This window comes from Arachis hypogaea, chromosome 3, assembly GCF_003086295.3.
Source record: "Arachis hypogaea cultivar Tifrunner chromosome 3, arahy.Tifrunner.gnm2.J5K5, whole genome shotgun sequence".
Classification (NCBI taxonomy): Eukaryota; Viridiplantae; Streptophyta; class Magnoliopsida; order Fabales; family Fabaceae; genus Arachis; species Arachis hypogaea.
The window spans coordinates 140,503,989-140,644,077 of NC_092038.1; the positions used below are offsets into that span (position 1 = coordinate 140,503,989).

The following is a 140,089-nucleotide window of genomic DNA, read 5'->3' on the forward strand; positions in this document are numbered from 1 at the left end:
TACCTGTTCAGTTTTCAACCATTGATCTCCACCGCTTAAAAGTATCGAATATCTCATTCTTATGTTTGAGGAAGTAAATCCAAACATACCTGGAATAATTATCAACAAAAGTAACAAAATACCTGGAACCACCCTTGGAAGTAACTTTAGCCGGGCCCCAAATATCAGTATGTACGTAGTCTAACAACCCTATGCTTTTATGCTTGCTTGTAGAAAATTTCACCCTATGTGCTTTTCCATACACACAATGCTCACAAAATTCCATTTGTGGTTTCTTCATATTCTTCAGCAAACCTTGTCCACAAAGTAATGATAGATCTTTCTCTGACATATGTCCAAGCCACATGTGCCATATTCTTGTGCAATTTGTTTGATCTCTACTTCCACCGATTACAACTGCTAACTCATCTATGACTGTTGTCCCCAAAAGAAAATAAAGATTACTGTGACGAACTCCCTTCATCACTACCAAAGAACCACGAACAATTTTTAGTACTCCATTTTTTGCAACTATTTTGTAGCCATTTTTCTCCAACAAACCTCTAGAGATAAGATTTTTTCGCAAGTCTGGAATATGCCTCACATCCTTTAAGGTTCTTACTCCTCCATCATGCATCTTGATTCTTATAGTATCCAACCCCACAGTTTTACAAGCATGATCATTGCCCATTAAAAATGTGCCATCATTTATGTTTTCATAGGTAGTAAACCACTTCCTATTTGGACACATATGGTGAAAGGCTCATGAATCAAGAATCCACTTATCGGAGATTTCATAAGATTGTTCTGTTACAGAGTAACAATCCTCCTCATCATTTGAGACGTAACTTGCTTTTTGCTTTTCTTTTGGGTTGTCGTTGTTCTGTTTCTTGAAAGTTATCTTATTATTTGGACAATTTGCTTTGAAATGTCCAGTCTCACCACATTTAAAGCATGTTCTCTCCGCGTGAGGTCTAGATTTTGGCCTAGACTTTCCACGCTTATTATCTTTTCCTCTTTCATTAGTCTTTCCTCTAGCCACGAACAATCCTTGTTCTTGATCATTATACTCTCTTCCATTTGAAGATGACATTGCACTTGTAGCAATCTTACGTAGATCATTCGCTAAAAGTGATGCCCTTGTCTCATCCATGGTTAGTGTCACCCACCAGCATCAATGTCTGCACCTGATTTTCATAGGACTTCGGTAATGAAAGTAACAATATGAGTACCTGGTTTTCATCATCAACCTTCACATCTATATCCTTTAAGTTTGATATGATCCTATCAAACTTATTGATATATTCTCGGATTGAGGTGCCTTCCTCCATCTTGCATGTATACAATTTGGATTTTAAGTAGATCTTGTTAGTTAGAGTCTTCGTCATAAAGTTACTCTCTAACTTTGTCCAGACGCCTACTGCAATTGTTTCTTCGTTCATCAAGAAAGCAACATCACTCTCAAGACATAACATTATTGCAGTTCGTGCCTCAAAATCTAATTCTTCCCAATCCTCATCTTTCATTCCTTCCGGCTTTTTTTCTTTTCCCGCTAGTATCTTGTGTAACTTTTGTGATATAAGCAAATTTTTTATCTGCATCCTCCAATAGAAAAAATCATTTTTTCCATTGAACTTCTCGATTTTATATTTGCCTACTTTGACATTACTACTAGTAGAAGCCATTATATTCAAAATTGAATTTTACCACTCAAATAATGAATAATATAACATTGGCTGTTGATACCAATTGTTGAGTCTGCAGCGAAATTTTGACTTCTAATAGATAAAAAGTAATATAAAATTGAACATTATTCACAATAATACACTCGCTATATAATTATTAAAAAAAAAAAAATGAATAATAACTATGAATGTGAATTCCTTTGATTTTTAATTGAATTAAATACATTTTAATTTCACTCATTTATATACTTTCCTAACTTCTATAAATAACAAGAGAACATAGTACTATAAAATAGTTTCCTATAAAAACTTCTTAACTATCCACTATTTTCTCTCTTCCATCCTTTATTTGCCTCCCTTTGTTTTCTCTCTGCCTTTCTTTTATTCTCACAGAATCAATGCAGAAATAGCGTGCTTAAAATTTTGTGCAGTGTGATTGTGATTGACTTAGTGATCACCACGCAAAAAGTGAACGAAAGAAGAGGCAATAAAGCATATGTATCCACACTCCATACCAAATACGTTGGCAAACCCACAAGCTTAAAACATATAGAAAGGCAAGATTCCATAATAACAAATCAGCAACATGATCGACTTGAGAAATGAGGGGAATCAACAGAAAACTATATTTAGGAAACATTATGGATTAAAGTGGAAACAAACACTATTTGTTGCAAGTGCCGAGCTTCTACAAAAGTGTATCAGAGATTCAGAGTTCAATGGAACTCAATTGTCTGTCACATTATTAGTACTAGTCTCTATCATTCTCAGTAAACATACAAATCATTTTAACTGTAGTTCTTAAAACGTGAAAGAATTTAACTTAGAATCGAGCAGATGAGACTAACACTCACCTCACACAGGATAAAATCAGACTCCAAATTCTTGTGTCTGTGTGTATCCAGCCACCCATCGTTATTATTATTATTATTATTCTAATTATCCAAAAGAAACTCAACTTCTTTCCAAAAAAAAAATTTGTTACTTTCTTTTAGCTTTCGTCGGAACCAAACAATTTCATCCTTGACAAAGGAGTCCTCAAGTACCCATCAACCTCAAACTTCTTTGGCGACAATTCTCGATACTTGGCGAATTGTTCCTTCGCCTCGTCATTCCGATCAAGCAAACTATAAATCATTCCTCTGCAAAAGTAAGGCCGGAAATCAGAAGGGTCCTCTTTGGTCAATTGCTGATAAATCCCCAAAGCTTCATCAACATTCTTCTGAAGGAACTGGATCTGCGCCATGATTAGTCTCACGTCCCTCGCTTCCTTCGCCTTGTTCTTCTCCTTTGCTACCGCAAGAGCCTCCTCCAGCCTCTTCATCACCGCTTCTCCTTCTCCGCTCCGATCCATTAACAACGCATTCTCGAATAGAGCCTCGAACGAGAGGGGATTCGAAGCGAGAATTTCTTCATACACCTTGCGTGCGTTCTCAATTTCGCCTATTTCGCTCATTAGCCTTGCCGTGAGGAACTTCCAGTCTGTTACCTCGGGTTGCGCGGTGCATAACCGTTTGAGAATGGAGAGCGCCTCCTCGTCCTCGCCTACTTCGAGCTTCTGCTGCAGCAGCGACTTGAGCGCACTGACAGCTTCGTCGTTGGTTCCGAGGAACTCAGACAGAGGGGAAGAAGACGAAGAAGAGGAAGATGCTGCTGCTGTTGTTGTTGCAGCTGCTTCGGCGGCGGCGTTTTCTGTAGTGGATTCTTCGAGGATCTGAGGGGACGGCTCGGCGGCGGTGACGGTGGCGGGAGGTAGTTCGGCGCGGGCGGGGAGAGCGGAGAATTTGACGGCGATTGCGGCGGCGAATACGGCGGCACCGGCTAGGGTTTTGAGGTTGCGAAGAATGGGATTGGTGGCTGTGGTGGAATTGGAAGTGGAGGAATGGGCGGAGACGGTGAATCGAGGGAAGGAGCGGCGAATGGGGATGTGGAAAGGGAGGTTAGGGGGAGGGAGGGATTGAGAGCGAGCAAAGGAGAAGAAGGAGGGCGGGACGGTAGTGAAAGTGGAAGAAGACATGGTTGAATTAGGGTTTGTGAGAGAGTCAACAACGGTAGTGGAAGACTCGAGGCACAAGGGGATGATGTGCCTGAGAATAGTGTACTAGTGTATTGTGTTGTTTTGGTGTTTGGCTTGGTCTTAGTTTTAAACTTGGAGTCTTTGACTTGTAAACGTTGAGTCTTTGTCAAACTGTGGGTGAGAGTGGGTGGGTACTTGGTAGGTGTGGGCGTGTGGCTTCTTCGCTACCTCATGCGATCATGCCTCTATTTATTTCTTCGAATTTTCTTTTATATTATTTAGGATAAATCATATAAGGGAAAGTATGAGGAGCCAATCAGTGGCGGAGCCACGTTATAGAGAAGGAGGGCAATGCCCCCCCCCCCCAAAATAATTAATATGTATGTATAAGTTTCAATTTTTTAATTTAGTTTTTTTTTATTTTTAATTTTCCTTTCTTCTTAACTTATATTTTTTATGTTGGCCCCTCCCAAAAAAATTTCTAGCTCCGCCCCTGGAGCCAATAGAATATTTGTATAATGTGTACAATGAAGGTTTATGGAGTATTAGAGATATAATCATTAGTGTTATCTTTTTCCATCAGCTGAAGCTTTTAGGATGAGTGGTATCATGATTGTCCTAGAAGAAAAAATGTTATATGTATATTCGGTTTTATCAATGAAATGATGTAAATTGAAGCTAATAAATTCGATTTATCTTTTTTTTTATATATAAATTGAATCAAATAAATTCAATTTAGTCATATTAGTAGGAGTGATAATGGGATGGGTAGGGGCGGATTTTGCCCTACTTGATTCTATCCCGTTCTATAATAATTTGTATCAAATTTGTCCTGCTTCTATCTGTAAGTAGTAAAAAGTTAAACCCTAATCCGCTCCTATGGTATCCGCCTCTCCTTACTTCTATAATTATTAAAATTCAACAAATAAAATTAAACTTTAAAATTTATATAACCATCATTACATACATAACATAGATTAAAGTAAAAATTTAAATATGATATAATATTATTAATCATTTTACTAATTATTTTATATATATTAAATATACCGGGACGAGTAGGACGGGTTTAACCTAAACCTGATTCCGCCCTGCCTAAGAATCCGTCTCATTAAAAACTCATCCCGGTGCAGGGCGGGTAATTACCCTCCCCGAGTGGGTAAGGGCAGGATGGGTACCCACGAGTTCGGATAGTGGTAATAAATTGAATTTAATTAATTCAATTTACTATGATACTTACGTATATAAATAGGAGCAGAACGTTAAATTCTTATTAAAGTGGGACTCACAATGGCTAGTGATGAGAGCTTTTTAGTTCTTGTGCATTATAGAGGGTCGATTAAGAAAAAAATGCGATAGGGAATAAAATTTACTAATAAGGATCCGTTGAGTATTTTTATCAAACCTTGTACGAGATTCGTTGAGTTTCAGAATACTATAATCCAAAAACTAGGACTACATGGCATAAAATGGATGGAGAAGTTATTCTATAAAATTTCGATTTCTGTTGTACGTGATGGTGTGAAGTACGATTCCTTCGTGATAGACAATGATGAAGATTTGCAAGTTTTGTTCCACTGTCGTCGTCAGTTTCCTAAGGTGATGACCTATGGGCTATTGGCCAAGCTTGGAGATGTGGTCTGTAGTTCAGGAGGATCGAACCAGAATCCTCAATCTTTAGCAATGTCAGGAGCCTTTAGTTCAATGTCTGTTGGTGCCTCATCATCTATGCCAGCATTGCACCTGAGGCAGTTTTAGTTGCATCTCCGTCATTTGCAGCTGATCAAAATTGCGATCGTAACGAATAATAGGTGATGACCGACCCTTCGGCCAGCTTGCTATTGCGATGACCGGTACTCCTGTTATGATCCCGATTTTCGGAGAGGGTGGAGCACCAGATGATGTCGAAGATGTACTACAGGATGATGATAATGATGTGGAACTCGCCACGATTGATGATGATAGCGATGATGAATAAGGAGGAGTATTCTTGTTAAAATTTGATCATGTCAAGTACCATGAAAAGTGTAAGGAGTTTGGCAACGGTTGCACATGGTTGATTTGGATCACTCTTCGCCAGCGAAAAGGTATTTGGGAGGTAAGGTAGTATAACGAACCTCATACATGTTTGGCCATGTCGATATCTAGTGATCACAAGATGCTTGATTATCATGTTATATCTGCTTTCATACTGCCTATGATTAGAGCTGATGTTGTCATGTCGATCAAGGTACTGCAGAATACGAACGAGGCACATTTTGGATTCAGACCGACTTATAGGAGGGTTTGGTTGGCTAAGCAGAAGGACGTTGCGCAAATTTACGGAGATTGGGAGGAGTTATATAATGAGTTGCCGAGATGGGTATATGAATAATGATGCCAGGTAGCGTTGCAGTGTTGAAGACAAGCCTTATGCAAGTTGGTGGGCAAGTCAATGAGTCATCAGCTTATTTCCATCGGCTTTTTTGGACATTTCCATCGTGTATCGAGACCTTTCGGCATTATAAGCCGTTGGTTAGTATTGATGGAACCCACTTGTACGACAAATACGGGAGTATACTGATGGTTGCGATTGCTCAGGACGGAAATTCCAACATCATTCCCATTGTGCTCGCACTTGCAGAGGGTGGGAATGCGGAGTCGTTGTCATTTTTTCTGTCTCACCTTCAGCGGCATGTAACGCCTCAGCCAGGTATTCTAGTCATATCTGATAGGCACAATGACATCAAAGCTGCATTAGAGGCTCCGGATAGTGGTTGGCTTCCACCTAGTGCATACCGGACATGTATTCGACACGTGGCAGCAAATTTCACCTTGAATTTTAAGGGTAAGGATGCAAAGAGTTTTTAGTAAACGCTGCTTACGCCAAAACTGAGGTCGAGTTTTACTACTGGTTTGACATTCTCCAATCCGAAGATCTCGCAATCTGTTACTGGGCTAACAGGATTGAGTATGATAAGTGGACTCAACATCGAGACGAAGGTCGGAGATTCATGCATATGACAACTAACATCTCCGAGTGTGTGTAAAACTCCATACTAAAAGGTGTGAGGAACCTTCTAGTTTGTTCGTTGGTGAAGTCCTCTTATAGGAGATTGGTCGAGCTTCTTTATCCGTAAGGGAAGAGAGGCAGAGGCACAGTTAGGGACTGAACAGCAATTTAGTCAGCATCTGATGAACACAATAGAGGCTAATATGAAGGCATTAAGGTGTTTCACCATGATTTTGTATGATAGGGATAATTCTGAGTTTACTATGGCCGATACTACTCCAACTGGTAACTTCTCACTTGTCTCTTACATAGTGTCCCTAAGGGATTAGACATGTGACTGCGGATTTTTCCAAGCACTTCATCATCCATGTTGCCATGCCTTGACATGTTGTGCATATTCACGTTTGAGTTGGGCAACCTATGTGCGTGAGGTGTATCACCTTACCTCGGTCTTCAATGTCTACCAGATGGGATTCACTCCTCCGGTCCTAAAAGGTTTTTGACCACCAGATGACGGTCCCACAGTCACACCCGATCCCACCAAGAGACGTGAGTCTGAAGGGCGTCTCAGGATTACTAGGATCTGGACTACCATGGATGAGGTTGATCCTGTAACACCCTACCACACAGAGCTTTACCCTCCCCCTTATTGGGGTAAAAAGGTACAGAATAGCAAGCTTCAGGCTTAACCTGCGAAGCCAAGTTTGGTCGGAGAATACTTACATACATATATACAATCCTAAGTTTTCCAAAATACTCAAAATAAACCCTAGTTTTCCATCAAGCCTCTATGAGGTACAAAAGTAAAGCACATATATTAAGAAGAAATCTATACATATATATATAGCAAAACACAAAAAAGCCCATAACCTAACTTCGCTGAAACTGAAACTCCAGACGCCTAGCGTGGTGTCTCACAACTTGCATCTGAAAAAGATAACATATGTATGGAACGAGAACCGGAGGTTCTCGGCATGGTAGTAGTACCCACATAAATAATATATAAGGTCTCGGAAAAGTCAGAGACAATTCTAGAACTCCGACACTCAGATTAAAAACTTAGAGTTATATTTTAAACTAAAAACCAGGTGAACTATCTATGGTACTTAGGTCCTAGTCCAATTTTAACTTAACACCTCAATCTCTCCTTCCTCCAATCCTCCAAAGTCCTGCCAGAACCTGACACATTCCGGTAGCTAACCCGGATGCCGTCTCTCGACTGTGCATCTCCAAGAGGCATAAAATTGGAGGATTAGTACCCTATCACCTTCTCCTTGAGCCATACACTAGGGAAAATAAATCGGGAGATTGGTGTCCTACCACCTTCCCCTAATGAGGTTGTGCCATATCGGTCGGGGATTAGTGCCCTGTCATCTTGCAGACAGAGAAAGAGAATGTGAGAAAAAAATGTCGGGGGATTAGTGCCCTACCACCTTCCTCACATCCCGCACAACATAATCATAAGAAAATTCGGGAGAATGAATCGAGGGATTAGTGTCCTACCACCTTCCCCATATCCAACACATCACAATCACAGAGAATACAGGGAAAAAAGATCGAGGGATCAGCGTCCTACCGCCTTCCTCACATCCAACTCATCAATATCATCATTTCTATTAATTATGTCTCATTCATTACTCATACATTCATACATTTTCGCACTTCCTCAAATATTTCACATCAAATCATTTCATTATTCATATCATACATCACCTTATTCACCCTTCCCAATTCAATTCCTCCACTTCACAACCCTCCTCTAAGGGTTCGCTCTATTTCCTAAACTTGAAAGACTAAACTTTTAGTGCATAATTAATCTAACATCTAAGATTTAAATTAAATTAAATTAAGTTCTAACAAAACTTCTAACTTAGTTAAACTTTTAACATTTAAAACTTATAAATTCTAACAGAATTTCTAATCACTACTCTAACTACTATTTGTAATTTAAAAATTCTAATAACGCTTATAATAAATTCTAAGCAACTTAATATTACTAATAATTCTGGTCTATCTTAAAGAAAATAAATTTCATTCACTAATCTCTTCATGGATGCTACTAGCAATATGGACAATTCCGTCCAACCGATAGATGGTGCGTTTGGGAGTGGGGAGATAGCGAAATGTAATTCAAAACAAGTGAATTTGAATTATATATATATATACACATTCGATTTACTAATAGTGTACGTTCTTTATAAATCGAATTTAATCAATTCGGTTTACTATGGGCTATAACTCGAAATCAACTGTTTCGATTTACTATAAGTAGCTTATTCCGAATTTTTTTTTTTACCGAAGATATAGAAACTCGAACCTGCAACCTCTTAATTGAGTATGAGGGAGACTATGCCATTTGAGCTATTGCTTCTTGGCAACTTATTTCGAATTTTAAACCATACTAAATTAAAACTTGTTATTTCGATTTACATATATACATATTAATTCGAATTTTATTGATTCGATTTACCATTAACATGACTAAATCGAATATAATAAATTTGATTTATATATAAATATCAAACAAAACAACAAAGTAACGTTATTACATTTAAGACATCCATATAATATTGGCTTGTTTTATTCTATTATTTATTTTTGAAAAATTAAATTGATTTGCATATTCATCATTTGCGCACTCATTGAAATGTGAATCACTTATGCAACAAAAACAAGAGTTGCCCTTTTATTAAACAGGTAAATTTTCATTTTTTGTAGTCTATTATTTAAAAGTCAATATTTTTTTTTCGAAAAATCAGTTATTCGTATTACTTGAAATACAAAATAAATATAAAAAAATTATTATTTACTTAACATTTGTATATTTTATCTAATTATATATGTTTTAATGCATATGAAGGTCACATTAAAAGATAAACATAAAAAATTACGAATTTAATAATACTCAATAACTGAAAATCAAATGGATTTTCAAAGTTAATCATGTACAAAAATTAATATGGATTAGGAAAAAGAAAGTAGTTCTAAGAGAATTACTATTCAACTTCATTGCAATACACTTTGCCTTTCCTCTCCTGAGACAAAATAAATTTAAGTATAAATTAGTTAATTAAACATATTTTTATATATAATTAAAAGATCACACAAGGTGGGGAAAAATCATCACCTCTGCAAATATGCGCCTTTTATTCATAAGTTTGGTCTTTGATCTATCAATAATTGACTTTATCTACAAGATGAATCATGAAATAATAAAATAACATAAATATACACATAAATAAAAAGATACACACAACAAAAAAAAAAAAAGAAGCTTAGCTATACTTGTTCTCGCTCTTTCTTTATTTCACTTTTTGTTAACAGCTCAGGATCTTTCTCTCGAGTACCAGGAATATATACCCTTGCTTCAACCTGTTAGAAATTAAGTAAAATATTAGTAAACTAAGAAATTGAGTTTATCCAACAAAAACAAAATTTATTTTGTTAACCTTTTCTAAAGTAGGTTCATAGAGGCATGGAGTATCTTCCTCTTCATGGTACGGTATAAATGTAAATAATTGCTGGATGACTTTATTTCCCTAATATAACAACGATAGAAAAATTTAAATATTTGATAATAAATAATTTATCTTTATTAATAATTTATTAATTTTTTAAAAAGCTAACCAGCATATAATTTGAAAAATTTTCTTCTCCCAGAAAATTCTTGAGAAACTTGAGCTATTCATAAAAGGAAAAAAAGTGTTAGAAATAAATCAAAATTAAAAACATATTAGATTGATTAGAGAAATGAAAAACAAACAACAATATACCTGTATAATTGAAGACCATGATGATAGAATTAATTTTTGTCCATCAAATCTTTCATAATATTTTGGACATTTATCTTCCTTAAAGTACATTAAGACGTCCCAATAGGCTCTAGCAGCATTGTTGAACATTTGTTTAAGAGGAAGTGCAGTTTTAGCTTCCAATGAAGTGCTCTCTAGTTGCTTCAAAATGATGTCTTTAATATATTTTCTTAATCCATCGTAAGACTCTAATAATAATTCTTCAGTTTTAACAAAAAACTTATCAATTTTATCGCAGTCAAATATCAAAGCTAATGCTTCACCGGCAACAACGCAAGTTGCATCTTCTTTGAGTAAAGATAAGAATTGACAAATTGCCCTGCATCAAGAATCGTAAATTAAAGCAAAGTTAAACATTAACCAATTTCTTTTATTTTCAAAATAAATAGCAATTTTATGAATTTTAATATTGGATAATTAGTCGCAAAGTTGTACTATGTATATTTTCCTGTCATTTATAAATTGTAACAATTAAGATCACATTGAGAATTTAACTTTCATGCACCCAAGAATTTTACACAAACATTTAATTAAGTATTATCACATTATTAAAAATATAATTTTTAAATTTATCTAATTATATATTATTATATCAACAAAATATAATTTTTTATGCATTAAAATTAAACTTTTATATAAGACAAAAAGTTAATGTACTCACCCTTGCCAATGACCATATATAATTTCCCAGCTATCTACTTTTGTAAGTAAGAACAACCAAGCATAAATCAATTTTGATAGATTAGCAGCATAGGCTTGGTTTTTAAGTGCCTGAAAAAACAAAAAGAAAGAAAAGAAAAGATTCGTAAGTAAGTAATAATAAATATATACAAAACAGATCATACTTAAATTAATAAAACATTAACTAAGGATTAATTAAGCGAAGTATTTACAGCAAGTTTGGATTTAGGACAGATATATTCCCAAATCACTTGCATGACTTCTTGAATTTGCTTTGAATTGCTTGCGCAGAAAGATGTGACTATGGTCAAACACTCTATAAGAGCAATAAAGCCGCATGGTTCCAAACTCTGCATGGAAAAGATTAGGATTTTGTTAAATTTCGAACATCTTTTCATATATTTATATTTAGAGAAAAAGATAAATAGGTCGTTGACCTTTTGATCAGTTGATATTTAAATCCTTAATATTTTTAAAATTTGGACATATTGATCTCTTATGTTCACTTGGATCTGTCAAACTCAATGAAAAAATCAAACGTGACTCCCGTTATACTGAGCGGTCGATAGAATACACACATGAGAGAATTTATCATTTTCTGTTATATTTATTTATTAATAACTTAAAAATATTATGAGATTGTATCCTAAAGTACCTTGTTAGGAGTTTGCACTAGTTCAGTAACTAAAGAAATTGTGTATACGTATATTTCTTCTGCATTATCAGTTTCAAAAGCTGTTATTGCCATTAACCCTGAAATTAAAAATATCAAGTTAGGTTATAGTTATTGCCTAAGAAAAATAAAAGTCAATTAGCCTATTAAATTTGAAGAATTTAAGACGAACCAAGAGCTTGAGAAGCCAATTGTTTCTCTTTAGTCAAACCTTTTTTAAGGCAATTCAAAACTTGGTACAGGTAAGTAACGAAGCTGGAAAAAAAAAACACTCATTAATAAATTTAAATCTATTTAAGAAAATTGAACAATTTAATAGTATATAGCCTTACCATTTTTCTAAAATACTGTCTTGATTTCCTTCGTTAAAGATTTTAATAAAAGCCGCTAATCCTTCCTCTCTAAAAGAAGCCCTTCAATAATGAAAGAAAGCAAAAAAGTTACAATAACCATATCAAAAATACAAACGTACCATATAAAATAATTTTTGTTTAAAAAAAGAAAAAAAAAAAGCCACATACTTTTTGTGTTCCAAGTGTTGCATCAAACATGAGAAAGTTGTCATTGGAGCACGAAACGGGGCAAACGCACGCTGTGGCAACACATGATCTTCATCGTTATCAACTTCATCATATCTTCCTTTACCTTTATATTAAAATAAGAGGAATGCCCAACAAATAATAGCTCAAATGACATAATTTCTTCCTACTCATTTAAGAGGTTGCGAGTTTGAATCTTCATATTTTTAGTTAAAAAAAAAAAAAGAATGCTAGGAACCAGTAATTTCAACTTATTTTTTAGTATAAAACTTCTTGAAAGAGTAAAAAAAAGTCAAGACTAGGATACGAAATTAAGTAATAAAAGGATAAATTTATGAAGAATTAGATCACAATTCATGTGATATAGTTACCTTTCTTTCTCTCTCCCGTCTTGGCACCTTTCCTCATGTGCACACTAACTTTCTTCATCCCCACCATCTCGTTTTGAATAAGAGAACACAAATTGTTTGATCTTGAAAATTTTTAATGAGACTTGTGTTTTATTATAGGATGGAATATATAAAGAATCACGAACTACATCTACTTTATTATCTATGCATTTTCTAATTTTATAAATACTACTTGTTTGCGAAGATTTGTTATCTATTTATTTTTAAATAGCGCTACTCTGGGATTTTTTTCTAAATTAAAATAAAAAAAATCTTTAATTTAAAAATAAATATTCTATTAAAGATAGAATAATTTTTTTTCTTGGAATTAAAGATTCTTTTATTTTAATTTAAAAAAAAAAGACTGTGTTTTTATTCTTTTTATTTTTGACGGGCACCGTATCTATCTGTAGTAATTCTTGCTCTTGTGACTCATCACTGTCAAGTGACATGGCACGCCTTTCTTTCTTTTCTTTCTTTTTATTTATTTAATTTTTGGTTATCCCAGAATTAAATTATTCACAAATTCTAATCCAATTTAATTTGTTGATCTGATTCGGCAGAAATTTCATAAGAGATATATGGGTGCAAAATATTTCTTAGCGAGAAGTGTACATAGGAGATCAATTTTTTAAAATAAAATATTCTATTCATTTCAAAATATGTAAAAAAAAAATTAACCACTAAAAATAATATATTTAGGCAAAACTATTATTAAGACTATTTATATTCATCGTTCAAGAATCAAGACTAATCATTTTTAGAGAAATAATCTTTTTAAAAAGAATTGTTCAATCTTCAATCAACAATAATGACGATTTGATAATTCTTCTCTCTAAATAATTAAATATCATTTAAGTAGATTCTTTTTAATAATTTTAATTTAAATTATCCTTTTTATTAATTGACCAATCTTAACGGTTCTTAGAAGTGATTTTTCCTAAATTATTTTGTTATTCTTGATACGTTCTTGAATTTAATATTGTTATTCCCATATGGTTCATGATGAATTTTTTTTTCCAGTATCATTAATTAATAATAAGTATTATTACCTCGATGAACTATGGGATACCCTTCGCGGAGAAGGGAATTTAGGGGTTGTTTAGATGAGTTTTTAAGAAAATATATTTTTTTGAGTTATTTTTTTTAAAGATTTTATAAAAAAATAAAAATAATTTTATATTTGGATATCTCATATAAAAATATTTTTTTATTTATTAATTATGTTTGGGTATAACAATATAAAAGTATTTTTTGTTTATTTATTATGTAAAAAATATTCTTTTTAAAGAAAAAATATCGTTTAAAAAAAGATGTAAATTGTATTTTCTCAAAAAAGATGTTTTTTTATTTTTTAATACTTTTACTTTTATTATTAGAACTTTGCCAAATACGTTAAAAAAAAGATCTTTTTTATCAAAATAATTGCACCCAAATAAGCACTAGATGCCATTTTTGAAAAAGGTCTTTTTTTTTAATGATAATTTTTTAGAAGATTTTTTATAAAAGTAAAAGTGATTTTATGTTTGAATATCTCAAGTAAAAATATCTTTTTATTTATCAATTATGTTTGGATAAAATGAGATAAAAGTACTTTTTGTTAATTTATTATGTGAAAAATATCATTTTTTTAAGGAAAATTTTTTTTTTAGAAAAAAATGTAAATTATAACATCTCAAAAAAGATGTTTTTTTTCTAGTGCTTTTAATTTTACTATTAGAAATTTGTCAAACACACTAAAAAATAAAAAAAATCTTTTCATTGAAAAAATATCTTTTTTTATCGATTTAATAGTGCCCAAACAAGCACTAAGTATTTGTTTAGATGTCATTAGATGATAATAAAAAATATTTTTTAATAAATTTCTTTTATTTTTAATGTATTTGTTAAATTTTTAATAATAAAATTAATAATATTAGAAAAATAAAAAATATTTTTATATTATTATATTTAAATATAATTAATAAAGAAAAATATTTTTTATGAAATATTTAAATATAAAATTATTCTTATTTTTCTATAACATCTTTTTAAAAAAATTAACTCGAAAAAAAATTAATAAGTTAGGTTCAGACTCACTAATTAGTCTAGCCTGTCAGGCTTGTTTGGGCCTTTTAATATATAATTATATATATAAATAATTTTTTTTATTATTAACAAAATAATAAGATATTTTAAATTTATTATATTTAATTATAAATAATTTATATATTTTAAATACTTTAAAATTTAAAAATTCTTATAAATATTAAATATAATATTTTATATATAAATATATTTATTAAAAAATATTTTTTTAAGTAATATTTTTATTTTTATAAAAAAAAATTAACAAACTTTTTAACAGACTTCAGACCAGGCCAGACTTAGTACTTTAAAAAAAATTTATAACTAATAGACTGCAGATCAGGTTCAAACCAAGTTTATTAAGAATAAAATTTGACCTGATTTGACCTGTTTTCACCTCTACTCATGTGTTCTGTAGTTTTCAACTATATATGAATAATTTACATAGTCTATTATCTTACATAATATATTAATATACGGAGATGAAAATATCAAATTCACTTCAACGATTTGAAAACTTTCCAAGTGTATTGTTATACTGGTTTATCTTAATTATAATATATATATATATATATATATATATATATATATAATTAAGATTAATAATTAAAATTTTTTAAAATATTAATATATTGATATATTTTAAAACTTTTTAAAAATTTTCAGTTTCACCTAAAATTTCCATTTGATTATTGTATCTTTTTTTTCCGTAGATTTAATACTTACTCGAATCTTTATTTATTTATCAATCTTATTTTAATTTTAGTTCTTAAAATCAATTTGGTTTAGTCTTTATTTTATAATCGAGTTAATACTCAAAATCGTCTTCGAAAGATACCTCGATCTCCATATTAGTCCCCGAAAGATAAAGTTAATCAAAAGAGTCTCCGAAAGTTACACAAGTTAATCACGTTTGTCCTTCCGTTAACTGCGTTGGTGACCTGGCTAACTGTTGCTGATGTGTGTGGTTAGCCTCCAACGTGGAAGAGGCCCACGTGTGATGACGTGTTGCTGACAAGGTAAGTTTGAGAAAACAGTTCAAATGAGTCCCTAAGTGTTTGAAACCTAATCCTAAATTCCACGATAAATAGGTCGTCTTCATCAATCAGATGGCCATATAGCTGGGTTCGTGTTCAAGTTGGTGGTTTGGGGCAACGATGGAGGCCGGAAATGGAGGCCGTGGTGGCGGTGTGTCGTTGTTCTCGAACGGGAGTAATGGTTCCAGCGCCTCAATGCGAAGCCGGAGGAAACCCCATGAGGAATCATGTTTCTGTGGGTTGAAGGCTGCGATAAGAAAGTCTGGGACAGCGGAGAACCCAGATAGACTATTTCGTGCATGTCCAAGGTACCGGGTGAGTGTGGTGTAAGATTTTAAGGGTTTTTGATGTTGTTTTGTGTGTTGGAATTTTGTTTGATTTTTTGTTTTGTGATTTCTGAATTTTCAGAAGGGCAGTCACTGCAACTACTTTAAGTGGGTTGAGGATGATGAGTATGAAGGGATGGGCCAAGGTGCAACGAAGAAAGATTATGGGGCTGAGCTGCAGGTTGATAGTGACTGTGATGAATGGAGGTTGAAGGTGGCATGGAGACTGGGCAGCTTGGAAGCTGAAGTAAAAGCATTGAAAATGTTAATAGTTTTCCTGTTTGTGGTAGTTGTGCTTAATGTGATTGTTTGTAGTTTGTTGTGTCGTTCCAAGTAAAGCAAATTCCAAACACTTGATGGTGTAATGAGATGAATCCATTGAATGAGAATAGATGTTTCATTTGGTTGTTTTATATGAAGACAACACAATCCAATTGAAAGGTTCCAAACCAATTCGGTTGACTATTAAAGTAACATGTACTAAGGAATGGACATAATCAGTAGTGAAAGTAGTGTTAAACATTGAGTAGATAATGTAAACATAAAACAGACCAGATCAAAGTCATAAGCTTTTACATGAGGATACATAACCTAAAAAGTATCCTAGACCAAAATAAAAGGGCATAGTACAACTTGCATTGACATAGATAACCAAAATGTACATAATGTCACTCCAACTGCCCTGTGCAAAATAACAGAAAGTATCCTCACACAAAAAAACGAGTTCAACGACAATACAATTCAACACTAATCAAAGTTGTTTATCAGTCTTTCTTGGGGGCTTGAAAGCCGGAGTAGGAACGAAGGTCATAAAGTCAGCCAGTTTTTTAGCAGTGGCTAAACTAGTCCCCTTGATTGTCTCAGCAGAGATAGCAACTGGTGCGGCTACAGTAGCTTTGGGAGACGACTGAATTCTGGCTTTCCCTTTAATGACCTTTAGCTTCGATGGCCTAGCAGCGAGTTGTTCCTACACAAATTAATGGTACATCTAGATTTAGATTTAGCTTATTAAATAAATGAGAGTTATGAAATAGCTAATGTTTAAAATGAATCACATATGGCTGATTACCTGTTGTGTTTCTTGTGTTGGTGGTATACTGTCACACTGGCTAACATCAATAATTGTCGGGGTCTGTGTTGGTGCTGCAGCTGGATTAGGTTCAGCTGGGACAGTAGTTGCTTCAGGGGCAGCCCCTTCTGCAGCAGGGGCAACCAGAGCTAGTTGCAGCTGCAGCTGCCTAGCATGCTCCTCAGCTTCAGTTGCTTTCTTCTTTGCGCAGCTTCGCTTGTTGTGTCCTATCTCACTGCAATACATGCATCTGATAGGGCTGTGACTTGGGCTGTGACTTGGGCTGTGAGGTTGTTCTGTTGGGGTGACAGGTTTGCTTCTGGGACTGAGGATCAATTCTTGTGGGTTTCTTCACAGGTTGGGAGCTGCACTTCCCCTGTTTCAACCCTGCTGCTTCCACATTCACTACTTCATCCTCAATCTGGTCTACTATACAAGGCTGAGAGATACAATGCTCCAGGTAGATATTGATCAGATTGTGGTTTCTCCTGCAATCCCTGCACATGGCAACCAAGTCTGCGTCTGTGACCAAGCTTCTCAACCCTGATGAAAGAGGAACTCCAGGATCTTTCCACCAACAACTTCCAGCTTCAATGTAACCCAACTCCCTATAATAACCCCTTACAAAGAAGACGTCAAGCGTGTCTCCTTCAACCCCCATCAGCACCTCTGTATTATCGGGTTCGTATACCATATCTCCTTCAGCATTCTTCTTAAACAGTCCCCCATGGTGAAACACAAAGGTCATCGGAGGACCTTCCATCTACAAGCAGAAACAAGAAAACCTCCTTAGCCCACACAGATTGCAACTGCCTATTCTCAATCATAACATAAGAAACCCTAACCCCAAAACAAACATGCAACAACGAAAACTAACTCCCATTAACATCAAACACCCATAACACAATATCATCACAACGGCATTCAAAGCAATGTATTCTAACCTTAAACAACACTCACACAAACCCCTACCCCTAAAGACAGAGATATACAGAACGCCACCCCTAACACATCAGCCTACAAACTGACTTCAAAAAAAAGGAAAAAACTTTAATGCTTACCTCTAACCGTCACGCTTGCTTCTTCCACAAACAATGTTGCTAACAGCTGACGACCGCTCTTCTCAGTACCTACAGCTACTCGGCTTTGATCGTCAGCCAACGAGGACAAACGTCGATGGCGATGTTCGAATGCAACGTGAAGGGGTTAGGGCATGGCTTGACGGAGACGAAACAATTTTGGAGCCAAACGTGGAGATACTCGTTATGGAAGAGGGTGACTCCACTCTGCAACGTTTTGAATCCACTATCTCCACGAAACGACGCCGATTCATGTCTATCTGGACATTCCCTTAAAACGGCGTCGTATTCCTTCTCTGCCAGCATGGAAGTTAACGTGCCACGTGAGCAGACGTTAGCCATGTCATCAAGCAAATTGACGGAAGGACGAACCTGATTAACTCGTGTAACTTTCGGGGACTCTTTTGATTAACTTTATCTTTCGGGGACTAATATGGAGATCGAGGTATCTTTCGAGGACGATTTTGAGTATTAACTCTTTTATAATCTAAGCATTGTGTATTTCTATTTAATATATATACAGCATTGTGAATGAAAAGTACGATAATGAGGATGGGTTTAGAGGAATGAAGACGGCAGTTAGGAGTCATCATGGAATTGGTAGTATAGGGTTTGGATTTAACTCTAATTTTATCTATGGATCGATATTTTTATATAAATTTAATTTTATTCTATTTGCGGGTTAAAAATATCCCAACTCTAATTCTAATCATCTTAATCTGTGTATATCCAATTCAATCCGTAGATTATACAAAAGATGTAATATTATTATATAACTTGATAATAATTTAAAATAAAATTGACTTTTATATAAAAAAAAGTATTAAATTATCAATTAATGATCTTTTTTTAGTGGCTAAGAATCTTTTACATTTAGTGAGAGGTCTTTGGTTCAATATCAACTTAAAATATATTTTTATATAAGTATATAACATATACATATATAGGGTGCACGTTAATTGAATAGGGTTGAAGCTCAACCCGCATCCTACCCTACCCGCACGAGAATCCTACCTTAACGGCAGCAAAGAAGACCCGTTAAGATTAATTGTGGCGGTTCAGTTTTGAGCTCAAACAATAATGGTGCTTGTGGGGGTGCTAATATAGGGTTTTCCACCGTTAATATGGCTAAATTGTGGGGAGTTTATATTAAACTATTTGATCTTATCTTATCTTTATCCTATCTTATTTTTCAGAAGTTTGTTATGCTTATACTTTTTTAAAGTTTTTTATACTTATCTTTTTCTAACAGAATCATCTAGAAAATTTGATTGTTTTAATTATTTTAAAAATTTATAACCAATTTAATATAAATAGGTAGTATTGTTCTTTATATTAGACACAATAAATTTTTTTTTATCTTTCTTTTCTTAGTCTTTCACAATTTTATTATGGTATCAAAGTCATGGTATCCTCCTTAAGGAGGATAAGCTGTTATTTTTCTGGTAATAAACCACCGTACTTCCTTTTCATATTTTTGTCATAGTTTCAACCCCCCTTTATCATAGTTTCAATCCCATCCCACATTGAATAATTAATCTTCCAATCTAGCTCACGATCAAACCAATCTCTATTATATCTATCTAAGTGAAAATCTTACCTCAGTCTTAGTTACTCCTGTTCTAACAAGAAACAACTACCATTCATGGAATAGATCATTCACTAATCACTATGGCCAAATTTCCAAAAATAAATATGGACTTTTTTCCGGCAGTTTTGTCTGCCTATCAGTTCCGTCTGTACTTCCTGCACTTCCTTCTTTCGCCAGTTTCGTCTGCACTTCTTTCTTCCGACAGTTCCGTCTGCGCTTCCTTCTTCTGACAGTTCTGTCTGCACTTCCTTCTTCCAACAATTTTGTCTGCGCTTTCTTCTTCCTTTTGCATTCTGTTTAAGTAGTTCCGTCAGCACTCTTACCACGTTCTACGCGCTCTCTAAAGATCGCTGCTTGCTCTCTCTCCCTCAAACACATCATCTCTTTCTTTGTTTTTGCAACCGGCAGCCCTAGCTCCGTCGTGCCTTTCTCTTTCTCTGCATCACCACGCAGCACGTACGCGTCTTGCTCTGCATCACCACGCTGCATGCGTCTTCCTCAACCTTTTCATCGAAAATTATCCAAGCTGTGGATTATTGACACTTCTATCCACCAGCTTGCAGGGGCGTATTAAACCGCTTATTCTTATCTTATCTTTATCCTATCTCATCTTTCAAAAGTTTGTTATGCTTATCCTTTACTAAATTTGTTATGCTTATCTTTCTCTAACGGAATCATCTAGAAAATTTGATTGTTTTAGCTATTTTAAAAATTCATGATCAATTTAGTATGAATAGGTAGCATTATTCTCTATATTAAACACAATAAAAATTCTTCATCTTTTCTTTTCTTATTCTTTTATAATTTTATTAGTTTATACGAGCTTGAAGCTAGCTGAGAGTCTTGGGTTCTTAAATATTGAAGTTGAGTGTGACACCATGGTGATGAACTTTCTCAACTGAAGAGATTTGCAAAAACATGGTTCTTCGTCTCTTATTGAAGCAGTTAAGGATCTAGGCAAAGTATTTGATGGAGCTTTCAAAAAAGTTTCATGAGATGGAGCTGCTTAAAGTATTTATAATGTGGTCCAACTTATTATGATATATTTACTCATGACTAACAAAATTCTTTATATTTGTAAAACAACCTTAAATATCTTTTTTTGTGATTAGTTACAAAAAGAAAAAGAAACAAAACAAGAAAAAAAACAAAAGATAAAAATAAGACATCAAACAGAACTCGAGAGAGATCTCCCTAATCACAGTCTTATTGGAGAATCTATTCTAATTCACGAGGTGGACGAGACTCATGCTAGAGAGAACGAGCGTTCATCAACCCAGAAGGAACACAGCCCTCGTAGCGAGCAACAGTGGTAGCATGAACCAGTAGTGGAGGCAATGCCAGAAATAGCCAAGCAGTCGTGAGCACACCACCAGATTGATGGCAGCAGCCGTGGCACATCAATCTGGATTAATAAAATGATCTATAGCTCAGCAGTATCGTGAGGCTAGGCTAGCGGAGGATATGGCAATGGTGGCATCGGAGCAGGAACTGTGATCAGATTCTCTTCACCAATGGAGGCATGCAGCGGTGCATGAGAACTCTGAAGGAGGATAAGCCGAATCACCGTGCTGTCAATCCGGGTTGTGTACTCTTCCGAGTTGGGTCTTTGTTTGACCTGACCCAAGACACAAAAATAATTAGCGGCTATATTTGCATCACGGAAAATCAAGGCAAAGCATCTTGCAAGCAAACAAGGTGCATGAGTGGTGACAAGGTTGAGCTTTCTATCCCTGTTGATGGTGTTGATGGTGGTGGTGCTCGTGATGGTGCTGATGATGATGGTGCCTATAAGAGTAGTGGTTTTCATCACAATCGGGATGGTGTTGTTGAGTTTGAAGTTGGGGCAAGTAAGGAGAGCAAGGTGAATAGCTCAAGGGATGATATTGATGATCATAGTGACATGGATGTAAATAAGATCCTTAGCAATTATAGCTTTAGTGAAGCTGAGGCATTGACTGATGAAATAGAACAGTCGCTGCAACTAATGGAGGCAACAGCTATTGAAACCGGCATGGAGGCTGAGACGCATAGAGGAGGAGAGTATGTGATCGCCGGGTCGGGTTGGTGGGTTAGGCTATGATTTTCTAATGGTTTAGGCCCATTTGTGGGCTTGAATCTTGACAAAAAAAACTAACGCGCCACGCATGCAAAACTTAATGTTATTAGTGACAGAATAGACAGAAAGACTAACGTAATTGATTTTAAATCTTTCGAAGACAATTTTGATTAATTTAATCTTTTGGAGATTAATTTGGAGATCGAATAATCTTTCAGGGTTCAATTTAACTATTTACTCTACAAACATCAATAACAATTTAAATTTTATGCACTTATCATTATAAAAAATTGTTATATAAACAATCAATTATATTAATAAAAATTTTCTAAACATTTAATCCCGTTATTCATTAAAAAAATATATCAATAAAAAATTAAAAATAACTAATTTTTTAAACCTATTACTTACGAAATTATCTAATCATATATGGGATTTTTTATTTTAATAAATAAAATAAATATAATAATTACTGAAATAAATAATTTAAAAATTTATTACCGAAATCCATCACCCTCTCTTATCTCGTTCACAGTGTAAACGGGATAAGAGAGGGCGACGACTATATATACAACTCGTTAACAGCGTTTGATCGGGCACCAATTTGAACTTTTTAGCCACTTTTTTTTTCTCTTTTTTACCCCTTTCTGACCATACAATCGATAAATACGACAATAGTGCGCGCAGCTGGTAACGATGGAGACATCAACAGGATGAACGAGACTTCGCATTACGCCGGGACAGCCGACTTTACGGTTAGTTCTGCTTCGTGGAATTTTATGCAGTCCCATATAGATATATGTGTGTATGTAGCCATAGTTAGGATAGTCGTAAAGAACTAGAATATTGTTTGTATAGTGAGGAATATGTCACTGGTAGAAATTTGTAACTCTCTTTATTTCACCTGTGTTAGGTTGTTACTACATAATTATTAATTTAGAATTCTATTTTATTTCTTTTAGTTTCGACAAATTTATAATTAGATTTTTTATTATTTTTTAATTTAGTTATTATACTCCTTTTAATTTTATAATTAAATTTTTTTATGTTAAATATATTAAAACTAACAGAATAATATTTTTTTTGAAAAATATGTAACTAAATATCTAATTATGTTCTTAATTATAAAATCTATAATTTATAAAAAAGTATTTATTTAACTTTAATATTTTTTATACTGAAAAGATCTAATTACAAAACTTAAAACAGTGTAGGAATTTAGTAAAAAAATATAGAAACCTATTTAAAAATTGAGTGATATTATAAGGACCGTTAAACTTAAAAAAACCAATAAACGTTTTAAAATTACTTATAGATAAATGTGAACATATATTTTTTCTTCAGAGACCTCGCCTTCTATTACCGCGACGAGTAAGTCATACCCTTCCTCCACTCGACGCCATCGTCCCGTATCTGAGGGAGGCTAGATTCGGCGACATGGTACCTTAGGAATTTCACATTCGACTATGCCCTGATTACGACATTCGTGGAGCGATGGTGTCCAAAGACCCACACATTTCATCTCCCGTGGGGTGAGGTCATTATCACCCTGTAGGATGTGGTGTACCACCTAGGGCTATACGCCCACGGGGACCCTATTGGGGGGGTGCTTCCGTGACTTCGGTAGGTGGTACTAGACGGAGACGTGGTAGTTGGTGGAGCGGCTGCTGGGTGCCAGGCCTCTGGTGGCTCCACAGCAGGCGGCGCAGAGGAAAGAGTCATTCACGCTGAAGCTTGTATGGCTGCGGGATCATGTCCGATAGATGCCCCTGCGGACGGTCTAAAGACCCTCCGACAGTACGCTAGATGCTACATCATGTTACTGATCGGAGGATATCTGATGACGGACTAGTCGAACAACTTGGTCCATCTGCGTTAGCTCCCATTTCTTGAGGACTTTGGGCGTTGTCTTGGGGCTCGGCCGTGCTGGCTTGGACATACCAGTCATTGTGCTCGGCGGCACACCAAGGCGTCACGAACATCACTGGTTGCACTCTGCTGTTGATGTCCTGGATATACCAGAGATTTTCTCAGTGGTGTCCACCGGAGCGATCCATCTACATGTATCATATGACTGTGAGGTAACATCTGTTTATATCTTTATTTAGTTATCAATTTGTAACTTGTTACGACCTTCTGCATGATGAACTGCATGTTGAAAGGCAGATACGGAAGGAACCGTGCGACCAACCCTCGAACGGCTCTAACTCCTCCACGATAAACATGGAAGCCCGCCTATCACAATGAGTAACACGCATCTTCGAGATGCCTTCCCTGTTCTTCTCAATGGCTGCCCTCAACCTCTGGGAGAAGCGGGCGTCTCTGAAACAAACTCCTTGTCATCACCCTGCTTAGAAGAATCACTGTCGTCACTATCGGCAGCGTACTCTTCGTCAGAGTCTTCCTCACCCATCTCCATATCCTCCACTGGAATGGCGACATAAATGGGTGGTGGTGCGAGAGGTCGGTCGTCCTGTACATAGGTCGAGTGTACAGAACCACCACCACCAACATCTCCAACCTCGGCAGAAAGCTCCATCACTTGCTCCACCATGATTCTCCTATGGATGTCGAACATGAGTCGCATATGCTCGTCCCCTAGAAGCCGAAATAGTCAAAACCGAAAAACTTCATTACCCAACGGTGCCAGCAACCTATACCCCACCATTCCGACCTCCCTCGTTTCTATGCCACCAAGGTTGCTCAAAATCAAACTCTTCAACTCGGACAACGAATTCACACGCTAAGTGTGCAACAGAATAAGATTCTCACACTCAAATATCACCCCATTGTCATTATTTTTCATACGACAATTGGGATAAATACACACAACTATGTATACGCTATTACTGGCCATTATTGCCTTCTTTTTGTGAGAAAAACGGGACAGAAGAAGATATGAGATGAATGTAGAGAATGTCAAGGGTTAGACATCCTTTTATAACTGATAGAAAATTGTCTCATTGTATCGGTAAACGAAATACATTTACACTTATCTCATTTACACTGTCAACGAGATAAGCCTCCACTGTAAACGAGATAAGCCTCCACGTATTTCGTTCACAGTGTAAACAAGATAAGAGAGGGTGACGAATTTTGATAATAAATTTTAAAATTATTTATTTTTGTTGTGATAAGGATTATGATGTGGATGCCCATTCATTATGGGCGGCTCACACATTCTCAAAAATAAATTACATTAAAGAGGTTTGAAAATGTAAATATTTCACCTCTATAAATAGTGAAGCATAAATGTACATACGTACGCTACAATAACAAATAAAAATTCCTTCTCTTTCTATATATCTCTGAGTCTTAAGTTGATATATATATATTGGTAAATATTAATACTAGAGTCTTGTATTTACATTTTTTATATTTATTATATCTTCCTTATTTATTTATTTTATAACACGTTATCAACACGAGACTCTGATCAAATATTAGGAAGACTCAGGTAACAAATTTTCATTATGTCGAAACTCTCTCATCTTGAATTTAATGCTCTTAATATATTTGAAAACAACTATTTATCATGGATACTAAATGCTGAAATCTATCTTGATTCAATGGATCTTGGAGATACCATTAAGGATGAAAATAATACATCCCAAAAGGATAAAGCCAAAGCCATGATTTTTCTTCGTCGTCATCTTGACGAAGGATTGAAAAATGAATATCTCACATTAAAAGATCCTGCAGATATGTGGAAAGACCTTGAAAAAAGGTATAATCATCAAAAGACGGTGATACTTCCTCAAGCCCGATATGAATGGACGCACTTGCGTCTATAGTATTTTAAATCCATAAATGAATATAATTCAGCAATGTTTCGAATCACCTCATGAATGAAATTATGTAGGAAAAAGATAACTAACAATGATACATTAGAGAAAACTTTTTCAACCTTCTATGCCTCGAATGTGCTCCTACAACAGCAGTATCAAGAAAAAAGATTTAAAAAATATGCTGAATTAATTTCCTTCCTTCTTGTTGTTGAACGTAACAATGAGTTGCTCTTAAAAAATCATGAAGCACGCCCAACTGGCGTCGCCTCATTTCCTGAAGCAAATGCAGCAAATCATTACCCCAAAAGAGGTAAATGGCAAGGTTTTAGCAACAAGAAAAATAATAGAAAGAGAAAGAATTACATTCACAAGAAAGGATCTCACCAGAAGTGGGATAAGGAAAGAAACAATGGGCAAAATAAATCAACAGAGGATATGTGTTTCTATTGTGGTGGAAAGGGCCATTGGTCACATACCTGTCGTACCCCAAGGCACCTAGTCGATCTTTATCAAACATCTTTGAAAAAGGACGAAAGAAAAGGAAACGAATTTCGTTCCAAATGATGCTGAAAATTCCACCACTCATTATGATGTATTTGATTTTTTTGAGGATCCTAAAGGAAATATTGGTCATTTGATCAATGATAGAATAGTTTAATATGTGAGATTGTTAAGTATTCATGTAAATAGATAATGTAAGAAATTTATTGTTAAGTTTTATTTTATATGTATTTAAGTTTCAAATATGATGTATATAAATAATGAAATATTAATGTTTATATTTAAGAATTTTGAAATCATTAAATGTGTCAAGTTTTAATAATAATATTAATAATAGTGATAATAATAAAATTTTAGTATATGATAGTATGTACAGTGTTTCTTAGAAAAATAATTCCAATCAAAAAGTCAATTTGAGTGTGCATGTATTACTACTCATTTTATTATTATTTATCTTTGAAAAAAATGGCAAGGATATATAATGAAGATGTATGCCTTGCAGATAGTGCAAGTTCGCACACCATTTTCAAAAGTGATATATATTTTACTCGTCTTGTGCCAAAAAAAGAATATGTTAATACTATTATTGGCTCAGGCAATGTGATCGAAGGCTCCGGAAGAGTTATAATTTTGTTTTTTGGAGGAACAAAATTCATAATAAATAATGCACTATTATCTACTAACTCTCTAAGGAACTTATTGAGTTTTAAAGACATTCGCTGAAATGGATATCATATTGAAACAATGAATGAGGAAAATCATGAGTACTTATGTATCACAACTCATGTTTTAAATAAAAATATTATATTAGAAAAGTTACCCTCATTCTCATATGGGTTATATTATACTAAGATTAGTGCAATTGAATCACATACCATTGTAAATCCGAAGTTTACCAGCCCAAATGAATTTATAATTTGGCACGACCGATTGGGTCATCCGGGAACAACCATGATGCGGAAAATTATTGAAAACTCCCATGGACAGTCACTAAAGAACCAGAAGATTCTTAAATCTAATGAATTTTGTTGTGCTGCATGTTCTCAAGGAAAGTTAATTTTAAGGTCATCACCAATAAAGATTGGATTTGAATCCCCTGAATTTCTAAAAAGAATTCAAGGCGATATATGTAGACTTATTCATCTACTATGCGGATTTTTTAGATATTTTATGGTCCTAGTAGACACATCTTCGAGATGGTCACATGTGTGTCTATTGTCTTCTCGCAACCTGGCGTTTGCGAGATTACTAGCTCAAATTATTCGATTAAAAGCACAGTTTTTAGAAAATCCAATCAAAGCAATTCGTCTTGATAATCCTGAAGAATTTACTTCCCAAGCCTTTGATGCTTTTATTGTATGGCTAATGGAATAAGTGTTGAACATCTAGTAACTCATGTTCACACACAAAATGAGTTAGCAGAATCACTTATTAAACGCCTCCAATTAATTGCTAGACCCTTACTTATGAGAACAAATCTCCCGACTTCGACTTGGGAGCATGCTATTTTACATGCCGCAACACTTATTCCTTTGAAGCCAACGAGTTACCATCAGTTCTCTCCTATGCAATTAGCTTTTGGCCAGCAGCCAAATATTTTCTATTTAAGAATATTTGGGTGTGCAATATATGTTCCTATTGCACCACCTTCTCACACAAAAATGGGACCCCAAAGAAAATTAGAAATATATGTTGGATATGATTCTCCTTCTACAGTAAGGTATCTTGAGATACAAACTGGGGATATATTTAAAACCCGATTTGCGAATTGTTATTTTGATGAATCAAAATTTCGAACATCAAGGGGAGAGAATAAGCTTCCTAAAAAGGAACTTAATTGGAATGCATCATCCTTGATGCATTTGGATCCTCGATCAAGGGAATGTGAACTAGAAGTTCAAAAGATTATACATTTGCAAAGAATAGCAAATGAATTGCCTGATACATTTTTTGATACAAAGAGGATAACCAAATCTTATATAACAATGGAAAATGTCTCAATTCGAATTGATGTTCCAGTCGGACAAATAGCCACTGAAACCAATTCACGCCAGAAGCGTGGCAGGCCTATCGGTTCCAAAGACAAAAATTTTCGAAAAAGAAAATAGGTAAATACTATTCCTGTGAAAAAAGACATAGTAAAGACACTTGTATTTGTCCAAAATTCTGATATAGTTTTAACGTCAAAATACGTTCAGATACTTGAAAATTATGAAAATGATGAGATCCCGATAAATTATGTCTTTACAGGAGAAAAATGGGACCAAAATAAGACAATTGTCAATGAAATATTTTCATATAATGTGGCATTAAATATCATGCATGAAAGCAAGGATCTTGAGCCAAGATCAGTCGAAGAATGTCGACAAAGAAATGATTGGCCAAAATGGGAAGAAGCTATGAAAGCTGAGCTAGACTCACTTGCAAAACGTGAAGTCTTTGGACCTGTAGTCCGTACACCAGAAGATGTAAAACCTGTTGAATACCGATGGGTATTTGTGAGAAAACAAAATGAGAAAAATGAAGTTGTACGCTACAAAGTTCGACTTGTGGCACAAGGATTTTCATAATGGCCTGGTATAGATTATGAAGAAACATATTCCCCTATAGTGGATGCAATAACATTGCGTTATTTGGTCAGTTTATCTGCATATCATAAATTACATATGCATTTAATGGATGTGGTAATAGCCTACTTATACGGCTCATTAGATTGTGATATCTATATGAAAGTCCCTAAAAGACTAAAGATATCTAAACCATCCAATGAATATTCGCAAGGGTTATACTCAGTCAAATTGCAAAGATCTTTATATGGTCTAAAGCAATCTGAACGAATGTGGTATAATTGTCTTATTGAGTATCCGGCCAAAAACGGATTTAAGAATGATGATATCTGCCCATGTGTTTTCATAAAGAAATCTACATCTAGATTCATTATAATTGCCGTGTACGTTGATGATTTAAATATCATTGGAATTCCTGAAGAGATTCCAACAATTATAAAAAACTCTAAAAGAAGAGTTTGAGATGAAAGATCTTGAAAAGACAAAATTTTATCTTGGCCTGCAGATCGAACATACAAAAGATGGGATCTTTATTCATCAAACAACATACACAGAAAAGATCTTGAAGATATTTTATATGGATAAGTCACATCCATTGAGTACCCTAATGATCGTAAGATCTTTAGATGTGGAAAATGATCAATTTCGTCCTAAAGAAGAAAATGAAGATATATTTGATCCTGAAGTACCATATCTTAGTGCCGTTGGAGCGCTAATGTATCTTGTTAATAATACACGACCCAATATATCATTTGTTGTGAATTTACTAGCAAGATATAGTTCCTCTCCAATCAGAAGACATTGGAATGGAATCGAACAAATTTTTCGATATCTCTATGGAACGGCAGATGCAGGATACTTGTCTGATCCACATAAAGGGAGATCTCAAATAAGATACATGTTCACATATGGTGGTACATCTATATCATGGAGGTCCACAAAACAAACGATAGCGGCAATATCCTCTAATCATGCTGAAATACTAGCGATATATGAAGCAAGTCGCGAGTGTTTGTAACTCATGAGTTTGATTCAATATATTCTGTCATCATGTGGACTAATTGACTATAAGATAGCTCCAACTGTCCTGTTTGAAGATAATACAGCATGCATTGCTCAACTTAAAGGTGAATACGTTAAAGGTGATAGAACAAATCATATTTCTCCCAAATTCTTCTTTACTCAAGATCTTCAAAATCAAGGGATAATTGATGTCCAACAGATCCGTTCAAGTGACAATCTGGCAGATTTATTCACAAAGTCACTCCCAAAATCCTCATTTGAAAGATTGGTACATGAGATTGGGATGCGCTGATTTCGAGACATTAAATGATGTCGACAAGAGGGGAGACTGTACTCTTTTTTTCTTGGTCAAGTTTTTTTTCATTGGGTTTTTCTTGACAAGGTTTTTAATGAGACAATCTCATCACAAAGAATTTTGTACTCTTTTTCTTTCACTAAAACTTTTTTTTTCATTGGGTTTTTCATTATTAAAGTTTTAATGAGACATAATCCTAAATGGTCATTCAAAAAAAGTGTTGTGATAAAGATTATAATGTGGATGTCCATTCATTATGGGCGGCTCACACATTCTCAAAAATGAATTACATTAAAGAAGTTTAAAAATGTAAATATTTCACTTCTATAAATAATGAAACATTGAAACATAATTGTACATAGGTACACTAAAATAACAAATAAAAATTCTTTCACTTTCTATATCTCTCTGATATATATATATATATATATATATATATATATATATATATATATATATATATATATATATATATATATATATATAATGAGATAATTATATTAGTAAATATTAATATTAGAGTATTTTATTTACACTTTTTATATTTATTATATCTTCTTTATTTATTTATTCTACAATAATTTTAATAATTATTACATTTATTTTATTCATGAAAATAAAAAAGAAAAAGTCTAGGGACCAGCAACTTTTTTTAAAAATTGGCCAACATTTAATCATCAAAAGAAAATTGAATGATCCCACACCATTGGATTTAATCTCACACCATTAAAAACACTATTAATATACAAAACACAAAAATTGCTGCCCTAGCACTCCTCAATACAAAATCCATCATATATGTCTTACTCAATAATAATGGAAAGCTCTCGCTAAACTGGCATACATCAACATTATTACATTAAACTCCAAAAAATAATAGAAGTTAAAAATTTCAAAAACCAAATTGACATGCATAATTTTGGACTGATCATCTTGGAGAAAGAGAGGCCATTATAGGAATAGCGCATTAATCGTTGCTCCATACCACCCGCACACCTTCCTACCCCCGTCGCCAACCGTTGCTGTTGGCCTTGCGCCGCCGCACGCCTCTCAACTTTTCTGTCGCATCAACCGTCCAGTTACCGGCCTTCCGATCTGGTTCGTTCTAATTTTCCTTTATTCTGAGCTGAAATTTTTTTGCGGTGTAGTTATTCTGATGTTGATGCTGGATTGCTGGTTGTGCTTCGATCTTCCACAATATTTCGTTTAGGGTTCTCCACTTCGCATTCTGTTTCTCAGTTTATTATAGATCATATTTATTTTGGCTTCCCTGTTTGTTATTGAGAGAAAAATGACCTAGTTAGGGATCAAAATGTCTCACGTGTAAGATCTGTTGTTGTTGTTGTCAGTTCAAAAGCACTGCTTGACTGAGAATTACAAAATACATTGAGGATTTTTAATCTATATGAAAAATCTATTGTTGAAGATTCCATCCAAGTTTTAAGGGCATGCCAAATTGGCTCACAGTGATGATCGTATAATATGATATTGTTATGCATAACATGTTTTATGAATGAATTGCATGTTATTGTTCAATACTAAGTACTCTGTGTCTAATAAACTATTGCTATTTTACAGTATCTCCCATCTTTTCTTGTTTGTCATCTTCAGGCCCCAATGGCTAACAGAGCTCAAATTCCTACAAAAAACTCAGCTCTTATTGCCATGATTGCAGATGAGGTAAAAGTGTAGCAATGCCTCGCATTCTTCCTTATAACAACTGCTATGTTCTTGTTCAAGTTGCATGCCTTTTAGATTTTTCCTAAACATTATTAAATTTTCTGTTGTGAAGGTTGAAATAGCTATCGAGCCTATTGGCTGACACATAGAATTCACTTCCTCTAACTTATTATTTCAGTTTGCAAGTTGTAACTGAGAAAATAGTATGCCTGTGTGTGAACTTCAACGTTCTCATCTCTAAATAACATGAATGCTGACTAATTTATGTCATATACATGTTTTCTTGTGAATTCTGATCATATTGCCTAAAAGTTAGCAATTGAAGTAAATGTGTATATTAAGGCCCATTCACGCGGATTGATAGAACAAAGATGGGTTTTTCTAGTTGTCTTTCTCTAAGTGTCATCACCCTGATTATATGTTTATAGGTCTGCAACAAGAGTTTCCACGATATTTTTGAGATCTTTTTTGCTATTTGTATAAAATGATTTTGCACCGCTGCAAATTAAATAACAAAATATGTTGTTCCTGGTATAGAACAACAAAAGGTATAAGAATGGTTGAATGGTTCAGACTTCAGACTGATTAAAAAATCAGTGGATTGAAGGTGCTAGTGTATATGAGGAAACAAGCCATAAGATGTGTGAAGGGGTCAAATTGTATTTTAATATTTAAGCTTATTTTCTCCCCCTTCTATGAAACCTGCATGTTTATGATGGCTAATACATTTTACACAGGATACTGTTGTTGGATTTCTGTTGGCTGGAGTGGGAAACATTGACATCCGTAGAAAGACAAATTATCTCATTGTGGATTCAAGTATGTGATGGAACTATATTTTACATTGTTCTTTGTGCATGGTGAAGTGACTTCCTACCTGTTTAACTAACTCTAGATTCTAATATATAGATACCTTATAAAATACAGCTTTTGTAAAGTTCATGATCTCTGTAAAGGACTTTCCCTCTGAGACACTTTGAGAAGTTGGAAAGCTATGCTTTGTAGATAACACTTTTAATTATTTTGCCCTTGTATAGAGGAACTCTTGTCCACTATCTTGTATTTTGCTTGTGTTCAGCTAGATGAATTTCTTCCTTAGATCCTTAATAAAAAAAGCAAAGCCTATCTTCTTATAAGCTCTTATTTATAATAATTTTATTGATAGAAAATCATTTCACTATGTACAATTTAACTAGTAGGAGATATCCTGTAACTAGATTAGGAAGAAAATACAGAAGAAAGCGTCAAACCTTTTTTTCTTTTTTCAGGTTTTGTTGTGTGTCTTTTTTTTTGTGTGTGTTGGGGTGGGGGTGGGGGGTGGGCTTAAGGATTAGTTTTCCTGCTTTCTTTATGGTCAATTTTAAATCAAGTTGATTTTACCCAAGTTTATGTTTCGCCACTTTGGTTTGTTTCCAGAAACAACTGTCAAACAAATTGAGGATGCATTCAAAGAATTCACAACAAGGGAGGATATTGCAATTGTGCTGATTAGCCAATACGTAAGTCATATCTTCTTTCATGATAAATCCTATATTTTATGCATTGCAGCAGGTTTTCAAAACTTACGCACGAACTTTTGGTTGAACAATTTTCCCAATGAATAATGCTATACATCATGGTACTTTTTATTCAGCTGACCAAAGTGGCACTATCTATGCCGTTTTCCTGCTTTTCAGAAGTCTTTCCCGTGGGTTTAAATACCTAATTAACCTGGTTTCCACAGTTACTGTTATTGTTGGTTCCATTTTAATTTCATTCAACCATTATTCTATGTGAGAGTCAAAATGTATTCAATGCCATTTGCTCATTGTTTGGCCACCTTAATCACTTGATTTTTGCTTACGAGCTTGGGTTATGACTAGCCTTTTTTTTTTTCGCCTCTTTTATTTCTCCATTTTGATCACACTGGGAAGATCCAACACTTTTTCACTGTGCAGGTTGCAAATATGATAAGGTTTCTGGTTGACAGTTATAATAAGCCTGTTCCTGCAATTCTGGAAATCCCTTCCAAAGACCATCCTTATGATCCTGCACATGATTCAGTTCTTTCCCGAGTAAAGTATCTCTTTTCTGCCGAATCGGTGGCATCTGGGAGACGCTAAATTCTCCCTTTTTGGTTGCAGCAGCAGCTTATATTTTTTGTTTTTCGTGTACCATATGGTTAATAATCAATTGGTAAGATTCATGTGTTACTATAGCTTAATTTTATTTTGTTTTTCATTTTATTTTCTGGTGATAAGTCAAGCCCTGTCATGGAACATAAGGATGGGCAAATGTTTTGTGGTGTCATGAACAGGCTCAGATGAAAGATGTGCTTATGAGAAGTTTGAAGATGGTCTAAGTTTGATTAAATGTTAAGATATAGAGTTCTGATTTAAAATATGATGGTAAAATTTTGGGGATGATCTTCCAAACAAGATGTTAGATGACTATAAGGTAGCGTTTGAAAGTTGGGACTCGGAGAGGGATTGTGTCCGAAATTTTTAGGGATGGAAATTAAAACTTTTGTAACATTTTTTTTAAATATTCTTATTTAATTTTTTAAATTTTAAATTTACCTCTCAGTCGTGATATTTATCTTAAACTAAATATGGTACTTAAACATAGTTTAGTCTAGCATATTTTACATTTAAGCACAATACAGAGGTTTAATTTAGTCTTTATCTTTCTCTAATGCAGCCTAACAGCATAACAAAATACCAAAATACCTAAATGAGTTGTGCAATAAATGTGTACGACGTTTATGTACAGCCTAAAATATGCAAAAGCAATTATAGTAAGAGAATCATGGTGAAGTAGAATATATGACAATGTGATTATTATTTTTTTTTTTTGACAGAAATGTGATTATTACTATTACAAGTTTGCACAAATGACAATAACAAGTAAATATCAGCTAGGTTAACTGTAAAGGAATAGACTAAAACTACAATATAACTTAAAAAATATTAAGTGAATAAATTATTTTTATAATTAAGTCTAACTAAAATTATTTTCTTCCTCTTATATCTCTTTTTTTTCTTTAACTAAACTATTTAGTTATTAATTATTAAGTTATTAAACTAATTTGATTAAATTTAATTACTCAAATAACTTATATATTACATCATGGTATAATTTAAATGTGTTTATTATATAAAAAAACAAGTAAAGAACTTACATTGTTATTCAATTATGTGTATATATGCTATCACATTATTTACATTATTAAGGGATTTAAATTTTCTAAAATATTCTTATCACTGATAGATTAGGTTGATTAAAAAGAAATCAGATTTTTTTCTTCCCTACAAATACAAATAATTTGTTGAATTTTTTTTTGAAAGATAATAATAATATTTTATTTAACAGAAAAATAAATATAATATCCAACAAGACAAGAAAAATAAAAAAAGAGAATTTTCAAATATTCACAAACAGGTGAAATTATAAGAAGAAAATAACATAGAAAAGTAAATAGAAAAAAATTTTTTTGGGACATTATGCATAAGACAAAATAGATAGCTCATGGTTCAACTTAAGCAATGTTGCTACTTGCTAGCATTTTCTACTGAGGCTCCTTGACATGCTCAAAGACTCGCTGACACCTCTCCTTCCAAATATTCCAAGCTATAATCAAAATCAGTCGAGTTATATGAGAGTTTGTTCCCTGAAAATCAGTTTGTAACACCAAATCCCTCCACAAATCGAAGAACAAGGAACATCTAGGGTCTAAAATTAGGTAAGGTAAAAGACTCTTCTTCCACATTAAATTAGCGTCTCCACATAAAAATAGACCGTGCATGAGTGATTCTGGAACTGACTTACAGATTGAACAAATTGCCAAAGTGGATGGGAACTGCTGGTGGATGAGAAGCAGAATGGGAAGCTTATCATGGAGGATTTTTCACGCAAAGAGCAAAATCTTGTGAGGAATTTTCAGTTTCCATAAATGTCTCCAAACTAGTATCTGTTGCATGAAGTTCGGACAAAATTCAATAAAGATATGGTAAAATTGGTAAGCAATCTTGTACCCTGATGCAACATCATATGTTTCTACTCTGTTCATCACCTATTGAATTGTGTCTTCACCTTCTCCTGTAGTTATGGAGAGGATTCGCGGAGTAATATTTAGAGGAAAAAGATTTGAGATTAATGTTTAGTTCCACTATTTATTTGACAAAAATAGGTCTTTCACCCATAACAGATGGTAACTATTTGATAGTAGTACCGCAGATAGTGGAACAGTGAAGGGGCAAGGAGGAGGGAGCCATGGTTCATTGAAGATTTGGATATCGCCAGAACTTACTTTCTAACTAATGTTTTTCTCTACAACTCGATTGCATCCCTTCAAGAATACTTTGTCAACTCTAAGAAGGTAAGATTCCTACTTCTGCTGTAAGGATATAATTAAATCTGAAGTATTTACCTTTAAGTATTCTAGAAAGAAGAGAGTTAGATTGAGTTGTGATTTTTTAGCACTGTTTACCCAAAAGAGCCAAATTTTTAGCTTTGAGATCTTTGAAACTAGACTCGTCTTCTTTCTTAGGCCTAGTCATCTTATCCTAGCTAATCCACACCATTTGATATGCCTTCACCAACTGCTCAGAGTAATACCTGTCTTCCTCCATTAGATAACAAGCACATTTTCCATCCTTGTGTCGTTTTAAAAACCCTATCTTTGATTGGGTTGAATATGGCTTTTTTAGAGCGGTTGACAAGGAAATGTAAACCCAAATATTTAGTCTGTGCACCTATGTGAGAAATATTTAGTTGGACTGCTAAGGAGATTCTAATCAACACCAGAGTGTTATTACTGAAAAACATGGCCAATTTATTAAGATTAATTCTTTGCCCACTGAAACTCTCATAAGATTCCAATAATTCTAGAATAGAGACACAAATATTTTCCAAGGTTTTACCGAATAGAATAGAATCATCACCGAAATAGCAAGTAATTTATAGTTGAGCATCTTCTGTTTATCTAAATTTTTCGAATGGGATTGTTTTGCTCTGCTTTGTGTAACAAGAAGGAAAGTCCTTCTTCACATAATAAGAACTGAAAAGGGGATAAATGGTCACTTTGACGGATGCCTCTATTTGATTTAAAAAAAATCATAGAGTTGACCTTCCACAACAACAGAATAAGAAACAAATGTCATCAATTCACGAATCCAGTCAATGAATCTCGATTCAAAATCCAACTTCTCCATAAGATACCATAGAAAATGCCACTCCACCCTGTCATAAGCTTTACTCATATTAAACTTGAATGTCATTTTATATTCCAAGCCTCGCTTCTTTTGTTTAAGGTAGTTCATATATTCGTGTGCTATATATAAGAATGTTATAAAAAATAAGTCTCCCTTTTAAGAATGTACTCTGAATTGGGCTAATTACCTTGTTCATACACCCTTGGAGTATGTGGACCAGCACCTTCAAAATGATTTTGTAGACAATAAAGGACAAACTGATGGGCCTTATCTAAGTCATACCACTCGCATATGTGACCTTTGGTATTAGACAGATATTTGTGTGGTTAAAACTTTTTAAAATTCTACATCCAGCAAAAAATTTTCTCACAATTCAAAACACGTCTTCTCCCACTATATCTCAGTAGAATTGGAAGAATTTAGCCGTTATATCGTCCTCTTTCGGTGCACTTTGAAGGTAGATACTAAAAATAGTTCTTTTCACCTCTTCCATAGAAACAAGTTTTTTGAGCCTACGGTTCTGCCTGATTGAAAGATATAAAATATTCTTAAAGTAGTCATCAGTCACCTTAACAATATCAGCATTGGTTGTTGCTATATCCTTATTATTGCATATGTCATATCTTATTTCTTTTGATTCTAGATTTAAATTTTCGACGGAAGAAGTTTGTACTTTAGTCTCCTTTCTTCAGTCATTTAATTCTAGATTTGTATTTCCAATAAAATTTCTCGTACAAATATACTTTTTCAAGCCGCTTTTAAGCTCAAGTAATTCAGTGTCTTCCATTATGTCTTATATCCGTTTTTATTCTAAAAAAATAGTAACTTCTACATTCTCTTTTTTAGAATTAATAGAGATATTCTTTTGACCAATTAATATCTAACTAATTTAAACTTCTAAAATAATCTAAATATCACTGAATCTTCTATATCTGAATTTCAGACCTCATTAATCAAGTTACGAATTTAATTTTTACCATACCAGTAAAATTAAAACTTAAATCTCCTTTTTTATCTCTCTCTGATAGTCTAAATTGTTGCACTATACTTCATACAAAATATATACTTTGCAATTTGCACCTGCCACAAATATTTAATATAATTATTTTTTATCTAAAAAATTTTGCAAACACATCTAAAAGAAAAGTTGATAATCAGATTACTCTATTACTATTAATTATAATTATATTATATATATAAAAAAAAATCAATCACATATAAAATATATATTAAAATATAAAATATAAATTAAAAATTAATTATACGGCACATATTTTTATATTCAAATACATTAACAAATAACCAATAAGCCTTAACTTTGAAAATAATTACAGAAAAGACCAAAATCGAATGCATACTTTGGTCATTGGAGTAATAGCGCATTAATCGGTTGTCACAACCACCCCAGGCACCATCCTACCTCCGTCGCCATCCGCCAACCGTTGCCATTGGCCTTGCGCCGCCTTACGCCTCTCAACTTTTCCGTCGCATCAGCCGTCGAGTTACCGGCCTTCCAGTGAGTTCTAATTCTCATTTACTCTGAGCTGCAATATTTTTTTTTTCGGTTTTGTTCTTCTGATGTTGATGCTGGTTGTGCTTTGAAGCTCTTCCACAATTTTTCGTTTAGCGTTCTCCAATTGGCATTCTGTTTCTCAGTTTATTAAGATAATAATTATTTTGGCGTCATTTTTTTGTTAATCGGAACAATCTACGTTGCTCACTTCGCCCGTTTCGCCAATCTAACTGTCGTTCCTCCGCCATACACTCTCTATCATTCCTCCGCCATACACTCTCGCCGGTATCCTAATTCTTGCTCTTCCTTTTCTTCCATCTTCTACTCCTTTCAACTACGTTGTTCCTTTTGCTCTGGTTTCCATTGCGTTTAGATATAGAGTTTGAGTTCTCGTGAGTCTCTTGCATTTTTAAGTTTCGTGTATCATAGAAAGGGAATGGTAGGGCACTTTACTTGTTTGCCAGCAATTTCTGATTTGTCTTTTGTAAGATTTTCCACCAGTGGTAAGTTTGAGCTAATAATTATTATAATCTTCGATTAATCGATTTGGTTTTTGAGATTTTGGGAGATAATTAACCTACAAAGTTCTTTTATCTTTGTTGATTGGAGTTTTTTTTTAAAATGGGATTTGAGAAAGTTCATTATGTGAAAAATTGATGTGTTGGTCTATGAGATGATTTTGTTTCCTTATTTAATCTGTCTTTGAATGAATAGCTATGTTCTGATATGGTTGACTTTTGCATCATGTTCATGTATATGCAGGTGTATATCTGATTTTGCCAATCCTATACTCTTTATTCAACTTTACAATACAAAGGAGCTTCAATGGCCAAGAAACCTGGACCAAAACCTGGATCAAAACCTAGTAAATTGTCTGTGTACCTTTATATTCCTAATATCATAGGTGGGTATTTGATTATTCTATACTATGTTTTGTTCTCTCATGCATAATTACATATTGAAGAAAATATGTTTCAGTGCTTGTTAAGTTGATTAAAATTATGGGAGTCATTCAACTTCGATAAAGGACTCACCAGTAGAATATTGCGGAAAATCTACACTTACAACCTTTGCCTCATTTGGTTTTTGGAAAACATAAATCCTCGACAACCTTTCCTTGGGGCTATTAATTGGATTGTACCATGTGTTTGCAACTGAATTTTCAAGCAAAAGGATGTTACTCAAGGGCAATAGAGTTAAACAAATTTATCTCATGTCTAGAGTCTGTTGTTTGTAATTCATAATGGGTACACTATATTTACCAAGTGTGTGATGATGCAGGATATACCCGGGTTCTTTTAAACTGCTTTGCTTTCCACGTATGTTTTACAAACAAAATATTGTTCTCTATTCTCTATTTTTTCAGGTGGGGTACAATTTTATGCACTTTTTCTAGTTTTGAACCTTCTCTTCTTTAATGCTATGGGATCTGAAGCGTAATCTAGCTATTTTCTGTTGTCAGCTTTGTATGTGATGCTGTGGATGGCTGGGCTGCTCGCAAATTCAATCAAGGTATAATTTCCTGTAGTGGTCATACCGTCATACCAATTTTATTCTGTTATATAATTCTTTGAGGAGTGTTATGTACACATTATCTCTTTCTTGTTCTAGTTAATTGAGAAGGTCATTACAATTTGTTTTGCTCATATGATGGTATTAGTGTTGACTGTTTGTCCTGTACATTGTTTAGCCTTTAGGCAAGAAAGAAAAAGGAGGGGTGATATATGTCATAAGTATAAAGTTTGGCTGAACTGGTATGATTAGACACTGTTTTAGAAGATATTAGGTTCAAAAGACTTGGGGGCTTCGTGGCATGCCTTAACCATGGAATGGGACAGCATTTCCTCTTTAGTAACTTGTTTAAAAAAGTAACTATTCTATATAATAAATAAATAATTAAATAGCAATCTTGTTTTCTTGATTCAGTGTCAACCTTCGGAGCTGTTCTGGACATGGTTACGGACAGGTTTCTCTCTCTCTCTCTCTCTCTCTCTCTCTCTCTCTCTCTCTCTCTCTCTCTCTCTCAAGCCAAAGAAATGTGTTGTTATAGTTCTTTGCATTGTTTGATTTTTGTGTTATTTGAATTAATGTGGCTTCCTTAATATCAGAATTAGCACTGCTTGTCTACTTGTTGTTCTTTCCCAAGTTTACAAGTAAGAGTTTTCTCCTTTTTAACTGTTCATCATTTGCTGTCATTTAAGCATGGGCTTGTAAACCTGACTTTTATGGTGAATTTGTGTAAAGGCCTGGCTTAGTCTTCTTGTCCTTGCTAGCTTTAGATATTGCTAGCCACTGGCTTCAAATGTACAGGTAATGCATGTAAACTTTGTACTTTTTCCCCCCTCTATGCAAATTTTATGATTCTGCATTTGCAGGTTTGATTTGATGGATTTCTTTAGCTGTGTTTTTATTTTAAATGCAGCACTTTCTTGATGGGCAAGGCTAGTCATAAAGATGTAAAAGACAGTAGTAACTGGCTTTTCAGGTTATATTATGGCAATAGGATGTTTATGGCTTACTGTTGTGTCTCATGTGAGGTAACTGTAATACTGTCTCCTTGAAATTTATTTATTTTATTTAACTTTTGTGTAAAATGTTTTTAATTATATTTTTTGTTCTTATCCTTTATATTCTGCAGGTTCTTTACTTAATCCTGTTTTATCTTTCGGAGAATCATACAGAGAAATTGATGGATGTAAGTGCTCTCAGTGACTCATAAATGTTGTCAGACTATCTTAGGATGACTAGAAGGTTCTGTTAGATCATCTGTTCTCAATTGTCTTTTATTTTATTTCAGGTTTTAGCAACAAATCTGCAAAAGATATCAATACTCTCTTTTCTAATCGCAACAAGTTTAGTTGGGTGCACAATCAAGCAGCTTACAAATGTCATTCAGGTTTGTATATGATTCATTTATGCAAGATATTCATATGGTGGTTGAAATTTTTTTATATTGTTTGGTTTGGAATATTCTTTTAAGCATCGCAATTATGGAAGATTTGGAGGTTTCAAAGGTTTTCAAAAAAATTCTTTCTACCACCACATGTAAACAGGTTTTGTGGTTTGCCAGTACAAAATTTTCAAAGTGGACTCGAATCAAGTCTTAGTTATGTATCATGTAGCCAATGTTGACATCGGTTCAGTTTGCACTTTGCAGTAGGCAAGTTAATATCTAGGATTGACAATAATCTGAATGTAATTTGGATGCAGCATATATTTAGTTATTAGCAAGTTTAGTTTATCCACAGAACACACCTGCTTAAGTTTAGATGTATGAACATGAGTAACTTTACATGATAATGTTTTAAATTAATAGTTACTAGTTGACCTAGATAGTTTAGATGTTATCAGTCTAGTCATAAACAGAAAGTTCTGGAATTGATTTATTCGTTAACTTGCACTTATTTCCAATTCCAACGAGCATGCATGTGAATATGTGAAGCTTCTCTTCTGATGTTTTAGGTGTCAATTAGTTTAAATCCTGAAATCTGCCATAAAACCCTTGTTTTCAGCTGAAGACAGCAGCAGATGCATGTGTGCTTTATGACATCGACAAAAAACACAAGCAGTGATGTTCCATCCATGGCTATGAATCTCTTGCCTTTGCCATTTATGGAGTTTGAGCTCAGTGTAACTAGACTACTAATACAGAATTAGTATCGTAAATGTAGTTGAGTTTAGATTGCCTTTAATTTTAATTATTTGTAATTAAAGAAATAGAGAAGTGGTGAGGTGAATTAGAGAAGCTGTCAGGTTGTAAGCAATTCTTATAACACGGTGTTCATTGCATTTTTGATACTTTTTTGTCACCTTTCACAGTTTCCTATTTTAACTTGATGCAAGGTTCTCAGGTTTTAGAAAAAATAAATAAAATAAAATTAGAATCCTTAATATCGAGTTAATATTAAATTTAGTCCTAAAAAAATCAACTTCACATTGGTTTGATTTTTGTAGTAATTTTTTGCTGATATATCACAGTTAGGAATATGATCCGTGACAAACATGAACTGTACACAATGGAACAAAAGTTTTTGAAAAGTTGATTGTAAGCTTTAATAATAATTTTTCTTAGGATTTGTTGGTGTATATACTTAGAAAGTTGAGAGATAATTTGAGGATTTGGTAAAATTATGGAGTGGAAAGATAATTTATATATATAATTTAATAAAAAAATTATTTATATACTAAATTTAAATATATGTATAATTTAATATATTTTAAAAATAAAATATGCCTTTTGTTTTAACGTTTTTGAAAATATTTAAAATTATTTCTAACATTTAATTTGATTCAATTTTATTCTTATAAAATAGTTTTAATTTTATCCCTACCATCAAATTTTTAATCGTTAACGGTTAATCATTTTTTTTTTCAAATTTTAATCCCAAATACTCTCCATTTCTATTACTCTAACCCTCACTCTCACTCCCTCACCGTCACTCTCATCACTCCGCTTCGGGTTCGCCGCCCTCGTCCTCCCTTTTGCTTCCGCCTCTGGTTCGTCCTCCCCTTCGCCTCCGCCTCTGGTTCGCCTTTCTCGCCGCTTCGGATTCGCCACCCTCGTCCTCCACTCCGCCTCTGGTTCGCCCTCCCCTTTGCCTCAGCTCGCGTTCGTCCTTTCCTCCGCCTCTGGTTCGTCCTTCCCTCCGCCTCGGATTCGCCGCCCTCGTCCTCCTTCCGCCTCCGCCTCCGCCTCTGGTTCACCTTCCTCTCCACCTTGGCTAGCGCTCGTCCTCCCCTCTGCCTCCATCTCTGGTTCGCCCTCCCCTCCGCCTCAGCTTGTGCTCGTCTTCTCCTCCGCCTTCGCCTCTGATTCGTCCTCATCCACCATTCCCATTCCGCCTCTAGTTGTGCCTCATCTCTCTTCTCCTTCTGCTCTCTATTTCTCTTGTCAAGCTTATTTATTTTTTTGAAAATAAAAAATATTTGCTGTTATTGTGTGTGAGAGTGGAGATTTGGTAGTTACTGCTGCGATGGGGTTGAGTTTGGTGATGAGTGAAAAAATGGCGAGAAAAGCTGTGGTGAAAATGATGAAATGAGGGGGTGCAGGGGAGTGCATGTGGTAGGGGTGGCAGGCGGAGGAGTCTGCTCCGTCCCGCCAAAAACCCGTCCTTTAGCGGCTGGCGGACTTGACAAGCCAAATCTTTTTTTTTTTTTAATTATTAAGTATTAAATAATATAAATTATAAAAAAATATATTAAATAATATATATAATTTCACAATTATTTTAATAAATTTATAATTTGTAAAGACATAAAAAAAATTATAATTTCTAAATTTATAAACATTAAAATTTTTATAATTATAAATATGTAATAAATATAATCATAAATCAAGTTTTTTGAAATAAAATAATAAAACTAGCCTTGTCTAAAGTAAAATAAATATTGTCCAAAATATATAATTAAAATCTACAAGTTTAGAACATAATCAATCAAACGTAAAATATAATCTAAAATATTAAATTAGAACATCTTCAGAAAAATCTTACGTCCAGCCGAGAAGCCCGTCCTGTCCCGCCAAAATCTACGGTTTAAGTAGTGCAGGTTAAGCAGACTTTTGATGTGTGGCGGTCTCAATTTTTCAGTCCAGTTCGCCTTTTTTGGCGGTTATACGTGTCAGTCCGACAGATTTAGACCCGTTTGCTACCTCTAGATGTGATGAGGGGGTGGAAGGGGTGTCAGAGGACTAAATTCCTCTTTTTGGTCCATGAAATTCACGCGATTATCCATTTTGGTTCTCAAAATTTAAAATTACTTATACTAGTCCTCTAGATTCAAGTTCGGGCACCAATATGGTCCCTTAACTCTTTTTGGCGATGACTAGACAAACGGAGTGCTGAGACGACACCTTCCTTGCCACGCTGGATGATGAGTAAACGATGTCGTTTACCCTTGGTGTCCAAACAAATCAGAAATAAGGAATAGTGGAGGTAGAGAAGAAGAAGAACTTTATTTTGGGCCTCCATCGTTTCTTCTCCCTTCATATACAAAACGATGACATTTCTGACTTGTTTGGGTGCCAAAAGTAAACGACGTGGTTTACTTATCATCTATCGTGGCAGGGAGGGCGCTATCTCAACACTCCGTTTGCCTAGTCATTGCCGGAAAGAGTTGAGAAACCACATTGGTGTCCAGATTTGAATCTGGAGGACCAGTACATGTAATTTTGGATTTTATGGACCAAAATGAATAATCGCGTGAATCTCAGGGACTAAAATGGGAATTTAGTCGGTGTTAGAGAGGTGAAGAGTTGGAAGGTATGAAATTGGTTCGCGTTAGATAAGAGAAGATTAAAAGTGGAAATATGGGGAAATTAAAGTTCAAAAATGGTGTTTGGGGAAATATGGATTTTTTTTATTTTATTTCTGAAAAAAAAAATTCTATTTAAATTTCTAATGTTTTAAAATCGTCTCAACTCAATGTTGTCCCACCGTTAGTAATCTGTTAACAGAATTGACGTTAAGACAAAATTGAAACAATTTTAAAACATTAAAGACTTAAATAGAGTAAGAACGTTGACGACTTAATTATCTACAGTAAAAAATTGATATTATTAAAGGATAAAATTAAATTTTATTTTAAAATTAAAAATAAAATTTAACTAAATTAAACATTAAAAAATTTTGGTATATTAGAGACAAAATGTATAATTTATAATTTATTATATACGTACGATGTTTTTTTCTCACAAGTTTATGTACTAATTATTCTACGTATATTTTATGATGAGTAAAAATTTTTAAGAGTAAAATTTTAAAAAATAAATTTATTTAGAATAAAAATAATGTGATTAAGTGTAATTTATTTAGATGTTATTAAAAAATAATTGAATAACTACATATTGTAAAAAATTGATATTATTAAAAAATAAAAATAAAATTTATTTTTAAGTTAAAAATAAAATTTATTTAAATTAAACATTAAAAAATTCGATACATTATAAATAAAAATGTATAATTTATACTTATTATTATATATGTATAATACTCTTTTTTTTTTAAGTTTATCTACTAATAAATCTAAATATATTTTATGATAAATAAAAATCTTAAATTTGTAATACAACTCATTTAATTAAAATTTATTTTTATTTTACATAATTTGATAATTTTTTTAAAATAATATATTTTTTTTTTGTAATATTTTTTTATTTAAATCTTTAAAATTTTAAAATTATTTTAATTTTATCCTATGATCAATTTTATTAATAAATTTTTAACAATAAAATAATATTAAGATAATTTTAAAATATTAAAAATTTAAATAAAACGAATTAAATATTTAAAATAATTTTAATACTTATTTTAAATATGTGGACAAAAACAATACTTTACATGGAGTATACATAGCAAGGAAAAAACCGAAAGAGAAAGAGGGGAGAAGCTAAGGAGGTGGGTCTACAGCGGGCGTGTGTAAAAACTAAAACCACAAGTAAAGGTTGAGTGGACTGTGGAGCGGAGAATCGGAGTTAGGCTTGGGTACTGCTTCGAGCTTCAGAAACCTCAGGTATGGTCTCAACCTCAGCTTTGGACTCCTCTCTTCTTTTTTGTTTTTTCCTTCCTCCTCCGTATAGCCGTTAAATCCCTCCTTCGCACTCTCTCTCTCTCTCTCTCTCTCTCTCTCTCTCTCTTCATGGCTTCTCTCCAACCCATTTTCAGTGATCACCATCACCTTCATCTGCACACGCATGAGCAACTGCTTCATTCACAACAACAACCACCACCACAACCTCTTCCACCTCCTCCATTTCACTTCAAACTGATTCTTAATTATTATTATTGAAAAAGAAAATACAGAATGGGGACTAGGGTTCCGGTGCAGCACTACAACCTCAACTCACCCTCTTCCTTCATCGAGAGTCCCCTCCACGTTCTCAACGCTGTCGACGCCAGAACCGCCGCCCCCTCCCCCATTGACCACATCGCCGCCCCCACCCCGGACCCCGCCACACACGATTCTGCCGCTGCCGTCGTGAGTGCTGCTCCACTTTTCTTCACTTTCTCTGCATTGCATTCAAGAATAAAAAATAAGAAAGCTTTTCATTCGGTTTCTTCTCACTATTCTTGTAGGACTGCATGAACGAGTCCCATAGGAGTTGTTTTGACGAGGATCGCTCAAGTCTGGAGACTAACGAGTCATCCAGGGGCACTTATGATATCTTAACCATTGAGGGTAAAATCATGTAGCTTTTGGTTTGTTAAATTAGATTCTGTGTGGAAATCTTGAGTTTGAGGTGAACTGATTTTAGCTCAACTTGGAGGTTAGATGTTTCGCCTATAGAGACAGCAAGGGCGAGGTTTCTGCAAATAGTTGTGGATCATTTTATCGATGATCATGTGATTGAAGTGGCTGATTCAGAGGCTGATTATTCCGGCCAAGACAAGCTGGATAAGAGAAGGAACAGGGAGATACAGTATGAAGGGGACCCGAATTTCGCTCTGCCTTTGATGTATGTGGCCAATATGTACGAGACTTTAGTGAATGATGTTAATATGAGGCTTGCTTCCTTGAATGGTATTCGCGAGAAGACGATTGGGGTAGCCCTTGAAGCAGCTGGTGGTTTGTATAGAAGACTGGCTAAGAAGTTTCCTAAAAAAGGTTAAATGATAATAATTATTATAATAACTTTTACCCTTTGCATTCAGAAGAAATTTGGTTGATAGCTCCCTCTTTTGTGCAATTAACAAGGGTTGCTCCTTCACAGGACCGCGTACATATAAGAGAAGAGAATTGGCAACTTCTATGGAAACAAGGACAAGGTTCCCAGAACTAGTTATACAAGAAGAGAAGCGAGTTCGATTTGTGGTAGTTAATGGTTTGAAAGTTGTTGAGAAACCAAATACCATGTCAATTGATGATGCTGAATGGTAAGCTGAGTGTTGTAGTGTTCATTTTGTCTTTCCTTCTATATTCTTTTAACTGCGCCGGGGCCTTCCTGGATGTGAAGTTTTATATAGGTAAAAGTGCATAATAATATTTGTTTTTCCCTTAGCAGAATATCTGTTTTTGGTTCATTCAAGCATTAATGTGCTTTCCCTCACAATTCCTTTAAAAATTGGATGCATAGAACAATTGCAATGGAATAAATTGATAAATTCACGTGGTGGCATTATCTTGTAGGAAATGTAGGTTTTCTTTGCAATTTTAAGAAAGTATATTTATGATGATGTTGGATCTGCTGATAATTTGCTTCTACTGTTCCGAATGTTGATTATTGCTTTATTCTGAAGCTGCTGACAAGTCTAATATGAAAAATGATAAACTTAAGAATGAGCATTTGTTTGAGCCTTCAGGGAGTGCACACTTGGTTTGATTTGTTTTGATCGTTTTTAGGTTTAAGAGATTGACAGGTCGGAATGAAGTAGCTATCTCAGCTGATGACTATAAATTTTATTCTCCAAGACACAAGTTTCGGCGTGCTGCATCAATTTCACTTTCCAATATCCCTGATATCCCTGTAAGTATGATGTGCTCCATTTTGGTGAATAAAGTGATCCTTGTAAGATATCCAAAAATATAAGCAACTTCCGACTTTGTTTTTGTTTGCAATGTCTAACTAGCATGCTCTGGCTCTGAACATGATGTGTTTTATCATCTGCTTCCACTATGGTACTGATTGCTGTGTAATGAAACTAATTCTGTTGAGTGTGATAATTTAGAGATTGAATAAATTGTAATTGCTGCAGTTATTTACATTCAAACTTTAACTAGTGTTTCACGGTTATGACTTGTTAACAGAGTTTCCCTGGAGCTGACAATTCTTCTACATTAGCTATTAATCAAGGATTTCGCTCAGTAAGTAATTATATATATGTATGTAGGTATTTGGTTCTTGTTTTGTCTTCAGATGAGATGGTTGGTGATTGCTGTATCTTTTCTTTGGATGGTTATTACATTAAATTTAAGTATCTTCTCTTGTATCATATATAAACTATAGTTTGATTATGCTATATGTTGCTTTGGTTGTGCTTGGATGGATCTTGATTCTCGGGGCTTTTTTTCCCCTTGCCACTTCTTTTTTATATATTTTATGGGAGCATCAACATAACATCGGAACTTTTTTTTCCCGACCACAAAATCAACAGCAAACCCCGACCAAACATCACTTGCAATCATTGCCACATCAACCTCAGTTTCACGCAGTTCTCCAGAACAATCAAGCTATGCACCAAAGTCCACATGCAGGGCCCTATTCCCATAACCATCAAAGTGGTCCGCCGTCCCACCTGTCGGAAATATCTCATGCTCACCAACCAACATCAATATCCCAACACATGAATTGCTTACAACCACTCACAGGTGGCCATGTTGGAGGACGCTTGCACATGCTGGTAAGCTTATTTGATGGTGAAACTTCTTTTTATCAGATGAGAATTCCAAATTCTTTTTTCCACCTCCAAAACCTAGTAGACAAACTAATGCATGTCATTTTGTGTAATTTATCTTATTGCTGGAGTCTGGGCTAGTACTCACTACTCAGCTTCTAAATTGTGTGCTCGGATGTCTATCTTTGAAATACTTGAGCATGATAAGTGCTTCATCATCATTTTGCTCATTTATATCATGTTGCTTATGGTGCAGCCACCAACCCCTGCAAAATATTGTGATGAATGTGGGGCTCCATATCTGAGGGAAACATCCAAGTTTTGTTCTGAGTGTGGTTCAAAGAGGTTAGGAATCTGAACAAGTTTTTGCTAGTTCATTGACAAATTGGGGCTGATCACTGGTAGCATCTTTACATTTCAAGTGTAGTTAGCTTAATAGGTAGAAAAGAGTGCAGATTTTACTTGATAGCTCATAGGTGTAATCCGAGTAAATCTTTGTAGATATCTGTATTGGGTTTGGCTTTTTGATGTTGTAAGTTGTAACAGAATGTTCAGAAATGACAAAATGGTAGGTTACTAAGTTATCATACAAAGAATCCAAGTGTACTCTAGCAATTATTGCTGATTTAGCAGTTCAAGTTCTATGAAGATCTATTTTGGTGGTTTTCGTCTTCATTGGTTTTTCGTCAATCAAAAAGTGAAAAAACTACTATGGATATAGGATGGTACAATGATAAACAATGTTGATTGGTTTGGAAATCTGAAAATTTGGTTTGTTGAAATGGTTTCAAAGATCGCTTAACAGAAGCAAGCGTGGCAGCTCGAACCGAAATATTAAGAGATGATGACCCAAAAAATCCGTTTTAGATAATTTTCTTTAACCAAACAATAACTTGTCACAACCATATAAAGTAAACTACAACCCAAGGTGATACATAAATTTTTACATTTTCCTTTAACGAAGATAACTGTTCCTTCCAAATTATATCCCAGATTATTCTCATAATATTCTTTCAATTTCTTAATTAATAGAAGATATATCATTACTTCAATACACTAATATTATTTGATATCATCCATGGTTTTCATAATTAATACTGCTCCACTTGTATTAATTTAAGGGTATGCTATAGCACATCACTACCAATGTCGTTTGGCTGTGGTAGTTACTCATTAACCGACCACCATGAGCTCAACTACAATTATTGTCCCACATAGCTTTGAAGTTTGCACTTATCTCTCCACTTGTCTATTACTCGCGGCCACCATCATTTCCATCCTATTTAATGCCATCTATTATTTCCGTGTCGATTATTCGCATTATTGTTAGAATAAAATTATTGTCAGTTGTAGTCCATATAAATCACCAGACCCTGCAGGTTCACTGTATCCATATGTTGAATGAGGCAAGAAATTCTATGACATTATTATTTATCATTATATGATGATGGAATATACAAAGAAACAAATAGCTGTTACAATAGTGTTGCTGTTGCACCTTGTAACTTTGTTACTACTCTTTTCCCAAGTTTCTATCTATTTATGTATCTATCATGAATCCATTTAAATGAAACAACCTATCCTCCTCTTAAATGCTACTCACAAACAAAAATGTAAAAATGTATGTATCTACCTATAATGGCCAATCAGCAATTTTATGAACCTGAAATCTGTTGTGACTGTGTGTGATGGCTAGCAGGCTAGGTTACAAGATTGGGAAGAGAACCTGAGAAGCCTGATCAGTCAATCCATTAGGAAGGTCCACCACAAATTTATTGAAAGAGACCCTTTTGACTCACTTCAGTATAACCAAAGCCTATCCATGGCATTAAGATGAAAAGTTCACTAGGAGGAATAACACACAAGATCATGAAAACTGAAAAAAGCTCCTCAGCTTCAACCTGATGATAAAGTACAACCTCTTATTAGCCTGTTGTCATAAACAAAGAGGTGGTTTTACAAATTGCATCAAAAGGACCGCACATAACGCAGAATATCATTTATGCAGTATGACATACATTTTCACAAGTAAATATGTTTTTCCTTCACAATATCTATATTCATAATTATGATGGAGAAAATGCCAATTCAAACAGATTACAGAAGTAAAGAACTGTACAGCAAACCAGCACTCATAAAAAAGATAGTTGCACTTTTGGAAACAATAGCTTTTTGAAGGCCATAGCCATAAAAGGAAAAGCAATTAACAATTTCAGTAAAATAAGCACCAACAACTGCTTATAAACTCTTTGCATGTATACTCCATTACTAGCATATAAACTCGTGAATTTCAATACCATAATGTTACACTCTTTCAATAGGTTTGGTCCTTGTGCTATCTGTTGTCAATTCCTAGTCAGTCCACGGATTTTGACTTCATAATAGAAGACAAGAAATGGTAAAACAATACTCCAGTCATAATTGCAAAACTACCAATGAAATTTTTATTTAATGAGGGTGCCCTTTTTAGGAGACTTACTTCCCCAGGTCCCTTTACAGGATTAAATTCTGAAATATGAGCGCCAATTCTTGTAAATACAGCATCTATGCTATATTACTCACCTATTTATTCCAGGTTCCAGCTATTATTGTAGCTTTAGTGCTATTTAACCTATTTATTCCAGCTCTTACCATAGCTTTGTATTTCTGTCTTATTCTTCACCTATTTATTCCAGCTCATATTATAACTTTGAAATCTAAACCATCACCAATATCTGATGAAGAAATTAGATGTAAATTACCAGACTTGATGTGTTCACATTAATATATTAACTAAAATGCTAATAGAAGTATCACCTTATGCATGTATGCAGTGAAGAAAAGCATCCAATATGACTGAACTCCTCTACATCTTTTGTGCAAGTGATTTGTTGTTCTGACAATTCTTGCAGGATCACTTTTTGAGAGTCAATGAGACTAGAAGCCTAGTTCAATTTCATAACAGGCCTGCAACAGAATGAATGAGCCTATAAGATGAATGAAGTCCATCAAATATATAAATTGGCAAGAAAATAACAAATCTAAGTATATATAAGAACAAAGTCTAATACCTACAATTAAAATCTTATCAAGCACCAAAGGAAATAAAATATCTTCAAATTAGGAAAGCATCATGTCATGGTAAGCTTGATAATCTCATTCATATATGAACACTGAAATGCAAGATTCGGAAACTGTAGGATTTACGTCATCATGAGAAAATGAGTGCCTTGAAAATGCATCAATTGGAACTGGCCATTGTCATTATAAAATGAAGAACCAAATCCATTCCAATCAAACCATTGAACTTTGGCCCCACATAGGGAACTGGAAACCAGTTATGTAAAATACATTTGCCTTCTCAAGTGCACACAGAGGGAACACTTATATCAAGAGTCGAAGCAATTAGTCCCCTACACATCATATCATTATGAAGTGCCTTAGCTTCATTAATGTCTCCTATCTGATAATATCTCCTCAGCAGACAAATAAGAAGAACCTCATCAGGAATGATGCCCTTTTCAAGCATCTCATAAAGAAACGACTTAGCTTGCTGTAATTGACCACAACGAGAAAAACCTGAGACAAGTGAAGTATAAGCATGCAGGTCTAACTCCATACCCATTTCCACCATTCTATTTTGCACTCTCAAAGCTTCTTGAGGATTTCCCTGCTTCAGGTTCCCATCAATCAAAGCAGTGTAAACTAATTTATCTGGACTGATTCCCTTATCCAGCATTTCATTGAACAGCTTATTGGCTGCTTCAACAAAACCATTTTTATAAAGTCCATCAATTAGAGCAGTATAAATCATTATATTCGGTTGCAGACCAATGCTAGTCATGCATCCAAAGTAATTAACAGCCTGCTCAACTAATCCCTTCTTGCACAAACCATCTATTAGAGCACCAAATGTTACAACTGTTGCTTTGATACCCGATTCCTGCATTTCATGTAAAATATTTACTGCTTCTGTGGTTTTCCCAGCTTTAAGATATCCATCCATAATGGTTGTTTGTGTATAACTATTTGCAGTCAGACCAGACTCCATCATCTCACGTATTACGGCTTCAGATTCTTGTATCTTATTCTGGCTGCAAAGGCTCCATATTCTGGTTCCATACAGCAAAAGATCTGGTTTGAAGTCTTTCTTGTTCATTTCCTCTAAAATATCCTTGGCATTTTCTAGCATCTTAGCTTTAATATATCCATGAAAAAGGGCAGTATAGGTTTGCTGATTAGGAGCCACTCCAGCTTTCAACAATGCCTTAAATAATTCCTCGGCTTCTTTCATTCTGCCATCTTCACAGAGGCCATCCAGCAATGCAGTGTGTGTGACAACATTTAGATCAAGTCCAGCCTGCAACATCTCATTTGCCAGTTTGAATGCTTCATCCAAATCACCTATTTTACAATTTGCATCAATCAGAGATGTATAAGTAAATTCATTGGGTTGAAGACCAACACGTATCATGTCAACAAAAAATTTCATTGCTTCTAGCATCATGCCAGCCTTGCAAAATGCATCAATTAGAGTACTGTACGTTACAACATTTGGTCTTAGCCCTCTTTCCTTCATCTCATGCAAATACTCAAAAGCTTGAGGAATTCTTTCATATTTACAGAAACAATTTATTAAAGAGTTGTAAGTAATGACATCCGGCTCACATCCTGCATCTTTCATTTCCTCAAGTAAACTTATTGCCTCAGCTAAGCAACCTACCTTTCCATACCCATCGATGAGAGAATTATACGTGACTGTGTCTGGTGTAAGACCTGTCTGTTTCATCAGTTCGAAAAAATTCCTAGCAGTTTGTAACTCCCCTTCTTTGGCTAAATAACCTATCACTATATTATATGTATAAACTGAGGGCGAAAGGCCGGCCCCAAGCATGTCATTGAAAAAATTCATTGACGATTTCCCTTTGCCTGACTTTGCAAGTCTATGCAGAAGCTCATTACAAGAACGCACCTTAGGCAAAACCTTGAAGTTTGCCATCTTCAAAAAGCATTGGCTAGCTTCCTCAAGCATTCCCAACTCAACAAAAACACTAAACAAAGTATCAAAAACTCCAAAGCCTGACCTACAAACATTCCTAGTCAACCACAACATATCAAAAAAATCACAACCCGGAAACTCCCCTCTAAGCAAAATCCACTCCCTGATGACTCTCTTTGCATCAAAATAAAATTTCTCACGAAACAAAATGTGAGCCAGGATGCAATAAGACTCTGTAGTGTGGCGAAACCCGGTTCGAGTCCCTGCCAACTGGAAAAACTTCAATGCTGATACGGGGTCCCCTTGTAACTTCTCCAAAATTTTAGGCACCAAAACCGGTGCCAATGCAGAATCAAAGATTCTATCAATTAGAGGACTATCCTGTTGTTGCAAGAAACTACGCACTGATTCAGAAGCAATGTCATCAAAAGAAGGTTTTGAGGAAAAAGGGTATCTGATAACACACATAAAACCGGTGAACCAGATGACGGGACAAGCAAAGTTTGGATTTTGAGATGATGGGGTTAAAGCAGTGAAGATAACAGGAAGTGAGTGCGTAGGGTTTTGGTGAAAGAAGTAAGAGAAGGAGCTTACTGAAGGTGAGGCCCTGCGACCGGTGTAGAAGAAGTTGCGGAGGAAAAGCAGCATCTTCGGCTGGGTTTCTCATTTTAGGGTTCTCACTTTAATGAAGTTCATTGCTTTGATTGTAATGGAGATGGTGATGAGAATTCCGTGAAGAGGGAAACGTTTTTAGGGTTTATGATTCGAGATGCTGATTGGCGAGGTTTATGTTATGATGCAGAAGAACAATGACGAAAAAAAAAGTGGTTAATTGAAAATATACAACTAAGAGTGTCTTTGGATTACGGTTTAGAGACGAGAGTCCGTATAAAATTGATGTTGCAAATTTAATTTTGATAAAATGTAAGTTTATATTAAAATGATTTATGTTTGTCAAATTTTATATCAAAATGAATTATCATAAAAAAAGTGTTGTTTGGATTATACTACTTAAAATCATTTTTAAATAAAAAATTATTAAAATAGACATCAATTTAAATAATTTTTGTATAATATATAACCATTTTAATTTAAATATTTAAATAGATCTTATTAATTAATTTTATAATAAAATTAGTATTTACATACTAATATAAAAATAGCATATAAAAATTGGTAAAATATATTTTTAATTAAAACTAACAAAATATAAATTTTAGAGAATACTAAAAATAATAAAAAATTAAATATTCACTTGGACAGTGATCGAAATAAATAAAAAAAATTTGATAATATTTTTTATATAATATATTTTTAGTACTTTTAGTACTCTTTTTTAGTATGTTATAATTTTTTTATTATTATTTATGATTAATTTTTTATTTAATTTTACTAGGTAATGAAATCAATGAATCATATTATAAAAGTAAAAATAATAATAAATAATACAAAAAGAGAGTTCATATAAATAGAAATAATAAGAATTCTATAAATAATACAATAATATACAAAAGGATAAAATTGGTAAAAGGTAAACAAAGTTTGAGTGATAATGGCTAAAAGTCTGTTGATAAAACGCAGACAAAATTGTTGCTTCTTGTAAACGTGATTTTGAATGTAAAATCATTTCTGCGTTCATGGAAAAAAAATTTGTCAAACTAAAAATTAAAATTTTCAAGAAATTTAAACGTGTTTTTTCTCTTCTAACGCGCGTTTGCCAAACACACCCTACACTAAAAATTTAATAAACCAATTTAAATCAGATGTGTTTAGAGCATCTTTAATGGTAGTTTTAATTTTAATTTTTTTTAAAATTAAGAGTGAGATTTAAATCTGCTATTTTCAAGTGAGTATATAAAATTGAGTATAGGAAGATGATGTTATTTGAGTTATATTTTATTGGTAATTTTAATTTTATTTTGGATCTTATAAGATGACACATAAATAGTTATATTATAAATAGTGATTTGAAATTAAAAGTGAAATAGTCACAACAAAATTAAAAGTGAAATTTGTCTTTATAATATTTAGTCTTAATTCAATTAAAATTTTATATTATTTTTAATTATTTTATCAACATAATTATACAAGTATTAAAATTTTATTATTTTTTATTAAAATAATACTGTATCTCTAAGATGATATCGATTTCATTTTATCAATCAATTTTAATATAATTTTTAATTTTAAATTAATTTACTTTTTAAATGTATAAAAAATAATACTCTAAAAATACTCAATTAAAGATATTCTTAAGATTATTATTAACGAAAAATTTTAAATTTTTATTTTACTAAATGTATAATAATTATATTAAATTAAAATTTTATATATTTCTATAAAATTATTTTAATTGATAATTTTAACCTACATTCTTAGCTAAATTTGTTTTGTATAATTTATAAATTCTTTTCGAGCATATATATAAATCGTAAAATATAGATATGACAGAAATATATTATATAAAAAAAATGTAAACACCATATCTTCTATAAATTCCTTAAAATGTAAATATGATATTATCTCTTCTGTAAAAAGATGTAAATATAACAAATCCTTAAAATGTTGAGGCTTATTTCATATATAAGCTTTTTTGATTTACAAGTCTTATAAGTTGGCACAAGCCCAACAAAAAATACGCATTACACTCCCACATTTAAGAGTAAATAAACACACATTATTCAACAACTTTTTGTTTTCAAAGTGTGCTACTCACCATGCATTATAAACGACTCTTTTTCTTCTTCCTCCATGAAAACGAGTTTCTTGCCAAATTTGAAGATAATGGAACTTCAGAAATACATCCAAAGGATTACAGAAATACACCCAAAGAATTACAGAAATACACCCAAACGATTATAAAAATACACCCAAAGAATTACAGAAATACACCCAAAGGATTATAAAAACTAAACCCAAAGGATTTAAGAAATACACCCAAAATTCGTTGAAGTATACCTTATGCATAATTCAGAACTCTTTCTTTTTCTCCTCCTCATCATTTGCTACTGCTTCTTTTTAAAAAATGATTTAAGAGCTTGATGTCAAAAAACAATGGAAATCGAGAATAACGAAGAAAAAAAATAGAAAAAAGCACGTAAATGAAGAAGGAGAAAGAGAAGGTAAGAAACGAAAGAAAAGAAGAAGAAGAGGAAGATGAAGAAGAACGTGCACCAAGAAGAAAAAGAAGGTGCAGTGAAAACGTGCAGTAATGGTTGAAAAAAGAGAAAGAGAAGGCAAGAAACGAAAAAAAGAAGAAGAAGAAGAAGAGAAAGCAGAACGTGCGTAAGAAAAAGGTGCACTTATAAAGACTTGTATTAAAAAACGCTTGTATGTGGAGAATTTTTCTAAAATTTTACCCTATATATAAAAATTTGATGTGAGAATGAATATTGTGAGTTAATTATTTTTGGTATGATGGATGAAATGGTGTATTAGGTTGGTATGAGTTGAAATGGGTGTATTTCACAAATGTGATGCATAATACAAATCGTTACTTACGATTTGCAAAACAAAAGAAATCGTTATTCACGATTTCATAAATTACACTTTTTTTAAATTAAAAAATTGAAATCGTAACTCACGATTTCCTTTCTTTTTTTGTTTTATTTGAAATCGTAACTCACGATTTCTGTTAACTTTTTTTATTTTTTTGTCTTATTTGAAATCGTTACTTACGATTTCTTTTTATCCCATATCACTGCATTACACCAAAACATCATAATATTAACGAAAAATACCAATAATAACCCAATATAAAAAAAAATTAGCCTATTGTTTGGTGATTTTTAAATAAATATTAAAAAATTAAAACAAACGGTGAATCAGGGAACGACTGATATTAAAATCTCCAATGAGAAGTGCTGTATGGGCTCATCATGCAGCCACATGATTTGGGTCATCAAATTAGAGTCTGACCGTTTTTTCTACATCAAGTACTCGAATCTTATGAACTTTGCATTAGAAGACGAGTAATAATTGCATATAAAGTAACAAAGGTTGTCTCATTAGCCATTACATTATATATGTAGGAGATGGTAATGGAGATTGGAGATGCCTATAAAATAACACGGATATATATATTCACATAATCACATCCATAATAAAAGAAGGGGGGGGGGGAGCAAAAACCAAAAGAAACTTTTAGAAACAAAATTTTGTTAAGAAGTATCTTAAAAGCATTGACTACTAAAAAAATTTAAAGTTTTAAGCGAAAATCTTTAAAAATGTAATTAATGAGAACTTAAAAGCTTTTATCTTAAAAACATTTTTATTAGGACTAGGAGTAAATGTCCAGATGACATAATAATAATTTATAAAATGAATAGGGATGGGAAAGGAAGTGGACCACAAAAGCATATGATAAGAGGGAGATGAAGCAGTAAACAAAACAGCTGACACTGAGAGAGTACTGTGTATCAGACAACAACTCAACAAGCCTTGTGTTCGCTTCCATCTCTCTCTCTCTCTCTCTTCATTGCAAGTTGAGACACAAGACAAGCTTGTCACCTTTGCAACTCAAGCAAGCTTCAATCAAAGACCAAAAAGAAAGACACACTGCATTATGCCAAGATTTCATTTTTGATTCAACAACGCCAACCCAATATGGATTATGAAAGGATCCAAAAGCCTCAGGTATTCTATAATCTATTAATCTCCCTCGCTTCTTTTTTTTTTCTGTTTTTTGGGCTTCGTTTATCAGTTTCTAATATTTCACATCTCCCATTGCTAAATGCTCCTTGGAAACTAATAATTATAACTTCAAAGTTGTTTACTTTCCTCGTGTTTGGTGCAAAGTGCATACACTTCTTTTGATCTATTCATTTGGGGTTCCTTGACTTGCCCCTTTTATTGCAGAGTGTTGGAGGGTTTTCCCCAGGAAAATTGAGGAACATGCTTCTTGGTGTGGAGAAGAGCAGGAAAGAAGAGGAAGAGCTTGATTCCACTTTGACCGCGAGATCTCTCAACTCCGACATGGATGAATCTGGTACATTCTCTTTCATGTCATTGTTCTTTCCTCCTTGAAGGTTGGGGAATGGTAAATCTAAAAAAAATGTGGGATTTCTGCAACACTCTTTTGCAGGTGGTAGCAGTTCTGATCACTGTAAAGATGTAGACGTGGTGAGTGTCCTTCCTGAATGTTCAACCTCTAATGTAAAGGATAATGGCATAATAACTTCAAGGCATAGAATACTAGATGATCCTTCCTTGGATTATGATAGTGGGCATGATACTATGATCATGTCCTCGCCAATGTTCGAATTTCAAAGGGCTGAGCGAGCTTCACAGAGAGTGCCCTTGGGACCTTTCTCAAAACCAGCACCATCTAAATGGCATGATGCGGAGAAATGGATAGCAAGTCCAACATCTAATAGGCCGAAAACTGGACAGACTCAGGGGCAAGGTGGGCAAGTAGGATCTCGAAAGGTACCTGGTCTTACCCATGCAAGCCGCCAGTCTTCTATGAAGGTTATTGTTGAAGTTCCAGACCAAAAAGAAATTGGTTTAGATGAACCAGATACCAAGCAAATGGATACAGATCAAACTAAGATGGAAAGTGGAGGACACAAGTTTGTGAATTGGGAAGCCGATCCCTATGCCATTGCAAATTCTTTCGGTAGGTTTTTATGCACATTATATACTATTTCAAAACTCTGTAGGAATGCTTGAGAAGTTTGTTATGGTTTTCAAACTCTTCTAGTGATGGTTTCTTATAACTTGAAGGTGCTAATACTAAAGAACACATTCACTTTTAAAGCATTTAAATCAGCCATGACAGTTTAGTTTTGTTGTTAACTTTATGCTAGTTGATATTGGCAGTTAGTCACAGCCAGCATAGTTCATCCATTGCCATTCAAAGCGCAACAACATTCGTTCCTCCCCCTTCAACGGCTCGGTCTGTATCAATGAGAGATATGGGTACAGAAATGACCCCTATTGCTAGCCAGGAGCCATCAAGGACAAGCACACCCTTGAGGGCGACAACCCCAACTCGAAGCCCAAATTCTTCCCATCCTTCTACTCCTGCCAGAGCTGCTCCTGCATCACCTTTAGCTGATCCTTGCAATGATCATCTAAGTCCCAGCAAGAATGAATTATCCGAAAAGGAGCTACAAATGAAAACCAGGAGAGAAATAATGGCCCTCGGGACACAACTAGGCAAAACAAACATTGCTGCTTGGGCTAGCAAAGAAGAGGAGGATAAGGATGCATCCACTTCACTGAAAAATAAAACAGCTGAACCTAGTAGGAATGTTGTTGAAGCACGAGCAGCAGCATGGGAGGAGGCTGAGAAGGCCAAGTATATGGCCAGGTCTTTATTTATTCAGTTTTTGGTTTCGGTTATATAAACTCTATTGCTGTTGGATATAAAATCATTAATATTTCTTTATTAGCTTATGGTTTGAGGATAGCTGGTATGACATGACAATCATCTGGCTAGGAGTTTAATCCTAGTTGGTTCTGTGGATTTGTTTCTTATATGTCAGAAGTGCATTTTGTTTTTTATTTTTCACCCAAAATTTTCTCTGAAAGAAGTGTGTGATGTTATACACACAGGTTTAGGCGTGAGGAGATGAAAATTCAAGCATGGGAAAATCATCAGAAAGCAAAAACAGAAGCCAAGATGAGGAAAATTGAGGTATTTACGGTCTGTTATTACTGCAACTTTCTTTCTACATGAATCTTTTACTTAGCTTTTTGGGGTAACATTATGGATGTTATCCTTTAATCTTCACATTAGTTCCGAATGAAACTACAAAACCTTTTGCTAGGGCCTGCTGCATAGATGATACGACGATATTAGGTCCTATTGTAAACCATGTCTACAGATAAGTTATTTAAATCTAACTCCTTTATGCTTTTAATAGTTTGTCTTGATTCTTCTCTACCTTTATGTATGAATAAGCTTTAGTAAAATTTCAATGAGTGGTTGGAGTCATGGAGATGCCATGTGCTGTTGTTCTGTTTTGGTTAAGGGAGCCTTTGAATTTTGATTGTCCAAACATCAAATCTCAAGGGCTCTTGCATGCGAGGGCATGTTAAAAATAAAGGACATAACACGTACATTAGAACCGGAAAATAAAGATGTTAGTGTTTTAGAGCAATGGCTACACATCATGTAATAAAAACAATACTCTGGTTGCAGGTAGAGGTTGAGAGAATAAGGAGCAAAGCACATGATAAGCTCATGAATAAACTAGCAACTGTAAGGCACAAGGCTGAGGAAAAGCGAGCATCGGCGGAAGCCAATAGAAATCGTGAAGCTGCGAAAACTGAAGAACAAGCATCGTATATACGAAGAACCGGCCATGTTCCTTCCTCATATTTACCCTTTTCTTGCTGCAGATGGTGCTCTTAAAAGAAAGCAAGCACAGAGTTTCATTGTTCTGTTGGTATGCAATGTGTTTTTGCTGCTTACTTCTAAGCATGTTAATTATGCCTCTTGTATTACCCTCATGGTGTAAGATGACACAATGGTTTGCACTTGTGCAGAGAAATTGCAACTTGGGAGAGCGCTCTTGTTTTCTTGTTTATATACCTACTTTTTATTTTACATATTTCTTCTAAAACTAGCTCATAGTAAAGATATAGCTTCCAAAAAATGTTCTAATCATAATCCTGAATATTTAATAAAGTAAAAGTTAAATGTGATCAACTATAGTCTAGTAGTTAAGAATTGTTCATACACAACCTTCATAAAAATACCAGATTTTATTCTCTACTATATAGAGGTATAGACTAGCAATGAAGAGAGTCTTTAGGAGTGTATTTATTCAAGGAAGGTTAAATCATTCTTTAAATAAGGCACCCACTCTCATTATAGACCTTCCAAAAAAGGAGTCATATATCGTGTTTATGTAAATATTCGTTAGTGGTTTATTAATAGGATATGGCCATGTGGGGGCACATATAAGTTTTTTTGGCATATAAATTTATATAAGTTGGTCCAAATTCAATAAAAATAATCTATCAGTTTAGATTGTGTGTAAATACATATTTCTCCAACTCTTGAATAGCGCAAAAATCATTATGATAAACGGTTCTTCTCTCTCAATCAAAATCGCAACCCTCAAAATTCAAACAAGCATTAAAATCTCTCAAAATCGTTGCGAAAAGTGAAAGAAATTTCGAAGCTGAATTCAAAAATAATTACGAAAAAATGAAATAAGATGAAGAAGAAAAAGCAGCAGAAGATGAGGAGGAGGAAGAGAAAGAGTTTTGAATTATGCGGAACTTATCAGTACAAAAACACCGAAAATTCTTAAACAATACACATAAATATCTTAGTTTTACACCAAAATTTGCTGCAAATGCACAAAAATGTTTCCTTTAATGCTGTATTTTTTTCTTCTTTTATCTTTATTTCTTTGTTTCTTTTAGTTGAATGAATGTAAGTTCATCATCTTCCAAGTAATTTTGCAGTATTATGTGTTTCTTCTTCTTTTCTGTTTGATCTTTTTGTTTTTATTCTTATTAAGAGAGTAAAACAAGAAACTTGAGAAGGTAAAATAAGAAGGAAAAGATGAATAAGAAAAAAAATGGTGATGATGATGAAAAAAAAAGAAGCAGCAGAAGATGAGGAGGATGAAGATGAAGAATTTTGAATGATGCAGAACTTATCAGTACAAAAACACCGAAATTTTTTAAATAATACACATAAATATCTTAGTTTACACCGAAATTTGCTGCAAATACACAAAAATATTTTCTTTAATACTGTATTTTTTTTTTATTTCTTTCTTTTTTTTAGTTGAATGAATGTATATTCATTCTCTTCCAAGTAATTTTGTAGCATTATGTGTTTCTTCTTTTTTGTTTGATTTTTTTTTTTGTTTTTATTCTTGTTAGGAGAGTAAAACAAGAAGAAACTTGAAAAGGTAAAATAAGAAAGAAAAGATTAATAAGAAAAAAAAAGAAGATGGTGATGATGATGAAAAAAAAGAAGAAGAAATAGCAGAAGATGAGAAGGAGGGAGAAGAAAAGTTTTGAATTATGCAGAACTTATCAGTACACATACATTGAAAATTCTTAACAATACACATAAATATCTTAGTTTTATACCGAAATTTGCTACAAATACACAAAAATATTTTCTTTAATGCAGAATTTCTACATTACATTCAATTTAAACCATCAACAATGAACAACAATTTTCACAAACAAAAACAACATTTTCACCTACAGAATCATAAACTACTAACGAAAACATTAACTAGAATCGAACCACACATCAGCTACTTGGTTGGATTCAAAATAATAATCCATTCTGGTTCAATTGACTATCTGAACTTGAATCATTCATTATCTTCAACAATGAGAGAACTGTTTAAAACTGATTTCATAGCTTAATTTTAAAAACATAGAGAACGAAGGAAATCGCAAAAAATAAAAAAAAAAAGAACGCAGAGAACGAATGAAGAGAAACGTAGAGAAGACAGAAATAGAAGAGAACGTAGATCGAAAACACTGGAAAAATTCAAAAATGGAAACGAAATCCTTTCAAAAAAGACAGTTATATATTCGCGCATTAATTAAAAAGTTTGTTAGATAATGGTGCGTGAAGTGAATTAGATTAAAAAAACTTGTATAAAAAAATAACTTGTACGTAGAGAATATTTGTTATATAATACATTGTTGATCTAATTAGCAATATTATGGAACCATGTAATAAACACCCAAATCTTGCAAATATTTTTAACATAGAAGTACCTACCTAGTGGATAAAGTATTTACTTATAAGTGATACTACTGGAATAAAATCTTAAGTATTATTATTAACTTTTTTTTTAGGGTTAAAAAGGAAACTTTGGAATTGAATGTGTATTCAATTCTACTCCGTGTATTGACTAAATTTTTTTTCTTTTTTTTTTTTTTATAAGATAGTTCAGCACAATAAAGTCAAATGACAGATAAATAGAAGGGTTAAGTTCGATTTTGGTCCTCCAACGTAGAGGTCGAAAATCGGAATCGTCTTTAACTTTTTTTTTGCTATAAAATAATCCCCAAAATTTCAGTTTGTTTTAAAACTGTCTTTTTTACCAATTTTATTTTTTTATTACCAAATTATCCCTCATTAAAAAATTATAAAATAAATAAAAACAAAAGAGGAAAGAAAGGGTACAGAGAAGCAGGGGTGGGGAGAGAAAGAACGGGGGTGCGGCGCGACAAGGGGGGAGGGAGGAGGGGGGGAGAGAAGGGGGACGAGCTCACCGCCGCCCCACAACTGTCCGCCCGCCGCCGCCGCCTCTTCTTCTTCTTCTTCTTCCGCCATACCCGCCGCACCACCGCCCGCTGCCGCCTCTTCTTCTTCTTCTTCTTCTTCTTCTTCTTCTTCTTCTTCTTCTTCTGCCATACCCGCCGCACCATCGCCCGCCGCCACCTCTTCTTCCGCCATACCCGCCGCACCACTGCCCGCCGCAGCCTCCCCTGCTTTACCACCGCCAGCGAGCATCCCTGCTTCCCCTCCCCTGCTTCACCACCGCCATACGCGCCGCTTCTTCTTCTTCTTACCGCCGACCCCACCGCCACACTGCCACCCGCCGTCCGTCGCTTCTTCTTCTTCTTCTGTGAATTGGATTTTTTGTAAAATTTGTTGTGGAACATTGTTGTTGCTGAAATTTGAATTTGGAGTATTGTTGTTGCTGATTCTAGATTCTTGATGATGATGATGATGATTTTTTGAGTTGAGTTCTTGTTTGTGAGTTTGAGTTCTGGATCTGAGTTTTGGGTTCTGATGAGGATGACGATGATGATGTTGATTTTCTGAGTTTTGGTTGGTGTAATGCAGATGGTGATGGAGTGGTAGTGGATGGGGGGTGGTGGTGGTGGTGGTGGTTCTGGTTCTGAGTTCTTATGATTCCATGATGATGATGATGATGATGGTGGTGGTGGTGGTAGGTGGTGGGTGGTGGTGGTGGTGGTGGTGCTTATGCTTGTGTTTCTGCTGGTGCTTTGCATGATTTTGGGGAAGAAGGGATAGGGCCATTTTGGTCCGAAGGACGGTTTTAAAACAAACTGAAACTTTGGGGACCATTTTGTAGCAAAAAAAAAAGTTAGGGACGATTCTGATTTTCAACCTCTACGTTGGGACCAAAATCGAACTTAACCCTAAATAGAACAAAACATAAAATAATAAAATACAAAAATTTTTTTTGTTATTTTTAGTATTGTCATCAATAATAAAAAGAATTTATATCATTCTATTTTTTGTAGTTCTGAATTGATTTGCTGATAATTTCCTCCACACTTACTTTCTTATTCTAAACAATTTTTCTATTTCTTTCTATCCAAACGATTTCAGATAATTACAAAAAAATACACCAATCATTTCTTGTGTACCTCCTTTTTATTGTGAACTCTTTTTCAATTCTCAAAGTGTTCCTTTAATATGTTTGAGAAGGACCATAGCATGCGAAAAATCAAATAACTATTCGCACCACACGTAAACTTGCAGCCAAAAATAAGTAGTGAATATATTTTACATCCTTTTTACATAAAGCACAAATATTATCTTGTTTATTAACAACTCTTAATCTACTCATTTTTTTTTTTGTATTCACTTTGTCTATCAAGACAAACCAAGGAAGCAACTCCATTCTTGATGGAACTAAGTCTTTTCAAATAGTTATAGTGAAACTATAACTTATGACCTCTTTCGAGAATATTTCTACTTGCACAAAAGAACTAGTAGTTTAACTGGTCTTAAAGTATTATGTAATTGATTCACTCATTCTAACTTCTACCGGTGTAACTCGCATCTTCATTGAAAATTCTAAATCCACTCTGATACATTCTAAAATCCACAATCTCTTATGACAAATCTTCTTTGATTTAAAATAGAAAAGAGTCTAAAAAACAACCTTTCAAAATCTCATATTATAGTAAGACATCTTTCCAAAATTAAATCTTTTTTCCATCATCTATTTTTATAGACAATTTAATAATCATTTTATCTCTCACATGTTATTTTTTAATCAAATAAATATCCTTTTAAAGATCCTCTCTAACTAATAATGTCTAATTGAATAACATCTCAATAAAATTCAAATTATTATAAGAGTATCCCACATTTTTTCATAATGAATAATCTTTTTTTTTTAAATAAAGTCATAGTATTAGAGTCTAAAAACAAAAAAAATCTTGTCACCTACTCAATTAATATATTTATAGATTTATATAGAAAAAAATCTATTTCACATAATCTTTTTATCAATATATAGATTTTCCTAGAGCAGAATGTATAGTCTGGTTTAAAGAACATTACAACGATAGTAGTTAAATTTTTTATTTAATTTAGACTAAATCTGACTATTTTTTAATTTAAATTTGTTATGATTGTATTTAATTTTTTTTTTTTAGGATTAATTTCTACAAACAAGTGTTTTACATTTACAAGCTTTACAAATCTGAACGAAACTCACCCATTAAACGCGCTGCTTATGTTACGTGCCTTTTTAACAGAATTTAAAATCAATTCAAATCAATTAACGCACAAATATATAACTTCTATTTTTTAAAAGATTTCGTTTCTTTTTTCGAGTTTCTTGCCAAATTTGTTGGATCTCCTTCGTGCGTTCTCTCTTTGCTTCGTTTTTTTCGATTTTCATAGTTTCTGAAATCAAGCTTTGAAATCGTTTTGAAGATAATGGAACTTCAGAAATACACCCAAACGATTACATAAATACACCCAAACGATTATAGAAATACATCCAAACGGTTACAGAAAGAATTACAGAAATACACCCAAAGGATTACAGAAATACACCCAAAGAATTACAGAAATACATTTAAAGGATTTAAGAAATACACCCAAAACAGGGGGAGATAGTATATTTTTTCTTGAAATCTTTTAATGTTTTGCTGGTTAAGGATGAGGCTAGGGCTTTCAAAATGGGATAAACCCATCGGGCCTGCCCGTTTACCCGTTTAAATAAGCGGGCTTTGCCTCTAAAATTAAACCCGTTTAAATTTCGGGCTAAACGGGTTGAGCCCGATTAACCCGAAAAAAAATGACGGGTTAAACGGGTGGCCCATTTAATTTTTTTTTTTTCATTTTTTTTAAAAAGTAACACTTTTAGCTAATATTTCTTTCGATCTGACCCGAAAATCCGACCCATTAACTAAAAAAATACATATTTTTTAATAGTTTTTGACCTAAAAGTGGTATTTTTTATAAAAAATATTTTTCAAAAATAAAATAAAATGATAAACGGGCTGACCCGTTTAACCCATCAGACTTACCATAAACGGTTCAGGCTAAAAAATTCTAGCCCGCGAATAAAGCGGGCTTAAACGGGTTAGCCCGTTTAACCCACAGGCTTACCGGACCAGGCCTAAATGGGCCGGGCTAGCCCGTTTGACAGCCTTAGATGAGGCACATGGCAGAGACAATCTAAAAGAAAAACCTAGAAGAACAGTAAAACAGTACCTTAAATAATGTTTCTTCCTTTTTTCTGGTGATTTTTGATGGAGATTTGTATCTCTTCTTCTTGATTTCTTCTACTCTTCGCGAGGAGTTGAAACGTTTCTGCAGAATCGTAGTAGTTTGTTTCGAATGTCCCTTGAATCTTGATGGTTTGCGTTTTGATTGAGGAAGAAGAGGAAGAGTGAACGTGTTGTGAAAGGGGCGCGTGTTTTTTTCTTGGACTTGGAGCAACTTTTATAGCTTGTAAGCCAAAAAGGCTTGTATGTGTAACAGGCCTCTTTTTTTTTTTTTTTAGGTAAAACCTCATTTTTCTCATCCTTGAATTCAGACAGTTAAGTCGCATTGAATTTTTATTAGGAAACGAGATGCCATGGCTTTTACGATAAGCTGACCAAGTTAATAAAATTAACTTAGATCCCTTATATCAACCCTCTTATTATTGGATTTTTTTATTTAAATTAAATAAATATAGTATTTATCGAAATAAATAAATGTTAAAAAATTTACCAAAATACATCTTCAGTCACATTTTGGATACAGAGGATCTTTTGCCAAAATGGCCACATTTCGAGTACACTGACTCCGTGCTGTGATACGACGTTTATGAGACATATCTCGGATGCAACTGTGATATAAACATAAGCATATATCACATACACTGCATCTAAGATACGCGTGTTTTTTTATTTGAGCCAGTGCATCCGAGATACATACGATGTTACGGGCTTATTTTTTATATATAACATTAGAATATTTTCGTAAAAAAGCATATATCAAAATGGATAAACAAATAGAGTCATACATGAGTAATGCACTAAAAAGAGTCATACATGTGATGGAGGTCTAAAAGCATAAGTAATGAGCAAAATACATAGTAATAATGGTAACTAACACTGTCCGACGGCAGGATCCAAATGGTGTCCAGTCCCACATCCACGAAGATGAGACACCCTGGGAGGACGGTATGGACGAGGACGAACAACTGGCTGGCTAGCAGTGGGTGGTGGCCGCTGGTGTGGTGGTGGAAGAGGAGCTGCTACAATCATGGGATGAGGCGTAAGAGGTGGTGGCCAGACAGAACTGGACAGAGGTGGCTATGGTGGCAGGGATGGAGTCTAATAGTAGGGTGACAGAGCAGAACCAGACTGGTGCGGTGGTGGAGGACGAGTCTGATAACACACTGGAGGAGCTGAACCAAGCTGGGTGGATACACCGTTCGATGTCCCAGGTATGTCGGTATCGTCTCTCTAATGGCGATAACGGCTGGCCAAGTCATCCATCACATCACCATTCGCCCCGATGATTTGGAACATATCATCGATGTTTATCTCAATATTAGATCCAATGTCGAACTAGGGCTGGTCCCAAGTGGTGTCATCAGTCGGGTGGTGACTGGGGATGGAGGTACCTAGCATAAGCCTCGTAGCCACGTTAACTTCATGATCAGCGAAGAATGCATCGGACGGCTGCCCTGCATGTTCATCGAGAATGTCAACCTCAGGTATATCCTCCTGTCGTGCGTACTCAGCCTCCTCGTCTAACAACTGCTGATCTCCGTCACCATGCTGAGGATCCCCCACCGTCCCAACGGGCGCGCTAACTGCATGCTTGCCGTGCCAGTCTTCGGACATCATCGCGAGGTCACCTCCTCGCCCGTCACCTCCGATCTGGGGCATCCCGTGGTAACTGTATCTCATCTCTGTGACCAGGGACTGCAGGGATGATATCATCCGGTGGGACTGCTGCTCTGGGATCGGCCAGGATGTCATCACCGAAGAGATGTCACCACCTGCTTCCCTCCCTCCGGCTGTGGTGGCGGCCTGGCGCTCAATAAATCCTCAACCCACTCCTATGTCGGGTGTCCGTGTCACTACTGGAAGTCTCTGGTACAACCCCCAACGAGCTCTCCAGCAGTGCGCAGTCCAATGTGGTAGGCAACATCTTGGAGCGTAATGCTGGCCTCACCCTACAGAAGGTGAAACGTATGGGTCTCCGGCCTCCACCGCTCGACAAATGCAGAGATCAAGGAATTGTCAAACATAAAATCTCTCAACTCTATTGCATGCCCAAATCCAGCCTCCCTTATAGGGCAACAGGATGGACAGCGGGAGACCGAGTGTCACACAATGTGGCAAAAGTAACCATGATTTCTGCAATTCTCAAAACAGATAACTAGCGCATATTAATTACATCTAAACCATTAATTGTCCCTAAAAATTACTAAAACTTAAAACACACCTACATAAGCATTTACATTAAATTTAACAGATATACGTATTCTAATTCACTAAAGACTAAGAATCTATACCTATTAGAAAATAACTAAAAATCTACAAAATTAAACCTATTATTAACTAACAATAAAAAGGTTAAACTACTAACCTCAAAATTCAACGCTACAGTTACGTGTCAAGTGTTATTCAGTCTATTGATGTCTCCTTCGCGGACATATTATTTGGAGGCCATACCTCGTGAAGGAGCTCACTTTCACACGTTCAAAAACTCGAAAATTTGGAAAAACTTGCTCTAATCCACGTTCTTCTTGGATGTTGTGCCTTATATATGTCAATGGGCGTATCTCGGATGCTGTGCCACTGTCTTGGATCATCGCTAGTATCTCGGATGCACTGGCCCAAATAAAAAAACACACGTATCTTGGATGCAGTGTATCCGATATATGCTTATGTTCATATCACAGTTGTATCCGAGATATGATTCACAAACGTTGTATCACAGCACGGAATGAGTTCACTTGAGATGTAGCCATTTTGGCCAAAAACCCTCTGTATCCGAAATATGACTCACAATGTATTTTAGTAAATTTTTCGACGTTTATTTATTTCAATAAATATTATATTTATTTAATTTAAATAAAAAAATCCCTTATTATTTCATGTAATTTTTATATTTGCTGATTTCTCTTTCATTCACAAATTCTAGGCTATCCTTGCAATTCGGTCAAATTATGTTAAATTGAATGTACTATCGTGTCTCCAAAAATGCTGAAAGCGTGGAGTGAATACCAACCGTTAATTTGAGACTTCGGGTCATCAAATTTACGTTGTACTTTGTAACGAAACACTTACCTTACGAGGGGACAAATTTCCTACATGAAAAACAACCCCTTTTTTTTTTTTTTGGCTTAGCTAATATCATGATAAATTTATTATTAATAAAAAATATTTATTCAAAATATAAAAAGTTTAAATTTTTTATATATTTATTTTATTTTTATTAAATAAAATATTTAAAATTTTTTATTAATAATAAATTTATTATGTATTTTAAAATATATATTAACTAATTTTTTAATAATAATTTATCTTATTTAATATTTATTAATTTTAATAATAATTAAAATAAATATTTAAAAAATAAATTTTGAATATTTTTTTAATTTTTTTAATATTTTATATATATATATATATATATACTGTGGATTTTAGTATAATAATACTAGAAAAAAAATTAGCCAAAATTTATTTTATTTAATATTTATTTATTATATAGTGCATTAAATAAAATCAAAAGTAATAAGTTTGGCTGTCTTTTACTAAAAAGTTTTATTTCTTAAAACTTTTCGATGTTTGGTGTGTTTATACTATAATAATTATTGACTTATTATGATGATGCAAGTGTTATTAAAATTAAAATTATATTTTTTATATTTTGATAATTTTTTTAGTAATATTTTTCAAAAAATATTGCTAAATAATAAAAAATATTATTTTAATTTTAATGACGCTTTTTAAAATATTATAATTACCATAATCACCATAGTACAAATATACTAAAATGATTATATATAATAAATTATCAAATCAATTATTTTGTATTTATATATATTTATACATATTGGTCTATATATTTTTAATTAAATAATTAATAACTAAAATGATCAAATTTGTTAGGATAATCAAATTTATAATAGAAAATAATCAAATTTAGTTTATAATAGGATAATAATTTTTTTTAAATATCAAATACATATTTTTATATATAATAATTAATTTGAGGCTAATTTTTAGTATATACAAATTTGATTATATAACTCTGTACTCAGGAAGAATGAGAGAAAGAGAGAACGGGAGCAGAGTGTTTAAGGGTGAAATATAGTGAGAAAGATGGCCATGCCATCAGAAGAGATAAGGGGGAGAGCGTGTGAGGGTTTGCATAGATGTGAAGGAGAGATCAAGTAAGGGCAGCCTTAGTTCTATGTGACTTCCAAGATTTCTTTTCGTAATAAGGTTATTGGTTCTTTGATAGCCTTAGGGATAGACCAGGCTGAGGCTCTAGATAAGGATTCCATGGCAGTGGTCACCGAAAAACAAGAGACTAGAAACATCCTTTCTGAACCATACAAGAAGGCAATTGTGATTAAGGATATTGGAAAAAATCTTAGTTACCCGGCCATGGTTTACAAATTGAAAGGGAGTATGGAGAATCACTGGCGGATATGAGTTCTTGGATGTCGGTTTTGGGTACTTTCTCGTCAAATTTGATCGCATGGACCATCGAGAGAAGGTTTTACTAGGGGTCATGGATGATCTTCGGTCACTATATTGCGGTCAAGCTGTGGCCATCGGATTTTAAACCTTGTGAGGACACTTTCGGAGAGACTATGATTTGGATTTAAATAGCTGGTTTGAGCATATGGTACTACCAGAATAAAGACATAATGAGAATTGCTTCAGTTGCGGGGAGACCAGTCAGGGTGGATCTGGCTACTAAGTCGGCGGAGCATGAAAAATTTGCTCGGGCTTGCACGTAAATTAATCTTGGTCTTCCAGTGGTCCGGAGTGTGATTTTTGATGAGTTTGAATATAAGATGGAGTATGAATGTTTACACCTTATTTGTGACAAGTGCAATTATTTCGGGCATCTAACAGGCGACTGCAAAGTGACTCCGATAGAGTCGGAAGAGATGGTTCGAAAGGGAACATCAATGAATGAGACAGTGGCTCAGGTGGTGCAGCCACAGGAAGCTTCGAAGGAGAAAATTTTTGAATTTGGTTGCAATCCTTAAGATTCAGTGATAGTTGCAGATATTGGAGAGGAATTGGCTGGTACGTTGTTTGGGAAGGAAGTGGGGTCCTAGCATTTGGGAGATGAGGCTGGTTGGACCAAAATCAGCAATAAAGGGAGAGGGAAATTGGGCCAATCAAACAAAGCCCAACAAACCTCTAAGGCAAAATATTGTTGCACTCAAATCAGAAATTGGGCTAGAACCGTGACTTTGGGCCGCGTATGAGAGGAGCCGGATCAGGGGTGAAGACCTGTCCAATTGGCAGATCTCTTTCTTTCTCTCAAGCACGCACGGCGTCTTCCAAACAGCAAGGGGTGAAGGGCAAACCTGCCTCCGTTGTAGTGCCGACTTTCACTGCCATTATAAAAAATGAGCACAAGAGGTTGTGCCCTTCTTCTTTACAGAATTCGCTGTTGACTTCGGACTGCCTTGGCAACGCCAGCAAGCAGCAAATCAGCGAATTAAAAGAATTGCCGGTGGAGGGACACAGACAAACCGTGCAACAACTGGGTAAGGACAAGTAAGTCTCAGCGGGATATGATGGTGGAACTTCATCATCTTGTTAGGGGACTTCGGCTGAGGTTGGTCCTTTTTACAGTATAATTGTTTTATGGATTATTTAGATTTAGCTTTCTATTTCGGAATATTAGAGGGGCCTCTAATAAATTGGCCCTGGTTCATATTAAAGAGTTAGTGAATAAATTTCATCCTACTTTTTTCATTTTGTTTGAAACTCATATTCCTTTCGAGAGGATGAAATCTTTTTGGAATAATTTAGGTTATCAGGGTGTTGGTGTTGTTGAGGCTAATGGTAATAGTGGGGGTATCTGAGTTCTGTGTTCTAATTCAAATATTTTCATGAGAGTGTTGGATGTAGTCGATCAATGTATCAGTTTTGAAATCACTATAGGCAATACTTCTAGTTACTGCAGTGCGGTGTATGCTAACCCGCATATACATCGGCGTAAAGAACTATGGGGTGACTTGACAAGGATTGCTAATATAATCCACGTACCTTGGATCATATTAGGGACTTTAATGATGTTCTATTGTAGAGTGAAATTAGAGGGGGCAGATGACCAAAATTTCAATCCAAAGAGAGGGTTGAGGCAAATAGATCCTATGTCTCTATATCTATTTGTACTCTATATGAAAATGCTTGTCTGCTTTATCTCTCATAGCATTTTTCAAGGTTCGTGGAACCCAGTAGCAGTTTCTAGAAACGGACATCGACTCTCTCATTTGATGTTTGCAGATGACCTCTTGCTTTTCTGTAAGGCATCGAAAGCTCAAGTAATAGAGGTTATACATTGCCTAGACTTATTTTCTAGAGCGTCAGGTCTGAAAGTAAATCTTCATAAGTCGAAGGCCCAGTGTTCCAAGAGGGTGTCAGAGAGGAGGAAATAGGTTCTCTCAGGGGTCTCTAACATCTGGTTCTGCAATGATTTAGGTAAATACCTGGGAATTAACATCGGCCATGCCAGAGCTTCTAGGAGGACAGCTAAGGAGGTTATTGAAAAAATTTTGCGGAAGCTCTCCAGTTGGAAAGGATGCCTGCTGAATAAGGCAGGGAGGCTTTGTCTTGTCAAATTGGTTATGGCATTTATCCCGGTTTATGACATACAAATTTCTCTTCTCCCGAAGTATGCATGTAATAAAATTAATTCCTTGATGAGACAGTTCTTGTGAAAAGGCCAAGTGACCGAGAAAGGGCTGCCTCTAGTCAGGTGGGAGGTCGCCATAACTCCTAAAAGGAAACGAGAATTGGGTATTATGGATATTTCTTGTGCTAACATGGCGTTTCTTGTAAGACACCATATTTTTGGAAATTAAATAATAAATTTATGATTTATTTTATTCGAGAATTTATTTTCAGAGATTCATATTTTAATTGAGTACTTTTTTATTATTGATTTAAAGCTTTAGTGGTTTAAAAATAATGAGGATTTTATGTGCTTTAATTTGAATAATTAGATTTTGAACTTTATTTTATAATTTTAAAGGAAATTAATTTGATTATCTTTAATTATGGAATTAGAGTATTTATTTAAAAATAAGTTGAACATTGATAATTAAATAGTTTTTTTTATAAATATTATTATTAGATTGAATTTGGTTTCAAATTATTACTCTACTCCCCCTAATTTTATTAAAATTACCAAATTATCCCAAACCCAACTACACAAAACTCTAACCTAACTATTTTACCCCATCGTCATTCACCTCACCATTAACCCCCCCCCCAAAACCCTAATTTCACTAAACATAAACTCCACTGACCCTCAAACCCTAATTCAGCACCGTCACCCCATTCCCTTACCCACACCCACGAGACCATCAGAAAAGAAAAGGAATAGATCTGCGAGGAAGAAGAAGAGGAGAAGGGATGAAGGGGGTTGTCCCGGCATCATTGCTGCCACCCTGGATCCCGTCGTCGTCGTTGAGCAAGACGGAGATGAGGGAGTGACGCGCGAGGGAGAACGATGGAGACAGAGAAGGAAGCTCGCGACCGAGACGAGAGGGGCCGTCACCACCGTCGCGCGCTGTCGTGTGCTACCACTGTTGCCCGAGATGTTGTCATCGCCATGGGTGGAGTCTGTCACTGGTGCAAGTTGAGACCGTCGTGATTGAACAGGGATGAGGGTGAGGCATCGAAAGAGAGACGCGATGGAGGTGAAACGGAGGAGTTGTCGTCACTGCCGTCCTGTCCATAGAGCCCGAGCTTGCATCGCTGCTGCTAAGCTTCACTGCATCCTATCCATAGAGCCCGGGCCGGTAAAAAAGGTGTTTTGCACGTTTTATAGCTTTTAGGTTTCGACGAGTTGAGGTAGAGGCATTTTCTTAAATTCATTTTACTTTCAAGAGTTGTTATAAGTCGATAATAGTATGAAAAATATATTTTTATAATTACGTGAGTCCTATAAATTGAATTGAACTGTTTGGATGGTTGTGATTATTTATTTAATTGATTTATTAAATTATTGAGGAAGCTGGTTATTCTGATTTGCTGTTTTGGTTTGTTAAGTTGGTCATTGTTGAATTAATTTTCCTTGAATTACTAGAAGAGGTTTAATGTTGGAATTTAGTTTAATTTTGGAAATGTTTGATTTTAGAAAAGATTCAAAACTGGAATCTGGTATGATTTTGGAAAGGGTTTGATATTTGAAGCTAGTTGGGAACGGGTTGAAAATTGTGGTTTTGAGGGGACTCGTAAGGGTGGCATAGTCCAAATTTTAGAGGAAATGCTGCCTAAATTTTTATAAAAATTGGAGACTTCGTTTAAAATGGTTATTTAGAAAGATTTAGATTTTTAAGGATTTTATAATTTGATTTTTGCAGTTATTAAGAAAAGGTTATGTTTTGGAGTTTGATTTATTTAGAAAAGAATGAATTATGTTTCGAATCTGAATTATTGAGAAAAGTAATAAGAGATATGATGAGAATGAGTGTGAGAATGAAGATTGATTTTTGAGTATAATTTTTGAATAATTGAATGATAATGAGAATAAATGTGAAAATGAAATTGAATTTGATTGAGATACCTGGATAGTAGCAAGGATTGGGGTTCGTCCCACTTGGTCCAGGACAATACTTGCGATTTGATAATAATGATGATTGATTAAGACTGAATGAATGTATGTTTGAGATACTTGGGTAGTAGCAAGGATTGTGGTTCATCCCGCTTGCTCTAGGTTAGTGATTGTGACGCCTGAGTAGTAGCAGCAGTAGTGGATTATTCCACTTGCTCCAGGTTGAGCTTGTAAACACCCGCCTGGGTAGTAGTGGTTCTTCCACTCGCTCTGGGTTAAGCGGGTAGTAGCAAGGGGTTGTAGCTCAAACTCACTTGCTCCGCAATGGATGTTTCTGTCCATGGTTAGTTAGCAGGACGTGTCGGGTTGGCTATATAACCGACAGATGATATCATCAGTCGTAGGACAGGCTTGCATCATATGCATTTGCATGTTTTGTTTGAGTTTGAATCTGTTTTGATTTGCCTAATTGTTTATCTATTATTAACTGATATTTGTAATACTTGTTGTAACTATTCCTTAAATGTGTTTGTCTTATATTGTTTGTGTCTGTGTTTGGTTCTGTTTTGAGATTGAGTATTGGTAAATGAATTGATGCCTTAGATAATATTGTGGTTAATTATGTTTGGGTCGGAGGCCGATGTTGATTATGTTTGGGCCGGAGGCCGAAGTTGATTAGATTAGTGGTAACTATTGGTTAAAATGTTATTTTACTTGGAATTTTTGTAAGAGAAATATGAATTTTAGATTTGAATAATAAATTGATAATCACTATGTTTTGAAAATAGTTTTTAATTATAATATCTTCTTACGACAACTCTTAAAAATCCTCTACTGAAAACCCTTTCGAGGATGGTTTTCTCACCCCCTACAGACTTCTCTTTTCAGGAAATGGACGAAGAATCTTATGAAGAATTTTTTAGTTTAGCTTATGCGATATGGATGTATTAGTTTAGTTATTATTCTTCCTTCACCATTAATATTATAATTTTGTAAGAGGGATATGAGTTGTATAATTTGTATGTATATAATATGTATAAGTTACTTGATTAAGAAGTTTTGTTTATGCATATGCTTGTTTGTTTTATTGAAAAAGTATTTTTCCGGATTTTCAAAAAGAACAGTGATATAGTTTTAAGTTAAAGGCTCATAGCTTATTATTTTATATATGGAAGTCGTCGTAATATTCTCGCTATCAGAGTGGCGCAACCAGAAGCGTGGCATTCTGATAGTAAAGGTGTTACACTTCTGAAAAAGCTGGTATGTGATTGTCTAAATAATAGCGAGAGGTTGTGGGTGTAGGTTTTGAAGCATAAACATCTCAGAAATCAGTCTGGTATGAGCTAAAACAGTAAAAATTCTTCATCGGCTACCCGGAAGAACATTGTTAGTGCCTATGAGCATCTCAAGGAAGGGCTTCATTAGAATATTGGGGATGTCCACAAATCAGTTTGGTATCATGAGTGGACTCCTTTTGGTAAGCTTTGCAACCTTGTTCCTTATGTGCATATTTCCGAATCAGATTTCATAGTGGTTGGCTTGTGGAAAGGGGTATCTTGGGAGGTTGATAGTCTTGCCACGCCTATTCTGCATGAGATTAAGCAATTTATTCGTGGTCTGAGATATCCTAGTTCGATTGAGTTGGAGCCACAGTGGGAGTGGTGGTCTGCAGCAACAAAAAGGTATTGTGCAAGGGAGGGTTATAGACGGTTATTAGAGACTGTGAGCGATCAAAGTCAATTTGGCATATGTATTTTGGACTTGACGACAGGTACTGCTCTTGAAGAGTGATTTTAGAAGGCCTTGGCTAACAATGAGGCGTCTTTTGGTGCAGGACTTTGGTGGGTATGGAGACATAGGTGCAATGACATATTCAATGCTGATAACCCTTGGACAAACTACAAGGTTGTTGCCTTTGTCAGAATTACCGCCAAGGACTTAAAGGTTTACAGGAATCGAAACAATGCCTTTAGGTCTCTCTAAAATCGTCTGTGGGCAGGCAACAATTTTAAAGTTAATTCTGATGCAAGCTTGTATCTTGATTCAAATATAGTGGGGTTCGGGTGTATTATCAGAGATTCTAAGGGAGGTTGGATCTCGGGCTGCTGTGGAAGCATTCTCCCCTGATCTATCATCAGATGTGAATTATTTGTTGCTTGAAGGGGGTTGGTTTTACTTTGGAATTGCGGCTTGAGGAATATTATATGTGAAATGGATTGTCTTGATATTCTGCCCATCATGCATGATCTTAGAAGTGGGTATTCATTTGAAGAAACAGATTTGGTACACAAGATTAAGAAACTTTTATCTTGTCCTTGGCTTGTTCACGTTGAGTGGGTGTCCCGAGAAGCAAATAGAGTTGCGGATTGGATAGCTAGATATGGTGTTAAGAGTAACTCTAATAATATTATTTGGTCTGAGCCTTGTGTTGATCTCCAACAAATCATCCGCTCGGATATATTTCGAATGTTTAATGTGTCAAACTTGTTTGATTGACAAAGTGCAACTGCTTTGGTTTGGTCAAACAAATTGCGAACAGCAACTTAACAAAATTTGGTTTCAGACTAAAAAATGTAGTACAAACCCGAAACAGAACGGAATTGAAACTTCTTACTTCTTACTTCTTACTCAGAGTTTACTTTCCAATTTTCACTCTCTCTTCACGAGTAAATAGTCATTTCTCATTATGAAAGATTCAAACGCTGACAAATTGACTATGAAAAATTGAAACTAAAGTTACACCTATATAAAATACATTTTGTTCGACAAAAATGACCAATCTTTAAATTTTTGTTGATAATTTCATAAATACCTCTCTTCCTTCATCTTCTTTCTTCATTTTTCTTCCACAACCACCACCACTTCTATTACTCTACAAATCCTAATTTATCTTTTCATCAGAATGCCAATCTCAATATCATTTTTTTCTACCAATTCCTCAATTTCTCTCAACCACTACTTCATCAATCTTTCCTTCTTCGAATTCGATTCAAAGCCTCAAGTGATCGATCTTGAATTCGACCTCAAAGTACCCAAAACCCTGCCTTAAAATAATCCCCAAATCAAGACGAACAAGGCTCATCGCCTCAATCGAAAACTGTCGCTGCAAATCTTGCTTCTGAGGCTATGGAATTGTTCGTCTAGTAGCAACAACAACAACAACAACAACAACAACAACAACAACAACAACAACAACAACAACAACAACTGGAGCCAGAGAATAAGAGAATAAGTTCTAAAGAGGTGTTCGCCAAAGACCATGGAAAAAATTTGCCGTGAAAAATCGTGACCCGAACTAAGCGCCCAACTCCGTTTCCAACTCAAAAACTCTCGTCCCTTCTAGCTCCGTCACCAATGAAGAAGACGCTGATGGAACCATGAACGAGTTCCTGTCCTGATTCATGTGGATGATGCGGAAGAAGGGTCGAGAATCGTATCCTAATTCCGATAAGGGAACCATCGAAACCATGCTCCTCGTGATCATCGACGGCGTCGCGGAGCCAATGCTTCTTGGAGACGAAGAGCCAGGTGGTGGTGGCAGAGACAGAACTACAGCGGCTGACGAAGGTGTCGTCGGAGATGATTCAGGAATATTTTGAATGAGCTCTTGAACTTCAATGATCTTCCATTCAAGGTAACAAAAAAAAGAGTGAGTAAGTGAGTAGGCAGGGGAAGATATGGTTAGAAGGGAAGGGTGGAGAAGGAAATGGAGCGGTGGTGGTATTGGAGTTGGTGATGGTCGAAGGGGATAGAAGGGCAAGGGGGATGGTGGTGGTGGAAGGGAGTTGTGGTAGCGGAGAAAGGTGGAGGGTAAAGGCACAGGAGGAGGGAGCGATGGTTATATTGTAGGGTTAGGAATTGAGTTTGGAGATGAAAGAAGATGAAAGATAAGGATATTTATGAAATATCAACAAAAATTTAAAAATTAGTCATTTTTATTGAATAAAATGTATTTTATATGGATATAATTTTAGTTTTAATTTTTTATGGTCAATATTACAAACCTTCGAATTTTTTATGATCAGAAATAGCTATTTACTCATTTCTCCACTATTAGAGTATTAGTAGTTTAGTGTTACTATTTTATTTTATTTTATTTTATTTTATATATAAAAAAATAAATAAAGGAAGTAAAAACACCAATAAATTAGCTCTAGAGTAGAGAGAGAAAATCAACAGCCAATAGAAAAAAAGGTAAGTGTTCCGTTACACCTTTTTGTTGAGAACATCGAAATCGAATCATTAACCCCCAACTGAAACAAAATCGTAAAAAATATGAGAGAAACACAATCCATCATAATAAAAGCACATACAACTGTACAAAGGGGTAACAACTAATAACAAAACTACAAAAGCACAAACATAGACACAAACACGAACCCAAGACGCAAACCAAACCAGGCCAAACCCATACCTCACCACTTTAGCTTAAAGCCCATCACATTCTTTCTCTCTCTCTCTCTTTCTCTCTCTCTCTGTTTCAGTGTTTCTCTCTCTCTCTCTCTCTAGTTCCTTCTCTCTCCACCCCAATTTTGTGTGGCGGCTCTCTCTCTAGTTCTCTTTGTGAGATTTGGATTGGATCCGTCTCTTCGCTCGAAAGGGTATCCGAATCTACCTCCTTTTCTCGTATTCGGTTCGATCTCTCCACTTTCTTCCCACGATCTCTGTTGGGGTGCTTTGCGACCCTCAAATTCAGCCACCACCACCGCGATGGTTGCTCAACACCCTCAGCCTCAGCCTCAGCCACAGCCACAGCAACCTCCTTCGTCTGCACAAGACGAGGCTTTGAAGAGGAACACCGATTGCGTCTACTTTCTCGCATCTCCTTTGACATGCAAAAAGGTCCTCTTTCACACCCCTTCCTTTTAATTTTCTAATTCAAAACTAGAGGAAAAAAAAAGAGAAGGAAAAGAATTTTTTTGTTTACCTTCTTCTCTCTCCGGGAACAGGTTCCTCTTCTCCAAATTCTGCCTTTTTAGGGTTTCAGATTCGTGCAGTGTTTAGCGATTTTTATTTTCTTATGAATCTCGATAAAAAAGGAGTCTTTAAATTTTTGTTACTTAATTGGAATCCCAAACAAATTTCCCAAAAGTCGTTATTGTTGTTGGCAGTTATAAAGAATTCTGTTATGTTATGTTACATGTTCGAGAAAATAAATTCTGTTAATTTTTTTCTCTTTTTCTTAAAAAAAAAATATTAGATTAGATGAATTGTGGGGATCCAGGTGGAAAAGTATAAGAAACATATACGATTGGTTCAAATAAAACTTTGCTGTTTTAGTTTAGTCTGGCCTTTGTGACAATATATGGGATTATGTTCTGATAGCATTTGAAAGCAAGCATTTATTAGCTTAGTGGTTGAACCTTTTAATTAAAGTAAAGGTATGAAACACAATTACCTGGCAGTGACGAGTACATGTGAGTCATCATGATAGATTAGTCTGCAAAAGTGTCCTGTTAGTAAGGTTTTTGTTCACTGGAGTAGCTGGGCTTTGCCTTTTGAGATATTTTTGAAGTTGTTATCGTTAATTCCGTTAGTCAAAGTAATTAATTGCCCACGCTTATGATTATTTGGTTAAATCCTTATTTGTAATTGTGCAAATTATGACTTTTATTGGAATGTCTGCGTGACTGTGATCTTTTTATGCTTTATCTTATGTTAACAGACAAAGTAGCAGTTATCTAGAATCCATGATTTTGATTTGCTGTTTTCTTCATTTGAACAGGGAAATGAATGTGAGTACCGCCATAGTGAGTATGCTCGGGTAAATCCTAGAGATTGCTGGTATTGGTTGAATGGAAATTGCTTGAACCCCAAATGTGCTTTCCGTCATCCGGTGAGTGTCTATGTAGACAATCATATAATGCTTGTTAATATGTGTGCTATTTTCAATTTTCTCTGTGTTATTTTTTTTTTTATTATGCTTCTGATAACTCTTGTTTTGACGTGCAGCCACTTGATGGCTTGTTAGGTTCACCGGCAGCCACTGCTGCTGGGCCATCTGTTCCCTCGTCACAGATTCCAGCGACGCCTGCAGCACCTGCAGCGCCTTATAATTCTACTAAACAAGCTGTCCCTTGTATTTTCTTTCAGAAGGGTCTTTGCTTAAAAGGTGACAGATGTGCTTTCTTGCATGGGCCAAATCCTACTGCTGGTAACAAAGCTGTTAATCAGGTCCCAGTGTCTAACCAGGGAACTGAGACTCCAAGTCTTAAGAAGCCATTTGGCAGCAGAGATAAAAATGCACAAGAAAGGAGAAGCTCCCAAGGAAACATTCCAAAATTAGTTGGAGGTCTTGAAATTAAACCTTCCCTAAAGGTCGAAACTGCTCCACAAAGAAATAATTTTGAATTGGTGAAGGAGAAGCATGTGGCACCACCACCTGCAGGATTTGATGATGAGGCTTCAAGATTTAAAATGAGAAGTATTTCCCCAGTGGCTAACGGGCCTACTGCTGCCCGTTCAAATCGACTGCATCAAGTCCGTATGCCAGATGATAATAGTTTCCACAATGGTAAGGACAGTGATGAATTCCTCAGAGAATCCTCTCCTGGATTCGATGTTCTTGTGGCTGACGAGCTTAGAAATTCTGATTACTATCATGGGGAAGATGAATTTGGTAATGCAAGAGGTCCAGATGAAAGGAACTTGGATTCTTTGAATGATTATGACTTGGGGCATTCTGCTGATTATGGTTTAGCGCGTGATATTGATCAAGAAAGATTTCGTGTTCCTCAATCCTACGACTCATATGATCACATGCAGGAGCCATACGCTTGGGAGCAGCATAGAAAGGCCCCGGGCCATTTAGAAAGGAGGTCTCACCGCAGATCTGATAGTCCTGACAATGTAGAGGTCTCAGATCTCCGACATCGTTTATCTAAGCGCAGGAGGGTTAACGGTTTGAAATCTGTTGTCTCTAATGACTTTGACAGCCATGGTGATCAACAAAGTCACCAGTTCTCCTCTAGGAAGGATTCGCATCAGTTACCTTTGAATGATCGCTTCCGAGGCAGAATAAAACTTCCAGCAAGTGGTGCCGATGATAACCCAGAGAGGGAATCAGACAGAGGAAGAATTAGGAGCAGATTGTCAACTGGAAGGTTGCCAACCCCGCACCAAGGAAGGCTCCAAGACAGAATTAAAGGAAGGGTGCAGGATGATGAGAGGAGAAATTTCAGGGAACGATCAATAGGGAGAGAAGCAATGGGGGACAGAAGTGATTTTTCCGGACCTAAAAGCCTTGCTGAACTTAAGAATGGGAGGAGCTCTGAGTATAAGGAGCATCAATCACTGGGAAAGAGGAAGAGTCTAAGGGAACAGTCACAATCAGAAGGTGATTTTCAGTTTGATGGTCCAAAACCTCTGAGTGAAATTCTGAAGGAGAAGAGAAGAGTTGGAGCTGGTGTATCCTCACAGAGTGAAATTGTTCATAGCTCTGATGATACAGCTGTCACAAACACGCAAAATGGAGCATTGCCTGAGGCCAAGGAAGGTGCCAAGAACCACTCACTAATTAATGAAGAAGAAACCAAGCTTCAGGACACTGATACAGCTGGAAGGGAGATAGATAATAATGAGGGAAATCGTGATCAGTCGTATGAGGATGGAATGATCTATGATGAAGCTGCAGAGGAACAGGAGTATGAAGGCGATGATCAGAGGGATGGAGAGTATGATTATGAGCAAGTTGACGAGGGGGAATATGATTATGAACAAGTTGATGAGGGAGAAAATCCAGAGCAAGAATACATGGAGGATGAAGATGGGGATGACTTTGCTAAGAAGATTGGTGTGATGACTACATAATTATGGAAATGCTGAGGAACTGATGGAACATCTGCACTTTGATATGAATGTGGTTCTGGTGGATCTCAACTTATCTAGGTCTCTCCCTCTCTGACTGAGCAGCATTTCTGCTTAATATTTGCTTGTAGAAGTGGGATATCATTATCGTTTTTGTTTTGCTTTTTCTTCCTTGTATTGATCATTAATCTTTTCTTTTCTATTTTTTCACTGTGTTATCATCTGATTGAGTGGACACTTCTATTTAAGCAGTGGGCATTTTGCTTATGCTCTCTGCATACAAGTGTCATGCAGAGTGCAAGCCTGTAACTTAGAAAGTTAATAATAATATTCGAATTCACGCCACAGTTTTTCCTGTATCTTTGTTATATTGTGTAGTTTTTCCTGTATCTTTGTTATATTGTTACACGTAGTGCTGTTACGACCTGGACCTGGGAGAGAAACCCGAAGCGGGTAACAAAGCAAAAAATGAGAGTCAGCTGTAATACATTGCAGCCAAGATTGAAGCTTATTTTAGCGGATACAAGCCCCTTAAGATCTTCAAATTGATTTGTTAATTGGGATAATCCATGCGATTAGACCTTGGTCCACAGTATTCGGCCCTAACCAACTCAGAAATGGGTCTAAAATGTCCTATTAAAGGGTACTACGGAATACCAACGCATGGATGAAGGTCTGGCTCTTAACTATCTCTCCCGGATTTAATGCTTGGGAGGGTCGCCTACTTTGTGCCTCTGCAATACCCGAGGGAGTAGTCATTGGAGTGAGTAGTCATTGGACTTCCGACCTAATAGATACCCTAGTACAAACCAAAACAAAAAAAGAAGGGTACTTAGAAATTCACCAAAAAAAAAAAAAGATGCATCTATGATCCATTGGCAGTATAAAATATCCAACTAGACTCACAATATGACTTTAAGCTGTGAAGGTTAAAGCTCACCAGTCACCACTCACCAGTAATGAGAGTTTTTTTATTGAATGAAAATCCAACAGTATTATCGTATAACTCCTGTTACGCTAATCTTGGAATTTGTCAGCAAACATATATATTCAATTTGAACAGAGATTACGTTTTATCAAATATACAAAAATCATGGACCACGCACTCAACTCTCCTTAGAATACACAAAGCTGCCTCTAGTAAGTAATTTGTTTGTTGTAGATGGGTTACGTGCTTTCCCCGTGGACAGTGCTGTATACGAAGCGTGGGTATAGATGTTCAGTTAGAAAAAGAACAACCTAAGATGAGTTTGATTAGGAAAACACACTTATTTATGCACCAATAATTTTCGCACTAAGTGTGGCAGCAACTTTAACCTCGATTTCTGTTAGTGTCCACTAAGTAACCAATAAGATTCATCCACATTGTTTCGTAACAATTAGAACCGAATCTTATTCATGACATATAACAGAACTCGTAGGATTTTCAAACCTACCATTCCTAGGTTAACCAAGTCAAACCAAACATTCAAGTTTGGACTGGTTGATCTTCGATATTAATACTAATTGAAGACGGAATCATAGGCCATGTTCCAATTTCACTAGAACACAGTGATTCCTCGTCAAGCTATGGCCTCAGGATCACGCGACCAAGAGCATGCTTCCAATTCATGGCATCATCAAATTCCGGCAAAATATGAATACCGGTATGAATTCTTCGATCTCCTTTTGTTCTTATACACACTGAAATCCTTCTGTTCCATATGGTATGAAACATGTTGAATGTTGAGATTCTTGTTGCTACTATTAATCATTCAAACATGTATAGTAATTTCGAAAAGGAAATCTTCATTATGCTCAGCCTTGTTAACCCCTTGCCCAAAGTAAGATTAAACTTTCATACAAGGAAAGAAAGGTTATGTAAAGGAATTGACTAAAAAATCAGAGGAACAATTAATTTCAACAACTGGAGGCAGTTACAAGACTTGAACTCTATTATACAATACATCAGCGTTCCCTTCTCCCCAAATGGTTGCTCATTAATGTTAAATCTCCGAACCTCAACGAGCAACCAAATTCACCTAGAAACAACAAATATCACATATGTAACACAGCTCAACACGTTCACCGACCCATAAAATGTCACTTCAAAATCTACAAACCTCATGGGAGAACTATAAAGTACATGATATTAGCTTTGTCATTCAACATAGAAAAGATTGAACGCCCTCTGGAAGTTATCCTTCTAGTGTGAGAAACATCCAGAGAGCCACTAATGATGGCCTGACTAGGTTTTATCCGTATTTTCAAACTTTTCAACGAATTGGGTGGTACTGTGTGATACCACGCTTGGGTGGCAACTTCCTCAAAATGAAAAGGACCAAGGAAGAAGGTAATATTTCCACCAACTGCAGCAAAATTGTGAAAAAGACAAAGGGGTGTTAGTTGAAAGACCAATATTACAAATACCCGTTCAATAGATTAAAACCCTACGAGACCAAGTTTCCCATTTTTCACAAGTATTTCAAAAGCATGGGGAAAACTGCAATCATTAATACAAACGGGCATCAGGGTAACAATCAATGCTCTCAATAAATAAAAATAAAAAATAGAGGGGAGGGGAGGGGGAGGGACAGAGAGAGAAGAGAAAAAGAGAGAAAAAAAAAAAGGGGAGGGGGGATCAGTCTTTCATGGATTATCCGGTTTCAAAAATCAAATGGGATTTTTGGCGAAATTGCAATAACTTTATTTTGCACCTTGCCAATTAGGTTTATTTGAAAACAATCTTCCCACGAGTGAGCTCAAAACTCAGGTAGATTAACCAGAAATGCATCAGTCTGACAAACTCAGGCAGGAAATATGTCCAACCTTTCAAAAAATGAGCTCAAAACAAGAGTGTCCAGAGGCATAAAAAATGGATCCACATATATAGCGAGTTGCAAGCACAAAAACAAGGAATAATTAGAAACATGGCAATTTAAGGACCACAATGAAATATAAACATACTAACCAAGTAATAGATGAAGTTTAGGATGGGATGGTACAGGACATCAAGGTCAGCATCTTCGTCAAATGCATCAAAGCACATCTAACACAATAAAAAAAAAGTTATCAAACCCAATTTGAAGATGAAATCAACAAGGTACATAAAAGAAAAAAAAAAGGAACTGACCATAACACATCTGACAAGGAAACATGAAAAACATATTGTGGTCACATAGCCAACCTGCAATAGAAAGATCAGGTAGATTAAAATCCTGGAGAAGGGAGAGAGGGATGGAGGAAAGGGAAGATCTTAGTGGATCTAGGAAAATTTTCATTGAAAAACTGCATACCTCTTGCAGCTTCTTCCGTCGACCTTTGGATTCAACAGGAAAGCGTTGCAGCATCAAGAATAGTCTGTCAAAGAACAAAATCAGAAATAGGATACAAAAACTGGATGGAAAACAAGATTTAAAGTTGTATACACACAATGCAAATACAAAGATGATGTGCAAAATATAATCCATAAGTGTCTTATTTGGGCAAAATAACTTTTATGGTTAATTTTCTTCTAAATCCCTTCTTCCTGTTCATTTTCCAAACAATCAAATCTTCATCCTCAACAAAACCATTAGGAAATTGAAAGCCCTTCTATAGTCAAACATTTTTATTAGAACTGCAGCGCTCATTGGATCAACACATACTATTTGCAACATCTGTTGTGAAACTTAGTTTTAGTCTCAACATCTGAATCCATTTACCACTTATTTCTGTATTGCAAAGCAACTACTTCCTGAAGGAACAATTGTTTGCGTTAATTAGCAAAGGCCATCCTACTTCATAGCTTTGGTCAAAGAAAGGAAGAAGTTTCTGAAGCAGATCCTTTATTTCTTTTTATTTGGGTTAATGTCCAGTTTATCCAGTGTTTTGGCATATTTGGTTGGGAAAAATGCACTCATATTGACTGGTTGGATCTTAAAGCACAAGCCTCTCCATTAACAGGTTAAACGGCCAGTTTTCTTTTGAAAACATTGGTTATAATGATCCCAAAATCCTTACCACGTCACATCCAGTTGAAAATTGGAACAAATGGTTTACCTTCCACCATAGAGAAGAAAGCCAAGGGCTGCAAACAATGAGACTCCTGTTGCAAAATATATGCACCCAAGAATATTAAATCATGATCGATAAAATACTAAATTTTATTCTTTTTGGAGGTGGAGAACTCTTAACAACTAACCTGCAAAGAACACCTTAGACAGGATGAGCAGCACCCTAATAGGTTTCCACCATAATAACAACCATAAAGCAAGCTGAAACACAAGAAGGGGGAAGAGTTATCAGTAGCTTCAGAACCTAGTCAACCTGAGAGTAGCACCTATTTAAAACCTCAAATCAATGTTTATTGATCATCAAAACTGATGACACAAAGTTCAAAACATTTAAATCTCAAAGGTTATTAATTTTAAACCTTTCAGTTGCAAAGATTTACGTGCATTACTGTTAGATAGTTCAACTAGCTGACTTCCAACACATTTTAACTACAGCCATCCCTAATGCCATTCATCCATAGGGCTAAACTCCTAATTTTCCTCCAATGATTTTTATAAGAGAGAGAAATAATGGGGGCGAGGAATAACAAGTAACTTGAGGGATGGCGAGCTTATATTTTGTCAAACAGGAGTTGGCACATTTTTTTATCTATTGAGAAAAAGTTTGGGACAGGTCACGCTGAGGATAGGGCAGACTGGCCAATCTTAACAGCTAAAACTGTAGCTTCCATGTCAATTCTATTCTTTACTTCCACTGAGAAATAGAAGCAGAAAAAGGAATAGGGTCGTATAAAACTATGGCCCTCCTATAATAAAAGCCAAACCTAGTGCACTGAGCAGATATAAAATCTTGAGCAAGAGTTTTCACCTGAATAACGTAAACTACAGCATTAATTGAATAGAAACTTGGTCTGAGTCCATCAGTAGATACTGCACGTGCCTACAAAACATTCATCAAAGCATGTAAACACCAATCAGGTCATTGAAATAGAAAAACACAACGCCATTTAAAAAGGGCAATCAACGTCAAATCAAACTTGCCTGGTAATAAATTTCCGCCCAGAAGAGAACTAAAAGTGCATAAGTTGTGAAGAAAGCAAGACTTGGCATGTCTAGCAAGATATGTTGAACAATCTATACACCAAAAGCCTGACCCATTATTAGATGCTATAATTATGAGAATTCACATTATGTGATTATGAAAACAGCTGAAATAATTCATTCACCTCTGGCTGAAACTTCTGCACATTCCGACGGAAGACGAAAACTAAACATCGAACTGCAGAACCAGAAAATAGCATGCATTAGCCCACATAATAAAAACTAATCAAACTATAAAGAGAAAAGAGATTTTCAGAATTGAATGATACAAACCCCCATTCACCAAAAAATTGAGAAAGTGAAAGACCTTCTGCGTCGTCCATCCATATTCCGGCACCCTCAATTGTATCCGAACGAGTTGAACCTAATAATTACAAACAAAACAAAAAAAGTAACTACGATAATTAATAAATAATTTAATAAATCTTATATCTGAAGGAAAACCCTAACCTAACCGATCAAAAATCGAGAAACCAAAAAGGAATAGGTTGTTTCGTGCGCGTGTGTGTATGAGAGAGAGAGAGAGAGAGAGAGGAATACCAGCGCGACGGCGCCTACGATGCCGTAGAGGACGGCGAGGATGTGGAATATACGATCCTGCCAGACAGAGGATGCGTTGATGTCGTGCCACCAGTTCGACGACGACGACAACGACGATTTGGTCAGGTTAAGGGCGGCGGCCACCGAGAACACCGCCGTGGTCGCCACCTCCGCCGGCACGCCTCTGGCCACCATGGGGACGGAATGGAATCTTCTGTACACGGAATCGGAAGGGGCGCTGGATTTTTCTATGATGAATGAAGAAGAAACCAGAATGGCACAACCTAATCAAATTATTCAAATTGTATTTTTCTTTTTCTTTTTTGTTTTTTAATAATTGATTTTTATTTTGCTTTGTGGACAGAGCCGGCGGGAGCCGAGAGGGAAATAAAGGGAGAGGGCGCACCTATGATGGATTGGTTTTGGTGGTGACCGGAGGTAGCCGGTTTGAGGTCACTGTTCCCTATGTAAGAGAAACCGATATCCTAGCATAGCGGTGCCCACACGTAATCATTTATGCAACTCTCGCCATTTGCTATTATTTTGTTTTATTATTGTTATTTTTGGGTATATTATTACTAGTATTATTTTATTTTATTTTATTTTATTTTATAATGACAAACACGTGGTTATCCTGTACCCGGTTTTATTTTTGTTTGCTTTATCTACCTGTCTATGTATAAAAATAAAAACAAAATTGAAAATGCTACACGTATAATTTTTTTATTTTTTGAATGAAGATTGGATAATGACTTTTTTTTTTTATTTTTTCCCCTTAAAAAGTGAAACTTGATCAACTAGATTTTGAGCAAGTTGAAGGTAATCATGAAAGGAATTACGCATTTACGCATGTAATGTAATCGTGCTTAAACCCATGACCATGATGTTGAAATGTGGTCAATTGTTGAATTTGTATGAAATGGAAAATTTTATCTTTAGAAAGATAGACTCCCAAAAATGACTCGAACAGAAATTAAAAACAGTGATATGAGTATGACTGATTTGGTAAGGCAAAAAGGTATAATTTGCCGAGCAAGAAGATCAACTGAAAGCTATAGTTTAGATTTTAGAATCTCATGAGACATTAAATGAGCTTGTCCAAATTTCCTCATCTGCATAACTGCATTGGTTATGCGATTCAAATCAAATTGATTATTTAGCTTGAATAGTGACTCAAACAATTAATCTTCATGGATAGTATATTCATAATCATAAATATTTGATAACTAAAGAAAATCAGATAAAAACAGTCATAATTTATCTTATTTAACATTTATTAATTGTTGTAATAATTAATTAATACTAAATAAGACAAGTTTAGTCTTTTTTTTTTATCTACTTAGTATTATCCATTCAGAATATATTGATAGATAAAGAGTTATTACAAACTAGTACTATTTTAAACATTTATTATTTGAATAAATTCAATACAGTCTTTCAGAAATTATTTTCAATATGAACAATATTTGTGTTATGCAGTTATATTTTATATTTTATCATGGTGTGTTATGCCATAATATAGAATTACAATATTGTCTGAACCAACACACATGTAATAATGTTACCTGCAGTGGAAACATAAACGAAGTGAGACGCATATCGAGTTAACCTCAACATGGAGCCAGCGTATTGCAGTAGGTAGTGTAGAGATTCCTTCTACATAGCTTTAATTTATCGAAATAGTTTTTGCTTTTTGGCCAACACGATTAATACGTGTTGTTAGTGTTGGCATGCAGGAACCATGGCTGCTCCGGAAACACGCGACGTAACAAAAGATGGCTTTAAAATCCTCCCACCCGAGCTCCCTCCTGAAAGTGTTAGAGTTTAGAGAGTTTAAGAAGTAAAGAGTTCAGTGTCTTATTGAACATATTTAATGTATTTAGCGTGATTATACGTTGGAGACAGAATATATGATCAACTATTTGGGTCAATATAATTTCATAAGTTTATTATTTTTGCTAATTTAGAACTTATTATTTGGTTAATATCTTGAATGTAATTATTTTGGTTAATATTATTATCAGCAATACTAGTATAATTAATTATTTGATTTATTTTTTTTAGACTTTCTGTGATGATAATACTGTTATTATTTTTTTATTTTTTGTTATAATTATTTTATTTTTTGTTATTATTTTAATAATTATTAATAAATTTATTTTTTAGATATGCTGTAATTTTTTTTAATTTTCTGCTATAATATAATATTTTAAATTTATTTTAATTATTAAAATTAAAAAATAATATACATACAAAAAAGAAAATTTTTGAAATTCTCTGTAGTAATTTTTTATTTTATATTATAATATTATTATGTTATTTTAATTTTTAATTATTAAAATTAATAAATAATATAAATATTAATAAAAATATTCAAATTTTTTGTAATTATTTTTATTTTATTCTCTGTTATAATATTATTATTTTATTATAATTTACATTTGTATGTACTAAAAGTAATAATAAATATAAATGTTCCGAGAGTTACTTGAAATTGGGTTGTATTTTAGTCTGAACGTGAGGTTCAGGCTCTTTCTGTGGCAGCATTGAACTTGTATAGGAGCCAATGTGTCGCCATCCGAGTTCCTCGTGAGGAGGTGAGGAGTGATACCTCCAAGGGACTCCGATGCTTAAGTTAGCAAGGGTTTAAAGTAGGTTTTTTAGTAGATTGGGCTCGAAGAATACCTGAAGATGTCAATGTATTTATAATAGAATAGATAAACACCTTTTAGAGTAGTTCCACCTTTTGAGGGTGGATTATCGTTCCCTTTTATTAGGGAAGTTATTGAGATCTCCTTCTAGATAAGTGGGACATATCTTAGGAGTTAGTTACTTATTCACATAAGTAGAGCTGAACTGTCACCGTCACGCCCAACCTCTATGAAGTTGGGTAAGTGTAGTAGTTGGATCTCTTGAGTGGGCTTCTATTCATTTTGGATGTGGCTATGTTTTTTGGGACAGGATATGAACAGTGTCCCTACTTAAGTCTGAGCTTTTTCGAAGTCAGACTCAAGCATTTGTAAATCAGACTAGTCTCTTTGTAGATGTAAACATTAGATCGGGCAAACCGCCTTCCCTGGGGCTAGGTTGGGTACTTGACGTATTTTAAATTTGAGACGTTATGTCTTTTCACATCTTGCACATGTTCCTTTACAGTTACTTTGGTAACCGCGCGCCATAAATGAGGGGTTTGTGAGATTACTTTTTTGCCCCTATTGTCTTATAAATATTCAAACTCTTCTCTTTCTCTTATTTTTCGCTTTTGACAGAAACATTTGTCCTCTTTATTTTCTCACTTAGATTCTCCATTCCTCTTTTGCACTTTAATATTGGACTTTCTACTTGGCAATTTTCTTCATTCATTTGGAGGTTTTTTTTATCTTCTGTATATTTATTGTTCAAGTGCCCTTCTTCGCATTTCTTCAAGGTTAGCGTCTTTACCCCTTGTCTCTGTATTTATGTTTTGAACTATCTCGTTACTTCACGTTTTATTTGTTTTGAGATTACTATGTTATTTTTGAAAATCAAGCCTTGAAAAGTTTGTTTCTGTTCTTGAACTTGAATTTCTGGAATCTTTAAGTTGTTGTTGTTGTAAATGTAGTCGTGGGGTTATACTCCATATTGTCCTCAAATGGTATATTTTTTATCTATTAAAAATGACACCTTTTACACATTTAGAAATGCTATTTCTTGGTATTCGCGAGGTTGTACGAATCGTAACGTTCCTTCATTTTGCTGAAGATGACACGACCTCTTTGGACTTTTTATGTTGTTCTGCCTAGTTTGCCGACTTGTAGTGATAATTTTTTTTATTATATTGTAGGTATAGCTTTTATGTCTAAGTTAGTAATTCACAATATGTCTTCTAAAGTCCCGTCCGACCTGACTTGGATAGATATATCTGTACTTACTCCTATCCTTATTATTGATAATGAGTATGTTGAAACCTTTCGTAGGCATCATAGGTTATGTCTAAGTCAGAAGGATGAGAGGAACTATGAAATTATGGTTGCTGACCCTGAAGAGAGGGTCTGTTTTCCCTGACTTTACAGGTTGGATCGCCATTTCATCTACGTGTATGATTATTTTTTCACGAGATTAGGAATTATCCTTCCTTTTTCTGATTTTGAATCCAAGATTCTTCAATTCTGTAATGTTGCTCCCATTCAACTTCATCCTAATTCTTGGGACTTTTTGAAAATATATCAGCTCCTTTGTCAGGAACTTGATGTCCTTCCTTCTCTTAACGTTTTCTTTTATCATTTTGTCCTCACCAAGCCTTTCACCTCAAAGAAACAGAGCTGGATCTCTTTTCGAGCTGTCCAGGATAGGAAGGTATTTACCATTTTTTTATGATAATTTTCATGGCTTTAAGAATTACTTCTTTAATATCCATGTTATGGAGGGTGTCTGACCTGTCTTTCTAAGTGAGGGGGATGAGCCCCTTTTTTCTTTGTATTGGGAAGAGCATCTTGTGATAGTTAAGTATAACTTGAATGATTTAGATGAGGTTGAGGATAGTGTAGTGAGGTTGTTCCAGGAGTATTGAGACCGATCTCCTTATCTAGATACCAAGAGATACTTAGGAAATCCGAGCTAGCTTCAATATGAGCTAGGTAGCCTTCTTTTCCTTGTATAGACATGGCTTCATCTAAATGTATTAGTGACTAATGTATCCTGACTTTGATGTCGTGTAGAAAAAATGGCCCCTAAGTTGTTGCTACGAAAACACTTCAGACTGACAAGAAGAATGTTGTTGCACGAAGCATGCAACTAAAAGAGGCAAGTACTTGGATAACCTCTCCTATTCTTTTAAGTCAGACTTGGAAGCTTCTACCTCGGTAAAAATAATTATTGATTCGACTCCTCAACCTACTCCTCCTCTTTTAAGCTTGGTAAAAAAAACAGTTCTTCCTCCACCTTCCAACTCCGAGCCGAACCCCTAAAAAGCGTAAGACTTCTAAAACAGGGGGTGTTTATGAGCATGACTTTAATGCCATTGCTTGGAGTGAGAAACACATCTTTTTCCACACCTTTATCAGTATGGATGATGTTTTTCATAAAGAGCCACCTTCAGGTACTTGCCCGAGGTGGAATTCGAGCGGGTAGGGTTTGTACTGCTTAGTTGAGAGAACTGGAGAAGACTCCCCTATGTGCCACTCAATGCACTTTGACTAATTTACAAGCTGAAGTGGCCCCCTTAAAGGAGTTAAAAAAGGAATGGGAGGGTGAAAAGGAGTCTCTTATTTCTGACCTTGGCAAAGCTCGGGCGAGAGCAAAGCAATCTGTTGTTGCCTTTACTATGGCGAAGGGCTTAAAAAAGAAGGCCGAGAAGAGTTATACCAGAATTTTTGGAGAGAATCTAGATTTGGTGGATAAAATCACCAAATCGAGAGACAAATATGCCGAGCTGGAGGAAACATAGCCATGGAAAAGGATGAATTTGTGAAAAATTTGAAGGCCCAATTTCGAGTTGTGGCTCCCGAGGCAGATCTCTCCCTTATTAGTCCTAATAATGTGGTTGTGGAAGGAAGATAGTTCCTGCACCCGAGGAGAAGGAGGATACTCCTTTGTCCGACTCGAATACCTCGGGGGTTCAGGCCGAGGGAGCTTCTCAAGATTTTTCTACTTGGATTAACGATGAGCCTACTTCTCCTGGAACTCTCTTGATTTCCACTATGCAGCCTAAAACACTCCCGACTTCGACAATGCAGCCTAAAATTCTCTTGACCTCCACTGTGCAACCTGAAGACATCTCTAACCAACTTCTAGTGACCAAGTTCCTCCTTCTTAGCTTTTTAATTTTCTAAGTATTCAGATGGCCCAGCTTGTGAGTCTGTATGAACAATTTTAATTTTTACAATAGTCATAGTTTGAACACTTTATTTGTCCCTGCTTAAAGACCTTTTTTCCACTACTCGAATGTGTGGTGGTTTTCTTGCATGAATGAGTATTTTTCTTATCATCCTTTATTTAGTTGTAGCTATTTTTATTAAACTTTTATGACTTAGAAATTTTCACTAAGTCATTCTAGTAGCTTTTGATGTTACTTTTGCTAAGTTTGGAAAGACGTTGATGAAGTAGGTCGGTCATTTTTGGACCTTTCATACGCAATTATTGTTTTCCCTTAATTGTTTGGACTCCGACTTTAAGTAATTGGGTTTATCAAGTTACTCTTACAATTCGTTTTAGGTCCAACTTTTTTTAGGTCGGACCACGAACTGCTTACATAACTTCTTACACTAATTTGTACCTCGTCGCTTCATCTTGCTGACTACACAGGTTGGGCAATTATTTTTGCGATTTTTCGAGTTTAAATTAATGCGTTTGGATGGAAAAATTGGTAGAAAATGAATTATCATTAACAAAGAGGAAAAAATTTATGTAAGTCTTCTTGCTACTAAGGATTTTTCTTTTTACCCTTAGCCATTGTTATGGTGTCTCGTAACAAAAAAAATCATGAAGTCGGAAAAAAGAGTGCACCAGGAAACAAGATACACCTTCTAACTGTAGTACCTCTTCAAGTTACATGCGTGCCACGACCTTTGGAGCTTGTTCCCCTCTAAGTCAGACACTTTATAGTAACATTTTTCCTAAGACTTCGACAACCTTATAAGGTCTTTTCCAGTTGGTAGCCAGCTTTTTCTCACCCGACTTCTGAACTCTGATGTCATTTTGGATTAGTACGAGGTCGTTGATGGAGCTTCTTCTGATGACTTTCTTCTTGTACTCCAAGGCCATCATTTGCTTCAATGCTTCCTATTTTATTCGAGCTTGTTTTTGGACTTCTAGGAGGATGTCAAGTTTTTTCTTTTGTGCTTGGACATTTGTCACTTCATTATAGAATCTAACCCTTGGAGATTCTTCAATAATTTCTACAGGAATCATGGCTTCTATGCCGTAAGCAAGTCAGAAAGATGATTCCCTAGTTGTTGAGTGAGAAGTTGTCCAATATGCTCATCAAACTTGAGGGAGCTCGTTTGCCCATGCTCCGTGGCGCCTTGTAGTCGGCATTTCAGCTCAGGCCAATATGACTTTATTTGCAGCTTCTGCTTGTCCATTAGCTTGGGGGTGTTCTACCAACATGAATTGGTGCTTAATTTTGAGGCTTGCCACACAGCTTTTAAAGGTTGAGTCGGTAAACTGAGTTCTATTGTCCGTGGTAATGGAATGTGGGGCTCCAAACCAGGTAACTGTAGAGAAACTTCTAACTTCTTTGAGTTGTGATGGTTGCCAAGAGTTCTGCCTTAATCCACTTGGTGAAATAATCAATCCCAACTATGAGGTACTTTACCTACCCAGGTGCCTGTGGAAACAGACCAAGGAGATCTAGACCTCATTTTGCAAACGGTTAGGATGAAATGACGCTGATGAGTTATTCAGGAGGTGCTACATGAAAATTGGCATGCTTTTGACAAGGTGGACACTTTTTAACGAAGTCGGTTGCCTCCCTTTGCAAGGTCGGCCAAAAGAAGCCGGCTCATATCACTTTCTTGGCTTGTGATTGTGCTCCTAAATGATTTCCACATATGTCATTATGAACTTCTTCTAAGACCTCCTTAGTCTTGGAGGTCGGGACACACTTCAATAGAGGTGTGGATACTCTTCTTTTGTAGAGAACATTGTGAACCAAGGTATAGTTTTTTGATTCTCTTATGAGCTTCCTTGCTTTCCTTTCTTCTCCAGGAATATATCGAATTTAAGATATTCGATTATGGGGTCATCCATCCTAAGCTTTGATTGGATATGGCAATTGTGCCCGACTTGTCGTCTTCCTTTACTACTAAAGGTGTGTGGACAGTTTTCTAGATCAGGCTTCTATTGTTGCCCCTAACTTGGTGCTGGCCAGTTTGGAGAGGGCGTCAGCTCATATGTTGGATTCTCGAGCTATATATCTAACCTGTATCTCCGAGAATTGAGCTAAATGTTCTTGTGCTTCTTCCAAGTATTTCTTCATGTTGGGATCTTTAGCCTGATAAGTCTCGTTTACTTGGGAGGTTATTACTTGAGAGTCACTACACATGATCAATCTTTTTGTCCCGAATTCTTTGGCCAGCTTTAAGCCAGCAAATAGGGATTCGTATTCTGCTTGATTGTTAGAAGCAGAAAACTCAAACTTTAATGAGAGTTCAACCCAAGTTCCTTCTTCATTCTCTAGAATCACTCTTGCTCTGCTTCCAGCTTTATTGGATGATCCATCTACATATAGATTCTAGGTTGTAGGACTTTCCTGGGCTTCAGTATATTCTGCCATAAAATCGGACAGATACTGGAATTTGATTATTGTCTGAGTTTCATGGCTTCATTTGAATTCGACAGTTCTATTACCCATTGTAGCATCCTTCCTGCAAAGTCTATCTTCTATAGAATATGCCTCATGGGTTGGTTAGTTCAAAATTTTATAGTGTGAGCTTGAAAATAAGGTCAGAGCCTTCTGGAAGTGATAATAAGGGCATATGAAAACTTTTCTATCTTTTGATAGTTTGGTTCTGTCCCTGCAGTACTTTGCTGACAAAGTAGATATGTTATTATCCGTGTTCATCTTCTCGGACTAATGCCAAGGCTATAGCCCGACTTGCAACTGCCAGATAGAGGATGAACTCTTCCCCTAGGACAGGTCGGGTAAGTATTAGAGGTTGGCTCAGAAAATTTTTAAAGTTTTGCAAGGCTTGTTCGCATTCTTTAGTCCATTCAAATTGGTTCCCTTTTTTAAGTATTGAGAACAAAGGTAAAGACTTCAAGGCTGATCCTGCCAGGAATCTAGATAAAGTTGTCAACCTTCCATTTAGTTGTTGGACTTCTTTGAGGCAAGTCGGGCTTTTCATCTCCAATATTACTGTGCATTTGTCCGAGTTGACCTCAATTCTCTTCAACAGTGCATCTTGTGTGAAAGATGTTGTGGCGTTGCCAACTATTGTCTTCTATTACCCTTGCAGTATTCAAGCTTCGACAAACTACTAAAGCTTCTCTACAACCGGCCGGAACTTCTTCAATAGCATAGTCAACCTCACCTTTCTCCTCTTGCTCTTGAATTGGTTCTTCATTAACCTCTTTCTTGACAAGAGTGATAACCCTTTTGTTTGGACAATCAGCAGCAATATGCCCAAAACCTTGACATTTGAAGCATTTCTTACCTGATGATCCACGTTCCTTGTTGCTTTTAAAAGATCATGTCTTCATTTCTTGTTGAACATCAAGGATGACTTCTTTGTCCTTCGGCGATTGAGTGTTATTCCTTTGTGTTCTTTGCTTTTCAATCTTTAATGACAACCTAATAACATCATCCAAGATCCAATATGGTTGCAGCTGAACGATATCAGAAATTTTTGTATTCAGTCCTCCAAGATAACGAGTAATTATTTGTTCTTTAGGCTCTTGAATGTCACATTTCATAAGCAACTCTTCGAAGTCCATTGTATATACTTCTACAGATAATGACTTTTGCCTCAAATTATGAAATTTGATGACGGTGTCTTGCCTGTAATGTTCAGGAAGGAACTTGCCCTTGAGCTCACAACGCATTTTATCCCATGTTTTGATCTTTCTTCTTCCTTCTCTTTCTCGCTGACGCTAGCTTGAGATTCTCCTATCATACTGACACATGCTTCTTCAACTTGATTGCTACAAGCTTCACGTGCTTGTCATCTGGAATGTCTTTTAACTCGAATACTCTTTCCACTATGCAAAGTCAGTCGATGAAATCATTAGGTTGGAGTCTCCCTTCAAACTTAGGAATATCAATTTTGATTCCTAAGTCTTTAACTTTCGTGTTGTTTTGTCGTGCTCTTCGTGTGGACAAATTTTCAGACGAAGAAGAATAATGAAATGAATTTTCATTATCATCTTCGCTAGAAGAACCGTCATCACTCTGCTTGCCATGATCATTTTGAACAGCTTCATATTTTGCAAGTTACTTTTGCAACTCCTTAACTTGACGGCGTAATTCCTCCACTTCAATTTCTTGAGTAGTTCTACGCGTTGGAGCCATCTTTTATTATTATGCAATGAGACTGAGCTTGGATGTTGATGTTGTGATGATACTGAGAATGCACCAATGATGATAATGATGGGAATGAACGAAGATAATCACAAACAGAAAAGGTACCAAAAGAAGAGAAAAGAATTATATTACTCAAAACTTCGCAGCAGACAATCCGTATTGACGATGACTCGTACCAACAGCGAGAGAACCGCATAAAGACTGTACCCACAAACGAAATAAAATTTTACTAGAGCAAGTCGAGGACCGACCTTGCTCTGATACCAAACTGACGCCGGGACGTCGCTTGAGTCACCAATCTTGGCAAGGTTAACAACCCCACTACGGTGAAATTAGCCAAGAACCCACCTTGGTTGACTAAGCCAAGGATGCACCTCTTACTCTCGGAGAGTCTAGAGGAAAATAAGCACACAACTTATTTAATATATATATATATAACTCAATCAATTTAACTTATAAGCAAAAGGGGGTACATATGCATATTTATACTAGTAAGGAAGGAGGAACCTATCAAGGTATTGTAGGCTGATGCCACATCGAATACAATATAATCGACGCTTAAGGTTCTAGATTTCAGTCCCTTACCAAAAGTAGTATATAACGAGATGAAACTAATAGGCCAGATTGGCGTATCTCCTAACCCAAAAATGTTATTTGGATAAGCCTTCAGTTCCTTTTCTTCTAACCCGAGTTTATCAAAAGGGGGTTTGAATAACATGTCGACCGAGCTCCGCTAATCCACCAAAGTTCTATGGAGGTTTGCATTAGCAAGGATCATTGTGATTACTACGGGGTCATCATGACCAGGTGTCACCCCTTGAGCATCTTCTTTAGAAAATGAGATTGTGGGTAAGTCAGGAACTCAGCAATCTTCCGTGACTTGATATACTTCCTTAAGATTCTTTTTACATGAGGACTTAGTAAATTTTCCTCCTGCAAATCCTCCATTTACCATGTGTATGTGTCTATCAGGGGTTGATGGTGGCCAATCTTGTCGTCCTCCATCTTCATCACCTCTCTTCTTTTTTCCTGGGTCGTCCGACCTTTCAGCGAGGTATCCTTCTAGCCGACCTTCTTTTACCAACTTTTCTATAACATTTTTCAGATTATAACAATCATTGGTAGAATGCCCATATAATTTGTGATACTCGCAGTATTCTGTCCGACTTCCAGCCTTTTTGTGTTTAATGGGACAGGGAGGCGAAAGTTATTCAGTGTGACAGATCTCCATATAGATATCAACAAGAGAGACTCGGAGTGGGGTGTAGTTGTGGTATCTCCGAGATTTTTCTAAGTTGTATTCGTATTTTTTCTTTGTCTCTTTATCCTTATTCCGAGCTTGATAGGGGGTTTGGCCTTGGGATTGGATCTCTAAGTCAAGAGTTATCCTCTATGTTGATATACTTCTCTGCCCGCTCTTGTACTTCATAGTTCATATAAAGAGATTGGATGCTGCTTCAATATGGATTGAGAAAATGACCCTTCTCTAAGACCATTAACTTACCCCATTATTACTGCTTCAGGAGGTAAATTCTATATTTCTAAACAGGCTTTGTTGAACCTTTTCATATAAGCTCGGAGAGTCTCTTCGACTTCTTGTTTTATCCCTAAGAGACTTGGAGCATGTTTGACTTTGTCCTTCTAAATTGAAAATTGGGTGAAAAACTTCATTGTCAGGTCATCAAAGCAAGTTACTGACTTAGGTGGTAAGCTATCAAACCACTTCATTGCTGCTTTGGTTAATGTTGTCGGGAAAGTCTTGCAACGAGTCGCATTAGATGCGTCGGCCAAATACATCATACTTTTGGAATTGCTGAGATGATGTCTTGGGTCGGTCGTGCCATCATAGAGATCCATGTCGGGGCTTTTAAAATTCCTTGGAACCTTAGCCTGCATGATCTCTTCTATGAATGGATCTTCTCCCCTAAAAGGGATTTCTTCTCATTCAGCGTTGTTTGTCCGATTTCGTAGATCAGTTTTTAATTTTAAAAGATTTTTCTCAAGTTTCCTTCTGTGTCATACCTCCTTTCGCAAATTTCTTTCGGCTTCTCTTTGTCGTCCGATCTCTTGTTCAAGTTGTTCCAACCGGCCTTGATGTCTGTGTACGAGTCCCATGATCTCGGTTGGGTGTGGGGACTCTTCGTCCTCAGGTAGATGTACTTCTGACTATGGTCGTCAAGTGTGAGGATTTTCCATTAGAATTACTTGTTCCTTCTTGTCATGAAAGTATCATAAGGGCTCGGTCATTGTTACGAGGCTTTGGTTCAAATTCGAACGCAGTGTGTCTGTCTTCAAATTGTTCGTTCGCCATGGTTGGATGTAAATTTGCAGCTTTCCAACAACGGCACCAATATTCCGAGAATTACCTGAAACTGGGTTGTATTTGGGCCTAAAAATGTGAGGTTCGGGCTCCTTCTTTGACAGCATCCAACTTGTATAGTAGCAGATGTGCCACCGTCTGAGTTCCTCGTGAAGAGGTGAAGGATGATACCTGCAAGGGACTCCGATATTTAAGTTAGCAAGAGTTCAAAGCAGGTTTTTAGCAGATTGAGCTCGAAGAATACCTTAAAGTATCAGTGTATTTATAGTAGAATAGATAACCACATTTTAGAGTAGTTCCACCTTTTGAGGGAGGATAACCGTTCTCTTTTGTTATGAAAGTTATTGAGATCTCCCTTCTAGATAAGTGAGAGATATCTCAGGAGTTAGTTACTTATTCACATAAGTAGAGGTGAACTGCCATCATCGCGCCCGACTTCTATGAGGTCGAGTAGGTGTAGTAGTTGGATCTCTTGAGTGAGCTTCTATTCATTTTGGGCCTGGCTATGAATAATTAATATAAAAATATTTTTTGAATTTATTATAATTATATTTTATTTTCTGTTTTAATATTATTTTTGTTTTATTTTAATATATAATTATTAAAACTAATATTTTTATAAATATTAATAAAAATTTGAAGTTTGTTGTAATTATTTTTTATTTTAATTTCTGTTAAAATATTATTATTTTATTCTAATTGGCATTTATTAAAATTAATAAATAATATAAATATAAATATAAAATTTTTTTCAATTTATATATTTTTTATTTTCTATTTTAATATTATTAATTTATTTATTATAATTATTAAAATTAATAAATAATATAAAATTTAATATTAATTATTTTTTGTATTTTGGTTGTACTAAGTTTACAGAACCTTTTGTCCCGTAAACTTGATCCACCGAAGATGTAGCATCCGGCGATTGATTAGGCCTTACAAACAACGGGATTCTACCACATCTCAAGAATTGGGAAGATCAGAGGGCATTCCACGTTGCTAGATGCTCTTATTGGTAGAGGCCGGAGACTCACACCTTCGCATTGCTGGTCGGTGAGGTTACGATGACACTTAAAAACGTGGAACATATATATATCCTACCAATTGATGGAGAGGTTGTGACCGTTGGACCGATAGCAGTCGTGACTTTTTGGTCAACTAGAGCCTTGCGATTTTTGGCAGCGAACCCGTTGTGAGTAGTTCCTCCAAAAGTTACATAAAGTTTCCTAGGTTCTCCATATTAGAAACAGACAACCTTTAGACCCTTGAGAGTCTATTTAGCGATACGTTAGGTGTCACATCTTCTGTTGGCTAGGTACCACCCTCTTCGCAGATAAGTTGATGGCATATACTCACATGAAGTATCTACCACATCTCCAAAATTTTGAGTAGATTCTACCACATCTCCAAGTCACTATGCTGTGCATCATGATACGATTGCAAAGAAATGGATGATCCGCTTAATCTGTTGTTTATTTGATCATCATGGCTTGCGCTCATTCTAAAACAGCAGCTCGCACCAACTTGCTTCCGATGCTTGCCACGTGTCAATCACACTTCATACGTGCTGAGTCAGCACGTGACTTGCGTGTTAAGCCTGTGAACTGGGACATCCACCTACTTGTATATACAGCAAAAATATCTATTTCCAACAAAAATCTACATATCTTTTTTGTATAGAAAAAAAATGAACCACAATGTACAGTGTACACCTAAGATAAAAAGTTCAATAAAATTTAAGAAACAGTTTAAAATTATCTTATTTAAAATTTATTAATTATTGCTAAAATAATTATGTATTTTTAGTTGTAATAAATATATAATTATGAATTTTACCGTACATGTTATATAAAATTAGTTTATCTACTGTCGTAAAAGGTTATACGCTTTCCTTATCACAAAAAATAAATCGTACAGTTTTGGAATAATCATTTAAGTTAATTCAACCTCTCATTTAAAATTAAACTTTTAATTAACAAATAGTTAAATAAGTATAACTAAACGTCTATAATATATGGAATTCAATCTATTTACAACTCACTCGCATGTGTCACGTGGTCATAATAATATTTTTCTATCCATACAAACTAGCCGATTCTTTTACTCATGTTGTTGCCTCTCTGGCTGTACAGCTTTTCGTCCAAGACTTATCAATAATTTCTTATTCTTAATGAATGGATGTCTCAATCTTCACCCCTTATTCCTGTCTTGAGGATGGGCATTCTATGTTACATAGATGATATATTGTAGGGTTTCTTGAGTAAGGGTGGCGTGCAAGTCTATCTTTGATTAGGAACAAGCACATCCCCCCGCCCCCTGCCTTTTTTTTTCTCTATTTCATAAAGCCATGAAAACCTATCACCGCGACACTTAATGCTTATCCCAAAGATGTATATGACAAAGTGTGAAAGGAATTTCTTATCTATCATATATCTTATCAGACAGGAGTATGCTATGGAGAGAAGAGTGTCAAAAGGTACATTGTTCTTTGCAAACTGAGCCAGACCTTAAATCCTGGGGTACTATAATTGAGCCAATCCAAGGTCCAGCCAGATACATGAAGTAGAACTGAAAATCATGCACCACCATTGTGACAATAGAGTAGATAATGACATATAATCAAACATTGAAGAAAAAGAAAATTCAATTACCAAAGAAGCTAGTCAGAATCTTCGTCTTCGGAAGCAGGCATTCTTCGGAAGCGGGCATATGGCCTAAAATTTGTATGTACACTTTTGTCTGGCACCATTGATCTCTTCTGCTTAAGCGAAAAACCACAACCAGAAACTGAATCATACAAGATCCCCATGGCCATTTGCTTTCTATTGTTAGCATTTTCCTCCGCAAACCTGCAAAAGAAAAAATATGTTGATTGAAAATCAACTAGCCAACAATCAATTCCAATACCTACTTTCCACAAGATGATATAAGCGATACCAAGATAAAAGTACAAAAACATGCAAGTTGCCCACTATTATGATCAGCTAGGGTAGCCCCTAGAATATTATTTAATAAGCAACATATTTGATTGATATTGCCATGCCAAAACATCATTTAGCTTTCCCATCACTGTATGAATAGATTTCATGCATAATGGAAAACAAAAAGCAATAAATAAATTGAGATAAAATCCAAATAAAGAAAATATTGAGCAACAATTTTCCATTCCTCTTAAGATGCCATGTGTGCTTATTTATTGCTTTTGATGTCTTACTAAGTATTAAACTTTCAAGATGAACTAGCTAGTGATCGTCTTTCTATGGAATACTAGACCAAATCATCCTAGGAGGGGAAAAAAAGGGAAAAAGAGATGAGCCAAAAACAAAAATATCCTTCAGAAATTTACTTTAGTCTCAAACTTTTGCACACATGTAACCTTAAAAAAGAACAAATTGAAATATATAATGCTGAAAATTTGAAAAAGGAGAATTGGCAAAATTGTACATTCATTGAGAAAGATGTGTAACCAATAATAGTCATACCGTTGTCGGATTTCTTTAAAAGCTTCTTTAGTGGCATATGGCAGCCCTGTCTTTGGATCACGGTACCTGCATTATTCCAGGGAGAATTCTTTAGCAACATGAGGAATGTAGTGGCAAAAGGCTCAGAAAAATATTTCTAGTGACCTACTGATAATGCATGACAATTACAGCAGTGGTTACGTTCACATTTTCCCGGTTGAGTTTGGCATAATGGAATTTGAAAATCCAAGCAATAATCACTAGGGTTTAACAAGAAAGTATAATGCTTGCTGGAGGGAATTCAAGTTTCCAGGAGAGAAGGAAACTGAAGAAGGATACACCAGAAGTTCAGAAGATGAAGAAAACGTAACCTAGGGCATAACACCTGAGATTTTATTACAACAAACAAACTGGAAGAAAGCAATTTGGTGTCATTCATAGAACTGATCATTCCATGTAAAAAACACACTGATAAGCTTTCAGAAGACCATCTCGTCTTATACTACATCAATTTTTCAAGTTAAACAACAAATCCTATTAGAGGGAGAAAAACACACCCAGGGACTTTATAGATGAACCCACAGACAAGCAAGGGTAAAACCTAAAACAATGTCCAGTAGATGTCGTATGAAGAACAACTATACTTGCAGTTCCAAATGGCACACATGCTTCTGTCATCCGCACCGGGATAGTAAAGAAATAACATAGTAACCATCAAACTCGGAAATGAGCTCTTACTTGGCAGGCAAACCAGTAATTGCACAAAGAGGTTGCTCTGGATCTGAAAACAAATATATATACAATCATATACATAAAAGGATACCTTCGAAATAACAGTATTTCGGCAATGTTTGTTTATCAGAATAGATATTAAAAAATAAAAATAAAAAAGAAAGAGAAAAACAAATAAACAAACAACGAAACTTATGTGAAACCCCCCCCCCTTTTCTTTCCTCTTCCTTTTTCCCCCCCTCTAAATAGACACCCAAAAGATGAGACAAATTCCTTGCTCAACAAAACAATTCAGATGCAACTCCAAGCAATTCAATCTTAGCATTAACTATTACTAATCCAGTGAAACAATATCCCCAACAAAAAGAATGCACCAAGACCCATCATAACAAATATGTCCTCAACAACAATTTCTAAGGGAAACAGCTTATGTAAACTTACTTAACAAAAAATGAACTGAACTGTCAAACTCATGTAATCTTTTACTGTTAGCATATAAGGAACTCACATTGTACAGGTGTCGTGGCAATATCAGAGTGAAATGAGGATCCCTTAATGAACTCTAAATATGTATAACCTGAAAAATTAACAGATTACTATATGAAGTGAAATGCGTATAAAATGCAGTGTCCAAGGTGAAAGTTGTTATGCATTGAATCATTCTTACCATCCTTTGAAATGTATCGTATCTGTGGTCCATTATAGACAGTTTTATGCACAATTGCTTTTCTCTTAACTTCTTCCTCCCTAGCTAAAACACGCTCCAAATTTCTCAGGTTCATAATTTCTGCAAAGTAAAAGTTACAATTGAGAATTGTGCTGGGCCTTTAGAAGGTCAAGATAGAAAACTAACATTAAAACAACCAATATATGTTAAGCAATATAATCTCGACCTGTTTGAGCAGCTTCTAAAAGCATTTCCTCTTGTGTCATTCTCTTCTCCTCACCTTCCTTCTTTTTTTTTACTGTCTGTGGCTGGAAAATGAATAGCAATTCAAACCAAGAACATATAAGCACAAGCCTCACTGCCTTGGAGTCAATATTATAGGCCAGGTAATACCCGTAATACAGATTACAGAATTTGCGAAATATAATTGCCAGACCATTGAGCATAACTTACAATGTTTACACCACAAATTAATCGAATTTCTCTTGGAAACTATCCTAGTATTACTAGGCTCTAAAGTGAACAAATGCCACAGCATGCCTGAAACTATAATTGAAAAAGAGAAAACAAATACCAAACAAAAAGCAGGGAACGCATTGATTAACAAGAAGCACAATTGCCAACCTTCATGGATGCTTGCAGAGCACGTATGGCATCTCTCTCTGCCTGCCGAACAATCACGGCAGTTCTAGTGGACTTCCTGATTATCTTTTCCCCTCCATCATCGCGTGTATCATGGTGTTCCTCAGGAACTGGCTCCTTCTCTGGTTTATCATCATCATCATCGTCATTGTCCTCATCGTCATCATCATCATCATCATTGGGAGAACGTTCCAACTTAGACAAAACCTTCTGCTTCTTTTTACTCTTCTTCGGCTTTGGCAATTTCTTCCCGGGAAATATTAGCCGCTTCTTTTTATGTACCCTAAAAATGCGAATATTTGGGGTTAAAAGACCTTTAGAATTTCAAAATGCTATTGTTTAAAAGAACCCTAGTCATGATGAGAAACAGGACAGAACCTTTCATCAGCAATATCATTATCAGGCTGATCATCAGGTTCAGATTCCTACGAATGAGCAACAGCTGGGTGAGAACAAAAGTCATTGCAGAAAGCGTTAGCTCCTAATTCTAAACTGAGAGTTCCTAACGATTTACAGAACCACAATCGTTGAAATTAAGTGTGTGTGTGTGTGTGTGTGTGTGTGTGTGAGAGAGAGAGAGAGAGAGAGAGAGAGAGAGAGAGAGAGGCATACCTCGTCATTGAAGTCGCTATCGAATTCGTCGGCAACCTCAGCTTCCTCGACGTAGTTGTCGTCTTCCTCTTCGTCTTTGAGGGCGTCCTGGTTCCAGAAGAGATCGTCCTGCTGAATCTCGTCGTCGAGAAGCTTCGTCATCCTCTTGCCTCTGGTGGCGCGTGACGCACGATCCAGAAGCACAACCGGTGGCGCCGGCTCCGAGCTCTCCATGGCTCGCCGGAGACGGAGGGGACTCGATGGCTGGGGGTTCGCAACACTTCTTTGGTAATTCGGGTATTGGGACTCAAACCAAAATGGCACGCTCAAGTCTGCTAAACTTGTCCTAGTACTAGTAGTGGAGCTCGACAACTTTTTTTTTTGGTCGGTATTATTGGTTGAACTTTGAACTGGTGGATTGCAGGCTTGGAGCCTCACAAACATGTTGGGCTTTGGGCCTGTTCAGTTTACCAAAAGTTTACTCAAATATTGTGGTTGCCAAAAACATAACTGAAAATTTGTGGGTGAGGACAGTGGCAACCAAAGGTTAGGTACAGTCACTACAGTGCTAAAAGAAAATGATATCCTATTTAAAATTTTAAATGGATATCCTAACAAATTAGTTCTTTACCTGTTAAATTGAAAAATATTGTAGACAAAAATAAAATATATTCTAGTTGATATGTAAATACATGTTACTTAGTTAAATAGTCAAATATATTAAATTATCTACTAAATTTCAAATATTATTTTTATACAAAAATATTTTCATTTGAATATTTTTTATTAGGATTTCTTTGTTTGGTTTTTAATTAAAAAATATATGGATAAAAATACACATGAATAAGTTTGGAATAGACAAAAATTCATATCAAAATTCATAAATATTAAAATACATTTAATAAATTAATTTTGATAAATAAAAATACACACTAGTTTTACAAATCTACTAACGGAATATTGCTTTTGTCTATGAAAAATAATTTTTAGGATGTACTCTGATATTTATGATCTTTTGTGTGTATTTTTATTCACTTTAAATTTTTTTATGTTTATTTTTGTCTATTTACTTTTATTTAAAATATGTATTTGATAGATATTTTAAATTTTAATGCATTATAGATTTAAATAAATTTTAAATGCTAAATTTAAAAATTAATTATATATAACAATATTGTAATTAATTGTTTGTATAAAATACTTTTTGATCTAGTGTAACAAATTAAATATGTTTTGGTTAACTTAGAATATATTCTTTTATTGTCCAAAATATTTTTGATAGATTAAAGACTAATATAAATTTAAATTTTATTTAAGTATTTGTTAGTGGTCAATAATTATTATATACACAATACAATGTTTGAATTTATAATACTTATTTAAATGGACGAGTGAGTTAATTATTTGGCCAAATTAAATTAATTTATTTTTAGAATATTTTATCAAATTAAAATTGACAATAAACTAATATCACGTGAAATGATCTTTTAATGTATTATATTAGAATTAACTAATTTGTATTATAAAGACACAAATATAATAATAGTTAATTGTTTAATAATTGTTAGTTAAACTTTTTATTTGAGTAAACACCCAATCTAGTCTTTGTCTATTTTTACGAAGGACAAACCGATTTCTGTCCCAAAAAAAAAGGAATACTTCGACCCTCAACCTTTTTATTTTGAGATAATACGGTATTTCTATTAAAAAATTCATTAAATAATAATAAAAATTAGTTTTGTGGGGGTTTTATTTGTATTTTGTGGGGGTTTTAAACCTCCATCAACTATTAATAACTTTGTTTTTCAAAAATTCCTTCCTCAATGGTGGTTAAGTGAAGAAAAACCATTGATAAAAATAATGCCACAAAAAAAAGTAATTATAGTACAATCAGGCACGGACCCATGCATAGTAGTGAGGGGGCAGTTGCCCCCACTCTCATTTCATATTTTTCAACAATATATATATATATATATATATATATATAATATGCCCCCATTTTAAATTTTAAATGACCCCATTACAAATAAATAAAGTCCAATTGTTAAAATCTCTAAATCTATTTTATCTTTCTATCATTTTAACTATCAGTTACCCTAATCAAATTTAGTCTTCTTCTATTCTCAAATCCCAGCCACCACTCATATATTCTTTTAAACCCTCTTTTTAATTTTATAATTTCAACCTTCTTTTCTAATCCTTATCTAGTGGACATTTTCTCTTCATCAGAAGATAAATTTTAAATTCTCTATTTTGTTTTATATAGCTCTCTATGACTTTATTTATTTTTCAATTTCATTATTTCTCTTTTTGATATTTTCAATTGCAAATTTTAACTCAAACAATTATAATTTAGGTATTAATCTATTTTTTTATTCTCTTCATAAATTTATATATTTTATTTTATTCTCAATTTAGTGATCCTTATTATTTATTTGTTTATCTTTCGTTCTATTCTATTATATATAATTATGTTGCATATAAATTTTTAAAGTGAATTGATCAATTTACTAATTTAAAATATATATTTTTTTATTTTTAGAAATAATAATGAAAAAATATTTCAAAAGAACCACTAGAATTTGAAGTCACTCTATTAGTCTCTTCTAATAAAAATAAATTCTTAGAATTGAAGCAAAAAAAGTTAGTGGTTAATGTAATTTTTGGTTTTTTTTGTATTCAAATAATTAATGTGCATTTTTATATTTTTAAATTTAAATTAATATATCTTTTGATAGTAATGTGCATTATTTTTGCCCCCTCAACATAAATTTTCTGGGTCCGTCACTGAGTACAATGTCTTTTAAAGGAAAAAAATAACATCGAATAAAAAATAAAAGAAGAAAACTTTAATGTTGATAATATTGGTATTGGTGATGATGATGGTAGAGGAGATAATGATGATGATAAAATATAGTTACACAATAAAAATAATAGAGGTATGAGTGATAATAATAAGGATGAAAAAGATAATGGTAATAGTGGTAGTAATTGATTATATTGTTGAAAAGATTTTTATAGAAATTTAAAACTCCACAAAATACAAATGAAATTCCCACAAAACTAATTTTTATTATTATTTATTGAATTTTTTAACATATGAACGGTATTGTCCCAAAATAAAAAAATTGAGGATCAAAATATCTTTTTTTAGACAAAAATTACTTTATTTTCCGTAAAAATGGATAAACACCGAATTAGTCTTTACTCCTTTTCATTCTACAGATTACAGAGCTTTTGAAATATGGTCTTACAGTATAGTTAAGCAAAACCCATAATTTTTTATTAGTACAGAACCCATCATATTATATATCAATCCTTTCAAAAAGAATCTTTAGAAACGTGAAAACAAATTTAAAAATAGAAAGAAATACTAAAATAACGGGGGAAAAGAAAATCAATTGTAAACAAAATCAACGGCCACTAAAATCAACTATTAAAATAAAATATATATTAAAATATAAAATATAAATTAAAAATAAATTAAATTATATATATTTATGAATAAATTATAAATATATAGTAATTAATTTTAGAATTAAATATAAAAGTGGTCCTTAAATTTACAATCGAACCTCAAAAGTCATCTCTTAACTTGCAAGTACCCTACGTTTCACCTTAAACTTAGCAATGTTAGCTCGCTGTCGTCTCTGAGATACTTTCTGATAACGAAAAGATGACATAAACGGATGGAGACCACACTGAAAGCCACATTGGACTGCCAAAACAACATCGTTTCATTTTTGGTGTAATGACTCAACTTCTAATACGTCATGACCAATGCTAGCCGCCAGACGCTACTACACAGCTTTTCCTAGAGACTCTAGACCTTATATATAAAATATATATACATATGAGCCTGTAACACTAATCGAGATCACGTATCAGATATATAAATACCACGAAATAAGTAATAGTTAAATAGATAATATCCGCATGAAGCATAGAAAATACAGAAAACATAGTAATATCATACATATATGCCCGAAGGCTCATTTAGTACATCATAATTCATACCGGGTTACGTTGTTGCTTATTAATAAAAATGTTTATAGACTCTATATTTATACTATCAAGCCTCGATTCACAAGAGTCACTCTAATCTGGAACCCATTCTAACTTGTTTATATAGGTATTTACAAAAGCACCTAACCCTCTAAAAGTCTATACAGAGTGAGGGCAAAGACGACTACTACTACTGCTACTATTATAACTATTACTGGACATCGATTCCTGGTAGTTGAAGAAACGCAAAAGTGCTGTGTGGAAGTAAAAAAAGTCGCTCCGAGCCTATGATCCTCCTGTAATGCTATTGCTGCTCGCTAGTCCAAAGGCTGAAAACTCAAAGAAGATCTCACCGGTTTGCATATGCAGAAAACGGGACATAAAGGATGAGAATTTAAGGTTCCCAAAAGGGTACTACACAGGAATCCTAAGGGATTCCGCAACCTAAGTCTAAGACTTTGCGCAGTTAGGTCGGTAAGTCACACAAACAAGTACAAGCACAAGTATATAGAAGAATAATAAACAAATACAAAGTACAGGAAGTAGAGATAAATCATAATCACAAATAAATGCAGCAATCAAGTATGATGCATGCATGGTCCTATGCAGGCCATGAGCTCATGCGTCGGTTGACTACTCGCAATCCGACGTTATCTAGGAACTAGTCCTAGATATGGTTTCCTGATTGCGTCCGTCCGTGCATACGTGTCGATGTGGTCAAGAATACCACCAGTCCGTGACACAGGCAATTGTGGCAAAGCTTGACGCCATAATATGTGCACAAAAGGAAAAACAGAATTTTAACAGTCAGTGGGTAATACCCGCCTCCAAACAACCTCTGGCACATTGGGATTTATAGTTCTTTTTCCGCGGCACATCTCAAATAAAATTTATCTTTAAAGAATTTCTCTGCCCTTCTTTTTGAAAACTTGTGCCCGGCCATTTCTTAAAATATTTTTGCCTTGTCATATATTTTATCATTTTTCCCTTAGTATTTTTGTACATTTTCAATTTTACCCTTTTTATACATAACTTCATTTTTCTAGTTTTCTTTAAGCTTTTAGTGACGCTTTCATTACTAGTGTTATTAATTTATCATTTTACCCTCATATTTTTTTCTAAAAGACCTTCTTACCATTCATTAAGTTAATTAATAATTTTTAATTTTGACTTTATGCCTAAAATTACTAACATGCTCCTAAGTACTCTAGTTTTACCGTTTAACCTGATTTGGCGTCAAAATATTGCCAGGTTAATCCTAATATTTTTCTATGACCAAATTATCTATAATACTTTTAATTAATGCCAATTCTACCCTTAGGGACCTAAAAGATCATTTTATCCTTTACTAATTTATTTACTTATTATAGTTATCACTTTTCACCGTTTTACTTATAATTTTGACTCAATTAATTTATCCTTGATGACACTAAATTTAAAATTTTATTTGTCTTTCAATTAGATTATATTTTTAACTCTCTTTTTACCTAAAAATGACTATAACACTCTTTTTACTTTTACACCTTTGTTTCATAGGATTAAAATTAGTTTTCTAACCTATTTTTAACTCTTATACATGTAACTTTCATGATCATTTAGTGGATGATTTTCAGGAGTGCAGTTTTTTATTTTTATCCACTTTTAATGACTTTTAAGGCTTGAAACTTAAATCCCAAGTACTCCAAATAATTTCAGTGGTTTCATACAATTTTCATAGGCAAATAAACTTCATATATCACTCAAATAACAAGAAAAAAATAGAGAAGCACCACTGAATTTACTGATTATAAAATTAAGCACAAAATCACCATAAAGTGGCTTATATGAACACCTAATCAAGCACAAATATATATTCTAACTATTTCTAACCCTTACCTCTTATTTAATTCAGTTTTTAAACCTTTCACACACTATAAAATGTGTACATAAAGGCAGAGAGACACGACTGGTGGTGGTGCAGTTTCATTTTTGATCGAAAAGTGTCACAAAAACGTCGAAATTCAACCACTTTGAGCTCGAATTTCTCTAACTTCTTAGGCGTTCTCCATAGTTAATTCAAGACTAGTTTTCTATACATGGAGGAGAGTAATAACTCATTATAGCTACTGTTGGACAAAAAAAAACAGAAAAAGAAAAGAGAAGAAACAAGAGTTTACCTTGCCGAAATTTCGGTATAAATACAAGAATTAGCGAAAACGGGTAAGAGTTTGTATTTGTATGGATTGAGTACTTGAAGAACACATGAAGAACAATAGAAGAACAGTTGAAATAAGGGTTGGGGCACAGAGAACAAGTGCAAGAATTTTCTCTCTTTCTCTCTCAAGAATTCGGTCAAAAGAGTGTAAAAATGTGTAAAGTGTTTTGTGAATTTTGTGGCCAATGCTTTCTTAAATAAAAAAAATCAAAGTCTTTCTGAATTTATGATGGTAAAAGATGCTAAAATTTTTGTAGTCAAGGGCTGGGCTTTAATGAAGAAGGAGCGTGAAAACGAGGAAGCTTGGTCAGCGCTTGCGTGGTGAGCTTATCCACAGTTAACCACATTTTATTACTCGAGGTTAAAAAAACAGTAGAGAGGGGTGAAAGGCTGAGAAGGAGAGATAAGTTACTTGAGTGGCAAGTAAGAATATTTGGGGTCTCTAGGAGTCGTTTGCGGAATACTAGTCAAAAATTCAGTTCGGAGTAAATTTTACCGTGTGATAAAATAATTAATGGCTAATATTTATTCTTAAAGAAATAAATCATGAATAGATGTCTAATATTAATCTTGGGACACAATTACCAAGGTAGAAATTATTTTTACCACTGGTTTCGAAATTTTCGGTTATAGGAATTTTTCTCAGCGCATGCAAAACCGTCACTAAAAGTGAATTTAAGGCTCAAAAAGTCTCTAATAAGAAAAAAAAACTAATGGTAAGCTAATATTTATTATTTACTAGTCACACTTGACTTAAGAGAATTAATTACCCTCATAAAGTCAATTTTGACCATATTGATGATTTTTTTTTCTATTTAATTTTTTTTTCTTTTTCCTTTAATTTTCGTTTTTTTCCATTGTGTCAGCCTCACTACTTATTGGGCTGTGGTTCGAAATTTTATGAAATAAATTATAAAATAACCAGAAAAGTCTATTTATCAAAAATCGGGTTCTTACATTTGGCGCCCAAATAGAATAGAAACGACGTCGTTTAGTGTATATAGAGGGGATTTAACATGCTGAGTGACTATGCACCTCTCGCAGTCCAACGAAATCTCTTCTTCTTCTCCCTATTTTTTTCAATGGCTCCACTTTGAGAAGGATTTTCTCTGTGAAGGAAAGCAACCGCACTGTAATTATCTCATCTCTATCGTACGCATAATGGTCTAAGGAGAAGCATCTTAGTTGTTAGAGATAACCAAAATATAAAGGAGAAACTAAATAGCCACTACCTACTCCTCTATTTTTCTTGATCATGACTTTTTTTTCCTTTTTTTCTACGTTGTTAAGTCAATATCCATTCGCTCATCCCTTTTGTAATCTTGTATTTTTTCTAAGAATTTTTGTTAGGATTTTCTTCCTGTGTTGTTGTTTGTTTTTATCCGTGACGATGATGGTAGCTATGGTTAGAATGTGTTGAAAATAAAAGTTGTTTTGTATGTAGTTTATTTGTTTTCATAGTGGATTAGGGTTTGGATTTATTGTGTGTTCTTGATTGATGGTAATTTTGATAATCAATTTTTATTTGCAGATGACTCTCATTACTATTGTGTATTATCATGCGGATCCTTTGTGATGAGTGAAGACGGTGTTATTTCATACATTAGGGACCATATTTCAGACATGCCAAAATTTGACCCAGATTAGCTAGATGTGTTCTTCATCAAGGAGTACTATAAAGAGTTTGGGTCTGATAAGGGAGAACACTGTTGATGGCTAATTCCAAATAGGTAATTAGAGACTGGTCTAAGAGAACTAAATTCTGATGCTAAGCTTCTAGAGATGTGCTTCCATGCTGAAAGAAACAAAGGAGAGATGCATGTGTACTATGAGCATGGGTATCTGTTCTAATGTACTTGGAACAACCACCATTCAAAAAGGGTAAGGAGGTGGTGGTTGAAGTCCCTACCCAACCAATTTTACTGAGAACAAGACCAAGCTCCAGGACCATTCTTCCTAACCCAGTTTCAAACCCATCTATCAATCAACCTGAAACTACTGAAATTTCAAAATCCACCCAGCAGCCAACCCCTACCATTTCCAACCCAATTTCTCTACTTGCTACCTCTACTCCACCCAACCAAGCTATGCACCATATTTAAGTGCCTCCTCTAACTACTAATTCAACCTCAATTCCCAAATGTACTCCAACACCAGTATCTAAGTCACAGCCTAGTAAAGTTTTCCAACCTAAAGTAATCTTAAAGAAGTCAATAAAGAAAAAGGTGTTACATTTAAGAAAACCGTGAAGAAGGGTGCTGCAAGGACAATAATGAATAGTAGATATACAACTCAGGCATTAGCTAAAGGTCACGTGACAATAAATACAACAAAAAAAGGGAAAGCAAGTTGAGATGGTTGTGTTATCAGATTTTGAATCTTTGGACAGTTACAAAGTGCAGAAAATTGTGTTATCAGATTCTAAATCTTCTGATTTAATTATTGTTCTCTTTTGTTGTTGCTTTGTATCTTTCTTTTCATCTAATTAAATATTGTCCTATAGGTTGTAACAGCTGTTGTGCAACCCTAGGCAAAGCCAACAAAGCTCCCACAAAAAATAAGATAACCTCGTACCTCCACTCTTCCACCACCACCAATTGCAACAGCTTCAATTTCTCTATCAGCCACCAATGCTCCAGTTTCAAATGCTCTTTCACCATCCACTATTCTAGTTTCAAATACTCCACCACTAACAACTACTCCTATTGATCCAATGGTTGGTGCATCTGTAGCTACAACTTCGAGGCTGAGTAACTTCCTGCGACTTGTACCAATTACAGGATTCAAACCACCAAGAAAATATAAGAATTGAACATTTAGATATTTTTTTGGGTGTAACATTTTGGTTTTAAATAATGACCTTTATAGTTTATGAGTTCCATGTCTGTGTTAGGGTGTATTTGTTTTGGTTTGAGTTAAATACTCTATGTTGTTTTTTGATAATGTCTAATTTTGACACAGACAAATTTGGAAACACTTTATTTTGTGTGAATGTTATTATTGAATGTTTAAAATTGTATTATTATTTATTTCTTAGCTTTATTTTTCTTAATTTCTAAATTATAACCAACAACAATGACAAAATAGAACATTGTGTTATCATTTCTATTCATTTGTTCAAAGGGTACAGCAATTACAACTATCATATTTAGGCTTTTCTATTACATAATATCTAAATGGCTTTCACCACTTCCTTGCTACACTGACAACAATCACAATTACTATCATAATAACCAACAACAAACAAAATGTCAGTTTTAGAGTCCTAACTTCATATTCTAAACTTCCAACCTTTCAGACAAATTTCATTCTCCACTCTTGTATTTCGAATCCAAGATTAGCTCTACCATTTACTTCTTCATCCTGGACTTTATCAGCCCACATAAAGAAACTACACCACCTCTTGCCAACATTTTGCAACCGCATTTCATGCAAGTGTGCCAAACACTATATCCTCGGAACGATAGTGTGCCAGACACTATATCCACGGAACAAAAGCCAAGGCACTATATCCTTGGACGTGGCAGAAAGGTGACATCCGAAAGAATGTGTCGGGTTGGCATTTACGGACCGACAAGTGATATCACGAGCTAATAGGATAGGCATTCATCATGTGCATCTTCTATGTGTTTTGTTTGCTTTTCCTAATTGTATCTCTTGCCTAAGTGTATAATATACTTACTTGCTTTGTTTTACTCGTTGTACATATATATTAATTGTGTTTTACTTTCTTGGTTTATATGTGTTTGTTCGGTGCTGAGGAGGTTAGGTAGGCAGTGGCGATGGAATCGCAAGGAGGTTAGGATGGTGAAGGCTGTGGGATACAGCGGTGTGATTAGTATTAGTTAAAAATTTTCTAAGTTTAGATAACCCTATCTTATGGCTTATGGTTTAATTTATTTATTTTGTTAAGCTTGAATATCTGTGGTGTGAAGTTCTAGAATTGCCTTTGGCATTCCGAAACCTTATATCTTATATATTGAGTACTGTTACCATACTGAGAACCTCCAGTTCTCATATCATATGTTGTTGTTGTTTTTCAGATGCAGGTCGCAACCCACCTCGGTGAGTTTGCAGTTGGTAATAGAGTGGAGGATCTTTTGTTATCTTGTATTTTGGTTATTATGTTGTAGTTCTCTCACTTTTGTTATTATACTTTGTTGCCCTAAAGGCTTACTTTGAGAGATAAGTGGTATAAGATGTTTTAACTTAAAAACTCTGTTATGTCTGTATTATGACTAGTTGGCCTAAACTCTGCGGGCTGCGGCTAGTACTCTATGATTATCATACTTATATATATTTACCTTGATTATTATTGTATTAAGTTTCATGTTGTATCTTGTGCCTTTGTGTTTTTAGCTATCGTGTGTAAACGCTTCGCGCTTTGTAACTCCGTTTCATGTGATTTTGAACTTTATTCCTTCATCGGGCTCCTAGTTTTACTATCTCCTTCTATATTTATTTACGTATGAGCTTTAGAACTGTCGCGACGCTCTGTTATCTTTTACTTTACAGCTAGAGATAAGGTTTAGGGTAACGGAGTGTTATAATAATTAAATTATATGTATATTTATTTTATTGTTAGTGCAAATGAGATAAATTAAATAAAAATATAAATGATTTAAAAAATATATAATTGTAAATATAGTATTTAATTTATTAATTTGAAAAAATCCTTAAAAATTTTGCGATGAACTTAAAAAAATGTGTTAAATAAGTCCTCCAAAAATTACAATAATAAAAGATGAATGATAATATCATAAGCTACAAATCTTTATAGATAATTCTAGCGTGTTAATTTTTTGACAACTTACATGATATTTTCTTTTTCACTTATTCAGTCTATTTCAAATTTTTCTTAGACTTGTTTAATATTTTATTTTCTAGAAAAATCTATGAATTTATTATAAAACTTTTTCAAAGACTTATATATAGAGAATGGATCATCTAATTTTTTTAATTTTTTCTTTAATTATTTAATAAAGTGTGGCCTCTTGCCTTATATTCTTTAAGTAAGACTAAGAAAAAATATATAAAAAAAATATTAAATAATAAAAAATTACACTTTATTAAACAATTTAAAAAAAAAAAATTGAAAAAATCTACTTCCATCTCATTATATGTGCCATATTTCCAAACAAAAGATATTAACTATATTTAAATTTAATCATATTATACGCATAAAAAATTAATAATTAATCAATTACTGTATATAAAAATATGTATTTTACATCTTATAAAAATATTATTATATTATTATAAACAAAATTGTCTATGGCATATTTGATTATTCAGATAATTGATAATTTAACGAAAAATATGTGTAAATCAATATATATGTATAAAAATACATAAATATATATTTTTATAGTATTTTTTGTGTCTACACATAAAAAAAAAAGAAAATAAAAAAATAAAAAAACAAAACTAAATTAATTGGCTTAATTTCTATTTAGACAAATGAAATGATGAAAATTATTTTAAGGCTAAAGTCATTCTTCCAAATTTGAAGTAGTATTTTTAGCCATAAAATCAATTACATGATTAAATATCTTTTAAATCAAGGTGATGTAAGTCTTTTAATTTTAAAAAATATCATAAAAACGACATTTTTAAACAAAAATTAAACTCTTTAAAATAATATAAAATTTAACCTAAAAAATATATACTAACATTTTTTAATTTTTCAGAACAACCTTTCATCCAATACTTATCCAAATTATTAATAAGATAACGAAAATCTACTGATCCACTAAGAGAATTTTGACTAAGATAACAGTTTACTTTAACTTCTAATTTTAATATGTAAATAACACCCTTAAAAGAAAAAAGTGTTGACCCCATGAAATAGCAATTTTGAATAGCAATAGAAGACAAGTCGTTGGTAGAGTTTGTTGTTCCACTTGCGATTTTGTAGGGAGAAAAATATTGCGATTTTAGAAAAAAAGGATGTCCTCTGACGTCAAAATTTGGGAACCTGGGTTTGCTTGCTTTCTCGGTTTGCTCACCTTCACAGCCCCCACCAAACCTTTCCCTTTCTCACTCTTTCCCTTCAATTTCAGTTATTTATTGTTTTCATTATCATTTATCCAACTTGCTTTCATCAATCGTTCGATTTTTCTCTCTTTCTGTGGTGTGTGTCTGACACACCCCATTTCCAATAATAAGAAAACAAATTCGGCGTTTTTTAGCATTCCGAGGTCATTCGGTTATTTCCTCATCCATAAGAATTAAGGATTTGCTCTCTGTATTCTCATTCTCTGTCCTCCAAGGAAAGAGGGCTGAACTGTGAAGGAGAGAGATAGAAGGAGCAGAAAGAGGCTTCTTCTCAACCAGATATGGGTTCTGTAGATGATGATTCGTCGCTTGTGGAACAGGGTCTTCTTCAGGTTCTTCCTTTCTCTATCTTTCCCCCCAAAATACCACGTATTCTGACTAAACATGGGAACTTGAAGTTGCATCATTAATTTTTTAGGTTTCTTAATGGATCATTTAGCTTGTAAATGGAGTTTGACTTGGCCTAGATTCTCAAAAAAAAAAAAAAAAAAAAGTGTTTTTATCTTTAAATTCTTGTTGTTGAGGTTTGTTTTAAGGAAATTTGAGATTGTGAGTGCAAAAGAGTTAATGAGGATCCTGGTTGCTTTTAATATTTTGTGATGTTGATTGTTAAATCATTAGGATTGGCTTTGCTGAAAATCCCTTCTCTGTTTATTAGTGTTCATTTTGATCGGTGTGATGAGTTGACCTGCTTTACATTCCAGATCTAAAATATCGATATACTTCATGTTTGTGAAGAGGAATTAAGGATAAGAAATTAAGAACTATTAACGAAAACCAGAGGTACTATGTTTTCTTTTGTCTGCAGTTTGGTAGTATCCAAAACAGTGCTTAGGTCACGTCACTATATCTTTTCTTTTTCCTTTTTGTCGGTGAGTGTTGTACTAGAAAGTGGTTTTATGTTGTGACTTGTGAGGTTATAACTTCTAACTGTTTATTTCATATCTGAAGGATGAAGAGAGCAGAAGATACACTGGAGATGGCTCAGTTGACTTTAAAGGGAGGCCTGTACTTAAGGAGAATACTGGCAATTGGAGAGCTTGCCCATTTATCTTAGGTAAACATTCTTTTTTTCATTTATTTTCTTATGCATTGCATAATCTATTTTGTTCATTCTATATCTATGTAATATGGATTACAGGCAACGAGTGCTGTGAACGTTTGGCTTACTATGGCATTGCAACAAATCTTGTTACCTACCTTACCACCAAACTACATGAAGGAAATGTCTCTGCTGCAAGAAATGTCACCACCTGGCAAGGCACTTGTTATCTTACACCTCTCATTGGAGCTGTTCTGGCTGATGCTTATTGGGGAAGATACTGGACAATTGCTGGTTTCTCCATGATTTACTTCATTGTAATTACAAACCAATATAGCTTTGTTCTCTTTAATCAATTAATATTCCACCTACAGATGTCTTGATATACTGCTGAACCTTCCGAACTTCTTAGATAGCTGAAGCAAATGCATACATGCATTATGCCAATATTGCAATGCATAAGCATAATTGAGGCATATGCATTTTACGGTTTTTTTTTTTTTCTTTTTTCTTTTTTTTACATAATGAAATTTGTAATTGTGATGTGATGTCATTGGATTACATCCAGGTCTTGTTTCTATGTGAAATATGAATCCTTTTTAGACATGTTTTAGTAAATGATTGGAAAATGGTGAAGGATAACAAAGTTTGTGGAAATTATTCCCCTTCTATACGGTAAAAGGGATTCCACTTGAACACTGACTATAGTGCTTAAGTTCATCATTCATCCTTGCTTTCGGGAAGCTATAGGTAACAGGAAATATGGTGTTTATATCGACCTTTTGGTATCCTTTGGCATAATTTGTTTTCCTTGGATGAGTTGCTTCTACATGCTTCCTTTTTCAATTATCATTGCATGTTGTAATCTCTTATCTTTGTTTCATGCAGGGGATGTGTACATTGACTCTCTCTGCTTCTGTCCCAGCATTGAAGCCTGCTGAGTGTGTGGGTTCGATATGCCCTTCAGCTACTCCTTCCCAATATGCTGTGTTCTTCTTTGGTCTCTACATGATTGCACTTGGGACTGGTGGAATAAAACCATGTGTATCTTCTTTTGGGGCAGATCAGTTTGATGATACTGATTCCCAAGAAAGGATTAAAAAGGGATCCTTTTTCAACTGGTTTTACTTTTCTATCAACATTGGTGCCCTCGTATCAAGCAGTTTAATCGTGTGGATTCAAGAGAATAGAGGCTGGGGACTTGGATTTGGCATTCCTGCATTATTTATGGGTTTAGCTATTGGAAGCTTCTTTATCGGCACACCCCTCTACAGGTTTCAAAAGCCAGGGGGAAGCCCTCTTACAAGAATGTGCCAGGTTGTGGTAGCATCATTCCAGAAAAGGAATTTGGCTGTCCCCGAGGATAGTAGTCTGCTGTATGAGACACCTGAGAAGACCTCTGCAATTGAAGGAAGTCGGAAGCTGGGGCATAGTGATGAACTGAGGTAATTGACTGATTTGACTTGGTATTTCTGTTCTAGTGCTATAAACATAACACAGAAAAATAGGAAACACAATATATTATTGCACATGGTAACTTTCTAAAGTTCTTGCTAAATATAGTTTGTCTTTTTGCCAAATTAAAATTGTTAATGGTAGTTTGAAACATTAGGACTGATCAATATAGAAATAGAAGTTGTAACGAGAGGGTCTCACTGGCAAGTACCTTAAGATGGCACACCAGATAAGGCCTGACAGGATATGATAAATAATGTTATACGGCTATACATGGTGTCTGGAGTGCATGACAGATTGCAAATTGCTATCTGCTTTCATCAGTGGTTAGCCATGACTCTCTTGATGGAATATGAACTGTGGTTGCTGTAAATGTAAAATTGTGGATTATCTAATTTTTCGTTATTTTCTGTATGAATTTATGTGAGGATTTTGTTTAATTGTTTACATAGGTAAATATGGTAAAATTAGAGTCCAGTTAGCATATTATGTGGATCAAAACCTGCCATTTAAATTACTTTATATTAATGGGTTATCTATCTGGCTTGGCTAAGTGGAATCCAGTGATGTTGTTCTGACTGAGCTGTATGAGAAGCCATTGACTATGATCTACTTAACGCATCTGTAGTGAATTACTGGGATGTTCATCTTACATTGATTAGAGTTTTTCTATTTTGCGTTTCAGCTTTGTCAAATTAAGTCAACACTTAAATGAAACTCTTCAACTTAATTCATTTACCTCTCTTGACCATACGCCTACCGTTCTGCCCTCTAAAATGCCATTCTCTTGTTTAAATGAAGGTGCCTTGATAGAGCTGCTGTAGTGTCTGAGGCTGAGAGCAAAACTGGCAACTATTCTAATCCATGGAGACTTTGCACTGTGACACAGGTGGAAGAACTGAAAATCTTGATCCGCATGTTCCCAGTTTGGGCTACTGGAATCATTTTTGCAGCCGTTTATGCCCAGATGTCAACATTGTTTGTGGAACAAGGAACAATGATGGACACCACTATTGGCTCCTTCAGCATTCCTCCAGCTTCCCTCTCAACTTTTGACGTCATTAGCGTCATTTTCTGGGTCCCAGTCTATGACAGGGTAATCGTTCCCATTGCAAGGAAATTTACAGGCAAGGAAAGGGGCTTTACAGAGTTGCAAAGAATGGGAATTGGCCTTTTCATTTCAATCCTGTGCATGTCAGCAGCAGCCGTGGTGGAGATTGTGCGTCTGCAGCTTGCAAAAGAGCTTGACCTTGTTGATAAACCTGTTGCTGTACCCCTCAGTATATTCTGGCAAATCCCTCAGTATTTCTTGTTGGGTGCAGCTGAGGTATTCACCTTTGTAGGGCAGCTTGAGTTCTTCTATGATCAATCTCCGGATGCCATGCGCAGTTTATGCAGCGCACTCTCACTCTTGACTACTTCATTAGGAAATTATTTGAGCTCCTTCATTCTTACTGTAGTCACTTACTTAACTACGCAAGGCGGAAAGCCCGGTTGGATTCCAAATAACTTGAATGAAGGTCATCTTGATAACTTCTTCTGGCTCTTAGCTGGACTTAGCTTGTTAAACATGTTAGTGTACATAGTTGCGGCCAAAAGGTACAAGCAGAAGAAGGCTACTTAAAGATTTCCCAGACATTTCATCTGGAGTTGGAGCATCTTCTGATGTTTGTTTCTGTCACTGCTGTGGTTGTTTTTTATGTACACTTCTTAGTTCTTCCACTAATAGCTGGAAGCTTGTATGCCTAGTAGGGCAAACATTGCTTACTAGTTACTACAATGCTTAGGTGAAATTGTATTCAGTTGATGTCAACTTCCTCTGCATGTTAAAGCTGTGTAATATAGTGAAGGTGGTTCAACCTTTTTAGTGTTTCATCAATCTGCCATTTGCAGTGTTTGGCTATGGCTAATGTGTGTTCATAGCGAGAAGCCAAGGATATTGAACTACAACCCTACAAGCACAAGAGTAGATGTAGATGTTACCTAACATAACACACTTGTGGGTAAAGAGAAATGTTTGTGACAGCTTTTTACGTGGGACATGGTCATAAATGAGACCAACATGATGTTTCATGTGCCACCAACTACCCATGCATAATGCGTTATCAGAGCTAGTTGTTTACTTAGTATTTTTGTTTTTCAATTACAATATAACGCTGAGAATAAATGGGAATAATCAAACATAATTGGTGATGTGAAAGGGGTTAATAATCGTGAATACAATCAATACATGTTAATACAAATTAGGAACAGAACACACCTAACCATGTGTATGGCGCTGTTGATATCTTAAGGTCCCATGTAACCATGTGTTCACGCTGAAATCATGTCTCGTGTTGAGGCTACACAATCTTTTTCAGAGAGAGATTGCCTTTTTCACCTTAAAATTTTTTTGTTCAACAATAATTTATTTTTATTCCGTTTAGAATTACAGGTTAATCCCTATCTTTATTTAAAATGTTATATAAATTTAGTACATTTGCGAATCCTGTCTGTTAATTAATAAATAATGGAGATGATAATATAGAATAAATGAGTGAAATGGATTGTTATATGATTACTCAAACCAGTTTTTTATTTTGATATTATCTAATAGTGGTGTGTTTCGGCCATATTAGAGGTTGGTGTGTTAATTCAACTATGGAGGTCAACTGCAAAGACATCAGAGGGTCAGATTAGTGAAACTGAAATCAGACAGTCAGTTTTCGAAGAGGAAATATATGGTATATAAATATTTTAGATTTAATATAACGTGAATAAACTATTATTTTTCACAATTATTACTTTAATAATTGCAAAAGAAAAGAAGAATGAATTTGATATAATACTGAGAAAATTGAATGATTGTGGTGGGAGTGGTAACAACAAACAAGTGAAGCATAAAATAAGAGGTTCTGATTAGACATTAGAGCGGTGGCTGTTACAACATTTTTTATTTTTTTTAATATTTGGAGTTTTAAAATAATTAAACAATTCTAAATTTCTAATCCTAAAATGGTATATTTTTGTTTTTCTATAATTAAATTAAAATGAGTTGTGCCCTTTTTAAAATTAAATTAAATTACATTTTTAATTAAAATTAAATAATTTTAATTTTAAAAAGTAATATAATCTTTTAAATATAAATTTCGAATCTTTTAAATAATTAAATAACTCTTATCTTAAAAAGGATATTTTTATCTTTTTAAAATTAATTACAAAATTGTTTTATTTTTTATAATTAAATTAAAGTTTTAATTAAAATTAAATAAATTTAATAATAAAAAATATTTTAACTTTTAAAATTAATGAAAAAATAATTTATTTTTAATTTTTGTTTTTTATTTTTTTTATAATTTTGTAATAATTTAATTTCAAGTCAAAAATAAAATAAAAAGATTATAACTAAACAAAATTTTGATTTTTTTTTTCTTCTTGACTTTGGAGTACTAAAATTTTATCTATAGATTTTTTTTTTTTATAATTAAAAAGTTATAATTAAAGAGTACTAAAATCAAATGTCACTTTTTAAAGTGGCAATGAGATGACAATATTTACTGTTTGGGTTAGAGAGGAGAGGAAAAGAATAAAGTAATTTTTTAATAAAATAAAAAAATTTAAAATAAATCTAAATTTTTTATTTTAATTTTTTTAAAATTTAAATTTTACAAAATTTTAAATATTAAAAATACTAAAATTCCATATAATTTTGGAGTATCAAAATAAATGCGGTTTAGAGTTTTGTGCTGATCATCATTGAATAAAGAGGCGTAAGCTATCAGTATTCTTAGTTTGTTAGTCACACCCTTGAGTTTCGTGCTTTACTGTTGCTACTTGCTTCTTGATCAAAGAAAGGTCGGCGTTCCAATCACATTTAACCACGTGACACCATTTAATTTCTTATATACTTTTCTCAATTATCACTTGTTACACACATAATTACACATTTTTTTTTTCATTTTTGGTTGGTACTTTGTATTCTTTCGTTCCTATCAATATATTATTATTATTATTATTATTATTGTTATTATTATTATTATTATTATAATAAAGGAATATTTTATTCTTATAAATTTGAAGGAAACGCCAATAAAGGAGAAGTGTGACACATTCTTGTACTCATTTAATATTTCATCATCGCTTTCATTCTCCAATTTTCTCTGACGAAAACAGAACAGAGGGTTTCTGTTCTGAAACAATAAACAGTTGAAATGGATTCCTCAGGTTCCTATGAGGAAATGGGTTCCTCTGGGAATATGGGTTCCTTTGATGATGCAGCACTAATCGAAGAAGGACCTCTTCTTCAGGTTCCTCTCTCTCTCTCTCTCTCTCTCTCTCTCTCTCTCAAACTTCATATCTTTTTGCCTTGTCTATGATGTTAGTTGGTACTTTGGCTTTTTTTGTTTTTCTGATAACAACAAACACAACTATGGTAACCCTAATCATGATAAGAAGTAATTATGGATTGAAAAGGAGGGTAAAAAAAAAGGAAATTGAAACTTGCTGTGGGGGAGGAGAATCCTAAATGTTTGTGATTTGGTGGCTGATTAAGGGAGTCTCTTTTGAAAACTTACTTGTTTGCTCACAATTTAGCTACTCTGGTTTTTCCCCTGCATATGCCCCCTGGTTTCTGAATATTACTTGTGGTTATTCACAGCAAAACAAAATTACCCTTATTGTGTGGACTCACCTCAAGATAGAATAAAGATTTTTGGGGTCTAGTGGATTTCAAATAGTGATAGTTTAGGGAGGAAAAAAAACTTTCAATTATTATTACAGGGAAAATGTAAATTGTTTCTGATTGTTATTGCCCCCATTTGATTGTCTTTTTCTATTTTTCCAAAATTGGATTTTTTTTAATATGTGACATGATTGTTTATTTTATTCCGAAGGATCCATTGGAGAGGCAATATACAGGAGATGGCACAGTTGACTATGAAGGCAACCCAGTTCCTAAGGAGAATACTGGCGGGTGGAGAGCATGTGCATTTATCCTTGGTAAGCTTTTACATTACCCTTATGTAACAAATAATCTATAATCTATTTTGTTTATAACATTTTTATCTAATATAAATCACAGGAAACGAGTGCTGTGAACGTTTGGCTTTCTTTGGTATTTTAACAAATCTTGTTACCTATCTTACCAACAAACTACATCAAGGAAATGCCTCTGCTGCAAAAAATGTTACCATCTGGCAAGGCACTTGTTATCTTACAACTCTGATTGGAGCTGTTCTAGCAGATACATATTGGGGAAGATATTGGACAATTGGTGTTTTTTCCACTATTTATTTCTTGGTAATAGGATGAAACAGCTTTCTTCTTCTAGTCATATATCCATTTTGAAACTTTCTTCTCTTCACAGACATTATTAAACGAGTTCATTCTTATGATAAGTTTCTTCTTCTCTAGTACTAGTAGTACTTCCATGGCTTTCATGTAAGATTAGTATTGTTGGCATGTTATTCTCGCTATATTCTGATTTCGACATGCTATAAATTATACAAAAATACATGTTATTATCTTCGTTGCTAGTAGAAAGCATGATGATTGTTTAACAGGGATCTGGAGCAAAATTGGTGAATAGAAGATAGTAATTTTCAGTGTGTTGAATAATTCAAGTTTTCATAAATGGATTTTATCTATCAAAGATATATCCTTGCATAAGAATTGTAAGTGCAGTCAAGGCATGTGCACTGCACAGTATTTTGCACAAGTAAATTTGTAATGTGTATAGGATGATATTAGGTGATTTCTAGGTGCTCTTTTTCGGCTCTTTGCATTGAGTGCGAATTCTCCTATGTCATTGTACATGGGTAGGAAAAGGTGAAAGATGTGGAAGAAAACAAATATTATGCCCTCAAAGAAACTTCAAAAACAAGGATCTGAATATCTGTTTTAGGTGCATTGTGATCTAAACTTTTTCATTCTTTTACACTGCTTTTACTTCAAATCTAGGTTTCTCACCATGCTAGTGTTCTTTGTTATTATGTTTTTTTACTACAGCTTTGCATGTTGCTGTTAATTGTCTTTTCATATTTGTAATATGTGAATGGTTGTTTCATGCAGGGGCTGTGTATATTGACTCTTTCTGCATCAGTTCCTGCTTTGAAGCCTCCTGAATGCTTGGGTTCTCATTGTCCTCCAGCTACTCCTGCACAATATTTTGTGTTCTACTTTGGTCTCTATGTGGTTGCCCTTGGAACTGGAGGTGTAAAAACATGTGTGTCATCTTTTGGGGCAGATCAGTTTGATGATACTGATTCTAAGGAAAGAATTACTAAAGCATCCTTTTTCAACTGGTATTACTTCTCTATTTACCTAGGTGCTCTTGCATCAAGCACCTTCATTGTGTGGATTCAAGACAATGTAGGATGGGCTCTTGGTTTTGGCATTCCCGCTTTATTTATGGGAGTATCGATTGTAAGCTTCTTTTTAGGCACACCAATCTATAGGTTTCTAAAACCAGGGGGGAGCCCCATTAAAAGAATTTGCCAGGTTTTGGTAGCATCTGCCCGAAAGCAGGAGTTGGCTGTCCCTGAGGATAGCAGTCTCCTGTATGAGACAGCAGACAAGAAATCTGCTATCGAAGGGAGCCGCAAACTGGAGCATAGTGATGACATGAGGTGATTTTTATATACCTTTGAGTTCTCCTGTCGGAGTTAATAGCTTTTTTCATTGTCACAGCATTGGGGCTAGTTTTGACTTTTCTCCAGCTGTTACTTCTTCATAGGCAACATTTTTTGTGAAAAATATCCTGGAGTTGCAATTTACTCACTGAATATTACGTAAAATCTTAAAACCCATAACAAGTTAAGTCTTTTGTTATCTCTCATTAACTGAAATAAATAGTGTAACCCTGATGTGGCATGTTAAGTGTCTCTGTACTGTCAACTCAAGCTATATGCAGGTTATATTTCTCATGCACACCCCTGCCCCTGTACTTCTGCTATGTTCTTTAGGTAGGAATTTTCAAACGCTATGCCCCTTAAGATGATTATGCAAAATTTTCCTTTTTATTTTGCTCCTTCAAATTGATGTCACTGTTTTGTCCCCTAGATGCATGATTAGAAGGAGGAATTTGGAGTGAAAGAAGGTAAGGATTAATTTCTCATTTAAATGTTAGAGTAGTACAAGAAGAAAAAATGAATGGATATCAGAATGTTACATGATAATCTTTCACTTCACCATTAACTCGGATGAGAATTAGCGGCATGTGTTAAGGAGCTAAGACCGTTAGTCTATATTAATATTTGGTTTTTTGGACTATCTGAACCATCTTTCTTGAAAGTTGTTGTGTATAGCTCATGTAGTATTGTTATCACCGATACTTTTGCTGTGAAGATTTGCTGCATCCTGCAGATAGGCATCAACTTGGGAATTGTGATACAAATTCAGCATCAAATTGGAATTTTAACCCTAGCAAAATATTGTTTTTGATGTAGTACTACAAGATGTTAAGCCCATAATTGATACTGCAATCTAAACATTGTAGAAAAATAAATGTATATGCTGAAGAAAAATAAAATAGACAGGCCAAGCATTTTCTTCTAATTAGTCCTTCCCAAATTCTATTTGTCCTTTATGTACTGCAGATTCCTTAGTTGATCCTTTTGCTAAATCTTTCCAGACCGTGTACCTTTTACCAGGCTCTATGTGTTGATTATTTGTGCAATATCAGCCGTAAGGATAGGTTTTTCAGGTAAGGGTTTGCTACCTTCCTATCTTTCTTTTGCTGTATGCTACCTCCCTGATGGCTTCTGTGAATCTGTCCCTTGTTTGCAGTTGAGAAATGAATGGGGGTTCAAGTGTCCTATCTAAAAAGCTTCGTGGCTGAGGGGCACATGGCTAGGCAGGTGCAGTTACCTGTCCTGTGGAATTAAATGTCCAAGTAGACACTTACGATGCCACATCAGGGGTTACCAATTAATCTCCTAAAAGAAAATATAAAGGAATCATTAGTTTGCTATGCACATAATAAATTCAGAGACTAAATAAATCAAGGACTCTTAAGTTTTTTATGTACTTACTGCTTCCTTCATTGCTAGAACTGCTTTGCTATCACAACTATCCTCAATGTATGGCAGATATAAAAACTTGAACAATGTCATATCTAACCTACCCCATGTAGGCTAATGGAAGGTTTCATTTTCTTTCTTGCTTTTCGTTTACCTTGTTTTTTTAATCTTGTCGGTTGACAGTTTTGTATGTTAACATTTTTCTTTTCCTTTTAAAATGTTTATTGCATCAGAAAATTGTATGCTAAAATTTGAAGATTGTGACATTCTTTTTGAGTAACTTCTGATCAAGAATATGCAATTGATAATGGCTCAAGTGTTCCAAGCTGCTTTAGAGTTCTTCCTTTTTACCCTTTTTATTTTTGACAGGCCAATTAACTTCAGAACAGGTTTTTCTGCTCAGCACCTTCTATAACTCCAAGTGATTTTTGTTTTGAATACAATGTAGGTGCCTCGATAAAGCAGCTATAGTGTCTGATGCTGAGAGCAAAATTGATTATTTTCCTGATCCATGGAGACTCTGCACTGTGACACAAGTTGAGGAACTGAAGATCTTGCTCCGCATGTTCCCAATTTGGGCTTCAGGAATCATTTTTGCTGCTGTCTATTCCCAGATGGCAACCTTGTTTGTGGAACAAGGAACGATGATGAACACAACTATCGGTTCCTTCAAGATCCCTCCAGCTTCCCTCTCATGTTTTGATGTGATAAGTGTTGTTGTGTGGGTCCCCATCTATGACAAGATACTTGTTCCACTTGCCAAGAAAATTAACGGCACGGAGAGGGGAATTTCTGTGTTTTATAGAATGGGAATTGGCCTTCTTGTTTCGGTTGCATGCATGTCGGCCGCAGCTGTGGTGGAGATCATGCGTCTGCAGCGTGCGAGAGAGCTCGACCTTATTGACAAACATGTTGCTGTACCCATTAGTGTGCTCTGGCAAATACCTCAATACTTCTTATTGGGTGCATCCGAGGTATTCATGTTCGCCGGACAGGTTGAGTTCTTCTACGATCAATCTCCGGATGCTATGCGGTCTTTATGCACAGCACTGCCACTTGTGAGTTTTGCACTGGGGAACTACTTGAGCTCTTTCATTCTTACCGTGGTAATTCACTTTACGACACAAGGCGGAAAACCGGGATGGATACCGGATAACTTGAACGAAGGTCATCTTGATTACTTTTTCTGGCTTTTAGCTGGACTTAGTTTCTTAAATTTGTTGGTGTACATTGTCACTGCCAAAAAGTACAAGAAGAAGAAGGCTATTGCTATTTTTTAAGGCCTTCAGGCATATCTATCTAGAGTGGAAGCATGTTATGACATTTCCTTTTTTTTTTTCTTTTTGGTGATTATTCTTTGTCTGAGAACTACTAGCTCAGGAACACAGCCTAAATCATCTAATATATTATTCTTTGTTATAAAAGTTTACGGGATAGAACATCTTTTAATTAATAATTTCTGTTACATAGTGCTAAAACTATGTGGACCACTGCTAATGGTTTAACTTTAAATATTATAGGATAGTTAATTTAATCATGCATAGTTGTATCCACAATTATGATAGGTTAAGGTCGTTACTCGTATGCCAAGGGACATAGAGACTGTTGATAAGTGTGCTATACCTCAAATTATAGATTCTCCTAACGTCAATTAATTTAAAAGCTGCACTCAACCCATGAGTTATGAGAATGGTGGACCTAACAGTTTGCCTACCATTCTTTGTAGGATTGTAGGTTATAAAAGTAAAGTAAAATGATGATAGTGACAATGAGGAGCTTTCATACGACACGAAAAATGTATCCACCATCCATGTGGCCATTGGATAAGAAACGATGATAATGTCTTTAAATTTATCAACGGCTGGTTTTGATTATTAGTCACCGATTACTTGAAGAATGGGTAAGCCTTGTAAAAAATATACATTTTATGGTTGGTCCTAAACTATGAAGAATTTAGTTCTATGTTCAGAAATTGTGGAATTTATTTATGGTGGATCAAAAGCTATAAATGATTCATCAAGATGGCAATGAGGTTATAATTTTATCAAGTAGAACTTTCCTCTCCTTGGGAGGAATTTGAGAATAGTCTTAAGCGGAACTAGCTCTCTGTTTAAGCAGTTCTTGATCTTTGTGTTATTATCTTTTGTTTTGCTTATTTAAGTCACTAAAAAAAAGCTATAAATGATTCGTTGGTCGAGGGTACGTGTCAATGATATATCATTAAACGAATTACGGATCAACTAATATAAGTCAACGACAAAAATAGGTAGCTAGAATAACTAGATTCTCAGCACTTGAGTCATATATGTTTGGCTCTGGTGTGTTTACTGTTTAGCCATTAGAGAACAAGAAATGGAACATTTGGAGGAACCCATAACACTTTTGGAAGATGGTCTTTTGCAGGTTCATGCCTACTTAGTTACCAACCATTATATATATATATATATCTTGTCCTATGTCATTTGCATATCATAATTCATACTGCATCAAGTAGTGAGTAAGGTTCAGAAAACATATTAACGTGAAAAAACTTGCACATATTAGCATTCATCACATCAAACATGGTACGTGCATATATGATATGTGAAATATGTAGAAGCTACAGGAGCAATGCTTGCTCTCCATTTCACTTCCATGTTCATTAATTAATGTTAATTTGCAGAATGAAGACTCTATTCACACTGGAGATGGGACAGTGAACATCAAGGGAGAGGTTGCCATCAAGAGCGAAGGTGGGACATGGAAAGCATGCCCCTTTGTTCTAGGTGATCATTTATGAAAACTTGTGTTGCTCTCACTGTTTTACATACATGGTGCTTTTTTATACTTATTTTTTCCATGTACTAACCACATTTATCTTTGTATATGGTTCTATAATTTATGCAGGTACTTTCTTCTGCGAACGGTTGGCCTATTATGGAATTGCCAGTAATCTTGTCACCTATCTAACAACCAGACTTCATGAAGGGCCTGTTTCTGCAGCAAGAAATGTTACCACCTTTCAGGGAACATGCTACCTTACACCTCTGCTTGGATCCTTCCTTGCTGATGCATACTGGGGAAGATATCGGACAATCGTTGTGTTCTATGGAATTTATCTCATTGTAAACTCAACTAAGCCTTATTATCATGGCCTGATATCATTGCCTGTATATGTGTCATTATATTATTTTTTTTCTTTAGTTGGTTGATAATTGAGGTTTTTTTTTTACAGGGAATCTGCACATTGACCCTTTCAGCAATCTTTTCAGCTCAAAGTGCTGTATTCTTCCTTGGAATCTATTTGATTGCAGTAGGGACTGGTGGGATCAAGCCATGTATATGGCCCTTTGGAGCAGACCAGTTTGATGATACAGATCATAAGGAAAGAGCAAGTAAAGCATTATTCTTCAATTGGAACTACTTCACTAGCAACATTGGTGCACTCATAGCAACCACCATATTGGTATGGACCGAAGAAAATATAGGATGGGGACTTGGATATGGCATTGCAGCATCGTTTATTGGTATTGGAATGATAGTGTTCTTTCTTGGTACACGTACCTACCGTTTTCTTAGGCCAGGGGGAAGTCCTATTACAAGAATCTGCCAAGTGGTTGTTGCTTCTTTACATAAGAGGAAATTGGAGGTACCTCAAGATACCTCTCTCCTCTATGAAACTGTGGCAGAGAATTCATCTGTTGAAGGAAGTCTTAAACTCGAGCATACCAATGGATTGAGGCATGTCAAAGCTTCAAATATCCTTTATTTAACACTGAATTGAACTGTTCTTGTGTTCATCTGAATAATCATTGATAGTACTACTTATGCCTCTTCGAAATTGTGTTACATCCTACAGTGCTAAGCTTTGCTTTTGTCTTCAGGTGCCTTGACAAAGCTGCAGTGAAATCAGATATAGAAAAAGGGAGTGAGGAAGTAACTAATCCTTGGAGGCTTTGCACCGTGACACAGGTGGAAGAGCTGAAGATTCTAATCCGCATGATTCCAATCTGGGCAACAGGAATCATCTTCAGTTCTGTCTATGCTCAAATGTCCTCGCTGTTCATTGAACAAGGGAAAATGATGGACAGGACTATTGGTTCTTTCACAATTCCCGCGGCATCTCTTTCAACTTTTAATATAGTTGGTGTCATCATTTGGGTTCTCATCTATGATAGAGTGATTGTTAAAGTTGCAAGACACTTCACTGGCAATGCAAGAGGCTTCACAGTGTTGCAGAGAATGGGAATTGGCCTGTTTCTCTCCATGACTTGCATGTCAGCTGCAGCTATATTAGAGAGCAAGAGATTACAAATAGCACAAGAACATGGATTGGTAGATGAAGATGTTTCTATTCCACTTAGCATACTGTGGCAAATACCTCAGTATTTTTTGCTAGGTGCTGCAGAGGTGTTCAACTTTATAGGACAGCATGAGTTCTTCTATGAGGAAGCGCCGGATAGGATGCGAAGTTTCTGCAGCGCGTTGGCGCTTCTGACAAATTCACTGGGAAATTACCTGAGTTCTTTTGTTGTCACAATTGTTGCTAGACTCACAAGAAAGGATGGAAGTCATGGATGGCTACCAGATAATTTGAATGAGGGCCATCTTGATTACTTTTTCTGGCTTCTAGCTGCACTTAGTTTCTTAAATATGTTGGTTTACATTGTCTATGCTAGAATGTACAAACAGAAGGCATATCGCAGGAACCTTTCTCAAAGGCTTAATTAATTTGTGTCTGGTAGAATTCTAAAGAGATGCTCTGATCCTAGTCTTAGAAGAGCTGTTTGAGATTTTGGTCACTAATCCAAGAACTAGTAAGAAGTGAACCACTGTACTCACTACAAGAGAATGAAACGGAATGAGAGGATCTTGTATCCCCACTGCTGAAGCTGTTGTTATTGTTGATGTTATCGGGTTGAATCTAGCTTAGGTTTCAAGTAGTCATCCCATACCCAGTTCCCTAAACATTTTCCTCGATTGCTTTTAGTTTATCATCAATACGTTTAATTCATAAATTATTAAATTTATGTTAAATTCGTCTCACCAGAGTCTATATATTTCGATACACACTGAAATGCAGAGTAGCCTTCATTCTTTCTTTCTTTTCTTTCTTTACACTGGCTTGATAGTATACAAGGTCCCCACTTGCGATGTTGAACTTTCGACATGTCCCCAAGAATGTCCTCGTCTTTACGAAATAAAGTTACAATACCATTAGAGTAAACTACCATTTATATCCACGAAAGTTGAAAACGCTGACATATCTACCCATAGAAAAAGGAAATTACCACTTGTACCCATGAAATATAGATTTCGCATAATAAAATTATCCAAACACTAAAAAATTATCTAAAATCCCTAAATTAGCTTTATCTTCACTATCACACCACCTCCTTCACCCAATCACCTTTCTAACCCTAACCCTCTTCACCCAGCTACCACCCCTCTTTTCCTTTCTAATCTCAAATTCCACCACCACCTGCTTCACCCAGCCACCACTCTCTTTTCCTCCAAAACTCACACACGGAGACATTACACACACACCCCACCTGAGTTAGAAGAAGAGACAGCCGCCAGCAATCCTAGAGTCGTAGCCCCCCCCCCTTCTCTTCACCGCCACCACCCTCACCTACCGTGGCTACCTTCTCTTCATCCCTGAACCAGTGCCCCCGACGAGCCACCGCGCTAGCCGCCACCACCACGGTCTCCTTTGTGAACCAAAACCGCAGCGAGCTCTCTCTCTCTCTCTTTCTGTTTCTTTCGCCATTTTTCTTTTCTCCCAGAAAAAGTGAATCCAAATACACGAGGCTTGTGTTTGGTTATTCAGACTTGATACTTTCTCTTCACTCTCTTCACACTTTAGATCTGTCGTTGTCGCTGGTCTGGAAGGAAGAGAGCGCGCAAGAAATCGGAGAAGGAGGAGAGGGCATCGGCGCCGTGATACTTTCTCTTCACACTTTAGATCTGTCGTTGTCGCTGGTCTGGAAGGAAGAGAGCGCGCAAGAAATCGGAGAAGGAGGAAAGGGCAACGGCGCGGGTTGGTGTCACTGCCACCATCGTCGTCGACGGTGTTCAGTGAGGGAGGAAGAACAGTTTTTTCTCTTTGCTTTTTCTATTGTTGTTGTTGCTTGAAAAAGATGATGATGGAGATATAGTGGTGATGGGGCGATGATAGTGATAAAGGAGATGAAATGGTGGTGGGATTTGAGATTAGAAAGGAAAAGGAGGGTGGTGGCTAGGTGAAGAGGGTTAGGATTAACAAGGTGATTGGGTGAAAGAGGTGGTGTAGTAGTGAAGATAAGGGTAATTTAAGAATTTTAGATAATTTTGTAGTGTTTGGATAATTTTGTTATGCAAAATCCATATTTCATGGATACAAATGATAATTTTCTTTTTCTATGGGTAGATATATCAGCATTTTCAATTTTTGTAGGTACAAATGGTAGTTTACTCATACCATTATAATCATATTTCAAGTCTCAGATTACTAGGATTCTTGTGTGCTTAAGTTTATTATATTTGGTTCCAAGGCGGTGTATGCATTGATGGCTATCATTCTGAGACTTGAACTGTGTTAAAAGGGCATTAAATAATAAAAGGCTCGTCCAAACACTATTTTAAAAAATAATAATACTAAAACCGGATTTTGGATGAATTCCACATAGGATGCATCTAATAATTTGGTGATTAACCGAAACAAGAACTTTGATCAAAATCACTTACGCCATGCATATGATGACACTGAAAAACTTACACAAGATTTTTCATAACTCTTAATTTTAGTGTAATAATCAAAACATGGATCAAAATTTAAAGTATATCTTCATTACAATGGATGGGCTTTCGAAACCACATTGCCATTTTAATTGCTATGAAAGCAATTGAAGGCTAAATTCTACTATCCGCAGCCAATATAAAAAATTACTCTTGTGAAGCCTATATTTTGATATTGAAATAATCTGGGTCAAAGTGATGCAACCGTACATAACCGTCTTCACCTCCACTTGAAAAACTACAAAACACACGATATATCAGATGCCCATTAAAATAAATGAAAGAAACAATTCAAAAGTAATCCAGAACCATGTATCACACTATACATGAAGGATAGCAAGTTAAAACAATTTACTAAACACTGATGAAACAAAAATATTAACTACTCCCCCATTATCAAAACAAGTTACTTTGTAGGTTCATTGAAAAATTCATATATAATTGTCTAAATACGTTAATTTTTCAAAAAGACACTTATTTTGAGGGAGTAACTTGAAATATATGAATATTTTTTTAAAGAAAAGACGCAACAAACTACCTACATCCATTCTTACAAATCCAATGCTACATATTATATGAAATCAAGTTTGAGTTGTTCACCTGAACAATTGCTACATGCATTTGAAGGAACTTCACTTGGATAAAACGGTCATAATATCTAAGAATGTTGCACTTACAAACTAACCCATTACAATGCAATAGAGGTATATAATCCAAGCCAACAGTAAATTTTAATCTATGCTACCAAATGTTGAGGCTTACATATTATATATCATTTATCAAGTCATCATATATATATATATGGCATTAGAATAAGATTAAAAATGCCAACAATATTTAAATAGCGCAATGCTAGATTTCAACACTATCACCATTATACGAATGATGATATTTCGCATATACACACTATAGAGATCTAAACCAATTCCCACGGTTGGGTACATGTATTAGGTAATCATATTACATTCTATATATCACAAATCATTTTCAACAATTAACCATTAAAATGGTAAGGGTAATATAATCATGGCCATAGTTTTCAACATTGGAAGTGCTAACTAGCATAACTAAGTTGTGGTAAGTTCCAATAATGAAAGAATACTAGCATTCCATGAATCCATGTTGCAACAGGAAAATTTGAAACGGGAAGGGGAGGGGAAGGAAGAACAGCAGTCATACCTTTTCCCATCAGGGTTAAAGGCTAATGCATTAATTGGTCCAAAATGCCCTTTAACACCACCAATTTCTTCTTGAAGAATCTAGGTAAACAGAAAAGAAATACATCATACAAATAATAAGCAGGATAATTGGATAATCATGCAGCTCAGGTCATTATGGAACTGAAACAGACAATAGGAGAGAGAACTAAATATACCTTATCAAAGAATTTGGCTTCAAATTTCCCAGCTCTATGATCAGTAGTTGTAACAGCTGATGCATCCTGACCACCTCCAATTACCACCTTTAAGATACAGAGGACAAAATATTTAGAAGACCATATAAGTAGCTCCCAAGCAAAATCAATTGCTCTTGCAAAACACCACATGAATAGGAGATAGAATACATACATGATCAAGAAGAGGTGACATTGCAACTGCATTCACTGGGCGTTCAGTCACATAAGTTTTGATAAGTGTCAACGTTCTTGTATCCCAAAGCTAAAACACATGGGTAGATGATGTTAGGTGATGAAAAAATAATATCTAGTGCAGATTAAAAAACAGCAATCAGTACTAACGAGGATAGAAAATCACAACAAAGATTTAGAATGTTGAATACCTTGGCAGACTTGTCGAGGGAGCCAGTGAGAAAATGTGAACCATCAACAGATCTGACAAGTGATGTTATCGTCTTCTTATGTCCGGATTCCTTATCCGACTCTTTGAGCAGTTTTCCAGTCTAAAAAGTTCAAAAAACAATTTGGGTTCAAAAACATAATCAATAACCAATTTCTCCTCTTCTAGACAAAACCCAAAAGTACTCTAAATCAAGCACAAAGCAACAAAATCCATAACAACAAATTAAAGATCCATGCATAAACCAATCACAAGAAGCACCATAATCATTTGGCTAATTTACTTTACCTCAGAATCCCAAATGCGAATAATGGCATCTTCTCCGCCGCTAATAATGGTCTTATTCAACGGTCCCCATAGAGCTCTGTTGATCCTTCCCTGAGGCCCTTTAAGAACAAGCAAAGACTCCGCAGTCTCTGGAAACAAAATTTTTTAAAAACAAAAAAAAATCAGATCACAATATATCACCAAAACTAATTAGACCAAACCTTCCAAAACCCCTAATTAGGCAAAACAAAGAGCACAGAAACTCACGATCGGAGATGTCCCTGGCAATGCGCTTGACATGAAGAGCGGATGTGAGCTCCATGAAGGGGTCGGTGGTGATGACGGCGAGCTTGTCACCGACGGAGAAGTCAACGGACCTGGCCGGGGAATCGAAGTTGAATGTAAAGAGCTGCTGGCCGGTCTGAACATTCCAGAGCTTGGCGGTCTGGTCAGCGCTGCCTGTAATAAGACGCGTGGAGTCACGTGAAACGTCACAGCACCAGACGGCGCCGTTGTGGCCACGGTAGGTTCCCAATCTCTCTCCGTTATCGGCGAACCAGACGGTGGGATTGTGGTCCTTGGCGCAAGAGAAGAGGAGGTCGCCGTCCCTATTATACTTCAGAAAAGTCAACGGCCTCTCGTGGCCCTTCATCAAAATCGGCCTCATCTTGTGTTGTGAGTTTCTGTAACTGTTTTTCGCTTCTGGCGACCTCTTCCTCTGTTAGGGTTAGGACTTAGGGTTCTGCTTATGCTTCTGGTTGCTTTTTCCTTTTGCCACTGGCACTGATGGCGGTGGTGGTTATGTTTGTTTCCTTGCTATCGGATCTTGGGCTTATATTTT

The 140,089-nt window shown here is 35.0% G+C and overlaps 15 protein-coding genes and 1 long non-coding RNA gene across 33 annotated transcripts; 10 read left to right on the forward strand and 6 right to left on the reverse strand.

Moving 5' to 3' along the window:
• Positions 1-2,292: 2,292 nt before the first annotated feature.
• On the reverse strand, positions 2,293-4,094 carry LOC112734668 (protein SLOW GREEN 1, chloroplastic). The gene has a single exon (XM_025784083.3). It carries the CDS (start codon positions 3,679-3,681, stop codon positions 2,656-2,658), a length of 1,026 nt encoding a protein of 341 aa, XP_025639868.1. The 5' UTR covers positions 3,682-4,094; the 3' UTR covers positions 2,293-2,655.
• Positions 4,095-6,057: 1,963 nt separating this feature from the next.
• Positions 6,058-6,531, forward strand: LOC112735640 (uncharacterized). Its single transcript, XM_025785168.1, has one exon. It carries the CDS (start codon positions 6,058-6,060, stop codon positions 6,529-6,531), a length of 474 nt encoding a protein of 157 aa, XP_025640953.1.
• Positions 6,532-10,902: 4,371 nt separating this feature from the next.
• On the reverse strand, positions 10,903-12,841 carry LOC112735641 (uncharacterized). The gene is made up of 8 exons (XM_072232130.1): positions 12,750-12,841; positions 12,361-12,484; positions 12,172-12,252; positions 12,012-12,094; positions 11,822-11,919; positions 11,379-11,516; positions 11,147-11,256; positions 10,903-10,933 (listed from the first exon to the last, which is right to left on the reverse strand). The coding sequence occupies exons 1-8, from the start codon at positions 12,814-12,816 to the stop codon at positions 10,903-10,905; spliced, it is 732 nt and encodes a 243-aa protein (XP_072088231.1). The 5' UTR covers positions 12,817-12,841.
• Positions 12,842-30,995: 18,154 nt separating this feature from the next.
• LOC112734670 (V-type proton ATPase subunit F) lies at positions 30,996-34,229 on the forward strand. 2 transcript variants are annotated; one of them, XM_025784087.3, is made up of 5 exons: positions 30,996-31,267; positions 31,748-31,849; positions 32,587-32,668; positions 33,266-33,348; positions 33,787-34,229. In XM_025784087.3, the coding sequence occupies exons 2-5, from the start codon at positions 31,787-31,789 to the stop codon at positions 33,949-33,951; spliced, it is 393 nt and encodes a 130-aa protein (XP_025639872.1). In that variant the 5' UTR covers positions 30,996-31,267; positions 31,748-31,786; the 3' UTR covers positions 33,952-34,229. The 2 variants fall into 2 exon arrangements, with proteins under 2 accessions (XP_025639872.1, XP_025639871.1); XM_025784086.3 differs by having other exon boundaries at positions 31,781-31,849.
• A 4,126-nt stretch (positions 34,230-38,355) lies between these two features.
• On the forward strand, positions 38,356-42,363 carry LOC112734671 (probable CDP-diacylglycerol--inositol 3-phosphatidyltransferase 2). 2 transcript variants are annotated; one of them, XM_025784088.3, is made up of 11 exons: positions 38,356-38,557; positions 39,317-39,458; positions 39,836-39,920; positions 40,017-40,066; positions 40,481-40,520; positions 40,663-40,707; positions 40,799-40,864; positions 40,977-41,091; positions 41,193-41,249; positions 41,352-41,450; positions 42,067-42,363. In XM_025784088.3, exons 2-11 carry the CDS (start codon positions 39,380-39,382, stop codon positions 42,124-42,126), a joined length of 696 nt encoding a protein of 231 aa, XP_025639873.1. In that variant the 5' UTR covers positions 38,356-38,557; positions 39,317-39,379; the 3' UTR covers positions 42,127-42,363. The 2 variants fall into 2 exon arrangements, with proteins under 2 accessions (XP_025639873.1, XP_025639874.1); XM_025784089.3 differs by lacking the exon at positions 38,356-38,557 and adding an exon at positions 38,596-38,839.
• Positions 42,364-45,914: 3,551 nt separating this feature from the next.
• Positions 45,915-49,557, forward strand: LOC112734673 (uncharacterized protein At2g02148). Of its 5 annotated transcripts, none has more exons than XM_025784092.3 (9): positions 45,915-46,063; positions 46,345-46,528; positions 46,627-46,729; positions 46,823-47,155; positions 47,262-47,424; positions 47,891-48,014; positions 48,296-48,352; positions 48,643-48,888; positions 49,139-49,557. In XM_025784092.3, exons 2-9 carry the CDS (start codon positions 46,355-46,357, stop codon positions 49,238-49,240), a joined length of 1,302 nt encoding a protein of 433 aa, XP_025639877.1. In that variant the 5' UTR covers positions 45,915-46,063; positions 46,345-46,354; the 3' UTR covers positions 49,241-49,557. The 5 variants fall into 5 exon arrangements, with proteins under 5 accessions (XP_025639877.1, XP_025639878.1, XP_025639875.1 ...); XM_025784093.3 differs by having other exon boundaries at positions 45,928-46,063; positions 46,354-46,528; XM_025784090.3 differs by having other exon boundaries at positions 45,929-46,063; positions 46,216-46,528.
• Positions 49,558-50,279: 722 nt separating this feature from the next.
• LOC112734675 (uncharacterized) lies at positions 50,280-54,795 on the reverse strand. Of its 5 annotated transcripts, none has more exons than XM_025784098.3 (3): positions 52,069-54,795; positions 51,679-51,828; positions 50,280-50,783 (listed from the first exon to the last, which is right to left on the reverse strand). In XM_025784098.3, the coding sequence occupies exon 1, from the start codon at positions 54,506-54,508 to the stop codon at positions 52,223-52,225; it is 2,286 nt and encodes a 761-aa protein (XP_025639883.1). In that variant the 5' UTR covers positions 54,509-54,795; the 3' UTR covers positions 50,280-50,783; positions 51,679-51,828; positions 52,069-52,222. The 5 variants fall into 5 exon arrangements, with proteins under 5 accessions (XP_025639883.1, XP_025639879.1, XP_025639881.1 ...); XM_025784094.3 differs by having other exon boundaries at positions 51,937-54,795; XM_025784096.3 differs by having other exon boundaries at positions 50,280-50,812; positions 51,937-54,795.
• A 3,407-nt stretch (positions 54,796-58,202) lies between these two features.
• Positions 58,203-61,415, forward strand: LOC112734677 (uncharacterized). 4 transcript variants are annotated; one of them, XR_011878113.1, is made up of 7 exons: positions 58,205-58,495; positions 58,718-58,847; positions 58,944-59,477; positions 59,681-60,173; positions 60,419-60,500; positions 60,634-61,254; positions 61,355-61,415. XR_011878113.1 is itself a non-coding variant. In XM_072228873.1 (7 exons), exons 1-6 carry the CDS (start codon positions 58,466-58,468, stop codon positions 61,218-61,220), a joined length of 1,482 nt encoding a protein of 493 aa, XP_072084974.1. In that variant the 5' UTR covers positions 58,205-58,465; the 3' UTR covers positions 61,221-61,254; positions 61,355-61,415. The 4 variants fall into 4 exon arrangements, 3 of the variants coding, with proteins under 3 accessions (XP_025639885.1, XP_072084974.1, XP_025639886.1); XM_072228873.1 differs by having other exon boundaries at positions 61,008-61,254; XM_025784100.3 differs by having other exon boundaries at positions 58,203-58,495; positions 61,008-61,415.
• An 18,387-nt stretch (positions 61,416-79,802) lies between these two features.
• LOC112734678 (zinc finger CCCH domain-containing protein 17) lies at positions 79,803-83,995 on the forward strand. Its single transcript, XM_025784102.3, has 3 exons — positions 79,803-80,684; positions 81,568-81,678; positions 81,795-83,995. Exons 1-3 carry the CDS (start codon positions 80,553-80,555, stop codon positions 83,649-83,651), a joined length of 2,100 nt encoding a protein of 699 aa, XP_025639887.1. The 5' UTR covers positions 79,803-80,552; the 3' UTR covers positions 83,652-83,995.
• Positions 83,996-84,803: 808 nt separating this feature from the next.
• On the forward strand, positions 84,804-89,975 carry LOC140182476 (uncharacterized). Its single transcript, XR_011878120.1, has 2 exons — positions 84,804-85,294; positions 89,628-89,975. It is a non-coding gene; the product is annotated as an uncharacterized lncRNA (long non-coding RNA).
• On the reverse strand, positions 85,518-89,630 carry LOC112734679 (tobamovirus multiplication protein 3). The gene is made up of 11 exons (XM_025784103.3): positions 89,264-89,630; positions 88,997-89,087; positions 88,849-88,901; positions 88,664-88,756; positions 88,491-88,562; positions 87,811-87,883; positions 87,669-87,714; positions 86,924-86,987; positions 86,761-86,814; positions 86,599-86,676; positions 85,518-85,996 (listed from the first exon to the last, which is right to left on the reverse strand). The coding sequence occupies exons 1-11, from the start codon at positions 89,456-89,458 to the stop codon at positions 85,904-85,906; spliced, it is 912 nt and encodes a 303-aa protein (XP_025639888.1). The 5' UTR covers positions 89,459-89,630; the 3' UTR covers positions 85,518-85,903.
• A 13,599-nt stretch (positions 89,976-103,574) lies between the features above and the next one.
• Positions 103,575-108,036, reverse strand: LOC112734680 (SWR1 complex subunit 2). Of its 2 annotated transcripts, XM_025784105.3 has the most exons (10): positions 107,701-108,036; positions 107,467-107,513; positions 107,071-107,371; positions 106,673-106,754; positions 106,447-106,566; positions 106,288-106,356; positions 105,786-105,828; positions 105,069-105,134; positions 104,238-104,435; positions 103,575-104,154 (listed from the first exon to the last, which is right to left on the reverse strand). In XM_025784105.3, the coding sequence occupies exons 1-9, from the start codon at positions 107,911-107,913 to the stop codon at positions 104,246-104,248; spliced, it is 1,131 nt and encodes a 376-aa protein (XP_025639890.3). In that variant the 5' UTR covers positions 107,914-108,036; the 3' UTR covers positions 103,575-104,154; positions 104,238-104,245. The 2 variants fall into 2 exon arrangements, with proteins under 2 accessions (XP_025639890.3, XP_025639889.3); XM_025784104.3 differs by lacking the exon at positions 105,786-105,828.
• Positions 108,037-119,709: 11,673 nt separating this feature from the next.
• LOC112734681 (protein NRT1/ PTR FAMILY 8.3) lies at positions 119,710-124,311 on the forward strand. The gene is made up of 5 exons (XM_025784107.3): positions 119,710-120,267; positions 120,887-120,992; positions 121,077-121,294; positions 121,866-122,422; positions 123,234-124,311. Exons 1-5 carry the CDS (start codon positions 120,217-120,219, stop codon positions 124,054-124,056), a joined length of 1,755 nt encoding a protein of 584 aa, XP_025639892.1. The 5' UTR covers positions 119,710-120,216; the 3' UTR covers positions 124,057-124,311.
• A 2,029-nt stretch (positions 124,312-126,340) lies between these two features.
• LOC112734682 (protein NRT1/ PTR FAMILY 8.3) lies at positions 126,341-131,853 on the forward strand. Of its 3 annotated transcripts, none has more exons than XR_011878125.1 (7): positions 126,341-126,718; positions 127,304-127,409; positions 127,492-127,709; positions 128,481-129,037; positions 130,061-130,113; positions 130,197-130,553; positions 130,878-131,853. XR_011878125.1 is itself a non-coding variant. In XM_025784110.3 (5 exons), exons 1-5 carry the CDS (start codon positions 126,623-126,625, stop codon positions 131,707-131,709), a joined length of 1,809 nt encoding a protein of 602 aa, XP_025639895.1. In that variant the 5' UTR covers positions 126,341-126,622; the 3' UTR covers positions 131,710-131,853. The 3 variants fall into 3 exon arrangements, 1 of the variants encoding a protein (XP_025639895.1); XR_011878128.1 differs by having other exon boundaries at positions 130,197-130,267; XM_025784110.3 differs by lacking the exons at positions 130,061-130,113; positions 130,197-130,553.
• Positions 131,854-132,646: 793 nt separating this feature from the next.
• Positions 132,647-135,476, forward strand: LOC112734683 (protein NRT1/ PTR FAMILY 8.3-like). 2 transcript variants are annotated; one of them, XM_025784112.2, is made up of 5 exons: positions 132,647-132,832; positions 133,092-133,194; positions 133,316-133,533; positions 133,644-134,149; positions 134,293-135,476. In XM_025784112.2, the coding sequence occupies exons 1-5, from the start codon at positions 132,782-132,784 to the stop codon at positions 135,137-135,139; spliced, it is 1,725 nt and encodes a 574-aa protein (XP_025639897.1). In that variant the 5' UTR covers positions 132,647-132,781; the 3' UTR covers positions 135,140-135,476. The 2 variants fall into 2 exon arrangements, with proteins under 2 accessions (XP_025639897.1, XP_025639898.1); XM_025784113.3 differs by lacking the exon at positions 132,647-132,832 and adding an exon at positions 132,875-132,993.
• A 1,685-nt stretch (positions 135,477-137,161) lies between these two features.
• On the reverse strand, positions 137,162-139,915 carry LOC112734686 (eukaryotic translation initiation factor 3 subunit I). The gene is made up of 7 exons (XM_025784117.3): positions 139,516-139,915; positions 139,270-139,397; positions 138,965-139,084; positions 138,754-138,843; positions 138,561-138,647; positions 138,365-138,444; positions 137,162-137,423 (listed from the first exon to the last, which is right to left on the reverse strand). Exons 1-7 carry the CDS (start codon positions 139,913-139,915, stop codon positions 137,348-137,350), a joined length of 981 nt encoding a protein of 326 aa, XP_025639902.1. The 3' UTR covers positions 137,162-137,347.
• Between the last annotated feature and the right edge of the window lie 174 nt (positions 139,916-140,089).

Bases quoted from the DNA above. Each gene is read 5' to 3' on its own strand.
- LOC112734668 (XM_025784083.3), bottom strand. From the start codon at position 3,681: ATGTCTTCTTCCACTTTCACTACCGTCCCGCCCTCCTTCTTCTCCTTT.
- LOC112735640 (XM_025785168.1), top strand. From the start codon at position 6,058: ATGCCAGGTAGCGTTGCAGTGTTGAAGACAAGCCTTATGCAAGTTGGT.
- LOC112735641 (XM_072232130.1), bottom strand. From the start codon at position 12,816: ATGGTGGGGATGAAGAAAGTTAGTGTGCACATGAGGAAAGGTGCCAAG. The intron at 12,485-12,749 runs GTAACTATATCA...TTTAATATAAAG, and splicing joins GACGGGAGAGAGAAAGAAAG to GTAAAGGAAGATATGATGAA. The intron at 11,517-11,821 runs GTACTTTAGGAT...TTTTCCATGCAG, and splicing joins TAGTGCAAACTCCTAACAAG to AGTTTGGAACCATGCGGCTT.
- LOC112734670 (XM_025784087.3), top strand. From the start codon at position 31,787: ATGGCTAACAGAGCTCAAATTCCTACAAAAAACTCAGCTCTTATTGCC. The intron at 31,850-32,586 runs GTAAAAGTGTAG...CATTTTACACAG, and splicing joins TTGCCATGATTGCAGATGAG to GATACTGTTGTTGGATTTCT. The intron at 32,669-33,265 runs GTATGTGATGGA...GTTTGTTTCCAG, and splicing joins TTATCTCATTGTGGATTCAA to AAACAACTGTCAAACAAATT.
- LOC112734671 (XM_025784088.3), top strand. From the start codon at position 39,380: ATGGCCAAGAAACCTGGACCAAAACCTGGATCAAAACCTAGTAAATTG. The intron at 40,067-40,480 runs GTATAATTTCCT...TTCTTGATTCAG, and splicing joins TGCTCGCAAATTCAATCAAG to TGTCAACCTTCGGAGCTGTT. The intron at 40,865-40,976 runs GTAATGCATGTA...TTTTAAATGCAG, and splicing joins CACTGGCTTCAAATGTACAG to CACTTTCTTGATGGGCAAGG.
- LOC112734673 (XM_025784092.3), top strand. From the start codon at position 46,355: ATGGGGACTAGGGTTCCGGTGCAGCACTACAACCTCAACTCACCCTCT. The intron at 46,529-46,626 runs GTGAGTGCTGCT...CTATTCTTGTAG, and splicing joins ACGATTCTGCCGCTGCCGTC to GACTGCATGAACGAGTCCCA. The intron at 48,353-48,642 runs GTAAGTAATTAT...CAAAATCAACAG, and splicing joins TTAATCAAGGATTTCGCTCA to CAAACCCCGACCAAACATCA.
- LOC112734675 (XM_025784098.3), bottom strand. From the start codon at position 54,508: ATGCTGCTTTTCCTCCGCAACTTCTTCTACACCGGTCGCAGGGCCTCA.
- LOC112734677 (XM_025784100.3), top strand. From the start codon at position 58,466: ATGGATTATGAAAGGATCCAAAAGCCTCAG. The intron at 58,496-58,717 runs GTATTCTATAAT...CTTTTATTGCAG, and splicing joins AAAGGATCCAAAAGCCTCAG to AGTGTTGGAGGGTTTTCCCC. The intron at 59,478-59,680 runs GTAGGTTTTTAT...TGATATTGGCAG, and splicing joins TGCCATTGCAAATTCTTTCG to TTAGTCACAGCCAGCATAGT.
- LOC112734678 (XM_025784102.3), top strand. From the start codon at position 80,553: ATGGTTGCTCAACACCCTCAGCCTCAGCCTCAGCCACAGCCACAGCAA. The intron at 80,685-81,567 runs GTCCTCTTTCAC...TCATTTGAACAG, and splicing joins CTCCTTTGACATGCAAAAAG to GGAAATGAATGTGAGTACCG. The intron at 81,679-81,794 runs GTGAGTGTCTAT...TTTGACGTGCAG, and splicing joins AATGTGCTTTCCGTCATCCG to CCACTTGATGGCTTGTTAGG.
- LOC112734679 (XM_025784103.3), bottom strand. From the start codon at position 89,458: ATGGTGGCCAGAGGCGTGCCGGCGGAGGTGGCGACCACGGCGGTGTTC. The intron at 88,902-88,996 runs GTTTGTATCATT...CTGGTTCTGCAG, and splicing joins CAATTTTTTGGTGAATGGGG to TTCGATGTTTAGTTTTCGTC. The intron at 88,757-88,848 runs GTGAATGAATTA...TTTGGTGTATAG, and splicing joins TGCAGAAGTTTCAGCCAGAG to ATTGTTCAACATATCTTGCT.
- LOC112734680 (XM_025784104.3), bottom strand. From the start codon at position 107,913: ATGGAGAGCTCGGAGCCGGCGCCACCGGTTGTGCTTCTGGATCGTGCG. The intron at 106,755-107,070 runs GTTGGCAATTGT...TTCATTTTCCAG, and splicing joins CTCTGCAAGCATCCATGAAG to CCACAGACAGTAAAAAAAAA. The intron at 104,155-104,237 runs GTAATTGAATTT...CATGATTTTCAG, and splicing joins GATTCTGACTAGCTTCTTTG to TTCTACTTCATGTATCTGGC.
- LOC112734681 (XM_025784107.3), top strand. From the start codon at position 120,217: ATGGGTTCTGTAGATGATGATTCGTCGCTTGTGGAACAGGGTCTTCTT. The intron at 120,268-120,886 runs GTTCTTCCTTTC...TCATATCTGAAG, and splicing joins TGGAACAGGGTCTTCTTCAG to GATGAAGAGAGCAGAAGATA. The intron at 121,295-121,865 runs GTAATTACAAAC...TGTTTCATGCAG, and splicing joins TCTCCATGATTTACTTCATT to GGGATGTGTACATTGACTCT.
- LOC112734682 (XM_025784110.3), top strand. From the start codon at position 126,623: ATGGATTCCTCAGGTTCCTATGAGGAAATGGGTTCCTCTGGGAATATG. The intron at 126,719-127,303 runs GTTCCTCTCTCT...TTTATTCCGAAG, and splicing joins AAGAAGGACCTCTTCTTCAG to GATCCATTGGAGAGGCAATA. The intron at 129,038-130,877 runs GTGATTTTTATA...AATACAATGTAG, and splicing joins GAGCATAGTGATGACATGAG to GTGCCTCGATAAAGCAGCTA.
- LOC112734683 (XM_025784112.2), top strand. From the start codon at position 132,782: ATGGAACATTTGGAGGAACCCATAACACTTTTGGAAGATGGTCTTTTG. The intron at 132,833-133,091 runs GTTCATGCCTAC...GTTAATTTGCAG, and splicing joins TGGAAGATGGTCTTTTGCAG to AATGAAGACTCTATTCACAC. The intron at 133,534-133,643 runs GTAAACTCAACT...TTTTTTTTACAG, and splicing joins TCTATGGAATTTATCTCATT to GGAATCTGCACATTGACCCT.
- LOC112734686 (XM_025784117.3), bottom strand. From the start codon at position 139,915: ATGAGGCCGATTTTGATGAAGGGCCACGAGAGGCCGTTGACTTTTCTG. The intron at 138,648-138,753 runs GTATGTATTCTA...TGTATCTTAAAG, and splicing joins TGTCACCTCTTCTTGATCAT to GTGGTAATTGGAGGTGGTCA. The intron at 137,424-138,364 runs GTATGACTGCTG...TGTGTTTTGTAG, and splicing joins TTTAACCCTGATGGGAAAAG to TTTTTCAAGTGGAGGTGAAG.